Below are 115,611 nucleotides of genomic sequence, written 5' to 3'. Positions count from 1 at the left end.
ATACTTCAAAGACCCTGGAGATGTGGGATGGGATACTTCAAAGACCCGGGAGATGTGAAATGGAATACTTCAAAGACCCTGGAGATGTGGGATGGAATATTTCAAAGACAGAGGAATGAGAGAAACGGCCCACAGGAGTTTTAAGTAAGTGGAAAAAGTCAAATGCAAAGACTTCTCTGATGGATTTCAAACTGCTAGGGCTCACAGGATTGTTATTTTTATTATTAAGTTATTGTAATGCTTTTGATGTTCCTAATGATAAGAGCTAGTATTTCTACAGGGCTTTAAGCTTTGTAAAGCACTATACATCTGCTATCTCATCTGATCCTCACAATAAGGGGGAGGTGGGAGGTTATTATCTTCATTTTACAGAAGAGGGAAACTGAGGCTGAGAGAACTTAAATGACTTGGCCAGGATCACACCAGTGTCTGAGGCTGGATTTGAAGTCAAATCTTCCTGACTCCAAGTCTTATGTTCTTACCCATTTTGCCATCTAACTGCTGGAAGAGATCTTACACATCCAACTCCATCTTTTGGCAAATGAAGAAATACAGGCCCAGAGAGGAGAAAGTATTTGCTCAAGGTCCATGGGTAATACAGTAGCAGAGCCTGAATTCAGACCTGAGTCCCCTGAGTCCAAATCTAGGCATCCTTCTACTGCTACAGTTTGTATTGTCTAAATTGTCTGTAAAGTGCTGTATCAGAGGGAGTTGTCATCACCATCATCATCAGAGTAAGGAAATTGAACCAATTGTGCTTTTAGTCCTGGACAACAAGAACAGCCTGAAAACTCACAGAATTGAGACTTGTCGGGAAACAGTGGCTACTGTCATCTTTTGGCCCTAACTCTAGAGTTTTCTCCATCTGGAAAAACTGGATTGGGAGTATTCAAATACAGCCCTGGGAAGGTTTGACCCTTTCCATGACACTGGTCCTCTCTCCTTCCCTCTTAGGCAGGACACAAAGGGAGGTGGCCATTTTTATGAACCTGATATCTAACTTTTTTTGCATAAGGAAGTAAAAGGCTTTGTGTGCATGGAAATTTCCCTTCTCTTGGAGGGATGGAAACCAGCCAGGGCTCCCAGGGTTCAGAAACCATGCAAATGATGAAGTTGCTGGCCCCTACAGCTGTGACCTTGGACCTGATGGAGGGCAAGGGGGTAGTAGAATTGTTAAGCCAGTGATGCTTGATTCTGACTCTAGTCTCTTTGCTCCATCCATCAGTGAACATTCATTTATTAAGGGCCCGCTCTATTCATTATATTATATATGTAATATATATATATAATATATATTATATATTCATTAGATTACTCGATGCTGAGCCTTGGTTTCCTCATCTGTAAAATGGGCGTATTAATACTTGGACTAGTGACCTCCTAGGGTTATTGGAAAGAAGACTTTGTGTTCATCACAAAGCCTGTAGACATGTTTTGACTCTTAGTGACCCTTACCCACACCCATTCAATACTTAATGAATGAAAAAGCATTATTCCACACTTGTTTTGTGTCAGTCACTGTGATCCAGGCACAGTGCTGGAGATGTAAAGACAGAAATGAAACAGTCCTTTCAAAGAGCTTACATTCTACTGAGGCTCCAACACATAAACGTACAAGAAAAACTCATTTGAGGAGGGAGGAAACACTAAAGAGGCCAAGGGAGATAAGGAAGAGCTGCAGGTTGAGCCCAGATGTCAGCTCAAGCCCCTAGGAGAGAGAGAGGTTTGGAAGAGAAGGCATTCCTAGCGAACTGGACAGGTTGTGCAAAATCCCTCAATAACACAGCAAAGAATATTTTATTTTTACTTTTTGGAGGGGGGAAGGCAGGGCAGTTGGGGTTAAGTGACTTGCCCAAGGTTACAAGACTAGTTTTGTGTTAAGTGTCTGAGGCCGAATTTGAACTCAGGTCCTCCTGACTCCCAGTGCTCTATTCACTGAGCCACCTAGCCCTCCCACACAACAAGGAATCTTCCATTCTCCTCTTGAATACCTTGAATACCAAGAAACTTCCTTCTTTCCTTCCTGGATTTCTCCTTCCCCTAAGTCTATTTCTGGGTATTTCTGAATGGCTCTGAGAGGCTTAGGAAGGTCTTTAAAGACTAGGTGAGACATCAGGAGGTAAGACAGGAAGGGAAGAAGGAAATTTCAGAACTAAAGAAAGGGATGAACAAGGGTAAGAAAGCTGGCGAGCCTTGGGAGGGAATAGGAGCTGGAAGCATAGAGTATAAAGCTTGGAGTTTAGGAGATCTGAGTTCAAATACTACCTCTGATACTCACTAGCCGTGTGACCTTGAGCAAACCCATTCATTTATCTGAGCCTTCATTTCCTCATCTATAAAATGAAGGGTCAGCTTTAAATCTAAGATCCCATGAAGAGTCTGGTTTGGCTGGGGCAGAGAGCATGAAGAAAGGAGAAATTCAATAAGACTGGAAAGGTAGTGGGGAACTCAGCTGCTGAAGGCCTTCCTGCCAACCTAAGAGATTGGATTTGGTTTCACAGAAAGCCGGGAAGCCAGTGAATAGTTCTGAGTAAAGGAGTGAAACAGCCAAATCTAGGGATGAGGGAATTTAGTTTGGAAGCAGCATGGAGGATGTATTGGGGGTAAATGTGGAGTATAGGGTCATGGATTTGATCATGGAAAGGACCTTAGGCCAACTCTTCATTTTACAGACAAGGAAACTGAGTCTCAGAAAGCCTTGCTCAAAGTCATACAGGAAAGTAGTTGGACAGAATTTAAGCCCTTATCCTATAGCTCCAAATTCATTCCTCTTTCCCCAGAAACCTAGCCCTTTCTATTCAATTAGGAGTCTAGTTCAATTTGTCTTGTGAGAAAATTTTATTCAATTGTGGGAATTGGGAAAAATTTTATTGTATTATTGGAATCTACCTCTTTGTGACTGGGAAGCTGGACCACTTCTCCCTGCTGCTTGGAGACATTTAACTAAGGACCTCAGTTATGCTGACCAGAAATGGTCTGAAGATTGATGCAAGTTTTCTCACAATTGTACTTCTCAAGGAACCCATAAGTCTTATTTGAAAACTGGCCCTGTGTTGGCCAATCGGTTATTGTTCCCATCTTTCTTTGATTGTTCACCAGCGCTTGGGGGGAGTGGGACACCTCTTTTTCTGATTTCAGGGAATTGCACCTGATCACTTTCCCCCTCCCAACTTGGAAAGTCCCTAATCTTTCCTCCAGTAGAATGCAGATTACCTCCTGTGGTGTTCTTGTTAATTGTTTCCTTTTAATTAATTGGCCTTATTTGATTAATTGTTTTTAACTGTAAAAGTCTGTCTCCCCCTGTATTTGGGGTCCAGTGCCAAAGATGAAGAAAGAGCCTGGTTACAATTGGGCGATTGGCATGCATCGCTTACTAAATCAAGATGCTCAGAAACTCGAATCTTTCTTTCCTCAGTCATTTCATCTTGCATCCACTGCGTGTGGGGCAGTAAAAAGAACACTAGACTTGGAATTGGGGGGTCCAGAGCAATGCTGGCTCTGCTACTAACTTGCTTCGTGACCCTAGGCAAGCCCCTTCCCCTTTCTTGTCCTCGGTTCCCTCAGTTTTGAAGATATATAGGTTTAAGATATAACAGAGATTGTAGAGCCTGTAGAGATTTAGACCAACTTCTAGGCCCCCAAGGACTCCAGCTGAGGCCTCTTGACTCCCAGATTAGCAACCTTTCCCCTATATCATATGGGGGAATATTTTTTTTTAATACCCCTCTTTACCCACCATTCCTATGCTGGGCTTAGTCTTCAACCTAGGTTTCCTGTGTCCTTGAAATGTTTTCCTTGTGAATAGAACAGGGGGAGTTCCATTATTTGCTTTCCAATTTGATAGGAAAATTGCCTCTGCCTGGGTGGAAAATAGTGTCATACAATGGCTGGGACAGGAGATTTCAGAGAGGGCGATCTCAGGTGGCCATTATCAGACTCTGAATGAGAAAACAGGACAGCCCAGGTGGAGTTACCTGACTCAAGTCAAATCACTTTAATTAGACCATAGGATTTTTGAGTTGGAAAAGGTAATCTAATTCAATTGTCAAGGAAATCGGGGTTAAGTGACTTGCCAGGGTCATACAGCTAGTAAGTAGCCCAGGGCACCTTTGAACATAGGTCCTCCTGACACTAAGCCTGGAGCTCTATTCACTGTGCCACCTAAATGCCCTGTCCTCATTTTCCAGAAGAAGATGATAGGATCATGGATTGAAAGCTGCAAGGATCCTTGTATGCTGTATATTGACTTAGAAAACCATACGTTACCATCTTCTCTGCGCTATTGCATTTTTATTTATTTTGTTAGAAATTTTCAATTACATTTTGATCTGGTTCTGCTGCATTTGGGATTGGCCTGGGGGAGAAGGGTGTTTGGCACCTCTGGTTTAGATGAGCACTAAGCTTTCTTCTAGGTCTGAGGGTCCTTTGACTCTTCCATGTGTTAGCTGGTGCCTTACAGGTTACTTCTGGGAATCTGGTCCCTTCCTCTTTCTCTTCTGGGTCTAAGATCACGCTGAGGACAAAGCTGGGCTGGGCCCAGCCTCTCACTTTAGCCAACAGAGCCAAGGTTTCTGCCCAGTCTCCATTACCAATCTATCACCCTCAGCACAGCTGAACTCACAGCCCCCAGTGACCTTTCAGACCCTGAGCCTGACACAGGACAATGAAGGCCCACCTTGCCTGCTCTTTCTTCTGCTGCTGCATTCTTCCATGAGTCACAATGTCTCAGAGTTAGAACAGGCCTCAGAGGCTGGCTTGTCTAACCCCTACCTCTCCATAGCATCCTGTGCTCTCTTTCCTTTTGAGACACTCTGAGGATGGGGAACTCACTATTTCTCAAGGGAGTCAGTTCCACTTTGGGATAGTTCGAATTGTCAGGGAGTATTTTCTTTACCTCCAGCAGAAGCTTGCTACTCTCTGCCCTACCTAAATTCTATCCTTTGGGGTCAAGCAAGTCCCTTTCTCCTTAATAGACTTTTGGGTACTTGAATCCAGGATCACAAAGTTTCTCTCTTCTAGTTCCTTCAACCCAACCTCATGTGGCCCAGGCCCCTTATCACCTTGTTTACCAAGTGTCCTTCCCAAAGTGTGGCCCCAGAACTATGTATGGGGTTCCAGATGGGATCTGCCCAGGGCAGAGAATAATGGGATTTCTCACAGTCTTTAAGGCTGGAACAGACCTTAGAGACCATTAAGTCTGATCCCTTTTTCTTTTTCAAAAGAGGAAACCAAAGCTCAAAATGACGTACAATTCAGATGATTCAGAATGGGAGCTGAGACTCCAACCCAAGTCCATTGACTCCTAGACTTTTTGTCCCATTATGAAACCTTTGAAGGAAACTTTCTGAGTCTGGCAAAAAAAAGAAAGGAGGTCTTAGTTTGGCCCTTCTGCTCCATTGTGAGAGGCATGGGGTGTTCAGGGAGGACTGGCACCTCTGGCGTGGGGGCTGCTGAGCCCTTTTCAGGGCTGCTAATCTACCTTTGGGGTCTACTTTTCCCCCAACTCTTACCTGTGGCTCCAAGAAGCTGTAGCATGAGCAGTGGCTGCACCCCAGTAAACCATCTTGGCAGGATGGGTTAGGGGAACGTCTACTCCAAGAAGGGGAACCTGGAGAAATGGGTGAATGAGAACAATCTGTTGCCAACTGACATGAAGTGACTGAAGCAGGTGCTGAGAGCTTGGTCAGGCATTGAAGAATCCAAGGTCATCCGATGCATCCTGGGCCATCCCCAATTATCCTGACTTTTATCTTACCACTGGACTTCCATCCCTCTGGAAGAGAGAGTGAGGCTAATGACTGTGGACCTCTGCCTTACTTAAATCCACTTTACAAACGAGTCAAGATATCACTCTATCAACTCACTGGTCCTCTGAAAACGAAGAACAAACAGCAACTGGAAGCATCACTGGGGAACCGATAAGGCACCGGATTTAAAGTCAAGACCTGAGTTAAAATCCTGTGTCAGCACTTTCTGGCTATGTGACCCTGAGAAAGTTACTAAATTTCCCTGAGTTTTAATTTCCCCTGTAAAATGGGGGGTTGGGCTTTTAATGCCCCATCCAGCTTCCTACCCATGATCCTATGATTTCAGAGGGATCATCCAGTGGCCAGGCTCTGCTTCTTAAGGTTAATTTCAGTCATAAGTCTGGGCTCCCTGACTCCCCTCAGGTCCTTATAGGATGGCACTGATTCCCCATCATAGCAATGGCACCTTCTCCTTGAGTTGGAGTAGAGGTGGGAAGAGATAGGAACGCACAAGTTATTTAGTGGCAGAATTTAAAATTAGGTTGAGTATCCAGAGGCTTTCTCTAATTCCATTTGCAATTTTCCCCTTGTTTTGGAAAACCCAGAAGAAAAGCCCCTTTTCCTGGGCTGGCAGAAATCATTAAAAACAGTGTGACAGTGCCACCTGGTGAGCAACGCCATTCATGACAGGGGAGCTGTCCTGCTCTGGGATTGTAGAATTGGAGGGGATCTTAGATGTCTCCTAGAGGCACCTCCTCCAAGTCTAACTGAGGCTATTTAGGCACCTGGTGGGAGAAGTCTCCTGAGCTGTGCTTCCAAGCAAACCAGGGGTTCTGTGAGGCAGAGGAGAGGAGAGGGTGTAAATTCCTGAGCAGGGAGACACATTTTGGAATAATAAAGCTTTCATAAAAGTATAATGAGCTAGATTGTAAACTCCTCGAGGACAAACATGATATCGCTTTTTCTTTCTTTGTGTTCCCAGGAACTACTACTATTCCTGACACATGGTAGGTGTTTGATACTTGCTTGTTTTGACAAGTTTCCTCAGCAGGTAATGAGTTCCCCCTCACTGAATGGATTTACCCTAGAGGCTAGATGGCAATTTGTCAGGAAAGTTGTAGAGAGAATTCCTGTTCAGGTAGATGACTTATGGGATCCATTCCAACAGAGAGAGTTTATGAATCTCAAGTCAGGGTCAATTCTCCTCTAGTACAGAAAACAAACAGGTCCTGACAATTTCCACAACTTCTGTCTTGACCAGTATGCACAGGAATTTGGCAAATGATGTTCGGCTGTTTCCCCTCTGAGGAGAGAGGGCGGAACCATTTCCTGGCTCTTTGGAATTTACTGGCAAGCTCCAGGATGAAGGAGGCATCTGGCAGTAATGACTTGGATCTCCTCCCATCCCTCAGGTCCATTTGTGTGCCTGATGATCCTGCATCACAAGACCAGAGAGGAAAGTTCCTGTTCTTTCAAACCCCGCACCGACAACCACACACACAGATTACTGGAGAAAGAATGGAATTCTATGCTTTGGGAAGACCAGCATGGTGGCTTTCTACCCATTCAGTATTGGGAAGGACCAAGAAGGCACCACCTAGTAGCCAAGAGGGAAGGAGGGATGCTTCTATGTGGTCTTTCTTTGTCCCCACTGGTCTAGGTGTGGCAGTGCTGGGCACACAGGAAGGACACAGTTCTTCTATGTTTTGTCCTCAGGGCTCTTATCTTAATTGCTGTTTGATAAAATGCTTCATGGTATTGTAAAAAAAAAGCCTTGAATCAGGAGTCTAGAGGCTTGAGTTCTGGCTCTGGAGACAGAGGACCCTGGTTAAAACCTGATCATTGATGCTTAATGCCTGTATAACTGAGGAAATCACTTATTCAATTAATCCATCAATAAACATTGATTTAAACACCAACTATGTCCCAGGCACTGTACTAAGTGCTGTAGATACCAAAAGAGACAAAAGACAGTTCCTGCCCTCAAGAAACTTACACTTTAATGGGAAGTAGGCAAACAAATATATACACAGCAAGATAAACAGGAGATAATTTACAGAGGGAAGGAATTGGAACTAAGAGGGGTTGGGGAAGACTTCCTGCAGAATTCCTGGTGGAATTTTAGTTGGCACTTAAAGGAAGCCAAGGAGATCAGTAGTTAGAGCAGAGAAGGGAGAGTGTTCCAGGCATGCAGGACAGTCAGAGTAAAGGACTGGAGAGGAGAGATGGAATGTCCGGTTGGAGGAACAGACAGGAAGCCAGTATGGCTGGGTCAAAGAGTACATGGAGGGGAGTAAGGTGTAAGAAAGGTAGGGGAGGCCCAGGCTATGAAGGGCTTCGAATGCCTAAGAGAGCATTTTGGTTTTGCTCCTAGAGGTGACAAGGAGCCAATGGAGCTCATTGAGTGGGAGTTGGGTGGTGGTGACATGGTCAGCCTTGCCCTTTAGGATAAATGAATGAAGGATGGACTGGAATGAGGAGACTTTAGGCAGGTAAGACCACCAGTAGCTACTGCAATGGTCCAGACATGAGGGGATGAAGGTGAGCACCAGAGCAATGGCAGTGACAGAGGAGAGAAGGGGGCATATTTCAGAGGTGTGTGTGTGTGTGTGTGTGTGTGTGTGTGTGTGTGTGTAAAATCAACAGACCTCCCCAAGAGCTTGGATGGGGTTCAGAGATAGTAAGGAGTGCAAGGTGATTTTTGGGTTGTAAGCCTGAGGGATGGGAGAGGATTGTGGGGCTCTCAACAGTCATAGGGAAGGTAGGAGGGGAGAAGGGTGTTGGGGGAAAGACAATGAGTTCCATTTTGAACATGCTGAATTTAAGATGTGGGGTGGCTAGGTGGTGCAGAGAATAGAACAGTGGCCCTGGAGTCAGGAGGACCCGAGTTCAAATTCGGCCTCAGACACTTAACACTTACTAGCCATGTGACCTTGGGCAAGTTACTTAACCCCAATTGCCCTGCCCTCCCCCCTCCAAAAAAAAATAAAAGTTAAGCAAATAAATAAAATTTAAAACATTTTAAAAAATGAATTTAAGATGTCTACTGGACATCCAGTTTGAGATATCTGAAAGGCAGATGGAGACACAAGATTAGAGGTTAGGAGAGAGATTGGGGCAGGAAAGGTAGATCTGAGAATCACTGGCACAGAGATGACCATTAAATTCCTGAAAGCTGATGAGATCACCAAGTAAAGAGGGAGAAGAGAGCCCAGGGCAGAACCCTGAGGGAAACTTATGGTTACAGGGCATAGTCTGAAGGAGGATCCAGTGAAGGACACAGAGAAGAATTGGATAGATAGGTAGGAAGAGAACCAGGAGAAGGGATGCCCTGAAAACCTAGAGAGAAGAGAACATCAAAGAAGAGAAAATAATCAACTTTGTTGTGTCAAAGGCCACAGGGAGGCCAAAGAGAAGGAGGATGGAGAAAAGGCCACTGCATCTGACAACATAATTAGTGATCATGAGTAACTTTGGAGGGAGCAGTTTTGGGGGGAATGACAAGGTCAGAAGTCACACTCTAAGGAGGTTAAGAAGTGAGAGGAGAGAAGGTGGTGGCACTGACTGAGATGCCTTTTTGAGTTTAGCTACAAAGAGCAGAAGAAAAATAAGATAATGGTGGGAATAGAAGGGTCAAGTAAGGGGTCTTCTCAGAATAGGGGAGACACGGGCATGTTTGTAGACATGGGAAGGACCCAGTAGACAGGGAGAGATAGAGAATAAGTGAAAGACTGGAGATGAAGGAGGGGGCAATCTGAGGAGATGGGATCATTTCAACAAATAGAGGGGTTAGCCTTGGCAAGGAATAAAGGCCACTTCGTGTGAGAGACCTCCCTGTGCCTCAGTTTCCTCATCTGTAAAATGAAGGGGATTAGACTAGATGGACTTTAAGGCTCTAGAATTCTGAGCCTATAATCCTAAACTGTGTTGTGTGACCTGAGTTAGTCATTTCTCTTCTCTAGTTTAACCTGTTTTAGTCTTTTCTCTCACCCCACTTGCCCAGACTATCACAAAACCTACCAAATATTCCACCATTAATGATGGAGTCCTTTCTGTGGGGTCTGAGGTATTTGGGGTCTTCAAGACTCCTTTATGGAAATACCAACAACCTTCAGGAGGGAGAAGCACCAGAAAATGAGATTGGACGAATAATTACTAAAATAATCATCCACCCCATCCTGCTCATTTTACAGATAAAGAAACAGGCCTTGCCAAAGCCTTTTTAAGTCATAAATAGCAAAGCCTAGATTTGGACTGAGGACTGACTCTAACTTTAAATGTAGCATTTAACTGCACCACGTTGCCTCTCTAATATTCTCCCCAAGGGGCGGCTAAGTGGTGCAGTGAATAGAGAGCACCGGCACTGGAGTCAGGAGGACTGGAGTTCAAATCTGGCCTCAGACACTTAATGCAAAAACTAGCTGTGTGACCTTGTACAAGTCACTTAACCCCAATTGCCCTCCAAAAAAAAAAGCAAAAAATTTAATTTCCTCCCTAATTCCTACATTCTGAGATTTTGAAATATTTCCATCACCAGGGACATTGTTTCCTACTGATCAAGAACTATGTCCATAACTGAAGTCAAGAGCTAGGATTTCACACAATCACAGAATGTAGAATTGGGAGGGACCTCAGAGATCTCATTCAATACACACAGAGAAGAGTTCCAGGTACATTGCATTTTAAAAAAATTCTGAGCTTAACAAATACTAAACAAATGAGCCTCTCCATATACATTGTAGTACAGAAAGTGGATTCTATATATGAAACTCTATTATGTTGTCTTTTTCTTTTAAAGGGGAGGGGAGGAGAGGAAGAGGGGAGAAGGGGAAAGAGAGGAAAGGACAGGAGATGAGGGGAGGGAGAAGAAGGGGAGGGGAGGAGAGGAAAATTTTGGGAAAAATCATTATTGTAACATTAGGGCAGTAGCTTAGGGAAACCTTCTGAGATGGCAGCAGGTACCCTGCATTCAGTCATTATCTCCATATTGCAGGGGCATATTTAGGTGGGTGATCAAGGAGGGAGAGTGATGAATGTTTGCCCTAGACAGTTCTATCAGCTGGTATATCACCTCTAGGTAGATACAGTTGTTTTCGGAGAAAGCCTCAAAGCCCAGTCTGAGGTTCCTACAAAGCTTTCTGGGTATGAATGAGTCTCTGTGTGTTTCGCTCCAGTATATGGATGAAAAGGAAGGGAACCAAAGAAGCAGAATGTTGGGTCCTGATCTCCCTTCTCGCTGTTCTTGGTTTCAGCCTCTGAGAGCCAACATGTAGAGAGGATCGGCACTGGCCTTGGAGTCAGGGAGAGCTGGGTTTAAATCCCACCTCTGATGATTTCCCATGTGACTATGGAGCAAGGCATTTAACCCCCTGGCCCTTAGTTTCTTCATTTGTAAAATGGGCTAGATGGCCTCCAAGGTCCCACCTAGATTTAGATTTCTGATCTTAACAGGAAGAAGGAGGTTGAGTGGGTTAGGGCACCAGCTTTCCAGGACTGGTGATTCTGAGATGCTCAAACAATTCAAAGATGTCCCTCCTTCCCAGAATGTCAAATGCTGTTTGCTCTGAAACTATACCTCTGCTGGGTTGTTCCCTCCGAAAGGAAAAATAGCCTTCACAGACCCTCAAGGAGTCCTGAATTCTGTCTTTACTGAGTCATTCTTGGTTTGAGGTCTTTGGGGTGTTAAAGATTCTTCTATGGAAATACTAATGGCCTTGGAAGGGGAAGGGGATACCTCAAGGTGCCATCATTGCCTTTCAAACCAGCTAAGAGCTGAGCCTCTGAAACAGCTGGGTAAATCATTCAATCAGTAAACATTTATTATGCACCTACTACATGCCAGGTCCCTGGAAATCCAAAAAGAAGCAAAAGACAGTCCCAGCCCTCCAGGAACTCACAATATAAGATAATAACTAGAGGGATGGAGCTGGGTACTTATGTGTTGCCTTACCTAGATTATCTCATTTAATCTTCACAATAATAAGGCAAATGCTACTGTTATCTCCATTTTACAGATGAGGAAACCGAGGCACAGGGAGATTAAAGCTAAGTGGTCTACCTAAAGTCATTGGTGATCTTTCCCTCTTTAGAAGGGGTATATGATAGTGATTTCCAAGTATTGGAAGAGCTGTCTTGTGGACCAGTGGTCCAATTTGTTCTGTATAGCCCTGGAAGGCTATGGATGAAAGGTGTCAAGTCAAATTGAGACTTGATATAGGAAAAACTTTCTTTTTCTTTTTTTTACAATTAGTCACCCTAAAGTGAATGGGCTAGAGAGATGGTAGGTTCTCCCTCACAGGGGGTCTTCGAGTAAAGGCTGGAGGACCATTTCTCAGGCATGAATTGGCCTAGAGGCCTTCTGAGACCCTTTCCAACTCAGAAAGAGTGGGATTTTGTGATTCTATAAAGCGTGAGAGGGATATGAGTGGAAAAGAATTAGCCCCCACTGTGCTCACCTGTAAAATGGGAAAATAACTTTTCCTCATGGAATCTTGTAGAGCACTGTATTTGGAGTGATAAATATCAGCCCTCTGTATTTTCTGTAAAATGAGAAGGAAGAGGGGGATTGGGAGGAGGAGGGGGAGAGCTAAAAAAATAGCCTTTAGTCACTGGTGAGCCTTGGCCATGGTTTCAGCTGAGTGGTGAGGTTAGAAGGCCAGAGGTACAGAGAGGGAGGAGATAGGGGAAGTGGAGGCGTTTTCTGGGTGTCAATCACTTTTTTTTTAAGACATTGAGAATTGAGGGGGAGGGAAAGATGGAACAAGAGATGATTCTGCTTCACCAGTTGAGGTCTAAAAAAAGAGCACTGAGGTAAAACTTTTTTTTTTTAATTGGGGAAATGAGGGTGTTTGTAGGCAGGTGGTTAGAAGCCAGAGGAAATGGAGATACAATGATAATAAGAACAATAAGCATCTATTTGTCACTTTAAGGTTTGCAAAATGATTTGCAAGTCAGGGTTTTGCTTCAGGAAGACCTGAGTTCAGATCCCACCTCAGATCCAGACTAGCTCTGTGACGCTGGGTTAGTCACCATGTCTCTGGGATTTACTTTCTTTGTCTATAGCACTTGGGTCCTGTTACTGCTCCCAAATTACAGATGGGGAAGAAGTCGAGTGGCTTGCCCAGAGCCATATAGCTAGTACATGTCAGAGCTGGGATGTGAATCCACATTTTCTGACCTGAAGGCCAACGCTCTCTCCAGTACTCGGCCAAGCTTTACAACTGACAGGGCAGGCTGGTCACAGCAAGGCCCCGACAAGGCAGGAGGGAGGAGGATTCAGGTCATGAGAAGGGGGCTTAGGCTTCACAAGGGCTAAGAATACTAAATAAATAATATAAATACTAAATAAATAAGAATAATAAATCTTTAATGACCTCAGGGATGGAGAGCAGGGTGATGAAACCGAGGAAAGGTAAAGTTGTTAGAATTCTCAATAACAGAGTGAGGTCACCCGGACTGGGGACGGCTCATGGTGCTTAGCGCACTATGTCAGATCCTGGGAATATAAACCAACAAGTCAATCTCTGCCTTCAAGGATCTTGCATTCTGACAAGGGAAGACTGGGGAGCAGGAGGAGGGCCAGGGCAGGGCATGCCCATGACAGCAGGGCAGAGATGGCCAGGAAAGGGCAGTGGAAGTGGGATCTTGGGGAGATGATGCCGAAGCTGGTCTATTAAAACCCAGGTCAGAGTCTGAGCTTCCCGGAAGGAGGAAGGGGAGATGATGGCCTGAGAGAGAAGAAAGGGCTTGGAAGGATAGTTGAGGGGCATGAGGAAAGTTATAAGGACAGAACAGAAGGATTTTTGAGCAGCAGTGACAGCCCAGTTGAAGTGATGTACTATGAATGGAGAGCCCTAGAGGGGGGACAGAGGAATTGGAGGGTTACCCAAAAACGAGGATTTGCATGTTGGAATTAGTGAGTGCCAAATGAGTTGTTAGGTGACTCAGTGGGTAGAGTGCTGGGCCTGGAGACTGGCCTTGGGCACTTACTAGCTGTGTGACCCTGGGCAAGTCATTTAACCCTGTTTGCCTCAGTTCTTCTTCTGTGAAATGGGGCTACACTGGAGAAGGAAATGGCAGGCCATTCTAGTATCTTGCCAAGAAAACCTCATGGATGCTGTCCATGAGGTTATGTAGAGTCAGACATGACCGAACAACCAGGGAGTGGTTATATCCTGGTGTGGTACTAGACAGTCCAGACAAATTGGCCTTCCTTTTGCTCCCACTATCTCCCACCTCCAAGCCTTTGCCCAGGCTGTACCCCATGCCTGAAATGTACTCTCTCCTCACCTCCCCCTCTTAGAAACCTTAACTTCCTTTAAAACCCAGCGCAGCTATTTCTCATCTACCCTGATCTCTCCAGCTACAAGTGCCTTCCTCTCCAAATTATCTTGTACATTTGTATTTATGCTAAATATACCTGTTCACCTATGGGTCATTTACCCGAACTCCCTGAGGGCAGGGACTGCCTTCTTTGTCTTTATTTCTTTGGCACCTAGCATAGTGCCTGGAACACTACAGGCATTTAATAGACACTTTGCTGATTGAGAAGAAAGTTGTTGACTCGAGGAGGAGGAAGATGGAGATTGCATAGTCATGTTTTCAGAGGTATGGCCAGAAACAGTATTGAAACAAGAGGTCAGTGGGCATCAGAGATGAGGATAGACACATGGTGGTCTGAGGTGACTACGGGAAGGGTGTGTTTGTGTGTGTGTGGTGTATGTGTGTGTGTGTGTGTGTGTGTGTGTGTGTGTGATCCATAACTAGCCAGTGGATACCTGACAAGCAGCATGAACCACGATGGATGTGAGTAGCATCCAATCACTCTGTCATTCACAGGGATAAGTGCAAGCCTATACCTGGGTTTGAAGTGTTCCAAGAGGTGGAACTGATTCTCCCTGTGTGAGTCAACAGCTTTCTCTACAGCCCAGAGTCCTGGCCATAGCAGGGAGCTCTTCGAGCTAGGTTCAACTACTGGGCCTGGGTTATGTGGGTAGCATTAGAGGTGGGACTTTTTCATTCATTCATTCATTCATTCGTTCTGTCTGTCACTGCTGGGGTACATTTCTACATGTTTATACCCCTTATATTTTAGTACCTGTGGCAAATTTCCACTCACCCTACCCTAGGTATATATGGGTGTGTGTTAGGCAGGGTGGAGAGGACAGAATGGTATCAGTGTATTGAAGGGTGGTAAGATGTATTAAATGAGTCTGGAAAGATCAGTTAGAACCCAGCTGTGGCAATGAAAGGCGGAGGAACTGGGATTTCATTATGGGTGGTAGGGAGAAAGAACCAGGAATAGGTATTTTTAGTGTCACCCACCTCTCCTTTGTGATAAAAGCTTCCCCCTTCTGAGAAAGCAGTAGGTGCCAGGTCTAGTAACTCGCCTCGTGGGGGTGGGGGCTACTTAGAAGAGGGTGTTAAGCCCAGGAGGAGTGGCTTCCCTTTTCCTCTAACCTCAGCCTGGCTGGCTTCTAGGAAAGCTAGCCTTTCAGCTTTTGATGGGTCATTCTTTGCATCTGTTGGGGGCAAGGCTGAGGGCTGCCCATCACAGGGCTGAATAATGATATATTTGTTTACCCCAGTTTCCTCTTTTAAATAAACTTTGGTTACTTCCTCTATTCTTGTTTCCTTATAATTGCTCTTTCCCCATACAAGGATAGAGTAGGGGAGATTCCTAGCTTCCCTTGGTATTGGTATAGTAAGAGAGAGGGGCTGTCATGGGGCTTGGCAGCAGCAGGGTCTATAGTATGGGGGAGGAGCCCTTTGTCATTGCAGAAAACAGATGAGGCCACCAAAGGCAATGGTAAGAGCATGCCACCAGCACAAAATAAAAATCAAAGCTGGTCAGAGATAGCTGGGATGTTGGAGGTCAGCTAGCCCAGTCCCCTCATTGTACAAAGGAGGAAACTGAGTCTCAGAGAAGGGAAGGGGACTTGCCCATAGTCATCCAGCTAGAAAGTTAGCAGTAAGGGTTTGAAGACACATCTGCCTTCAAATCCAGGACACTTTCTACCACTAACACTACTACTATACAATTCAATGAGTATAAAGGGGAGGACAAGGATGGGAGAGATACTACTGAGGTAAAATCAGTAGGACCCAGCAATGGATTGAATGTGAGAAGTGAGAGGGAAGGAATGCAAAGGTTAATATTTAGCTGTTAAGTCAATATTCTGCTGTCCACATCCAGAAAAAGAAACACAGAATCTGAATGCAGATTGAAGCATATGATTTGCTTCCCCCCCTTTTTTTGTTTGTTTCATCTTTCTCTTAGTTGCTTACATTGGTTCTAATTCTTCTTTACAACATGACTAATGTGAAAATAGGTTCAATATGAATGAATATGTAGAGTCTATACAGTATATATAGAGATGGGGAGAAAATTTGGAACTCAAAATCTTATGGAAGTGAATGTTGAAAATTAAAAATAAATAAATACAATTTAAAAAATAAATTACCATTCTGCTCCATTGTTTAGAATTGCTCAAAGGAAAAGATGGGTTGGTATAGAGGGAGGCTAGCTTGTCCTTGGTCATTGGTATGAAGATTTAAATGTAGAAAGCACATCTAGGTGGTGCAGTGGATAGGGCACTGGGCTTGGAATTAGGAAGTTTCATCTTCCAGAATTCAAATCTGGCCTCAGTCATTTACTAGCTGTGTGATTCTGGGCAAGTCAGTTATTATCCCTACTTGCCTCAGTTTCTTCACCTGTAATATGAGCTGGAGAAGGACATGACAAACCACTCCCATATATATCTGCCAAGAAAACCCCAGATGGAGACACGACTGAGCCACAACAACAATATTATTTATATGGCACCTACCCATCAGGATTGTTGTAAGGATAAAATGAGATATTCTTTGTAAAAAGTTTGGCAAACCTTAAAATGCTTCATATATATTAACTAGTATTATTAATATTAAGCCCTTTAAGGTTTATAATGCAATTTACATATGTTATTTCATTTGATCCTGTTAACACCCCTGGGAGGGAGGGTTTTGTAGAAGAGGGAAACTGAGGCAGATAGCAGTGAAGTGACTTGGCCAGAGTGGCATAGTTAATGAGTCAGGATTTGAATTCAGGTCTTTCTGACTCTACATCCAGCACTGTCTGCTTCAAATCCCTCATTTTGCAGATGAGGACACTCAAGCCCAAAGATGGTCATATAGCTAGTAAGTCTCAGAGGGTAGGATTTGAGCTCCAGTCTTCCTGACAGGGCCTGGGTTTGCCTTTCTTTGGATACCTAGTCTCTTGGCATAGTGCTTGCTATGTTTTGTTGTTGCTGTTATTCAGTCACGTCCAATTCTGTGACCCCATTTGGGGTTTTCTTGGCAGAGATACTATGGTGGTTTGCCCTTTACCTCTCCAGCTCACTTTACAGATGAGAAAACCAAGGCAAACTGGGTTAAGTGACTTGCCCAGGGTTACACAACTATTAAGTGTCTGATGATGGATTTGATCCTGACTCCAGGCCCAGTAAGCCCTTAAATGCTTGTTGATTGGCTGATTGATTGGCCTGTAAAACTCTGGAATGCAGAGTGGAATTGGAAAACATTTTCCCAAACAAGTAAATAAAAATATAATACATTATATATAATGTTAATTTGAGGATTTCTAAGTCAGCGTGCTGCCCTTCAGGACCATGGCACTGAGATGCTTCCCACCCAGGCTCTTAGTGGTGAGAGCTCAGGGGTCACTGAGAGACAATGCTGAATGAGGCTGGGAGGTGCCATGGGGTGACCAGCCTGGGTCTCCTCCCTTTCTGCTGTCCTGGTGGGTGGGTAGGTGGGTGGTTGGCTGGGTTTGTGGCTTGTGCTTCTCCACGGTCCACCTCAAACAGAATACACTGGAATTGGGGAAGGAAGCCATGCTGAGGGTGGGCTGTGGTCAGATTCAACCATGTGCTCACTGTGAGGAGCTCGTTTGCTGGCTGCTTCCTTCCCATTTCTGGTCCCTAGAGAAGGGTACTTGGTGGGCATAGGGCAGATGGGTGTGCCAGTAGCCTGGGGAGCATATCCCATTATATTTACTCACTTATTCATTCAACAAACATTTGTGGAATACTTGCCAGGATCTCTGCTCAGGGAACAGTGGATAAAGGCCTGGGCCTGGAAGACTTGAGTTCAAATTCAGCCTCACACTTACTAGCTGTTTGACCCTGGACAAGTCACTTAATCTCCACCTGCCTCAGTTTCCTCAACTATAAAATGGGGGATAATAACAGCACCTATCTCTCAGGGTTGTTGTGAAGATCAAATGAGAAAATATTTGTCAGGAATTTAGAATAGTGCCTGGAACACAGTAGGTGCTAATTTATATTCTTGTTCCTTCACTCTTTCCCTGCTTTACCTTTGGGGGATGAAAAATAGAGGTAGGTTTGTTTTTTTTTTTAATAAAGAACAAGAGATTTAAATAATTGTTCTGGACAATAGACCTTTATCACTGGCAATTGAATAATGTAGTAAAAGCTGTAGAATAAACATTTAAGTGCCCAGCATGCCACTTACCTAACCACCTGGTTGCCTCTTGTAATATAATGCCAAGGAAAGGCAACTTCCCAAGGTTCAGAATACCAGCATAGGGGCTCTCCATTTTATTCAGTGACCAACCAAGAACAGAGAAGATCAAAACATGACATTATTCCAAATACAGCATTTACTAAATGTGATTAAATAATCTCCAAGGACTACCCCACCCCAGGACCTTCCAATCATTCAATCAATTACAAAGTCCCTGTTCTAAATACTACTCCACCCCTAGGCTATACCTTAATTAAGTCCACCACAAAACCCCTCTTCTCAAATGGAGATTAGTTTCCAAACATAGGTAAAGTACCTTCATTTGTCAATCACAGAGCACAATAAGGTCAAAAGTTCCCCACCCCTGGATCACAATTGAATCTACCCCAGAGTTACATCAAGTTTAAACACAGCACTTAATACCCAAATGGAGGTCTTTTTTTCATCTTGACACGAGGCAAGTTCTCAGCAATCTTAGTTCCTGGGGAGACAAGGCTTAGCAAGGCCATAAGATACATTGTCAGTCCCTTCATGAATTTATCCTCTGTCTGTAGAACAGTCCTAGAACCCCTGAACACATTAGCAAAGCCCTCTCCCAGGATTTCTGTAAACATACAACAAGAAAATCCTTCTTCAGGGCTTCTGAACCAACAGAAAGGCTCCCAGACCCCTGCAACAACAGCACTGTCCTTCACCAGTGGACAGTATTCATTCTGTCTGCAGGACAGTCTCCAGACCCCTGCAACAACAGCACTGTCCTTCACCAGTGGACAGTATTCACTCTCTGTCTGCAGGACAGTCTCAGGGCTTCTTAGCGAACAGCCAGGTTCCAGGACTTCTTCAACAAAAGGACTGTCTTTCACCAGTGGACAAATCTGGCAAAACAACATCAAAACAGACAGACAAAGTACCAGCAAAACAGCCATGTCTCCTCAGTCCTTGGCAGCTCAGGGGGCAGGTCTCAAAAGTCCAGGGCAATTCAAAGCGGCCACCAGCAATTCTCTTAGTCTCTCTCTCTCCACGAGGTGCTGCTTCCAAAAAGATCTTCCGCCTCTCTCTTATCTCTCCAAATCTACGTCACCAGCTCCTTCCAGTTCAGGACTTTCTTTTCACATCAACAAGTCCATCCCACAGGTGGGATTAACAAACTCTGGGTTTTAACACAATCAATTTGAAAACCAAGCCAATACAGGGGAATCTTTAATTGCCATTACTATCACACCTCTATAACAGGAGTTCTTCTGTGGGGGTCCATATGTTTTAAATATATATATATATATATATATATATATTAATAGTTGTATTTTGACATAACTAGCTCCCTTTGCAATCTTATGTGATTTTATTTGATATTTTAAAATATTCTTCTGAGAAGGCATCCATAACTTTCCCCCAGATTGCCTAAGGGATCCATAGCTCAAAAAAAGGCTAAGAACTCTTGGATTATAGAAAGTCAGGGGGGCTGGACAACAGTATCATTCAGTCCTGTTTGAATGACCGAATTCAAAGAGTATTCACTAGGAGTTTGATGTCAGTTTGGGGAGAGGTCACCTGTGGTTACCTGGGAATCTGACAGAGAGGCTGTCTGTCTGTCATTCTATACCTGGATGATGGAGCCTGAGTACCAAAAGATCCTGCTAGGCTAGGCAGAATTGGGCTGAATCCCCAAAAGTGAAATCCATCAGGGGAGAGTATACAGTCTTCCATTTGGGTTAAAAAAAATGTCAGCTTCACAAGGAGAAGTGCTATTCATCTAAAGAAAGACTGGGGGTCTTAAGGGACTACAAGCTTCGGAGTGCTCTGGTCCCTAAGAAAGCGATCTTACACTGTCTAAAGAGAGAGACAGTGTTCAGGAATAAGGAGGTGACTTTCTTGCTGTTTTCTGTAAGAATGCCACATCTAGGCCACATCCAGCATACTGTGTCCAATTCTGGCTGCCATATTTTGGGAAGGACATTGAAAAGTTGGAGAGCGTTCAGGGCAGGTAACCAGGATAGTGACAAACCTTCAGATCATGCCATAGGAGGATGGGCTGAAGGGACTAGCGTTGTCTAGCCTTGAGAAGAAAAGGCTTAGGGAATGTGATAGTTGCCTAAGTATCTGAAGATCTGCTACATGGAAGGGTTAGATGTTCTGCCTGACTATGAGCAATGAGTGGAAAGAGTCAGCTTAGTCTGGATGTCCTAATAATTAAAGGGGTTCTGAAGAGTCCCTGGAGGTGCTGAGTTTCCTGGTACTGGAGGGCTTCAGACGGAGGCTGGTGGCCATTGGTCTGCCATCGGCAGGGGTAGGACTAAAGGGTCTCTGAAATCCTTCCGGCTCTGAGATTTATCAACTCTGAAATGCCGTCGTCTTCAGTGATTGGTGGGTCAGTAAGTCAGGCAATAAGTCAAGTCAAAAAGTATTTACTTTTTGGCACTTTCTAAATGCCAAGCACTGAGCTAAGTTACACTTACAAGTAAGACAGGCCCTGCCCACAAGGAGTTTACACCCTATTGGGAAATGGCAACATATAAAAGGGAGCTCATAAGGTGGGTGAATGATGAGGCCTGGTTTGAAAGCCTGGAAATTCAGGAGCAGAATCAGAAGGTGAATGAAGAAGCCTGACTATTCCAGGACCCCTCCCCAAACAAAAGCCCCAGGAAGAAATTCCCTTGGAAGGAGGCCGACTCCAGGATGAGGGCTGGCTGTAGGACAAGTTGGTTATTCTGGGATGAGGAGGCCCAGGGGCTGAGGGCAGCTCCAGGTGGGGCCCCTTCTGTGTCTGTAACTATGGGAATCACTCATCTTCTCTTTCAATCACCCATTTTCCCAATGACATTTGTTGTTGTAATCCTTCAAAGTCCCTTATTCATCCCCTCTTTCAGCAGTCCACTTCCACCCTCCACCAGCCTTTCTACTGCTTTCTAGATTTTGACTCATTTTGACCTCTTTGGGGAGTGTACAAAGCATGGGTAGAATATTGGTGTTAAACAGGGCTTTGTTTCTGGGAGAAGTGTCCGGTCATGGGAGATAGTCAGTCAATAAGTATGCTATGGTCAGGCGCTGTGCTAAGTGTCCTGGTTACAAAAAGAGGCAAAGGAAAGTCTTGAGAAACAGGTGGGAGCCAGAGCAGCATTATATCCCAGAAACTCCAGTTCATGCTGTAATCCCAGCGGCAGACATTCTTCCTCTCCTTCCCCCCTTCTCTTTTCTAATGGCTGTGGTTGTTCAGTTTCTATTGCACAGTCCTGGAGAGCAGTCTCGGGGCGAGAACCATGTACCAGGTTGTTAAGCGGAGAGTCTCAGGAGGAATACGGAGGAGAAACAGGGAGGGCAGGACCTGGGGGGAAGCAGAGGCAGCAAGTGGGGCGCCAGGTGAGGAGGCCCCCCGGGCAGATCCAGGCAGGGGAGGAAGGATTCCCCCCGGACAGCAGTAGATTCAAACGGGCCGTCTGTAACTAGGAGGCCAGTAGCGGGTTACCCTGGCTGGCAGGCTAATCTGCGGTCTTGGGGGGGGGAGGGTCGCTTCCCTTCCTAGAGGTCACCTTGGCCAACTACAGCATGAATAGGTTGTGCTTGGTGCACCACTACGTGTCTTCTGACGCCGATACTGTGACACCGCTGGTTAGAAGATGGCAGAGGTCCATCCCAAGCTGGAAGAAACACGATAATCAAGTAAGTCACCAGCCTTTATTACGCGCCCACTGTGTGCAGGGCAGTTTGTTTCTGTAGGAAGGAACCTCGGCGATGGAGTGCAGCCAGTCAACATTTATGAGGCGCCTTCCGTGTGCCAGGAGCCCGCTAAGAGCGGGCGCCCCAGAGACGGTCTCCGGAGGGGCTCGCAGCAGGCAGGACTCGAACCTCGAACCTTCCCGTGTTTGGAGGCCAGCTCCTGACCATCAGCCGCACTTTCGCAGTGACTTGATTTCTATTGTCCTTTCGGGTCTGCAAAGAGCTTCAGCTCCTCAGATGAGCACTTTCAAGGGCGCTTTCCTCAGGGCTTCATGCAGCGCACACTAGAAACCGCGTGTGCAGCCAAGTGGCCCTCGGATGGAAAGCCGCGGCGGGTCTGAAGAAGCGGGTGAGAGGAGGAGGGACTACAAGTCCCAGGAGGCCTTGCGCCCGGACGCCAGTCATAGGACTAGGAGAGGCAGGGGGGGAGTGCGGGGGAGGGGAAGGAGCCACCATACATCCCAGTCTGCTTTGTGGCGAGGCACGAATAGCGACTACACTTCCCAGATTTCCCCGCTCCCCGCCCCGGGCGGGGACTACGTGTCCCAGGAGGCCTCGCGCGACTGGCTGCCGGCCTGTCAGTCGGGAGTGGGGCGGGGACGGAGGCGGAGGCGGGGCAGCTCGGCTTCGGGATCGGCCGCGGCGGGCGGGCCGTTGGCGCTGCGGGGCTCCCGGGGATGCCCGGGGCTGGGGCCGGGGCCGGGGCCGCGGCGGCGGAGGAGGGCGGGGGCCCCGAGGCGGCGCGGGAGCCGGCACGGCTCTGCGGCTACCTGCAGAAGCTGTCGGGCAAGGGCCCCCTGCGAGGCTACCGCAGCCGCTGGTTCGTGTTCGACCCGCGCCGCTGCTACCTCTACTACTTCAAGAGCCCGCAGGACGCGCTGCCCCTCGGCCACCTGGATATCGCCGACGCCTGCTTCAGCTACCAGGGGCCCGACGAGCCGCCCGCCGCCGGGGCCGCCGCCGCGGGGCCCGCCTCGGCCGGGGGCACCGACGAGCCCCCCGCCGCGCTCTTCCAGGTGCACAGCGGAGGAGGCGTCACGGTGCTCAAGGTGGGCGCCCCCTCCCCCGCCCCGGGGACCCTCCCTCAATGGGGCACCCCCAGTCCCAGCAGCCCGCCCGGGGGGCCCTCCCCAACGGGGCATCTCCTAGCACCCTGCCCTCCCTCTCTGAGAGATCTCCCCTCCACGGGGTCCCTCCCCCCAATAGGCCTCCCATACCCAACAGAGCCTCCCCCACAACTCCCCCGCGGGACTCTCCCCAACTAGGACACTCCGCTTCATCTGGACACTTCCCTCCCCACATCCTCCACCAAAGCCTCCCCCCATCAAGATTTTCCCTCCCTTCCCCAAACTGAGCCTACCCCACTGAGCGAGCCCCCTTCCCTCCTCCCCTTCCTTCCCGCTGTCCCGTCCCCCCTCCCGTCTCTGTCTCCCTCCAATTCATTTCCCCCTCTCCAGTCCCCTTCCCACACTCCACTTCTCCTTTACCTCCCTCTCTTCCCCTCCCGTCCCTTATTCCACTCTCTTGTCTCCCCACCCCTCGTTCTTTCTCTTTGCTCTTTAAGCCCCTCATTTTCCCTGCCCTTTAAAATGAAGGGGCTGGGCTAGTTCTCCGAAATTCGTCCCGGTTCTGAATCCTTTATGCTTCTTGTAATCTAACGGCTGCCACCCTCCCTCCCCGGGTTATTCTGCCGATTAAATCCCCTGCGTAATGCTGAGGTTTGGTCACTGATTGCTTTGTGCTGCTACTAATTTCCTCTGCTTTGGGCCATTCGAGGAGCTTGTTTGTGGTTCTGCATCCTTTTTACTTGGAAAAAATGCCTGAGCCTCATTATCTTTCTTGCCATCCCTGTTTGTACTCAACCTTATCATTTTCTGTCCATCTTCAGACCACCTGAGGAGAAGTAGTGGGTAGCATGCTGGACTTGCTGATTCTGGGCAGTTTGTAACCTCTCTGCCTTAGTTTACCCAGTTGTAAAATGAGGCGGCTGGAAAGATGGCCTCTACTCTGTGCTTCTGTGGCCTCTATCCCTACTTTATCTTGTCCTTCCCTCTCCTAATTTCCTCCTTATTATTCCTGCCAATTTTGCTTGCTCAACTGTCTTCTACTTACCCCCTTCCCTATTTCTTGATTCTCCAGAGCACGACCTTCTTTCGAGAGCATAGGACTCCCTCTTTCTCCTCCTTGTCTTTTCTGGGGTTTTTTCCATTCTCACTGGTCTTTTCCATTTCATCTTATCTTTTCTGTATCATCATCTGTTCCTTATTCAAAGCGATTTGTCTCCTGCTTGGTATGTTTTTTAAAAAACTCACCAAGTGTTCAGCACCAACCAGTTGTGGCTACTGGAGATGACAGTTGTGAACTGGGAGTTTTCCCAAGGGATCCCTTTACTAAGTCTGGTCACACTCAGCAGCTCTGTTTGCCCGCAACTGAGGTCATTACGAAGCGTTTACTTTTTGTTCTTCCATTACCATTCTCTTCTGGTTTTGATTATGGCTGGCAAGTTCTAGCAAATTATTTCTCTCTGTGCTGCCTAACTAAATACTCAGAACCTGTGGGCACTTTTCTCCATTGAAGTAGAAGAGATTCAAAGTCTGAGTTGTGTTTACCAAACTTTTTATGTCAATTTAGGAAAAGTACAGAGGGACTTTTGCCTAAAAAACAATAACTTGTCAGTAGCTAACAAATTTACCACCCTCAGATAAATTTAATTTCCTGTGGAACTGTTTATTAAAAATGAAAATAGAAACTTCTCATCACATAGTTTCAGGTCTTAGTATCCTGTTTCAAAATTCCTTTGATTACCTTTTGGCGTGCTTTTATTACTTCCTCCCCCCTCCCCAAGTCTGTGTGTATCAGCCAGTGTATCAGCCAGCCCTTAGTTGTGCTGTCTAGGAGAAGAAACTTTTTCTCCCTTATTTTCTCTGCCAGGACAGTACAGCTAGTGACAATAAATTTGCCTCTGGGTGTGTTTCCTCATCTGGAAAGTGAAGGAGTTGGGCTAGTTTCTAAGACTTCTTCCAGCTCTGAAATTCTGTGATTCAGATTTGTATGTGTAGGTCATGTGTACTGGAAATGAACTCTTAAGACTTGAGAAAAGTGACTTTGGGGTTGGAAGACAAGGGAACTAAATTGACCAGTTTTTTCCTCTCTCCCCCCAAATTGTCTGTGTGTGTGTGTGTGTGTGTGTGTACACATGTAGGCATAAGAAATCGTTTGAGACCATATCAGGATAAAGCATTTGAGAGTTACTTTATTTTTAAAATGTCATACAAATGAAGACAAAGGTGAAAGCCCTATAATAAGAAACAATGTAAAAGTCGAAAACAATATTAGACTTGGGATGGGAATATGCTTTAAAAGGTTGAATCATAAAGTAGTTTTTAACCATGCTTTGTTAGTGAAATTTTGTGAAAATTAGTACTCATTCTTATAAACTTTTGGATTGAAGTCCAGGTTCATAGTTAATTCAGCTTGATTAGCCATTACCCTGCTGGTCACAAGGTAGACTCAGTTTCCAAATGGATTATTGTAATTCTGGATTGTCTTGCTTAAATTTAAGTTTCATATGTGTGTGTATATATATACATTACATATATGTATACTCTCCTTTTATAAATTTTTTTATATCCCATTTATTGTTGGGTAGTTTCAGTCATGTCTGACTCTTTGTGACCCCATGTGGGCTTTTCTTGGCAAAGTTATTGGAGTGATTTGCCATTTCCTTCTCTAGGTCATTTTACAGATGAGGAAACTGAGGCAAACAGGATTAAGTGACTTGCCCAGGGTCACACAGTAAGTGTCTGAAGCCAGATTTGAACTCTGGCAGATGAGTCTTACTGATTCCAGGCCTAGGGTTCTATCCACTGGGCCACCTGGCTGCCCTGTATTATATCTCATAAGGGGAGCCATATGGTCATTGAGTCGGTAGACATCTCAGAGATGATCTGGTCCTGTCCTATAATTTTACAGATGAGGAAAAGGGCTTAGAGGTGTTACTTGAGTGACTTGCCCATGGTCACAGCAGTGAAAAGTACAGGCAGAGGATTCAGTTCAGATCCTCTGACTCTAATAACTCATCACCCCATTCGAATTTTGTTCTTCTGAGGTCGTTTTAAGAAGAAATGCCTGTGGTTAGGGGGTTACCGGTCTTCTGCTTGAGGAGCCTCGCAGAATAGCTGATCACGTATTTCTTAGTAAACATCCTGTTGGAGAACTAGCCGTGCCGATGGCGGATTTGGGGTAAGCGCACTTCTCACCCCTCTTGCCAGAAGCCCTAGCTCCCAGGAAATCAATGCTTCTTGTGCTGCAACAGAAATTTGAGATGTACTTGTGTGTGTATCCTTCAGCTCTCTTTCACTCAGGTATTTTCTTTCAATCTTTTTTTAAAGTGAAAGGATAAGAATCATTTTCACCGTGATTTGTTTATTAGTCAGATGTTGTTGAAAGATCCCTGGACTTGGAATGAGGCAACCTGAGTTTGAACCTTAGCTCTGCAAATTCCTGGCTGCCTGACCTTGGGCAGGACAATTCTGGTCTCAGGGTCTCAGTTTCCCTATCTGTAAAATCAAGGGGTTAGGTTAGATAAGCCCTGAGGTCCCTCCCCGACTGCAAGTGGAAAGAAAAAAGACCCATTTTTAGATCAAGGTTGACCCTTGGGAGACACAGCTGAACTTGGCACAGGGAATGCTCAGTCCATGCCTGTTCACTGTCGGACTTGCATGTTGGGCTGCTTTCAAAATGTTCTCTTGTTTCTGTGACTTAAATAAGGTCATAAGACTGGAGACAAATGGATATGGACAGCAGAAGAAGGGTGATGAGGACATGTGATGCATCTGGGGGTAGGGAGGTCTTTCCCCCTGCACTGACTGGTGCCTAGTCAGAGTTTACTGAGTGTCTGTGGAATTTCATTGAACTCATTTAAGCCAGCCTCATTTCCCCCATCTTGATTGCCAAGGCATTTTGATTTGGTTTGGTTTGATCTCCACTATTCAGTGCTGCTGCACATGTTGTGATTTTGTTTTGTTAAATAAAGTGTTGGTGTTTCCTTTGCCTTGGCCTTGCAGGGCGAGGTTGCGACAACTGAGTAGTCACATGTTCGTGTTTATGTGAAGGATACAATTTTTCTGTGAAACATCTTCTGTTTCTTGGCAAGTACTTGTTGCTTTTGAAAGTATATCTCATATACTTTCATATACCTAGAAAGTATATTTGATGCAGAAGAACACAGTAGTTTGGCATTTAATTACTTAATCCTTAATTAGAGATTTCATTGTGACAATTTCTAGCTGCTGTCTTAAAGGATTGCTTAAGTCTGTTGCCCTTTGCTGTCTCACCTGTCTTCCCCCAAATATTGTAGGCACCTGAAACTCTGGTGCGGCTTCTATTTCTTTGCTTGTTCCAGTAGACTCACACATAGTCCTGTGTGTTGAACACAGTATGTGGCCATTTAATATTTGATTTGAGTTTTGCTTGATATTATGCCATTTGTTATTTCAATGAAAGTTATTAAACATTAGAGTACATAATTTTAGTAATTGACTTCATCAGATTCATTTCATAGCATCATAGCATCTCAGAGGCCAGCTAGTTCAAGCTGGACCTGTATCTTTCTCTGTGTCATCCTGCTGGATGCAACACATCCCATTTTGGACAACTCTGACTCTTAGAAAATTGTTCCTTGTTAGGCTGTGACCCTGGGTAGTGCCCTGAGCTCTGAAATTGGAGTCACAGCACCTGAACATTCCTCTGGGCACAATTCCTTACTGTTGGGTGATCATAGACAAACCACTGAGCTTCTCTAGATCTCAGATAATTCCTTTTTTAAATGAAGGCTTTGGCCTAAATGACCAATCACTAAGGGCCCTTACAGCTTTAAATCTTAGGGGGAAAAGCCCTACTTTCCAGTTATTCTTTGCTCCTTATTCTGTACTCTGGACCCAGCAGTACAATACAAATATCTATTCAAAATACATTCCAACTGTCCCAAAAGTCTTAGTGCAGTTTTAGGCTTTAATGGCTGCACTGACACTGTTGGGACATGCTGTGTAGCAACTGCTTCCTGCCCTCAGCAGAGCATTTGTGGGGACAGAGTTTGTAGAAACACCACCTCTGTCTTTGTGGGGCTTATAATCCACATGCCCAAGTAACTTTAATACTATGTGATATGTGCATGTAGAATGCTTTGTGAGATCCCAGAAAAGACAGTTCATTATGGGGGAGAGGGTTGTCCAGAAAGGCTTCCTAGAGGAGGGAATGTTTAGTTGGTCATGAAGGAGGAGAAATAATTTTCTAAGCTTAAGAGGGAGATATGAAGAAAGGTCCTGAGAGAGGGAAGGTATGAGGGATGTCTATTAGTTGAGTTTGGAGAGGTTATGCAGGAGACAGTGGTAGAATGATAGTCTGGAATTAGGGTATATATCTGTTAGGGATGATCTAGCCCAACCTCTCCCCCATCCCAATTTATCATCGAAGAAATTGAGGCAAGAGTGACTTGCCTGCTTAAGGTCAAGTAACTAGTTAGTAGTGGAATTAGGGCAACATGCTTATTTTAAATTAAATTTTATTTTTTAATTATCAAGCATTTCTCTTTCTGTCCTCTCTCCCCTCACCCCCCCCCCCATAAGAAAAACAAATTCTCATGTTAGCCATGTCTCTCATTCTACTTATTAGGCCATAAGCTTTGTCAGGAGGTGGGAAGGGTTCTTTGGTACTCTGGAATTATGACTGATCATTGACTTGATGAGAGTTAGGTTTTTCAAAATGGTTTGTTTTTTACAATGTTGCTGTACTAACATAAATTGTTCCTCTGGATTCTGCTCATTTCATTCTACATCAGTTCATACACATCTTTTCAGGTTTCTTTGAAAAAATCCCCTTCTTAGTTTCTTACAGTACAGTCATATTCTATTACATTCATTTTGGGCCATTCCCTAATTGATGGGCACCCCATCACTTGCCAGTTCTTTGCCATTACAAAAAAGTTGTTATATGGATTTTTTTACTTATGGGCCCTTTTCCTATTTCTCTGATTTCTGGGTATAGACTTTATACTGCTATTTCAGGGTTAAAGGGTGTGCACAATTTAGTCACTTTTTGGACATAGTTTCAAATTGCTTTCCAGAATGGCTAGACCAGTTCACAGTTCCACCAATAGTATCAATGTGTCTGTCACCAGCATCTTTTTGAAACATTTTTTTGCAGCACCTTTCACATCCATCTGCCTGCTGCTTCTCACACATACCACAACTGCTGTGTTCCAGGCCCTTGTTACCTCTCGCCTGCCCTGTTGCTGACATCTTCTAAGTGATCTTTCTGTGTCCATCCTCCACACAGCTGCCAAGGGGATATTACTGTAACAGTCAGGTCTGACCAACATATATCATGACGTGTGCCTCTCTCTGGCCTCTAGAATCAAATGCAAACTTCTCTGCTTGGCATTGAAAGTCCTTTACAGTTGGGCTCTGGTTTGCCTTTCGAGGCTTATGGCCTATTGCTTCCCTCCACGATCTCTGCCCTTCAGCCACTTGGACCTGTTTGCCCTTTGCTGCACACAAGATTCTGTCCTCTGCCTCTGGCCTTTGCCACCCTCGAGTTCCTCTTCCTCCTCCCTTCTGCTCACTTCTGCCCGTACCCTCGAAGGCTCAGCTTCCAGAGGCCTTTCTTGATTCCCCCAGGTGTTAGTGGCTGGCCACTGCCGGGACTTGGTATTTAGTTTGTGGATTTCGTTCTCATCTGCACCCTTGGCTGGGACGGTCTCATTTTATACCCCAGGCCTAGCACAGCCCCTGGTACTTAGTAGGTACTTATTAGATACCTATTGAAGTGTTTCCTTTAGTGCAGTCCGTTGCTCTACTTGGCGCTGTGCAGAGGAGGGCCATGTGTATGTGTGTATACATGTTTATATGTGTCTAGATTTAAAAAATAGTCACGAAGTTATCTCTTAAGTGGAGCCTCTTTCTAACATAGCTCAAAAGGTGATGAGATACGTGGCTTCACAAGTCGTGTTACATCTAGGACTGTTGGAGGGCTCATAGGTTGTTGTCTTGGGCTTTCACTGCTTGGCTCTGGCAGATTTGCTTTTATTTAGCCTTGCTAAACATAAAGCTTTTCTAATGTTGGCCTTTAATGACTCCTCTTGCTTCTTGCAGTAAGTAGTGTAAGATAACATGCTTTCCCAATTTCCTTCCCTTTTAAGAGTAACCACAATTTATGAAGCAGCAGGAGGAGTGAAATGAATAGAGGGCAGAGGTGTTGAGCTGCCCTCCCTGATGGCACTTACTGCACATTTAATTGGATGTGAGCTTGAACTCTATCAGGATACAATCAGCTGTCAGAACTGTTTTTTTTTTTTTAAAGCAATGGGGGTTAAGTAACTTGCTCAAGGTTACACGACCAGTTATTTCTGGGTGTGGTGCTAAGTATCAGAGCACGGGTTTGATCCCCAGGTCATCCCGACACTGGGGCCAGTACTCTTACTCGCTGAGCCACCTGGCCGCCCCTCAGAACTGTTTTGATGAGCATTTCTTTGCTTTTTTCTCTTTAAAGAGAATTTTTTTAAAAATGAGTGCCATGTAGAAATAAAGAACTGTTGAATCTTATTTAAAAACTTTTCAGCATGACTATCCCAGTGAATTCTGCTGAATACCTGGCTAATGTAAGGGTACTGATAATGTAATAAATGCTGTAGAGAATACAAATTAAGAATCTCTTCTTGTCTTCAGGGAGCTTATGATCTGGGTGAAGAGATAACATATATACAAAACAACTGGAGAACGATGAGAATTTATCTGAAGGATTTTCTGTATAGATAAAAAATTCTTTGTTTCAAATGTTCTATGTGGCTTAGGTAACAGATGGCTTTCACTGTCTTCTGTTCTTCTCATTGGCTGCTATAGGCACCTGGAAGCATTTTGGTGGGAAAGGAATATGAAGAAAGTCATATATATTTCATGAGAGATTAGATTTTCCTGCTAGTCACAAGCTATAGATCATTGATAATCTAAGAGTTTTCCCAAATGTAATCACAAGAATTTTAGAGAGAAATTGTGGGTGACCGGCCAAAGCTCATGTTTTGTGAAATCTACATAGGGAATTTTCTGTATATAATTATCATAGTCATATAACCAATGACTAAAAATGTAGGGGTTAGAGACTGGGCTTGGTATTTCATGGGCAGAAGGAACTTGGGTAAAGAAACTTCTACTCATGCAGATGAGCACAATTTCTAGTTCTAGAGAACTGCTCAGAGCACCCCACAGTAAAGTGACTTATCCTTAGTCACATAGCCAGTGTGTGAAAATGTGAGGTTCATCAAAGAAATGTTCTGGGCTCCCAGGAAAGGGATGAATCAGAGCAGGCTAGAATTGGGATACAAGATTCTTGGAAGAGAATAGCTTTGGGCTCTGAAGTAACCAGTGTGCCCTCCTAAAAATGCAGTTTTTTTTTCAAATGCTTTATTAACTTCTGATTTACATCATTCATTTCTGCTAGATTTTGAGTTACAAATTTTCTCCCTGTTTTTCCCCTACCCACCACCCCAAAATAGCAGTCCCACAGGATATCCCCTCCTCCAATCTGCTCTCTCCCATATTTTCTCCCATACCCCTTTCAACTTTTCCAGTAGATCTCTATGCCCCAGTGCCTGTATATCTTATTTCCCAATTACATGTAAAATAAATAGTATATATATATATTTGAATATTTTATTTTAAAATTTTGAATTCCACATTCATTCCCTTCCTCCCTTGTCACCCACTCTTACTGGGAAGATAAGCAGTTCAGTAAAGGTTGTACATGTGTGGCTAATGCAAAACAGTAACATAGTAGATATAGTGTGAAAGACTGACTATATTTCCCCCCCTCCTATCCCACCTCCCACTTGTTCTATTCTCTACTTTGATCCCATCCCTTTTAAAAAGTGGGTGGTTCCAACTTCCCTCCCCTCACTGCCTGCCCTCCCTTCCATCATCTCCCCTCTCATCCCCTTCCCCCCTACTCTCCTGGAGGGTGAGATACCCTATTTAGTGTGCATTTCATTCTTCCTCAAGCCAAATTCAATGGAATAAGGTTGACCCATTCCCTTTTGCCTTCCTATTCTTCCCCTCCATTGTAACCATTTTCCCTTGCCTCTTCTATATGATAGTTTACCCCATTCTGCCTCTCCCCATCTCCTCTCATCATATTCCTCTCTCACCTCTTAATTTCACCTTTTAAGTATCATCCCTTCCTATTAAATTGGTCCTGTGCCTTCTATTTATGTATACCTGTAAACATACATATACACATTCACATATGTATTCATATGCCCATATACCCTCATATATAGACATATATATATATATATATTTCTATTCCCTTCAACTACTGAGAAAAGTTTCATAAGTTACAATTATTGTTTTTCCATGTTAATAGTTCAACTTTGATAAGTTCCTTATGATTTCTTTTCCCTGTTTACCTTCTCATGCTTCTCTTGCTTCTTGTATCTGAATGTCAGATTTTCTATTCAACTGTTTTTTTCAGCAAGAATGCTTGAAAGTCCTCTTTTCCACTGAATGACCATATTTTCCCTGAAATATGATACTCAGTTTTGCTGGGTAGGTGACTCTTGGTTTTAATCCCAGCTCCTTTGACCTCCGGAATATCATATTCCAAGCCCTTGGATCCGTCAGTGTAGAAGCTGCCAGATCCTGGGTTATCCTTATTGTGTTTCTACAATACTCAAATTGTTTCTTCCTGGCTGCTTGTAATATTCTCTCCTTAATCTGGGAATTCCGGAACCTGGTTATAATATTCCTAGGAGTTTTCTTTTTGGGATCTTTTTCAGGAGGTGATCGATGGATTCTTTCAACCTCTATTTTGCCCTCTGGTTCTAAAACATCAGGACAATTTTCTTTGAGAACTTCCTGGAGGATGATTTCTAGGTTCTTACTTTGATCATGGCTTTCAGGTAGTCCAATAATTTTTAAATTATCTCTCCTGGATCTATTTTCCAGGTCAGTGGTTTTTCCCATGAGATATTTCACATTGCCTTCTATTCTTTCATTTGTTTGGATCTGTTTAACAGCATCTTGATTTCTCATAAAGTCATTAGCTTCCATTTGCTCCAATCTAATTCTGAAGCAATGATTCTCCTCATTGAGCTTTTGAGATTCTTTTTCCATCTGGAAAATTTAGCTTTTTAAGGCATTTTTCTCCTCATTGCCTTTTTGAGCCTCTTTTGCCATTTGAGTTAGTCTATTTTTTTAAGGTGAATTTTCCTCAGTCAGGCTGTTGACTCTCATTTCATAATTTTCTTGCGTTCTCATTTCTCTTCCCAATTTTTCCTCTACTTCTCTTATCTGCTTCTTAAGGTCCTCTGTGGCCTGTAACCAGCTTGTATTTTCCTTTGAAGGTTTTGGTTCAGGAGTTCTGACTTCACTGCCTCCCTCCTGTTTCATGCTTTATTCCTTTTTGTCCCCAAAATAGGAATCTAACGTTGGAATCTTCTGTGTGCTTTGTTTCCTTTGCCTGGTCAGGTCGCCCCTCAGTCACTCGACCCTTGGGCTTTTTGCCACAGTAGGACTCTGCCACCAGACGGGGAGCTTTTGTCCCAAACGCTGGGGTTTTCTCAGCTGCTGGAGGTATTAGATGGGTGCCCGCTCTGAGGTCTCCACACACTCTGGCAAGCTGGACACATACCCCAGGACCTCTACCCTAGACTGCAATCCAGATCCAAGAAGGTTAAAACAAGAGCTACCCCTCAGACTGGTGCTTGGTCCCCCTACACTCTGCAGGCCAGGAGCTGAAGCTGCCACGTGGCACTGGCTGACTGTTCTGGCGTCTCAGTGGCTTCTTGCCCTGGGGGGCAAAAGCCACGCACTCCCACTCACGGGGTCCCAAAGTCCAGACTGCACTGACTTCTCACTTTGTCCTTCACATCTATGTGTTGATAAATCTGGAAATGGCCACAGCTGCTGCTGATCTGGAGTCCCTCAGGCCGGCCCTGGGGCTAAAGCCTCGGCATGGGGCTGGGCTCTGCTCCCAGACCACTGTGCTGCCCAATTCCTGCCACCCTGCCACGCTGTACTTGTGGGAGATTAGCTTCTCTGTGTCATTTTGTCGGTTCTGCAGCTCCAGAGTTTGTTTAGAGTCCCCTTTTTACATGGATTGGGGAAGGTGGAAGCCGGAGCCCAGTGGAGGTCCTGCTCCTACTCCGCCATCTTGGCTCCTCCCCCCCAAAATGCAGTTTTTTCTAGTGACTACCTTTGGGTTTGTTGTCCTCAAGAACCTGACTTGTGAGTTCACTGATGAAGGGGGATTCTAATAAGGACATGTCCTCTCACAATGCAGTGGTCCCAGAGAGCTGTCCAGGATGTCAGAAGGTTATGGCTCGTCTAGGATCACACCACATAATATGTGTCAGGGGCAGGATGTGGATGAATGAAGAAGGATTTATTGAGTACTTATGTGGTCCTAAGCACTGGGAATGCAAACACACACACACACACACACACACTTTAAAAGTCCCTGTCCTGAGGATCTTACTTTCTGACAGGATAAGAAAGGCTAGACCTATGGCAGAGTAGTGACTTTTAGAAAGCTGGAGCACAGGGAGGGAAGGGTGACATGTGACAGACAGTGGCCTGGCTGCATGGCTAGAGGGGATATAAAGCTGAAGCATGAGGAGGTACTTGTCCATTGAGGACTGTGCTTTGAGATCTTTATAGCCATGAGTTCCTGCTCTGCTTCTGAGCAGAGAACAGGGGTATGATAGAAGTTAAAGTCCTCAGGATAAGGAATTAGCTAGAGACAGGTTCCAGGTTTTCTACAGCAAGGAAAAAGTAGCAGTTTAGGGGAAATGTGACAAGTCGGGGAGGAATCCTTTTCCCCACTGAAAATAATTACTGGCCAGAATAACAGAAGTTCAAAACTGAGCCTGGGTCTTCTTGACTGTCATCGAACCATGCTACCTACTGCAAATACTGTAATTATTCTATCTAAAATGGAAATGAGGCAGTACTCTGTTTTAATGAGTAATATTCTCAAGGGACCACTTTGCCTATGTCAAAAACCTTCATTGCCTCCTGAATAAAGTGTAAATTCTTGATCCTGGCATTCAATGTCCTTCATAGTCTGGTTCCAGCCAGGCTGGCTTGCTCTGCACCCCTCTCCTCTTCTCATGCTGCTTTCTAGTGTTTTTGTGTTGCAGGTGGAGTAATCTCTCCAGTAACATAGCTTGTTTGTACATAGTTGTTTACCTTTCTCCCTCATTGGATTATGAGCTTCTTAAGAACTTTTATCTTTCTTTGTGTCACTAGCACTTAGCACAGTGCCTGGTACACATGAAACACTTAAATGTTGGCTGACTATTAAATGAGCTTACCACTGCTTCATGGCCAAAGAGTTCACCAGGACAGTGGAGAGGGCCAGGAGAGGCTCTCTTAGCAGCTGATTCATGGCACAGACTATTCCCTGAGGGGAATCTGGGCTATCCAGGCTTGCTGGAATAGAGCTTAGTAGGGGTTTTCCTCCCCATGTGCCTCCCTTTTAGTTTTCTCACTTTCTCCACCATGGACATTGTGTGCATTGATGGGAGAATGTAACCCATGTTGATGGGTGGTCTATTATGTTTCCATGATTCCTGCTTTTGCCTTTTATTAAGAAAATTTTATGATTGTTATAGATTTTGCCTTCTCTGTTAGGATTTGTTTCATGCTTAAGTATTAACAGTGGCATTGTGACTGATTTGTATAAATAGGAAGCATACTAGTTGGGGCTCAGGAGCTGTAATGGTAATCAATAAAACTGTTGTGTCTTCCTTCTCCCCTTCCAACTTTTCTCCCCTTCCCCCCCTCCCCCCAATATCAGGGTTAGTCCTAAGACCCTGAGAGTGGGCTAGCAACATGGCTGCTCATGGTTGCCACCCCCAGTGTAGATTGGGGTTAAGTGAACCATTTCATGAAAAACAGAGTTGTGTACCATGTTATGTGGCTATTCCTATGTTACAAATAAGGGAATTAGAAAGCATCTATTAAATGCTCACTGTGTGAAAATCAGTGTGCCAAGCACTGGAAATACAAATAGAAAAGATAGTCCTTGCTTTCAAGGAACTCATGTTTTAATGGGGAGAGGGAATGACAACCCATATAGGAAAGTTCAGCTATAGGACAGATGGAAAGGCCCAGGGGTTCTTAAGGGACAGTGGCAAAACAGATGGTAATGTGCCTTTTTTTAATGAAGCGTGAACATATTTCTTGTTGAGTGAACACTTTGTGGTTAATATTTGAATGTCTTCTCCACATCCAAATGAGCTTGCTCTAGACCAGTGGTTTTCAGGTTTATCTCTGCACTCTTGTTTCAACACTTCCCCAAATAGATTATGGTTTATTTTGTAGGTGCTGCTGCCACAAAAAAAAGCTATTGGAGCTCACAGGACTATAGCATTTTGAACTAGGAGGGTCCTTTGAGATCTTCATGGGCAGCCCCTTCACTTAACAGTTGAAGAGATGAAGCCCAGAGAGGCACAGTAATTTGCTTTAGGTCACACAGCTAATCAGTGGTCTGAGCCCAGGCATTTTGGCCCCAATTCCAGACTTGTTTCCACTGTGCCTCCCTAGTGTGATTTTCTTCCAGTGTATAGCAATGTACAGAAAGCCTGGCGGAGCAAAGATCAGTGTTTGGAAGAGTGCCTTGTAGCTTAGAGTCTGGCTTAGCATTTCATACAGCGTGGGGCTGCCATTGCTACCACCCCATAGCTAGGAAGACCCTGGCAGCTCTGAACCTCTGGTCCCTGGACTTCTCTATCAGATAACAGACAGCCTTAGGTGACACTCTTTTGAAGCTAGAGTGTGATGAGATGAATGTAAGTTTTCACATTGTGGTCAAGATATTGAAATGTTTTCCTTTAGAAGCAGATATAATTCCACTTTAAATGGATGGCCTCATCATCTTTCTCTTCTACTTTTGTAAAGTTTCCATGTGTTCCCAAAAATACGAGGGTGTTGGAAGAGCCAAGATCATGTAACGAAATCTGTAATGGCACATTGAACCTATTAGCAGCAGAGCCAAGAGCAGAGCTCCCAGTGTGACGTTGGGTGTGGCCATCTGAGTTTTTATTTACCCCGAACAAACAAAATTGGAGTTCGTGCACTTGGGACTGGCCTGGATTGGGTAGTGGTTCTCTGCAGATCCAGTTCAGATTCACCCAAATGACCCAGCTGCTCTCCTAATCCTTCGTAATGTAGACATGGTCACGCAGAGACCACATTTTATTTTACAGCTCATACTTTCAGGCTCCTATGAAACACAAGGTATTTTCAACAGTCTTTCACATTTTCTACTCCATGGAGAAAGAACAAAAGCAGAAAACAGCATTGATCTTCTTTTTCTTGGTCTGATTCAGTTAAATATTTCTTAGCTGCCTAAGTTTCAGGCCTTGTGCTGGGAATTCAAAGATAAGTAATGATACCATCCCTGTCCTCAAGGTATTTACAGCTAGCTTCAGTGATTTTGTGTGTGTGTGTGTGGGGGGGGATGGGATATGACATGGACACAATTAAATGTAACAGAAGTTAGGGTCTGGTGGAGGCAAAAGAGAACTCCAGAGTGCTCTAAGACAATTGAAATGAGGAGAGAGTGCTTTCTGTTTGTGGGGTCAGGGAAGCTTCATGGAGGGGGCACTACCTACTTGGCCTGCTCCTTGAAGAAGGAAGTCTTCTGAAAGATACAGATGAATTTGTTCTAGGCATGAAGATTGATTGGTATGTGCCTGAAGGAGGCTGGAAAGAGGTTCAGATTAGATAAACCTTCCTTAAGAGCCTAGGTTGTTTGGAAGGCCTTAAGTGTCAAACTGAGGAGTTTATATGTTATCTTATAGGCCAGTAGTCTTCATAATTTTTTGATGGTAGGCGCACCTATGTCTGTAAAAAAAAATTTAAGCATACATCCCCAATATAAGTATATCTGCTTATTTTTAAGTTTATAAATATGCAACACCGTATTGCTCATTTTAATCCTAGGGCAAAATAAAGTCATTCTAAGGTCAGTGTGGTTCCTTCTGCTGCATTTTAGGGAGTTTATTTTGAATGAAAAGTTATGAATTCAGTCACAATCATTCCAGACTTCCAAATGATATCTATGTCTATAGATAGGTAGATATGTGAATTTTGGCCGAGTCTAATCCAGGAGTGGGCTGTGGCCTCAAGGCTGCAGGTTCTTCACCTTGGGCAGTTGCTACCTAAATGTTAGGAATTCTCCTATCTTAAGTTAAATCCTGGACTAATTGTAGTTGAGGCAAAATTACTAGAAAATTTGGGTGATAAAACAGCAAATTATCTGTGGAGTTGGGGAAAAGCATCCCTTTTCTCAGAATTTCCCACAGTCCTTAAATAGGTGGATCCATAGGGGGCATTGGCTAGACCAGCATCTCTGAGCAGAAGCCCTGTGTTTATATAGGGCTCCCCAAGCCAATGGCTCTCCTCCAGATTTCCCTTCTCTGCCACAGCTCAGACCTGCTTTTTCTTTCTCCTTTCATTGGTTGCCCCAGGGCTGCCAGTTCTTGGCTAAATCCATATAATCCTGATGCTTTTTCTTAGCTTCTAGACCCTTGAAATCTGTCTGCCTCAGAGATTGCTCCTTCCTTTTATACAGATTCCTTAGAATATAACCAAATCTCTTCCTCGATAGCTTTGATTGATCCTAGATGCTATACAGAACTGGTTCACAATCAAGTATTTTTACTTTACAAAAGTATTACTTTTAAATATGTTGGATAATCAACTGAGTGAGTACTGCATTTAGCAATGTGCTAATGCTTTAGCAATATTGTATGTTATAAAACTTGCTCAAAAACAAATGTTAAAGGATGAGATGAAGATGGAATATTTAACCCTCAGATCACTAGGAAGGCATTGAATTTCATTAGAGGAGTGATATTATTGTAGCTTTGGTTTTGGAAAATCACTCTGGTAGTTATGTAGAGAATGAGTTTAAGAGGGGGAGATATTTGAGGCAAAGACAACAATTAGAAGGTTATTGCAGCAGTCTAGGCTGAAAGACAGCAGGGATCTAGACGAGGGTGATGACTTTAAGAGTTGAGGGAAGGGGACAGAAGAAAATGCAGAAATGTCAAGATTTGGCAAGTGGTTGGCTCTGTGGCCTGGTCTGAGAAGTTGGCGATGATGCTAGAGTGTCCAGCTCAGTGACTGGAAGGACTGTGGTGCCTCTCACAGAAATAGGAAAGTTCTGAAGAAGGGTGGGCTTTGAGGAGAAGAATGTAACAAGATGTGATACTAATTACACCCTCGCTTTCCATGCTGGCTCAGACAGGGCAGCCTTATCTTACAGAAGACAAAAAGGAGGGTGGTGGGGCTGTTACTGGAGTCCCCCTTTGTCCCAGCTACAGAAGTGATCTGGTGGGCCTCAGGGCTGGATGTGGGGGGGAAGGAGAAAGGGATGCTTGGGGTGGAGATCGTCTCCAGAGAGGTTTTGGTTAGGTTACAGCCGGGGGAGTTGGGGGGGGTGGGAGGGTGGGGGAGAGTGGGGGGCTGATCTTCTCCCCATCCAATCCTTTGATAATGCACTCCCAGAGGTCATGTCATTGCTTTCTGGGGATGCTTCTTCCCTCTCCTTAAAGAACTTGGTACATATACCACTGAAAGCTTTTGTGATTCCAAAGATTGTTCATCCTACTCCGTTTTAGCTGCCTCCCTAAGACCCCCACAAGATTAAAATCCAAAAGCTGTTGTGTTGCTAGTTTATTTTTTCACAACTAATAGGTAACTGAAATAGCACTTGGTAGTGTATTCCACAAGCCCAGAAAATGTGAATTGGCGAGGAAATGTTACTGTGTATGGTTGACCCAGACAAGAAGGCTTGCAGAGCTGGGACGGCTTGCTTATGTTTGGTTGATCGGTCTTATTTTTCCTGGCTGCCTATTCTCTTGATTATTCCAAGTGCTTTAGGCAACTTTCTCTGGAAAATAGAAGGAGAATGTGAAGGAGAAGAAAATGAACAAACTCCCATTGGGAGCAGAGAATGGAAGTAGTGGTTGTCTTATCTGTTTTCAGGATGTAAATACCTCGGAAGAAGTTTTCCTGTTTCTCTGGTACCTAGAAATATCTGGCCCTAGGAAGCTAATGTGATTCCTAAAATTGGCCTTGGGTCTGAACTAGAGATTCGCTTTGGAGGAGATACTTAGAAAGTCCATTTGGTACATGAGTAAATCATATGGATGGGATCCAAGACAAACTTGCTTTACAATTCCTGAGGAAATGCCTAGGGTGGTCTCTGTGTGTATGTGCATTGTGTGAATGTGTGCATGCCTTGTGTGAGTATGTGTACTTGTGAGTGCATTGTGTGATCATGTGTGCAGTGCTTGCATGTATGAGTGTATGTACACATGTGCATTGTATACATGTATGTGCATGTGAGTTTGTACATGTTTGTATTTGCATGTGGGGGGGCACTTGATGAACCATACTCCAAGTCTGAGGTTTTCTTGGAACTTTGAGTGACTCTTGAATCCCATATGTACCCAAAGGCCTATAATTCATGGGTGTGGAAGGAGCCAGGACTTAGGGTGAGGGGTGTGAGTCCTAGCCCAGCTATTTGCTTCCCAGGTGACCTTGAATTAATCACTGCCCCTTCTTGGGCCTCAGTTTTCTCTTTTCTAAAATGAACTGAACTTAATGGTACCTAAAGTTCTTTGGAGCTCCCACATTCCTTTGAGCACCCCTCTTTGCCTTGTCTTACTCAATAGATGTCTCGGGAGCAGAGGTACTTTGTGAGTGAGGAAGCTGGGAAGGGTGGCAGAGAGTCAGGAGCACCAGGAAATGAAAGTGGACTTGCTTCTTATGGAGTCACAGGCTCTCAAGCTGGACAAGGCCTCAGGCAGTGCTGTCCACCCTGTGGCATCGAAGCAGCTCAGTGCACTGAGTGCTGGGATTGGATTCAGGAAGAGCCAAATTCAAATCTAGCCTCAGACACTTCCTAGCTGTCTGACTGGGCAAGCCCTCAGTGGATATGTGTAAAGTGGACATGGCAGCCCCACCTTCCAGGGCCATGCAGAAGTCTGAATGAGATAATGATCACCAAGCACTTGGCACCGAGTGAGTACAATCTAAATGCTGACTATATTATCTGCTTTGTGCTCAAAGATCCAGAAAGGAGCAGCACACCTGAGATACAGAGCGTGAGAGAATGAAGATAGTTCTCCATTCAGAGAAGCTGGGCTTGGATGCCTTTGGAGAGGGTTCATTGTCTCTCTGACCTTAGGGAAGTCACTAACCCATCAATAAAATAGGGAATTGGACCCATGGCCTCTAGGACCCTCCCAGCTGTAGTTCTGTGACCCTGTGGCTATGGGCACTCCCCCCCCCACTTCAGGACATTTCTAATTGTTAGTGACCTGAAATCTGCCTGGGCAGTTCCCACTTTGCTTCTAGTGTTGCCTTCTGGGGCCAAACAAAGCAAGTCTGATCTAAAAGAAAAAAAACTGACCTCTTCTATAACATTCTTTCAGATAACTGAAGGCAGCTATATTGTCCTTTTTTTTTTTTTTTTAAAGCAATCGGGGTTAAGTAGCTTGCTCAAGGTTACACAGCCAGTTATTTCTGGGTGTGGGGCTGAGTATCTGAGCCCAGGGTTTGAGCTCCAGGTCATCGGGACACTGGAGCCGGTGCTCTTACTCACTGAGCCACCTGGCTGCCCCTAAGCAATCGGGGTTAAGTAGCTTGCTCAAGGTTACAAGGCCAGGTGTTTCTGGGTGTGGTGCTAAGAGTCTGAGCCCGGGATTCGATCTCCAGGTCGTCCCAACACTGGAACCGGTGCTCTTACTCGCTGTGATACCTGGCCGCCCCTAAGCAATTGGGGTTAAGTAACTTGCTCAAGGTTACCTGGCCAGTTATTTCTGGGAGTGGTGCTGAGTGTCTGAGCCTGGGATTCGATCTCCAGGTCGTCCCAACACTGGAGCCGGTGCCCTTACTCGCTGTGCTACCTGGCCGCCCCTATATTGTCCTTCTAAGCACTTTCTTCCTCAGGTCAGGCATTCCCATGTTTGGCAGGACCTTAAGACTCTTCAGCAGGCATATTGCCTTCGTTTGGATACTCTCTTTCCTAAAATTTGGTACCCACAGCTAAACTCAGGCCTCTTCATTTTTCTCATCTGGGCAGAGTACAGTGGGATAATAACCTTCAGGTGTTACACCTTTCTAACTGCCGCCTGAGATCTCTTTAACTTTGGGGGGAGCTGTCACACTATGGACTTGTGCTGAGGCTTTGCTCCACCAAAACTTGTATTCCCTAAGGCCGGGTTTGTAAAGCTTGTATTCTAAGGAAGGAGAAAACCTTTAGGGGAGAGTTAACTACAAATCAGATGGAAAGGCTCAACGGTCCTTTTAATACAGAGGCAAGGCAGACAGCCATGCGTCTTCTTTCATGTCATTGGGCCAAGGCCAGTACTCTTTCCATTATACCGTATTGTTTTTAATGAAGAAAAAAATGAGGGAATGTATAAGGTTTGTTCAGAGAATAATAAAACATCAAAATCTTTCTTTTTTTTTTATTTTAAATGATTATTTTATTAAAGCACAAAAGAACTGCTAGCATTCTTCTATGCTATGCTTCTCCTATAGGATTTGCTTAAGGTCACTGGAATTCCAAGCAATAGATCAAAATATTGCAATATTCTCTTGATTATTTCTGCCAAAATATCAAAATCTTTCTTAAAACTTTATATGTTTCTAATGTTGCACCATTTGATGGGTGGCAAGGATTTTGGTGATTTTTTTTTTCCCTGGCTCTAATTACTGAGGAGGAAGGAGCTGCATCATCTGCAGAGCCAGCCGACCCATCAAATCCCTCAGAGGGCTGCACCCATGGCACCGGGCTTTGAGGGCAGAGCTGGTGGCACTTAGGTAGTTTGGGAGGGGGGCATAGGCTCCATTCCTAACCCTTGTTGGTCTCCTGAGTACAGTGACTGAGCATGAGAACAGTGGGCAGAGATATCCTTGACTGGCTCGTGACCCTGCAGCTCCTCCTGCCCATCTAGCTTACGTTACATTAAATCATAAGCATGTCCTCCCTTCTTTTTTATTAAGTACCTTCCGTCTTTTAGACCCTCTGGATGAAGGGCAGCATACTTTTATGCAGTTGCAGCTAAGGACTTGTGTATAAATAAAATATAAAAATAAAAATTGTATATAAAGAAAAATGTTCACTAATATCTTTGCTACTATTAAATGGTTCAACATTAGAAATATGTGAGCTGTCATTAAAGGTTCGGATCCTGTTTTATTATTCCCTGAACAAACTTTGTGCATTCACCTCTGTTGCCCATTCAGGTCCCCTAACAACATGGCCGCAACCCTCTGCCTGTCCTCCACCTGCACCCTCCTCCAGCTGGATGTATCAGTCCCTGGAATGTGCCTTAGTTTGCATGCTTCTCTATATTCCCTACAGCTTGCACTAAGCAGATTTTTACTTGGGATAATAAAAAACTTCTTAATCATAGAATGTGCTATCCAGAAGATATCTCTACCTGATAGTGCAGGACTACTTGTTTGTCGGGTAGATTATAGAAGAGATTTTTGTTTAGGTACAAATTGGACTAGATGGACCCACAATCTTTTCTAATGGACATTTTGTGATTCTAAGATTATAATATATTATTATATATAAACTGTTTCAGACAGTGATGTTCTTCAGAACTATTGTAAATCAAGCATTTATTAAGCACCTACTGTGTGCCAGGCACTGTGCTAAGTGCTAAAGAAAGGCAAAAACACAGTCTCTGCCCTCAAGGTGTTCACATTCTGGGGGCAGGGGAACAGGTAAACACTGGCTTGGTATGTGCCAGAAATGTACAGTGTAAAGGGTGGGAGGGGCATTCTCAGAGGGAAGGCCCTGACAGAGAGGCAGACTGGGAAAGGTCTTTTGCACAGAAGATGGGCTTTGAGCTTAGGGCAGGCTTCCTTCCCTGAAGAAAGCCAGGAAAACCAGGGAGGAGAGGTGAGGAGGGAGAACTTTCTAGGGATGGGGATACCTAGTGAAAAGCTGGGAGTGTCGCTGAATCAGAGCCAGTGTCGGAGCAGGGGATTATGTCAGAAGACTGGAAAGGGAGAAGGAGGGACTGGGTTATGAAAGGCTTTAAAAACCACCCAGGACTTTCTGTTTGATTGGAGAGTTGATAAGGAGCCCCTGGAGTTCAGGGAGGAGGCGGGTGACATGGTCAGGCCTAGGCTTTTGGGAAGATCCTTTCAGCAGCAGAGTGGAAGAGTGGGAGAGCACGGGGAGAGATGGGAAGGAGGAGACCAAGTAGAAAGTTTTGCCAGTACTTGGTGACTTGGTATTTTAGTGGTGAGAGGGGAAGATGTGTGAGGAGTACTGTGAAGGGAGACTTTGGCAGCAGACTGGAGATGTGGGCTGAGTGCTAGTGAGGCTTTGAGGAGGACACTGGCTGGAGGCCTGCTTGCCTGGGAGGATGGCAGCGCCTTCAGCGGTCACTGGGGGGGAAAGGCGGGGGATGGGGGGGGGAAATTCGAATTTGATTTTGGTCGTGTTGAGTTTGAGTAAGTCTCATTTAGGAGGTTCCTGCAGTATTCTGGGACTTGTAATAAGCACCGTGTGATCTGTGAAGAAGGAAGTCAGAAACATCTTGTTGGAGGAGGTCACACCCTAGTAAACAGAAGAGGTACCAACATACCAGTCTTCCATTGCCTAGTCTAGTGCACTTTCCATAAAAATCACTTGGAAGGGAAGTTAAGGATGAAGAAAGCACATTCAGCAGGCTACCATAGCGACCCGCTTTCATGGAGGGAAAGTCACTTGCTTATAAAAAATAACAGACGTTCTGCATATACATACATACATCTGTGTGTATTAATATACATATGTATGTGTGCAAACATCCATCCATCTGTCGATCTGTCGGGGACAGGTTCATGACCAGCTTTCTAGCACCACTGTTGCTAAAGGCCTCTTTTATATTTATCACAGTGGGCCTGGACTCACTGATTGTCAGAGGCATGAAAGGAGTTGAAAGAAATCCACTTACCCTAATTCAGAATTAAACAGGAGGGAAGTGAATAAGTTGGATTGCTGTGGAAACTGCAAGATTCTGTTAATGATTTTAGGCTTCTTCCCAAAACAGACTATTCTTTCAATGTTCTATGGCTTTGAGCCATGAAATATTCCATTCTATGAAGCATCAGTGAAGAGATGACACATTCATTTGAGTACTAGAGTTATCTTGGACATGCCAGTCCTCCTTCCAGCCTCACCAGTAAAATGGTGCTATCTGTGCTGCTTGCTTCACAAGGTTGTGGTGAGCGTTGCAGGAGAGTCTGGGCATGTATGTTGAAGGTAATGGTACATAAGCAAGACTGGACACCCAGTTTAGATGCTTGAGTTATTTCTTCCCTGCAATACCTTTATGTTTCATTGCAGGCAACATGTTTCCTTTCTCTGGATGGCATATCTAGGAGAGTGGTGGGTGTGCAAAATGAATCAATACATTGAAAAAGTCTGGCATGTAGGGCTTCCACACCCCTGGTCTCCCACTTCTGCAAACAAGCTCATTGAAGTGTCTTCCCCTGTTGCTATCTTGGGACCAAGTCTGGTTCTTATAATTTTGTAACATTCCATTTTGATAGTTGTCTTTTGATCTCAAGTCCAGTTTCTTGTCACTACATCATGCTGCAAAAAAAGGTGGTTGGTTTTTTTTTTAAACAGCTTTCGCTCTTGTTCTAGGAATTGGCTAAGTAGGCTAATAACATTCTTGAGAGTATTATCCCAAACTAGATGTTTTATAAGAAATGAAAGTAGAAAGAGACGACAGCTTTGTTGGCAAAAAGAATCGAGAACAGGGAGGCACAGCTGGTTGCTGAGAAACTGAACCATGAGAAATGTTCCTTCCATGACAAGCCTTCATCTGTTGTCCAGGGAGTATTTTTCTTCTGACAGCATGGGAGCCTTTCATGAATGAGGGTCGAGAATGATTCTGTTACTTGATTTTCTCTCATTTACATTGCTGTTCAGCCTTTTTAAAATAATCATTTTTATTTATTTCTATGTTCTTTTCTTTTTACATTTTGAGTCTCATGAAGTCATTATCTTCCACTTGCCCAATTCTAATTTTTTTTTTTTTGGCTTTTTGGAAGGCAGTTGGGATTAAGTGACTTGCCCAAGGTCACACGGCTAGTGAGTGTTACATGTCTGAGGCCAGATTTGAACTCGGGTCCTCCTGACTCCAGGGCCAGTGCTCTATTTACTACACTACCTAGTCTCCCCCCCAGTTCTAATTTTTAAGGAATTATTTTCTTCAGTGAGCTTTTGTACCTCCTTTCTTATTTGACCTATTTTGCTTTTAAAGGAGTTTTGTTTTTCTTTCTTCAGGGAATTTTTGTGGCTTTTTTTTTTTTTTTTTACCATTAGACCAATGCTACTTTTTTTTCATGCTGCTGTTTTCAGAGCTCGTTCTGGGACTGCAATTTTTTGGTTCTTCTAAGGTGGTCTTATCCTGGGAAAGGTGTGGTCATTGCTCTCTTGGTCTGTGCTCTGGTCTTTATTTAGGAAGGGCCCTATTCCCCTACTGCTGCAAGCAGTAATTCACCTCTTGACCCTGGAACTGTGACCAGAGCCCCAGCCATCTTGTGACCAATGACAAACATTCCTCTCCGTCTGGACCTGTGATCCAGAACTGTGTATGGGCAATAGGGCTTCCCGTCAGTGCCAGCTGTATCCTGTGCCAGCAAAGGTTCCCCAGGAATCTCTTTCTGACCATTTACCTGACACTGTTTCTGTCTCTGGGCTGAGAGCTCCCAAAGCTGCTGCTGCAGCCAAGGCCCGCACAGGTCCCACAAACCTCCTAAGTTGTGTTAAGTTGGAAAAATGTCTCCCTCTGATCTCTTGTTGGCTCTGCTGCTCCAAAGGTTGATTTGAGCCGTTATTTTAAGGTTGTTTGGAAGAGAACGTTGGGAAGAATGATGGCAGCCTATAGTCTGTCATCTTTACCATTCTCAGTCTTAATTAACCATTTTATTATTTGACTTATGGTTAATGGCTGCTTGTCTTCTGAATCCAAATCCAGTGTTCTTTCTGTTGTACCAGCTCCCAAACCTGACTAGATACCCTCTCTCCCTGCTCTGACATCTGCTTTCTTCTCCTTCCTTTCTTATGAAGATATAATTGGCCAGGACTGAATCAATCCATGTGTTTTTCCTGAATTTCTTAGCACATAGTTATCTTCTCTTTATTTTTTTCTCCCTCTGTAGGCTCCTAACCGCCAGCTCATGACATACTGGTTACAGGAACTCCAGCAGAAGAGATGGGAATATTGCAACAGCCTCGATACTGTGAAACGGGACAGCAGGACCTTCCCCAATCCTGGTGACTTTTCCAAAGGTCTTGTTGCCAAAGATAACACAGGTGAAGTCAGAATCTGAGGGAATTTAGGAGAACTCATAGATCTTTAATGGTATCCAGTTAAAATGTTATTGATAACTTTTGTCTTAACATTGCCCATGTTTCTCAACGGGGTTGTCTTATTTGAAACAATCAGCTAACTTGACAGTGCTTTTCACATACCCAGAAGAACTCAGTGCATGTGCCCAGAGGAAAGCACATATGTAAGGGTGTACTTGGTCTTTCTAGGTTTAGCACAACAGGGCATCCCCCACATAAGGTTGAAGGCTCCCTGGTACTCTGTGTTCAGAACTGTAGCTCCTGGGTCCTTACTGATATGTTAGCTATTACTAGTCAACCAGAAGACACAGTGAGTTCAAAGTAAAGACTCCTAGTGAGATAGCATTGAAAGAAAAATAGCAATAAAATGTTTCTCACGTAAACTTGGGGCATATACTCTGAGACTTCTCTCTTCTGGGTGCCATGTTTCCTTTTGGGTCAGTGGCTCTGCCATGGGCAGACATGGCTCATGTCATGCGGGGAAAGAGGGAGTGATGCCTTCTCTGCCCCTCCCCACCCCTGTTCCCTGAGAGGTTAGCAGTGATATCCTTGTAGGGCCTGGGCTCACACTCCTCAGAGCTGCCTCCTCTCTCATGCTCTCTAGTGAGCATCTTGCTTTTAGAAACCACTAGAAATGCATCCAGAGTTTCAGCCAGTGGCTAGGAGTTCTCTAAGTCCATCAAACCTGCCTTAGATTCTTCCTGCCTTATAAAGGGGGTAACTTTTGCACTTCATGTAACCCCTCATTGTTCCTGTTCCCTGTGCTTTATGTTTTGTCATTCTGTCCACTGGACTGGGAGGAAATTATCTAATCGGGGATAACTTTATTGATCAACCTTCCCTCTTCCCCATATAAGGTATATTGTATAATAATTTCTTGTATAGGTGTATACCAAGCACATATAAGACAGGTGAAAGGTAATTTGGGGATGAAGTTGTCATAGCCAGGGGGAATCAGGAAAGGCTTCATGCAGAAAGGGGTGTTTAAGCTAAGTGCTAATGGAAAGTAGGGGTTCTAATAGATAGATGTGAGGTGGAAGATCATCAGTGCAAAGAGCAGAGATGGAAAATGAAGGGTCACTTATGAGCTGGCTTGGCAGGACTGTGTGCTCTGGGGATCAGAGCAGTGTGGAAGAAGGGCCACTTGGGCAAGGGCTAACCTTGGTATTTGAATAGCAGGGTGACCTGGTCAGATGTGAGCATTAGGAAGATCCCTTTGGCATCTGGGTGAAGGATGGGTGGGCTAGGAGAGAGATAGGAGGCCATCATTGTCTACATCTGTGAACTCCGAGTGCACTGAGGATGATGAATTCATTTGTTCATGTCATTTAGTTGATAGAGATGAATGTTCACTCAGCCAGTAGATACTTAATGAGGGACTATCGTGTTTGAGTTGCTGTGTCAGATCTTAGGAGGGATGGTGAGACCTATAAGCGGGGTCTCTGTCTTGACATAACCTCTATAGGTCTTGGTTTTCTTTAAAATAAGAGTTTTGGTTATTAGCTCACCAAGATTCCTTCCAGGTCCATAATTTCAAGTTTCCTGATCCTCTAAAACTGGGAAAAGGAACCTCAAAGATCTATGGCAAAAATGCTGGGATCTGAGTTTGGTAGATTTGGGATGCAAATCAAGGCTTTGTGACTGTGCCTGCAAATATGGAGCAGTGATACCTGTACTACCCAGCCCGCAGAATCACTTTATAAGCTCTGGAGGGCTATGTGAATGCCTGTTAGGTGATCAGCCCAGCTCCCCTGTACCCATGAGAATCTTCAGGCCTCTGTGTGGTAAGTGGTGTGCCTAGGTTTGCCCAGAACGTTGCAGTTTCTCAGGGCCTTGGCCTTCGTGATCTCCAGGTTCCGACTGCTGCACTGGGCTTGGCCAAGATCACTCCCACCCATTCCTCCTTAAGCCAAGGCCCTGCTTGGCAGGGAGGGAGAAGGTGGTTAGGTTTGCTGAGTATTCAGTGATTTTCATTTGTCTCTGATCCTCTCCTTGGTGAATGTAAAGAGGAGAGGTGCTTTCAGAGACCTTGGACATAAGAACCAGATACAGCTATAGGTGTCTTTGCACGTTTCCAGTCCTGGCCAGGGAATGATTTGTTGGACCATGATTGAAATGTCAAAAGGAAAAACTCCAAAAAAGCAAAGTTATTTTGGGTGTTCTTGATTTGGCAGCAGGAGTAGAAGGAAGCATTAGACTAAAAATTCTGTCGTTGCTGTGCACATGTTATCAGAAACTATGCCTATTGTAGGGTTAAGGGCAGATATGGAAGTGTAGAGGAAAGGACATGGTCAGAGCACCCCAAGCAGGGCCTGAACCTAGGACTCCAGACTCCCCATCTGCCGTTCTTTCCCTATCTCACAATACATCCCAGTTGTCAACCAGACACAGGCTGCGTTGCATGTTTCACTAATTTTAGGAACCCATTTAAATACTAATAACTTATCTGACAGAACAGAATGTATGTTCCAAAGAAGTTTAGAATAGTTTGGGGCGGCTCGGTGGCGCAGGGAGTAAAGTGCCGGCCCCGGAGTCGGGAGGACCCGAGTTCGGTTCCGGCCTCAGACACTTAACACACACACACACACACACACACACACATACACACACACACACATATACACACACACACAACCTAGCCATGTAACCTTGGGCAAGTTACTTAACCCCAATTGCCCTCCAAAAGGCAAAAAAAAAAAGTTTGGAATAGTTGTAGGAACATGATTTAATAAGAGTACTGATCTAGGGGTCAGGAGGCTTGGATTTGAGTCCCAGCTCTGATGCAGACTGGCTACATGGCCCTGGGCATAGCCCTTTCTGGACCTCAGTTTCTTTATCTGTGACTTGGGGACAGTTACACTTTCTCTTCCCTGCCTCTTGGTGCTGTTGTGAGTAACATGCTCCATAAGCTACAAAGTACTATAGAAATGTGAACCCCAGCAGGGGGAGGTTGGTTTGTTATTACTGGGGTGGGCATTACCATGATGCTGATTTAGGAGATGATGACTGCCACCACCACCACCCTTCCAGTGCTAAGCAGCATGCTTTGGAAATCTGAAGATTACTAACATTTTTTAAAAATCCCTAACATTTTGAAGGGCTGGAGGGAACTGCAGAGGTTCTCTTGTCTGACCTCCTCATGTGACAGATAAGGAAGTAGAGGCCCAGAGGGGAAACATATCCAAGTCGTGACAGAACCTGTGATAGAATGCCATACACATTACAGTTATTACCAAAAGCAAAGAGAATGGAAAGCGTTTAAGCAGAAAAGCCTACGAGATCTCAAGTGTTAGTGTTCCTTCAGTGGGGGGCTTCACAATACCCTGCATCAGATGAGAGAGTATTTGTAAAAGGGTCTGGAACACAGTAAGTGCTTAATAAATACTTGTTTCCTTCCTTCATCCCCCTCTCTCTTCCTCCCTCCCTTCCTTCCCCAATTTACAGCTTTGTGGCATCATGTAAAGAACAGTTGGTTGAGGACAAAGAATTAATTCTTTTTAAGACTTTAAAGAAAATTTAGATTTTCAGTTTATATTTTACAGTATGATTTCCCCCCCCGCCCCAAATATGGTTTACCAAATGCCAATGTTTGTCTTTTAAGTGGAATTTTAATTGTGAACTTAACAGTCATCAAGTATTGCATTGTTGGAAAAGCATACAGATCCCTGTACAGTTAAACAATTTTTACATTGTCCTTCTCTTTTGTTAATCTCTTCTACCTAGTTGAAAATTATTCCATTTTCAAATTAAGTAATTTTAAAAGTTACCTTTTAAAAATAACTACTTCCTTCTCTTATTATCTTCCTCTAGTGGTTACAGTTCCTTGTATGACTTGCACATATAGCTCTAATATTATTAATTTTAGTGGAAAGAACTCTGATTTTGGGAAGTGGGGGAAGTGGAGGTGAGTGGAGACTGAATTTCCCAACTTACCCAGGCTGGAAGTACAGTGGCCACTCGTGGGCTGATCCCATTTACTAATTGGCATTTGCTCTGTTTCCAGCCCGGGCTGGTTTGCCCCTCCTCAGGTAGCCTGGTCATCTCCCTCACTCTCAAGTATTTTATACTTTCTGCAGTAATTTTAAATGGAATTTCTCTTTATCTCTCTTCCTGTTGTCTTTTGATTTTGTTTTGTTTTATAATATACAGAAATACTCATGATTTATGTGGGTTTATTTTAGATCCTGCATCTTTGCTGAAGTTGTTAACTATTTTACTTAGTTTTTTAGTTGACTCTCCAGTAAACCATTGACCCTCTAAGTAAACCATTGCATCATCTGCAAAAAGCGATCATCTTGTTTCCTCATTGCCTATGCTCATTCTTTCAGTTTCTTTTTCTTTCTTGTTACTATAGCTGGCATTTCTGGCTCAACATTGAATAGTAATGGTGATAATGGACATCCATACTTTACTCTTAACATTAGTGGGAAGGCATTACATAAGTTTTCTACTTCTATAAAATAAATGTGACACTAGACCCTTTCCCCAGCATCACCTAGCAGACACCTGGGCCTACCAGGAGTCAGCCTGAGTTTCCAGTCCTGGCTGTGCCACTGTCTTGTTAGGTGCCTTTGCTAGTCATCAGCTAGAAAATGAGTTGTTGGATGAGATGGATAATACTGATTCCTGCTTTAAGATTCTAAAATTTTTTGGACTGTCTTCTTTACTAGTAATGTTTAACATGATATTTACTCTAATATAAACTACTTAAGTGAGATAATTTGTCATTTTATCTTATCCTTTGATAATTTTAGGAAGCTAATCAATGAAAAGAATATTAACTCATTTTATTCACATACAATAAAGAATTTATTGCAATTAAAATCATTTATTTTTACAAGCACTTTGTGTCTTTCCTTCTCAAATACCCTCCCCAATTGAAAAGAAAAAAAAAATCGATAAAACCTTTATAACAAAAGTACAAAACAAATTCCCACATTGACATGTTCAAAAAATTTGTCTCATTTTGCATTTTAAATTCATTACTTCTAGTTGGTAGATGCAATGTTTTTTTTTATCTTTAATCCCTTGGGTTTGTGATTTAATTATTGCATTAATTAGAGCTCTAAAGTCTTTCAAAGTTATCTTTCTCGATCATGTCTGTATAAGTTCTGTTTTTGCTCCCTTCACTCTGCATCATTATACAGAGGTCTCAGTTTTTTTCTGAAATTATCCATTTTAATATTTCTTATGGAAAATAATATTTCATTGTATTCATATATAATAATTTGTTTAGTCTTTCCCCAGTAGCAAGCCACCCTTTAGTTTACATTTTTTTACTACTTTACAAAGAGTTATAAAAATTTAGTACATGTAGGTTCTTTTCCTGTGTCTTTGATCTCTTCAGAGTATAAACCTAGTAGTGGGATATCTGGGTTAAAGGGTATGGACAGTTTGTTAATTTGGGGGGAGGCTTCATTCTTTCTAGAATGGCTAAGCCAATTCATAGTTCCACCGAAGGTGCACTAGTGTTCCTGTTTCCCCACAGATCTCCAGTATTTGTCACTTTCCTATTTGGTCTTCTTTGTCAATCTGAGATATAAGTTGCTTTAACTTGGATTTCTCTTGTTATTAGTGATTTGGAGCGGTTTTTTTTTGTATGGTTTTTGATAACTTGGATTTCTTCTGTTACCTCCTCATATCCATTGATCATTTATCTATTGGAGAATAGCTCTTAGTCTTACATTTGAACCAGTTCTTTATTGATCTTTGGAGACCTTTATCAGAGAAACTTACTGCAAAGATAGTTTCCCATTTATCCCTCTCCCTTCTAATTTTAAAAGTAGTGCAAAATCTTTTTAGTTTTATATAAGTAAAATCATTCATTTTATCTCCTGTGATTCTCTCTATTACTCATGAACTCTTCCCCTATCCATAGGTATGCAAATTCATTTCTTTCTTGTTCCTTTAATTTGCTCACAAGGCTATCTTTCATGGCTAAGTCTTGTATCCTTTTGGAGTTTATCTTGGGGTTGATGTGAGATGTTGGTCAGTCCTTAGCTTTTACCAAACTGCTTTTCAGTTTTCCCAGTAGTTTTTGTCAAATAGTGTGTCTTTATTCCAGTAACTGTGGTATTTGGATTTATTGAACACTACATACCAGGCTCGTTTGTTTTTGTACATTAGGTAACTAATCTTTCTACTGATGAAATTCTTTACCAGTACCAAATTTTTTAAAAAATAATTGCTACTTTGAGTATAGTTTGAGATTTGATACTGATAGACCCTTTTCCTTTCCACTTTTTTTCATTATTACCCTTTGCAATTTTTATGACTATTTTTATAGCCAATTTTAAATGTATTATAACACACAGATGTCTATTGATTAAATCCTTTACAAGTTTCATATTTACAACATAAAAATAATAACCGAAATAGTATTAAAAATATGAAAGATTAGGGTTTTGTGGTACAAGTTTCCTCTAAATGGATCATCATTGATATAGCTACTCATAATTCTTTTTCAAATGCTAATTGAGATATTTTATCTTTATAATAATTACAACAGAAAACCCAGTTTCATGCAGAAAGGATATTTAAATGGTAGTAAAATTTGAGCCTCATTTGATAAACCAGAGAACTTTTTTTGACTGTTAGCTAAACCAAAAGATTTTCCAGTTCAAATTCTTATTTCAGTGTACTGTGACAAGATATTCTCTTCTTGTTCAGTTAAAGTAAAATAAAATGTTTCATATTAATCTTTGGCAAATGAGTTTCTATTCATCCTTATGGAGCTTGTCCAGTAGTACATATATTTGGGACAGACAGTACAGACAGATAAGAGGTTGTGTTCAGACTTGAAACTGAGGATGGACTAGAATACCTTTAGGAAATGTAAAGTTCTTTTACTGATCCCAAGCATCCTATGAAAGTAAAGACTCATCTTTTCAATACTAACAATTCATTAGTGTTTCTATGAGATATGGGATACCCTTGCTTCCAAAGAACTAAAGATAAATATCACATAGTGAACAAAAGAAGGGTGCAGGGGAATGTCCTGCCTCAGACACTTAACACTTACTAGCTTTGTGAACTTGGGCAAGTCACTTAACCCCAATTGCTCTGCCTTTCCCCCTCCAAAAAGCAAAAAAAAATTTTTTTTTGAGAAATTAAAAAAAATTTAAAATGTATCATTTATAATTTTTCACACATTTAGTCACTTCATTTTTCTGGATCAGACCATGAATTCAAAGACCTCAGTTGATTATTTAGAGTATACAGTTTTAAAAAAATATTCATCACTTACCAAATTTTAAGGTAAAAATGTTTATTATAAAATGAATTTGTTTTGGGGGCAGCCAGGTAGCACAGTGAGTAAGAACACTGGACCCAGAGTCGGGATGACCTGGGATCGAATCCGGGCTCTGATACTTAGTACCACACCCAGAAATAACTGGCTGTATAACCTTGAGCAAGTTATTTAACCCCAATTGCTTTAAAAACAAACAAACAAAAAAATAAAATAAATTTGTTTTAACTTTACCATAAAGAAAAATAGACTTTTTTTTTTTTTTTTAGCTCAAATACCCTTCAGAGTACTTTGGCACAAGAAATCCAGAATGTTTTATGATAATGTATGTGTCCTATTCTCTGTCACTGTGCTATCATAACTTTACAGAGTTTTCCTTTTCATTTATTTTAAAAAGTTGATGACTCTTATACTAATGTAAAAAGTTGGTCCTCTGTGTAGCTCTTATATTTATAAGAGTATTTATATAAGTGTATTTCTCAATACAATTGCTTGTCTGTAAAGCATGAAATGTGGTTAAATTACAGGAAGTACTACATTTCCCCCCCTAGTCCTTATAGACCTGCTTTTCATCTTGACATTGGTAAAATTATATCAGTGCAGAATCTGATATAGTTCTCCCACATCTTCATGAAAGAAATCCACCAATTTTATTGGACATTTTTCCTAAATATGGCATTGTCATCGATAATTTTGCCAAGTAATGAGTCTTCCCTAACATCAGTTTCACTGACATATCATGCACATGTAATCAAGTGAACATCTCTAACTGCATCTCTTGCTTTATCCATCTGCAATACAAAATCTGAACTAAATGTTTCTCAATTAATTGATTACAAAGGACTTCAGAGATAAGGGCAGTTCTTCCCGTGTATTATTTGCAAGTAGGATCACTCAAAGCCGTTCTCCATAGGATATGCCAAGAGTTGTTTTGATTATCTCAGCAGTTGAAATTAGTACAATTATTTCTAATAAATTAGGCTAAAAACATTTGGTTTGAACATAATGGTTCATTAGAAGCATCTCCTTTTATCTGGAGACATTCTCATCCTGCCATTGACATGATGTTTCAGTTAGGTCCCACGCTATCTGCAGCCATAGCATTCATACAAAAGAAGTCCAGTGGACCTTGTTCTTCCTGATTAATAGTACTTATGAATTTCATTGATATAGTGGATCTTATTTTCTATATTTGGACTTTTTTTCTGCTACTTAAACTATCTCTTGCATTTGCTTTTACTAGTCTTAATTGCTTCAGTGAGTTTTCTCTTCAAATCAGTTATAAATTTGTCATTAGGGGATATTATTTTACTTATTAAAAATTAGACAATATAAAATTGAAGACATTCAAATTTAAGTTCAGTTGTTTAAGACTTCAAATGATTCTCTATAACCATTCTTGAGTTTTTAAATTGCTTGTATATTGGGGGGAAATAATCTTATTATGCTTTCTAAAATGAATGATGTTGAGAAAGGTTGCAAATATTATGGTACTTCTAATAAGCACACAAAGATTGTTTAAAGCAATTTAATAACACAGCTCATCTACGTCCGGAGCCAAGTCAGATGACAGTGATGGCGGCAGATTGTACCAGTGTAGATACTGGACATACCATGATTTAAATTTGATCTAATTTTTATACGCTTTACTACATAATTGCTATATTGTTTTCATTGGCGGTTGAATTGAATTCGCTGGGTTAATGCTTTTTGATTTGAACTTTGTTTTCATTGAACAAAGTGATTCTATTTATGTGAAAGTTAGACTCAAATATCCAGTTGTTTTAGCTCAGCTTTGTAATGCCTGTACAGGTTGTCATGCCCGTGCACTCTTGAGGTGGGGATTCCTCACATTCTGGAAAGTACTTTGATGTGTGCTTCTTGGCTAGGCTTTTTCTTCCTTGAACCAAGGAATAAATAAATTCTCAAGTTGAACACTGCTGATAAAAAGATGGCACGAGGATTAGTTTGACATATTTTATTGCTGAATTTAAATGACGTATTTTCCCGGTGGATATCTCATCTGGAACAATCTTCATAATTTTTTTTTTGGCTTGTAAGTGGAGACATTTTGGCAGATATTTTATTTTAGAGAGAGTACATGCTGAAGTTTGACAGTGTATTCAGTGTTACTGCCTTTCTGCTTGAAGAAAAATATATTCTATTCTGTGTTCTGCAAAATTGGGCAATTGTATTCAGTTAGGGTAGGGCTGTGGTAAGTGATCAGCGCCATATTTTGGCGACAGTGTATCATGAAAGTGAACTTGGAATCTTCATCTGTCATTGGTGGTCTCATATGGTAGTTTAACATCCCTGGGAAACATTTCATAATACTCTGAAAAGCTCAGAAAACAGCATATTTTTGTTAGTGCAGTCTCTCTTCCCCTTTTCAGTAGAGAAAAAAACCTACTTCAGAGCCTATGGAAAGAATGCCAAAAGCTGTCCATGGATAGAAAATTGTGTCTCTGATCCATAATTTCTGAATTTAAGTTCAGAGGGGAAAGTCAAGGCTGATTGACATGAGTTTTCATTTTCTTTCAGATGTAATTCTCCTGCACCCAAATGCCTCTGCAGAGAAAGCCAGAAACGTCCTCTCTGTGGAAGCTGCTCCTGGAGAGCTGGTGGGGGAACAGGCCGCCAGCCAGCCAGCCCCGGCCCAGCCAAGTTCCAGTAATTTCTCCCTAAAGCAGTGGGGCACTGACATCAAGTGAGTCTTCTGTGTTTTCCAGCTTTGTCAGAGCTGAAATTGAATGTGCCAGGGGTAGTGGAAAAGGCAGAGGGCTTGGAGCCAAGAGGTCTGGGTTCAAGTCCAGCCACGTGGGCATGTTGCTATACCTCTCTGGACCTCAGTTTTCTCCTCTGTAATATGAGAATAATGATGTTTGTTGTGAAGAAAAGACTGTGGAAGGTTTGCAGCCTCCCCTGGTTACATGAGTGTGAGCTCACTCTCATTCCCAAGAAGCCACAGGGATTTGGCCAGCACATCTCTCCTCACTTTCCATCCCTGTTCACTGGCCAGAAAGTTTAGTCATTTCAGTGGTGCAGCTTCTTCTCTCTAGAAAAAATCATTTTGTTCATAAAATGGAGCCGCTACCGGGGCATAAATTAGAGAAAGATTCAGCAGAGTTAAACACAGTCTTAGCACTGGAGGGAATTGTAGAGACCATGGGGCGTAACCTTTTTATTTTATAGGTGAGGACACTGAGGGCCAGAAGAGGGTAGATGGAAGATGCACTCCAGGCACAGGGAGACAGCCAGTGAGAGGCGTGGGGATGGGAGGCCACGTGCCGGGTGTGAGGAGCAGAAGGAGCCAACTCACCCTCTCCAAGGTGGGGAGGAAGGGAGGACAATTGGAGCACAGTTAGAGTCCCCTGGCCTTCTGTCTACTCCTGACCCTCGACCGGCTGCTTTTGTTCAGTTTGCAGGCCTTGGCTCTGGCCCCTACCTCGATGCCTAGAGTGCCCTGCCCTCCTCTCGGTTCTGAGCACACTGAGCTCAGTCACCACTTTCTGCATGAAGCCACCCCAGTGCCCCTCCCCGCACTGCCTGTGCCCTCCCTCCCTCCTCTTCATACCACCTTGTCGCTAGACTGCTCCGTACTTGTGTGTGTTTACTCTCTTTAGAGTTGGCACATCCTTATAAGTCGGAGGCAGCTTGGCCCCCGTCTCAGCCAGGGTGACATGGGTTTGGGGCCTGCATCTGTCATACACTGCCTGAGTCTCTCTGGCCAGGCCACCCAGGCAGTTCCCTGTGCCTCCATTCTGCAGAGAGGGTGGCTGCCCACCTTGGCGGAGGAGTTTCTTTCAGGCGCTTCCTGTGGCCATGTGACCAGTCTGGTCCCTCTCCTGAGTCTCTTCTGTCCTGTACTCTGTTAGGTCCTTGTCTTCCCTGTTGGAATGTCAGCTCCTCAGATGCAGGATTGTCTTATTCGTTGGAGTGATTTCCCTGGTGTGGAATTTAATAAATACTTGTCAATTGGTTGAACTGAGAAGGTGGATGGTTTAACCTGTGCCAGTGTAGGGATCACCCCTAGAGCAGCTTTCTCAAGTCGTTGTCCAAACCTTTGCTTGAAGCCCTCTTGTGATGGGGAACTCATTACCACCCAAGACAGCCCAGTCAACTTTTGCACAACTGTCATTATTAGGAAATTTCTCCTTAAACCAAACTAAAATGTGTCTCTCTGTAGCTCTGAGCCATTGCTGGGTTTTCTAACAAGGTTATTGATTTGATCCAAAACTCTACTTGTTATATCACTGTCATCTCTAAAAAATGCAAATGACAGGAGGATTCAAAAGAAATAGCTGTTAGATGTGCCAAGACTGAGAGACCTTTGGTTTGACCCAGGCTGAGAAAAGCAGGTATCCCAGTGCCTCCTCCTGGGCATCAGTCAGGGAGCAGAAGCTGAGTCTTGTGACCAGAGAGGCCCAGGAGGTTGTTTTGTGATCCTAGGGTCAAGGCTAGAGAAACACTGGAATCCCTGCATCTGTTATAGAATGATGCAATCGACTTGTCAGTAGATGATCATCAGGCAGTGAGGGCAGGCAGCCCAAGCCTCCATCCAAATGAGTTTACACATTGGCAGTGCTTTGTAACTGCATTTTTTGGGGAACTGGACCTATGTTTGATTTCATCAGTGGAGGAGGCTTATTTACCAGTGCACTTTAGTATTTACTCTGAAATGTAATCCTCAGTGGCTCACCCAGGTTCATGCAGCCAGTATATGTGAGAGGACTTGAACCCAGGGCTTCCTGGCTCCAGGCCGGATCTCTACCCATTACACCACACTATTTCTTAAGTAACGGCATCAGACCGTCTATGTGGAGGGCATGAGCCGCAGTAATGCCGACTCTTTCCCAAAGCTATATAGTTACTTAGGGATGGTCCTCTAACTTCTCATTTTACTCATATGTTACATAGGGAAGATGCCTGTGTCATATTTCTAGAGTTGGGGACTGGGGACATAATGAAATAAATGTGAAAGTGGTTTAGAAAAGTCAAAAATGCTGTAAGCTGGCATTTGTGGTGGAGGCTCCCATGCCCATGATGGTAATATGGTACAACTGTATTTTTATCATGAGAAATGTCAAACTTAGTTTCCATGTGCCAAACACCGGCACTTTCAAAGTCATGATGGATTTACAACTTTTTTTTTTCTAATAAGACATGGCATGAGATAGCCACCACACAACCTCAGCTTAACATTTGCAGAAAATTGACTTTTGCTTTGAGTCTAGCTCATCTCGAAGCTCACTATCTCTGTTAATTTGCTTTGAAATCCAGATTTGTGCTATACGGCCCCCAGTGACACTGGTCTTCTGCCCATCCCTTCTCCGGTTCTGTCATATGCTCATATCCATTAAGAACTGCCTATAATTTAGGAGTCTTCATTGCTTTTCATGGCAAGTCATGAACACTGTGATCATTTGACACTGTTTTTAAATAATTCATTAAATAAATTAGAAGCCAAAGTTCTACTTACTGATATTTCACATTTGTATATAGCATTTTATTTTCTAAGTGTTTTCCTTAATGTTACTCTGCAAGGTGCAGGGGCCGGAAGGTTACGAGGCTGGCCTACTAATATTTATCTGGTAAGAAGTGAAGCCTGGAATGAAAACTAGGTTTTCTGATGGGAAGTGCTATGGTTTTTTTATTAGATAGTGCTGGTTCTGTTGCTCTATAAAAATGGGTGCAGGCTTCATCTTTTCATTAATGTCCCAGTGGTAGGAACAGCCTTGTGAAGAGGAGAGAAACCTTTCAGGGCAGAAGTGACATCTGGTAGTTCTGTAATAGCATATTTGTACATTCTAGAGTATTGGTTTTTTCAAGTATTCTGGATATGTCCCATTTTAGTCAGGCTTTCGCTGGGTCTGTTTGATGTCAAAAGAGCTTTCTCAAATCTTCTCAGAAGCAGTAAAATATATTGTGACCAATGTAAATGTATCGAGACTTCGGAAGTTGATGTTTATAACTCACTCCCACAAGAGTTAGACCATGGAAAAATGGAGACTTTCAGTCTGGCCACAGGCAAAAAAGTTCCTTGAATGGTGAAATCTCATTGTGGGCTTTGTTTTCAAATGTGCTCATAAGGCCTCTGATTGAGACACTTTGTTGGCAGGCAAGCATAGGGTGTCAGTGGCCTGCTAGGAGCAGTGTTTAGGCAGTGAATTCCTAGTGAGGCAATATTCATTTCTTTGTTATCATCTCTAATCCCACTGAGGGGTTTGGATCAATTGGCCTTCAGTGGAATCTGAAATGTCTCTTGGTGAAATTCACATGACTCCAGGCTCTTGAGAAATCTGATAGTTGTTTTTCTAATTCTTCTATGAACTTCTTGAGATCCAAACATAACAATGCAAAATAGGAGAATTTTTTAAAGTGAAGCATGCAATTTGCTCATGAAAACCTGGATAGAATATTAACATTTGTCAAGTCAGCTATTACCATCTTGGACTGTGTTGTAGATCATAGCAGCTGCATATTTATCGAACAAATGCAGAGAAACAAGCTGGTGTTTGTCCTGCCTAGTAGGAGATTGCAAAGTATTTATTGAATGAATGAACTGATTATAGGATCTCTGGTATCGAGGTACCATACCAGTGTGTGAGCTGTCCTGACCCTCTTAGCAGGGAGATTCTCTATGAAAACCATCATGGACTTAACCTCTATAGCCTTACTCCATGCCGTTCCCCTTCACAGACTCTGTTACGACTGATCAAGACCGCTTGCTGCTGCCACAGCTCTTCCTGACCTCCCCTGAGTCTGTGAGTTGTTCCAGGCCTTCTTCCATGCTTCCCTCATTGCACACCTCCATCTATTGAAGACTCACGTCTCTATTTCTTCATGAGTGAAAGTAATCACTCTCTCCTCAAATTATATTTTTCTGGACTCTATCCTTTGCCCTTATGGCCTTTCAGTCAATTAAATAGCTGTCATGACCCCCCAGAGCCTTATCTTTACAGGCTAAAAGTCTCTGATCAGTCCTCACAGGGTGGATATTTGAGACACTTCACTGTTCTGATTACCTTCCTAGATGCTCTCTGACTTATTGATGTTCTTCCTAAAATGTGGTACCCAGAACTGAACATAATCCTTCAGATGTAGTCCCCAGAGGCCAGAAGACAGTGTGACTATAATCTCTTTACTCTTGGAAGCTAAGCCTCTCTTAATGTAGCCCAGTATCACACTGGTTTTTTCACATAGCACAGTAATGTGTGTGAAGTCCAGTAAGACCCCCAAATCTTTTTCAAACAAACTGAAGTCCAGTCATGCCTCTTCCACCTGGTGAAATCAATTTTTTTAAAAAACCAAAATATAAGTTTTTAATTATCCCAATTAAGTTTTATCTCAGATTTAGGCCACTTTTCTAGCCTGTCAGGATCTTTTTTTGGATCAATAATTTTAGATATCCTTTCTAGCTTGGGGTCATCTGCAGATGTGATAAGGACACTGTCTATTTCTTCATCCAAGTCACTGAATAAAATTGTTAAGCATTGCTGCTCCAAGAACTCTGTTAAAGACCACCTTCCAAGTTGTCATCAAACTATTAATTACTTTGAGTACAGCCATTCAGTGAGTTCTTTAATCTATTCCACATGTGTCCATCTCTTCTATAAGAAGAGCATGAAATAACTTTGTCATGGCTTTGATGCAAATCAGTAAAATGTAGCATTCCCATGTTCCATCAGTTTAACCCTCTCTAAAAAGAGAAGTAAGGTTTATCTGGCATGACTTGGCCTTGACAATGCCGTGCTTGTCTTTTATGATACCCTTTTTCTTTTCTAGCTGTTCACTAGCTATCTGTTTAATAATAAATTCTGGAATTCTGATTGGAATCAAAAGTCAAACTCACTGACCTAGAGTTTGCAGGGGGCTGCTAGATGGTGGTATAGGTAGAGTGCTGAGCCTGGAGTAAGGAAGACTTAATTGCCCTGAGTTGAAACATGGCCTCAGATGCTTACTAGTTGTATTACCGTGGGCAAGTCACTTAACCTTGTTTGCTTTAGTTTCCTCATCTGTAAAATGGAGAAGGAAATGGCAAACCCCTCTAGTATTTTTGTCTTGAAAACCCTAAATGGGGTCATGAAGGCATGATTGAAAATGAGTGAAAGAACATGCAGATTTTATTCTCTGCTTAAGAGGGGGGAAAGGCATGATGCATCAAGACATTTGCCCCTTTTCAGTCTTGCAATTCTATCATTCATCTGATCTTTCAAAGGCTATTGATGATGACTTGGTAATACAGTTAGTTTATACCTATTGATTTGATTTCGTCAAGGACATCTTGATGCTCTCTTAATACTGTTTACTTATGTTAGGTATCATCTCTGTGTTAGCCATTTGTCAAGCCAAGTATGAGCAGCTTTCCAGAGGACTGCTGCTATGAACTTCTTTTCAAGGTTCTGATTACACAGTATAGTGAACTCTCTATTTATTCAATAACAAATCAGAGCAAAACATTCACAGAAAATAAAGGTGCAGCATTCAGAATGTTACAGCTCATCACAGAAAATCAAAATACAGCATTCACCATGTCACAGCTCAACAACTTATCACAAAAATGGCCACATAGTTTTCACCAAAGTGGTCACATAGTTTTCAACAAAGTACAATCATTTAGTAACTCAGTCATTCAATCATCCTTAAGGAGGCTTGCCTTCTTAAGGGTCACAAAGTACAAAAGTCAAAGTTCTCCACCCATGGGTCACAGTAAATCATAATCTTCTCAGTCAGTACACAGTATCCAAGTAAAGTATTCTTTCAGCTTGACTTGAGGCTGGCTCTCAACTTCCATGGTTCCTCTTCCATGGTCCCAGCTCTGTCACCTGGGTTCAAAGGCAGGCAGCTCCCAGTTCCTTGTCCACCTCCTTGTCCAGTTCTTCGTCCAGTTCCTGTTCCATATTGAAGTTCACAGTGTTGAGTCCACCTCAAGTCCTTCACAGTTCCTGTTTTTGGGAAGACAAAGCTTGACAGAGCCACAATAATATTCATACACATGGCCAGCACCATCATCAATTCACTATTTGCCTGTGAAATCAACTCAGACCCACCAACAAGGTCAGAGAACTCAACCCAGATTATCAACACAGAAATCAATACAGACCCATAAACAAGGTCCAAGAGGTCAGCACAAATCATCAATATAGAAATAAACACAGACTCACAAACAAGGTCCAAGAGGTCAGCACAAATCATCAGTAAAGTCCCAGGACCTCCAAAACCCTCCTCCAGGACTTCTGTAAACATACAACCAGAAAATCCTCTTTGAGGGCTTCCAGTAAGGTCCCAGGGCTTCTGTACAAAGTATCACAAACAAACATCAGCACAGACAGAGCAGACAGAGTGCTGGGATACCACAAGTTTTCTCCTTGACTCTGCCACCACAAGAGTCCTCTTCTCAGTTCTGTAGCCTGGGCCTCTCCTTATATATGGTCGTGAGCTCCTCCCCTTCCTGTTGCAGGAGTTCATGAGTTCTAAGGTTCACACATTTTCTCTCTCTCTCTGTTTTTTTTTTTGGAGGGGCAGTTGGGTTAAGTGACTTTCCCAAAGTCACAGGGCTAGTAAATGTTAAATGTCTGAGGTCAGATTTGAGCTTAGGTCCTCCTGACTCCAGGGCTGGTGTTCTATTCACTTGGCCACCTAGCTGCCCCAACACACATTCTGTTTCTTAACAGACTTGATAGAAGGCTCAAAAAAAAAAACAAAAACCAAAAAACTTGAATTGAAACAAGGTGTTAATTCAATAGCTGAAACAAGGTGTGAACTACTTTTGTGCTTGCCATTTCATTTTTGTTCTTATTTAGTTCTGGGCTTAGCAAATTGTCACTCTGTATTTCCTGTTGTGTCTAAAGAGATACTGATGTGCTGACTATCCAAGTTGGCCATCTGAGTCTGTATTCTAGACAATAGGGACATTCTTCATCCTTGATTTTTTAAATGAATCTGTAAGCTGATCTTTTTTTTTTAATGATGATTCTCACTGAAGAGATCCTGATGTATTCTGGATCTTACTGCAGTTCATGTAAAGTCATTTTAAAATCCGGAGGACTTCACCATCTATGAGAATCCCTCCTCCATGTGGACCCTGCAGAGGACATCCTCCATGACTTTGGTCCTGGAGAAATATCCCTGTTTTTATGCCTCCAACTAACAAATGTTTATTAAGTGTCTTCTGTGTTCCAGGCTAGTACTAGGTACTAGGTACTAGGGATACAAAGACAGACAACATGTAATAAATGTATGCTAATAAGCAGGGCGTTATTGAACAGAATTCGCTTTGCACTTGCATTTCCCAAAGAATTCTATACTATCTCAACATGTGAGTGAGAAGGACCTTGGTGGTAAAGCCACATTTTGTAGTACTGGAGTCAACAGACACAACTGGTTATTGTAGTCGTGCTTTCCTATCAGATTATAAAGACGTGATCTGCTACAGAAACTCAGAATGTGGGAGAGCATTCCTGTTGGGTTCTCACATTGTTGCTGGTAAAAGCCTGCCTCTGTATAGATCTTCCTCACAAAGATCAGAAGGCCTCTACCTTGGGAGTTATTTTTGTCTTTTCAGTTACCTTTTTTTGGAGGTGGTAATCTTATTGTCTTTTTTTTTCAGTTTCATTAGTGTCTTTTCCTCTCTGACATTTTACCCAATGACCTCTTAGAGCATGTTTTCCTCCTCTGTTTATTTAGGCCTAGCTGTTCTTCTCCATATGGGCAACTTCAGGGCTACTTCTTCCTTGCATAGATAGTTGGGGACCAAGGGGTTAGAGTCCAAAAGTGGTGGATCCACTGTCATTGGTGATGAAAAAAATAACTTCTCATAAAAATGTTTGTTATTTTCTTCCATTTTTCATTTATTTCATCTGTAGTTTTTCCTCCTGAATGCTCTTGCTTGGGTCTCATGTTGAGCAATGTACACATTTATCTTGGATTACTCTGTTTTTTTGCTGTTGTTTGAGATGAAACTGCTTATCTGCCATCTCTGGTGACATTTTACACTTGAATTTGCTTTTTAGAACAGTAGAGTCCTTGACTTCTGGGCAAAGAGAGAAAAATCTCTGTTGGCTAAGGTAGTTTCTGACTTCTTTGGAACTCTTTCTTACTGCTCTATATAAAACGGTTAAGTGAGATAAGTATCCCCGCTTTTTCCCATTTTCTCACATTTTTTTTAGCAATAGTAGCTTGTTTCATTAGGTCAGGCTGGAGATGTTGGAAAGGTATAGGGTATCATCTTTACTTCTTTATCCTTTCTTCTAATTTTATGTTAATTTTGACCTTAACTCTAATAAATTGATGGTCTGCTTGTCAACTAACATCTGATTGCAGCGTAATTAGTTATTTCGCAGCTGTTAAGATATAGTCCTGTCCTCTCCTCCCTCCTCTCTCGTCCCTTCCCCTTCCACTGCCTTCTCCTTCCCTCTCTTCCCTTTCTCTCTCTTTCTCTTTCTCGCACAGTGACACCAACTTCTTTCAGATCACTTATCAAAATTGGAAATGTGGTGACAAGTGTGATTGTGCTTCTTTTACATAGTAGAAAGTTTTAAATAGCAGTTTCCTCCTATTTTTCACAGAAATTCCATGTCTTCATTTCGACCTGGGAGAGGAAATAATGACAGCCGGAAGAGTGTGTTTTACACCAATGAAGAGTGGGAACTTATAGACCCCAATCCAAAGGATTTAGAGGAATCAGTGGTTCATGAACAAGTGAAGAAGCAAACCTCTGAGGGAAACAAAGGTAAACGTAGAGCTCTGGTAGCTTGGGCACATCTGCAGTATGCAAGGCAGTGTGGGGCCCTGGGAGGAACAAAGAGGGATAGAAGATGTCTTCTCTGCCTTGAGCTCCAGGGGTCCCAGCCACTCAGCTGCCCAACAAGTGCCAGCGGCTCCCTGGTCACTCTCCTTCACAGTGTGCTTCAGCTGCCACTACCAGCTCGTGGACGTTACCCACTTCCCACACCCTGCCCTCCAGCAGACAAGCCTGCCCACACGGCCTCCTGTCTCCTTGGCAAAGGCTGTTCCTCCTTCCTTCTACCTCTTGGGCTCTTTCTAGAGACATCTTCAACCTGAGGCCTGGCCTGCTTGCTCCCAGGCTCTATAGCTGTGCTCTTCAAAAACTTTGTCTATTTTGTGTTCACTTGTATGTATTTATATTATCTCTCCTTTGCCCTCAGAGTGTCAGCTCCTTGAGGGTAGGCCCCATGATTTTTCATCTCTATGTTCCCAGCCCCTAGCGGGTGCTGGTACACTGTAGGTACTTGTAGGTACTGCTTGTTGAGTGAACAAAGATGACATAAGCAGGTGAAATGTTAAAGAACAGAGAAATAGAGCCCAGTTCAGTGTAACAGAAACTGTCTGGGGCTCCAGCACCATTAGGAAGAAAATGAGAAGGCTACAGTTTTGATTGAGAACTTTGTTTTACTCTTTGTGCATTGTTTTTTAAATGGAGCCTGTGTTAGAGAGCTGTGGAAACACAAAGGCCCTTTTAGTGCCATCATTTTGGTCCAGAAGCTTCCCTGGGAGCACCTGTATATGGTGGCTTAAAGAACGATGAGTCTGGCCCCACCTCTGCCCCTCCGCATTGCTTTGACATTCACCTCTCTGCCCCTTGATTTTCTGTAACATCAGAATGCCTGAGGCTGCATGTTAGCCTCTGTAAAGGCCCATAGAAATGGAGCCCTCACTCACCCATCAGCTTGCTAAACTAGGCCTTTTTGTGCTCTAAGTGTGTATGTAGATATGGCGACATTTACCTTTATCACAGAGACCTGCTGTGTTCTTACAGAGTTTTGGGAGTGCATTTGTTGAAGTGGTAAAGATGGAAAATGCCTTTAGGCTTGTCCTAGGTCTTTACTGAAGCAGAATATTCACTGGCTCTGGAACTGGAAGGGATTTTGAGGCCAACAGGAGCTTAACTTAAGGAGCAAACTGGATTAGAACCTGGGTCTTCAGCCTCCTCTAGTGGGCTTTCCATTATACCACACTAAAGAAACAGGAACATTAACACCTGCTACTTCTCACTGAATCAAGTCCCAGTGCTCCAGTGCAGATTGGCATTGATAGTCTCAGACATGGCTAGGGCACTGCTCCTGGGCTCTGGGAGCCCATGCCATCCAAGCACAAGCTTTGCCAGGTCCTGCCAAGTGGGTGTGTAGAATAAGGACTGAGAGCTCAGTTCAGAGAGGCTCCACACCCAGAGAAGAGCCAGAATGTTGATGGAGGACGTACTGTGTACCAGGTGTCGAGGTAAGTGCTGAGGACACAAGAAAAGGCTCAAGACAGGTGTAGGTCACAGTGAAGTCCTACAGCTGGGGTGGGGGGGATCTGAGGAGGTACGGGTTTCTGAGCTGATTTCATCTTGTGGGATGATGAGTTTCTAGAGAGGATAAAGCCCAGGAAGGCAGCTGAATGGGAAATAATGAGAACCCCTGGGACACCATGCTTGTATAGTGGAGGCTCTGGGAGGAGCTTCCCTCATGGCCACCTCTCACCCCCTGCAGCTAGAGGGAGGTGGGGGGCCCAGGAGTTTCCAAGTCGATTTCATCTTGCAGAATGAACTAGTAGGTGCTGGATTATTTTGGTCACAGCAGTGAGTGAAAACTGCCAGCCACGGCATGAGGATGGGAAGCGTTGCCCTCATTAGTGAGTCCAGGGCTCTCTGGAGGCTGAGGCAGGACCCTACGTAGAGAGAGGATGTACTGCTCTTCTAGGGCCGAGCTTTCCTGCTTGTGTGGAGGTGACATCACAGTTGGGGTGGTCAGAGACTGATAGGAGCCCTGCCCCATGCCTCATGTAGGTCGTGAGGGCAGTTCTGAGGCTTCAGAGGTGGGCTTCGTGGTCTGCACTAGACAAATGGTTTTGTTTTTGCATAGGAGTAACTGGCTCAGCATTCCCCTTTGATTTTGGCCGTATTCCCTATAAAGGAAAGCGACCTTTGAGAGAGATGATTGGGTCATACAAGAATCGACATAGCAGTGGTGATGTTCCGGTTGAATGGACTTCAGGCAATGGCAATAAATCAGCTTCTGAAGTGCACCTGAAGCTTCAGAGCCAGCAGGAGGAAGTGGAAAGACTGAAGAAGGAGCTCTCCAGCCAGAAGGTAAGCCCAGAGGGGCCAAGAGCTTTCGGATTGCTCTCAATAGGTTTCAGAAATCTTCCTGACCCAAAGAATTGCTCATTTCCAGTTCTTGCTGGTCATCAGAATTAGTGGTAATTTGGTTATGTCTGGCTGAGACAAGCCAGATAACAAGGTTAATTTCTGAGCCAGTAAGAAAAAAGATATATTTTATAAACCTTACATGTACTTGAATAATTCGGTGCTAAAAATGCCTCCAGTTCTAGGATGAATTTAATGCTTACATAAATATTCCCACAGCACTGTTATTCATTTAGCTTTGTATGCATTAAGATTTCTTGTTTCCTAATTGCTTTCCTTAAATAAATGTTTTTCTTTTATGTCCATCAAGGAGAAAGTCTGGGTTTTAATATTATTAGTAAAATCGCTACATTTTCTCAATATCTAGTAATTGCTTTGTGGAGAGTTGTTCTATTTGTCTTTCTTCATTTGAGGTTTTGATAATTCAGGCATCTCTGTCATTCCCCTCACCCCCTATCCTCTCCCCAGGAACTCGTACGACTTTTGCAGCAGACTGTCAGGTCGTCCCAGTATGATAAGTACTTCACTAGCAGCCATCTTTGTGATGGAGTCCCAAAAGAGAAGCTTGAGCTTCTGCACCAAAAGGATGATCAGATCTTGGGCCTCAGCAACCAACTGGAAAAGTTCAGCCTGGAAAAAGACAGTCTTCAGCAGGAAGTGAAGAACTTGAAGTGCAAAGTGGGCGAGCTGAACGAGCAGCTGGGCATGTTAGTGGAGACCATCCAAGCCAAAGATGAGGTGATCATTAAACTCTCCAGACAGCTCAGTGAATGTGAAGGCAGCTCGTCTTCCCAGGTCCCCAGCACCTTCGCGTCCTCCTCTGGTAACAGAGACCTCCAGGAGCTCGACAGACTGAAAGTAAGGGAGCAGAAAGATGGTCTTTTCTTCTCATTTATTTAGGAAGATCCCCAGTGTGTAGGAGTGATTGGGAAAAGTTGGTTGCTAATGATATTGATGATGATCTTGAGAAATTGCTGACTCCACATGATTATAAAGTAATGAGACCGTCCTTAGCAAACTTTCAAGATGTTCTTCCTATCCAAGTGAAGGTTCTCCTTTGGAGTAATCACTTCATTCAATCAGCAGTCATCCATTAGGTGACTGCTCTGTGCCAGACCCTGTACGATGAGCCTTAGAGAACTTATGTTCAGAGAAGTAGAGAGGGGCCTGATGTTGATGAGAGAGAGCCCTTGAGGAGCTCACATTTAGGCCAGGAAAGTAGCACTTGACTAGAGTCTTCAAGGAAGCGAGGCATTCTGAGAGGCTGAGGTGAGCAGGGAGTGCATTCTAAGCCAAGGGCAGACAGCCGGAGATGAGAGGTGGAGAATGGTGTCTGGGTGAGGAAAAGCAAGAAGGGCAATTTGGCCGAACCGACAAGGTCAGAAAGGGACATAATGCCCCAGCTATGGCAATGTTGTCATAGCCTAAACACCGTCAGAAGCTATTTGTAAGTCACACGGGGTAGCCATATTGTTTTATAGTTATGCCACATTTTGACCAAAAAACACTACACAGTGTGATCCACGACAGTGATGGCTTTTTTAAATTTCTTAAATGTATTCACTTTGCATAGTGGGTCATAATTCCTCATCTGGGCAAGTTAAAAAAATAATCAGAGTGGTTTGTTAGCCCCAAAGAGCTAAGCTATGTTTCTTAGGGAAAGAATGCGCCAGACTTCCTCCATAAATGATGTGGAAAGACGACAGGGCTTGTGCATACAGGTTCCTCTCACTGGTCCAGGTTGACCAAGAGGTAGCAGAACCAAGAGTGTATTCTACAGGAGGGAGGTGATTATCATCCCTTGAGCTACTGACAGCCTTCTCGTAGGAATACAGCCACATGAAACTAGCCTCTCCCTTAACCTCCTGCTAGGCGCCTTCACCTGCCCCCTGGACATTCAGACTGTAGAGCCTATGGACCTCTTCTATGCCACCTGTTTCCTCCAAACCCTTCCCTTTTTCCATCTTCTCTATTACTTTCGAAGTACCACTGGCCTATCTTCTCAGTTACCCAGACTTGCAACCTGATTGTCATCCTTGACTCTCCACTTTCTTTCACCGTTTCACTTTCATAGCATCTCTCACATTCGTCCCGTCCTCTCCTTTGGTGCTGCCGCTCCCCTGGTGCAGGCTCTTCTCCCCTCACACCTGGCCTGTTCCTCTGCTTGGTCTTCCTGTCTCCAGTCTCTCCCCACTGCAGTCTGTCCTCTGCTCAGCTCTCCCCTTGATCTTCCTAAAGCATAGGCTGCCATGTCGCCCTGCCTCCTGTTCGTTTAACTCTAGATCCGTATCAGCTCTAAGAGGAAATAAAACCCTCTGTTTGGCTCTCAATGCCTTTCATAAGCTGGTTCCTTCCCACCTTTCCGGTATTTTTACACCTCCCTCCCTCCCATGTACTCCATGTTTCAGTGACATAGGCCTTCTTGTTGTTCCATTTCCTGACTCTGAGCATTTTACTGACAGTGTCCCATGCCTGAAACTCTCTCCCTCCCTGGTTCTACCTCATGACTTCCCTGGCTTCCTTCATGTTTCAGCTGGAGGCCCATTTTCTACAAGAAGGTGCTGTTAACATGCCTTCCCTCTGTTGTTTATCTTCACTTTATTCTGTATACATCTTCTTTTTGCCTAGTTGTTTTCATACTGTCTCCCCCCATTAGATTGTGAGCTCCTTGAGAGCAGAGACTGTTTTTGCCTTTCTGGTATCCCTCACACTTAACCCCAAGCCTGGTACCTAGTAGGTGCTTAGTAAATGCCTGTTGACTGAAAGAGTGATGATGTCAGAGGCTGCATCCTCCCTAGAGGTGGGACTTAAGCCTGGTAGCTCTTTATTCATGAGGCTGTGCTCCCACATCTCTCACTGTGAGATATTCAGAAGAAGAGTCACCGACACTGAATGCAGGGCTGAGGTCCAGCCCTCAGAGGAGGGTCAGCTGTGCCGAAGGTCAGAGTGAGCTGAGGCTGTCACGGAAAGCCAAGGACCGCTGAAAGGTGGTGGAGGCTTTTGCATAGCTCTAGGGGAAGAAAGGAGGGGCCTTGTGGCTTCAGGGGAGCACACAGACAGAACTGCCCCACTCTGAGTCTGCTGTTTCTCTCTGCCAAAGAGAACAGCCTTTGGACTGGAAAGGAATAATAAAAATGACTCACAAAGAATTTAATACCTTAGGTAAATATAGAATCAGTAAGAGAATAACCCCCAGCCCTTGATCCGTTCAAGTTTTCTGGCTCTGCGAAGTCATGCTCTAGTATGTGTGATTGCTGACGCATTGTCAGTGAGCCTTGGAAGATTTGGAAGATGATAGAGGTGTCTCTATCTGGACTGATTATCAGAAAGGGAAGAGACCGGAGAGGGCACACTGTACCAGTGACCTTGACTTTAGATTTGTAGGTGATATTTGTTAAGGCTTGATTAATGAACATGTAGAAAAGGCAAGTCATGCCAACTAACCTCATTCTCACCCCCTTCTCTCCTTTGGTGCTGCTGCCCCCCTGGTGCAGGCTCTTCTCCCCTCACCCCTGGCCTGTTCCTCTGCTTGGTCTTCCTGTCTCCAGTCTCTCCCCACTGCAGTCTGTCCTCTGCTCAGCTCTCCACTTGATCTTCTTAAAGCATGGGCTGCCATGTCATCCTGCCTCCTGTTCATTAAGCTCCGGGGGATCCATATAAGCTCTAAGATCAAATGAAGTCCTGTATTTGACTGTTTTTTACACTAGCAAAGCAGGGAAAACTGTAGATAAAGTTTAAAGAGATATTAGCAAGCATAAAATCTCCACTGTTGAAGAGATGGAAAAATATGAGCCAAATGATATCATCATCTGATTTAGTACAGATGGAGTGACTGGGTCCAAAGAGTAGTCTTTAATGGTTTAAGGTCTTCTTAGCAATGTAGGTCTCTGGTGTATTTCCCCACGCATCTATACTTATTTACCATTTTTATCAATGACTTGGATAAAATCATAGATGGTGTGCTGGTCAGATTTGCAGATGTCTGTGATGCTGAATGAAAGAGTCAAGGTTCAGAAACATCTTACCAGGCTAGAATAAAGAGCTGAATAGAAAGAGATGAAATTGTTCAATGGTAAATAGAGTCTTCCACTCGGGTTCAGAAATCAACTTTTAGAGCACATAGTTGTCAAGGAGTGTCTAGACAAGCTTGTCTGAAGAAGATCTGTGGGTTTTAGTGGACTGCCAGCTCAAGGAGCTTGACATGGAAGCCAAGAAAGCAGCCTTTAATCCCATTAAAAGAGGCATAGTTTCCAGGAATAAGGGAGTATTAATAGTCCTGATATGTTCTTTTCCTAGTCAGAGCACATTTGGGGTGCCATGTTCAGGACTGCACACCACGTTTTTATACGATAAGCTGAAGGATATCCAGAGGAAAGTAACCAAGATAGTGAAAGGCCTTTAGTACCTGCCTTCTGAACATCATGCAGAGGAACTGGGATAGTTAGCTTGGAGTTGGAAGAGAACTGTGCTCAGGTGTTTGAAGGGTTGTTACGAAGAAGAGGAAATGGCTTTGCCCTGCTTGGTCAATAGATAGAAAGACAACTTTCTGCTTCTTATAAATACAAGCTTCCTGACGATTAGTGCCCTCCAGAAGTAGAATGAATGGGCTGCCTCCATGTGTAGCAGGCCTCCTCACTGGACATTTTGGGCCAGAGACTATCTAATCCAGGGATGGGAAACTTGTGACCTTAGGTCCTTGGCTGCAGCCTTCTGAGTCTGAACTTTACATAACAAATCCTTTTATTAAGGGGATTTGTTCTGTGAAGTTTAAATGAAGTCAAAGGGCCTCACTTGAGGACCTAGAGGGCCACATGTAGCCTTGAGGCCACGGGGTCCCCACCCCTGAGAGGGAGAGGGACCCTTTTTGCAGATACAGGCAGGTTTGAATGGTCTTGGAGATACCTTGGAATTTTGTGAAGTAAATGTAAGGCACTTTGTGGTCCAGGCAAATCATTTATCCATTTGGGAAATTCTCAGTATGAAAACTTCTTTCTACAATGCTTTCATATTTGATGGTTGCCTGAAAGGTGGAGGACCTTGCCTGTTGTCACACAATGCATGTGTCAGAGGTGAGGAATTGAACTGAGGTTTTCCTGACTTCAACATGGGCCCTGAACAACAACACAGTCTTTGCTCTAGGGGGAAGAGCAGATTTTTGCTTGTGTGTGTCTTAAGAAACACAAACAGAAAAGGAACGAGCCCAGTATTTGTAAATGCATTGTCTAGGAGTGAGGAAAGATCCATCTAAATCAATCCCACCTTCCATGCCCTTTTGTAATACAGATAATCTCTACTTTTGGCTCTCACAGCAATCCACATCAGCATAGTCATAAGATAGTCAGGATTTTTCCTAAAATATAGTTCCTTAGGCAGAGTAACATGTTCCAGATGTCTGTTCAGGAATGGGTATGGTGTCCTCCAACTAATTCAGTATAAAATTGTATTAGCTTTCTTGGCTGCCATAACTCACTGCTAAACACATTGAGCTCACAGGCCGTTGAAACCTAGAGTTCTTTTTATCATGAAAAAAACCCTCTCACTAGAATTTACCCACCATGTGTTCTTGCCGTTGATTTTTTCAAACTAGACCACAGGATGTTGCATTCATCCTCACTGAATTTTGTTGTATTGAATTTGCCTGTTGTACTGGCTTTCTAAGATCGTTTTGTCTAATTTTCCAAGATTCTTTGGTCTCCAAAGTACCTTGTATTGTAGGGAACTTGCATAATGGCCGTTTGTCCTGTCCATGGGCCTGGGCAGGGCATCCTAGGTGACCCTGCCAGGAACTGTCCCCCAGATCACTCTAATTAAGACACGATATTTCGTGATAAGTCCATTGGAGAGTTTATGAGATGCTATGTGAAAGCCAAGCAGGAAGGTCATTGGTTGGTAAAAATAACTATGTTCCAGGTAGTGTATAAATGCCGTGGATACAAAACCCCGCAAACCCACGACCAGACAAGTCAGGGAGCATATGTGCCAGTAGAGGAGACTATATACAAAGCAGCTATGTGCAAACAATCTAAAGACTACAGAAATGGGAAGTCACTGGCAGTGGGGCAGAAGGTTAGATGTGGGCTGAGGCTGGAGGGATGCCGGCGAAGGGCCTTCCCAGCAGGTGGGAGGGCTGGCAGAGGTTTCTTGGAGTAGAGGGCATTGGAATTAGGCTTTAGAGAATAGGTAGGGATTCCACAGGCTTAGTGAGGGAGCTTTTCCTTGAAACAGAAGCTCATTTTTGGCACCAGTATTCTCCAAGTGTTGCCGTATGGCTATGAATCATAGAACCCTGTGCCCTCCTGGGAATGACAGTCAAGGGTCACCAAAAGGGCAGTGGAAAAGCAATCATGTGTTGAGTACAAATGGATCCAACAAATAGCCACACCCCAGAAACTGTATAAAATATAATCAAGTCAAACTAACAAGCCTTTATTAAATGCTTACTACCGTATGTACCAGACACTTCTAAGTCTGGGGCACAGAGAGTCCCTGCCCACAAGGAGCCCATAGTCTAATGGGAGAAACAACATGGAAACAACTGTATTCAAACAAAAGATGAAAAATCTCAGTGAAGGCCCTAGAATTGAAGGAAACTGGGAAGGGCTTTGTGTAGAAGGTGGGGTTTTAGCTGGGACTGGAAGCCGGGATGGGGAGCCAGGGAGGGAGAGCATGCCAGGCATGGGGCACAGCCAGGGAGAATGCCCAAAGGTGGCAGATGGAGTTGTTCTAGGAATAGTAAGGAAGCCAGTGTTACTGAGTTATGGAGTGGAGTGAAATAAAAGGAGATTGGAAAGATAGGAAAAGGCCGGCTTATGAGGGGCAGAGAGACTAGGGCTGGATAAATTGATCTGATAATAATCAGCAGAGAGATGATCATTGCATCCTGGGAGCTGATAAGACCACCAGGTGAAATCATATGGAGGGAGAATAGGTCTCAAGGGGTCCCCATGGGACACCCGTGCTTGGCAGGCATGTCCTGAATGTTCATCCTGCAAAGAAGCCCAAGGAAGAGAAGTCAGATAGGGAGGAGGAGGAGAAGGAGAAGCAGTGTCCTGAAAACCTAGAGGGAAGAGAGTCTCATGGAGGAGGAGGGGGGAGAGTTCCAAATGAACTTTCAAAATAAAGGAAAAAAGAGTGAGAATTGAGAAAAGGCCTGGCAGTGAAAGGATCATTGGTAACTTTGGAGAGAGCAATGTTGGTTGATCGATGAGATTGGAAGAAGAGAACAAAGAAAAGAAAGTGGAGGATTGGTGCTAGACAGACGGCCTTCTCAAAGAGTTTAGCCATGAAAGGAAGGAGGGATATGGGACAGTAGCTCTTAGGGATGAGTGGATGAAGGACAGGATTTGGGGGGAATATGCGAGAGATGGGTAGGGTGGTAGGCAGTAGGGACGCAGTCAGCAGACAGAAGGAAGATTAGTGAGAGTGGGGATGATAGAGGGGACAGTCTGCAGGAAAAGGCAGGATGGATGGGGGGTCACTCTTACGTGTCAGAGGGCAAGGAGAAGGGTCACGTCTTCAGGTGAGATGGGGTGAAGGAAGAAGTAGTTGCAGAAGCGTGAGCTGAGGACGAGGCTTAGAGAGGGAGCGCTCAGAGAGTGGCCTTGATCCTTGGCCAGGAGAGTGGTGGACTTGAGGAGGGATGATGCACGAGCCCCTGTGAGGAGGAAGGCAGGTGTAAAGGGTTTCTTTGCCCTGGAGAGGGCCCTGTTGAGATTATTCTACCTAAGTTTGTAGAGAGCCCAGTCAGCTCAGTTTTGTGCCTTTCTCCAGCTTCTTTCTGGAGTGTGTGAGCAGGAGTAAAGGCAGCAGATGATGCCTGAAGCCAAGAGATGTGCTGCTCCCATAAGGAGAGCCTGTGTGCCCTCTGTTCCATCCCTGATTCCAGGGGACGTTGAGAAAAGCTACAGCACTTCAGCTCAGTGTCCTGTGCAGAGCTGATGAGAGGATGTGGGTGAAGCTAGCGGAGGGGAAGGAGGCATGGGGTGGAGGGAAGCAGTCTGTACAAATGCAGGGAGTTCCACATTGATGAAATCAAAGTTCCTTTAAAGCATCAAACTCTTACCAGAGGGAGGAAAGATCTCCTGAGTGTGGGAACAGTAAAGGAACATGCTGTGGGTCCAATATGAGGGGCCTGAGCATAGATGTCCAGCACCGCTGGAGATAGTCACATGGAGGAGAGGGGTACAGATTTGGGGGGCACACAGTTGGTGGTTGTGGTGGTGGCAGTAGAGGAGGGCTGTGGTGTGTGGTGTAGATGGTACCCGGGAGATCATTCCAACACACTGAGCGTCTCAGATCCTTTCTTCTGCCCTTCCACAGACCACACACACATTCCCTGTCTCCTTGTTGACTTTATTCTAGACTTACTTGTGTGCTTGGTCTCTTAGAGGCTGTGAGCTGCATGGGCTCTGAGGCTGTTTCTGATCAAACTTTCATCCCCACTGAGGCTGTTCATTGTGGGCATGTCAGTGGATTTGCTGGATGCATCTAGGAGCAAGACCAAGACTTTGTGTTAGCATGGTTTAGTCACGTTGGTGAGTCCAATCATATCTCCTACAACTTGACTAGACATAGCACAGAATTCTAAGTCCCCTGAATTATTAGAAGTCCCAGAATTATTAAAGTCGCTGAGCTTTTTGTTTGGTGAACTGTGAAATTTTCACTCTGCGTCGTCCTCCACATCTAGAAGGGATCCTTTATGATGTCATTGAGCTGGGATGTAGAGTCACTGCTTCATAAGGCATCTAGAGCTTAGATGTGTGGCCCTTTGACTGAATCCAAACTTCACAGAACAAATCCCCTTAATAAAAGGATTTGTTCTGGAAAACTGTGGCCTTGAGACTGCAAGTTCCCCACCTCTGACCTAGGCCCATGTACTTTCTGAATCATTTTCTTTACAGTGTGGTGATCCCAACAAATTGACAGTAGTTCAGTTATCATTTAGTCTGTGAAATTTGATTAAATCCATCTAGAATGGCCTGTGCTACACGCTGCTAATTTGAAAAAAAAAAAAAAAACCGAGTGGGCCAGAAGTCACAAGGAAATAAATGGCTCCAGTTTACATAGGAAATTCATCTAGCATAGGAAAGGGGCTAGGTTAAACAACACTCATTATAATATGTCATTAGATGATCCTGATTCACTGAGGGCACATGCTTCTAATTCATGGAAACTATATATTTAGAAATTATAGGCCCCAAATCAGAGTGAAATCACCAGGATTTTCTGTCTGCTTTAAGGCCAAAGTGGGAGAGAGCCTTCAGCTTATTGCTTTGAAATAAATCCATATTCTTTCGTTGTTGTCTCACAAATACCTAAGAAAGGCTTGTCGTGTGCTTGAACCTGGGATCATTAAAGATGGCTCGAGGAGAAGAATTTCTGGGCCATAGGATTCTCTTGAATTTTAAGAGAGGTGATATAGTAGGGTTGTTAGAGGTCAGCTATTCAGGAAGGCCTGGTTCAAGCTCAGCCTCTGATCCATTGACTGAATGACTGCAGGCACATCTCTCAATTTCTCAGTGTCCCAAGCAGCTAAGACTCCTTCCTTAGTAAGGAAAGAGTAACTTACAGAACTGTTTCTGACCTGAAGTGGTAGGGGGAGTTTACTTTCTAAGAGTTCCTTAGTCTTATGAAATCACAAATTCAGACCAAAATGATTTTCAGTAGGTCTTTTAGCAGAGGCAGAGATTGACAAAGAAATTCTGGCATTCCTCAAAAAACCCCAAGTTGGCACATTTTTTCTTTTTAAATATTTTACTGATGCTTTTTAAAGACATCTTTGTCACTTTCCAGGGGCCTCCCTCCATCCCATCATAGAGCTTTGCCTTGTAACAAGTAATCATAGTCCCAAACAAATAGAAGCATTGGCTGTGTCTGAAATGCCCACCTCCTTCTTGTTCTGCAGCCCACCTCTCTGCCAAGGATTAGGAGACGCCAGGACTGGGATTGCCACAGTCACCTTCACTACATTTACTTTCCTCCCCAGTCAAGAGGTGTGGATGAGAGTTTCTAGAACAGACATTTGTTTCTAATACCAATGCAGCAAACAACTGCCCACTCTTCTTCTAGCTTCTTCCCTTTCCAAAGCTCCTTCCCCACCCCAGATTGCATAAAAGAGAAGGTCTCAGGGGATGTGCTGATGTCTTCTTAATGCTTGGTATTTTGCCTTCTGAGAAGTTTATGGCTTAGGTTAAATGTGGCAGAAGGAGAGTACTTCCCTTCAAAAGATCTTGGGAAATCCCTGTGGGTTAGTTTAGCTTCAGAGATGTAACTTCTACCCCTTTGACACTTTGGGAGGCCATGTGTGGGGAGGGCTCAGAAATCTGGAAGCACCTGAGACCAGTGCCCAGCTCTGCTGCTCATGACCTGTGTGACCTTGGACAGTCAATGTCTCCGGGCCTCAGTTTCCTCAACTGCAAATAAGGGAAGTGGACTAGACCGTCCCCTGATGTAACTTCTAGCCCAAGACCTACAGTCCTGTGACACTATTCACACTTCTTTGTTCCTTGACAGCTACAACCAACCCCATTTTCTTCCATCGTTGATCTTTGTGCCTTGGTTTACCTTAAGCTGCGCCTTCTCCTTCAGCCCAGAGCCTTCCGGCCTTGTCCGTGTCCTCCTGACAGAGGCCTTTTTCTGCCTGTGCCCTTCTCCTTCAGCACATGCTTCTGGATTTCTCCTCCCCAGATTCAGTCCCTGAGCTTCTCCACAATTCTGAAGCCATGGATGTCACTGATCTCCAGAAACTGGAAGAGAGAGAGATTTGTTCTGTTTGGCCCCCATGGCAGAGCCAGGGAGCAAGGAAGTAGAAAAGCCACAAAGGGCAGATTGCAGCTGGTTATCAGCAAACTCTCCGGATGATTAGAGCTATCCCAAAGCAGAATGGGGCCCCCCTTCATTGGATAGCCCTTGGGTGTATGGCAGAAGATGCATTGGATGAGAATAAGGATAGCAAGCATTTATGTGGCTCCTCCTGTGTGCTGGCTCTGACCCAAGTGCTGTTATTATCCCCATTTCATACATGAGGAAACAGAGGTTAAGTGACTTGCCTAGGGTCACACAGCTAGTAAGTGTCTGGAGTCAGTTTTGAACTCAGATCTTGATTCCAGGCCTCACTCTACTGTGCGCTGCACCACTAGCTGCCCCTAGATGGAGCGTGAGCCTGGAGTCAGGCAGACCTACTGCAGCTCTGACCTCAGACCCTTACCTGACTCTGTGTGTGACTCTGGGCAAGTCACTTCTGTTTGCCTTAGTGTGCTCATCTGTGAAGTGGGGATAATGATAGCACCTGCCTCCAGGGGCCGAGACCAGACCAGATGACATTGTAAGAATTTAGCCCAGTGCCTGGCACATCGTAAGCACTGTAGAAATGCTTGTTCTTCTCTTCCCTCTCCTTTCATCCCCTTTGGTGTATGAGTTGGGCTCGGTGGCTGCTGAAGTCTCCCACCCCTGAAATTCTGTGGTCCTTGGATTCAGAATTCTTTTTCCCTCTTTTCCAGCCCAAGTCCCTCCCTTGCCCCTTTTCTCCTATGACTCTCACTGGAAAACCGAGAGTACTTGAATAGTCAGTAAACATTGTTAGTGACCTACTGTGTGCCAGGCACTATTTTTCATGCCGGGGGATGGGGCACAAATAAAAGTAAGACATTTCCTGCCCTCAGGAAACTCAGAGTCTAATGAGGGAGACAGCATGAAAATAGCTCTGTCCCAATAAGCTCCATGCAGGAGAAATTTAGATCATCAACAGAGGGAAGGCACTACAATAAGAGGGATCCAAAAAGGCTTCCTGTGAAGGTAGGATATTATCAGGGACTTGAAAGAAGCTGGGGAAGCCAGGAGGCGGAGATGAGGAGGGAGAGCATCCCAGGTATGAGCCGTAGCCACGGCAAATGCCTGGAGGTGGGAGATGGCATATCTTGACCAAGGAACAGCAAGAAGGCCAGTGTCACTGGACTGAAGAATAACTGGGAGTGTGTAAGGAGCAAGGAGCCTGGAAGGGAGGGGGGAGTTATCCTTGAGGTGATAGGGAACTGCCAGAGTTGACTGAATGGTCAGATCTGTGCTTAGGAAAATCACCTCGACAGCTGAGTGGAGAATGCCCTGAAGTGGAGAGAGATGGGAAGCAGGGAAAGGTCCTAGTGACCAGTTTGTGTGTCCTCATCCTGTGATGGCAGTAGAGTCACTGCAGATGCCCTTTGCTAGTTAGATGTTCATGGAAGGAGTACCACTCTAACCATGGCTCCATGCCTAGTAGGCTTCATCACGAAATGGGAATGAACATGGATTGGAAGAACGGTTCTGCTATCCTGCTTCACACAGCTTTGGTGGGCCCTCAAGGTCAGCTTGGATCTGTTTTAGGAAGAAACCACATTTCTCCCACAAGGCCTTTTAAAAAAAATTTTTATCAGCAAGGCAGTCTGGGGTTAAGTGATTTGCCCAGGGTCACACAGATAGTAAGTGTCAAGTGTCTGAAGCTAGATTTGAACTCGGGTCCTCTTGACTTCAGGGCCAGAGCTCTATCCACTGTGCAACCCTTCCCATGAGGTCTTGAGGGGAATTGAGGCTCTTGGTGGAGGTGGGGCTGAGCTTGGGTTGGCAAGGCTGGGACCAAAGGAACTTGAATCTAAGATAACTAGGGAGTTTAGGGACCACCTAGTTTGGGGGTCAGATAGATTTTTTTGTATTATAAATATAAATATGTTATTTTATTTGTTTTTATAAAGTCTTTGCCCTTGTTAATAACCCCTAGAAAATGTCGTCTTGCCCAAAATAGGGGAAGAAGGGGAAGACTGAAGTGAGTATGGGTAAAGGACACCCAGAGGTGGGGGAAGGGGAAAGGTGCATCCCACTTCTGAGCTCAGGAACCACAGTCAGCTCAGTGTCCACAGGGTCATCTAGGGTTCTAGGTTCAGAAAAACCTAGTCAGCCCTGCCAGGTCAAAGAGCAGCCATGGCCAAAGGTGTAGTCCCAGAACTTGCTGGGAGAGGAAGGGCCAGGGCCCTGGAAGTTACTAGTGGATCAGGGAGGCGATCTGGATGGAATCCTCCTGTGGCTTCTGTCTGCCTACACAGAGCTGCCTTCTCTGGGCTGGGGACTGGAGAAGTGGTCTTTAGCCAGAGGCATTCCCTGTGGGGCTCCTGGGAGGAGGAAGAGGAGACCAGCAGTGTTCCATGGTGGTGGCTCAGTGTGAGATTTACTGCAGACAAGCCACAATGATAAAATTGAGAGTTCACGTTAGTACTTATGGAGAGGGAACTAAATAAATCTAGAATGACATTCTTTGCTAGCCTGTTTTCCTTATGTTTATCAAGGCACAGATCTGAGGTCTGCCTAGCTGATTGGTTCATCTCTTATATTATTGTAGTTTATTATTGTATCAATGCCCAGAGCCGGATACAACTCTGCTCCCCTCTTTCTGAGGGCCCCTGTCTTGGTGTGGGTGAAGCCACTCCTTCCGACCTCTCCCTTCATTCCAGTAGTGACCACCCTACAAACTGGGCCTTTACTTCTTCCTTGGGAGAGAAACCAATGACTTTTATTGCTGGTGACTCTTGCCTCTGAGGGAAAGCTTCCTGCAGCGTATTGGCCACTTTCCTCCCTATTCTTGTTTCAGCTCAACCTGTCTATGAAAATCCTGAGGTCCGTACAGCTGGGCGCTGGGCCTGGAGTCAGAAAGGTCTGGGTTCAGATCCTCCCTCAAACGATTACAAGTGGTATGACTCCTTGGCCCCGTCTCCATCTCTTCCATACTTACCAGAACATTTCCCCCAGCGGAGGCAGAAGGAGCACTCACTGTCTGTTACCAGTTGAGGCCTGCCTGTTCCCAGGAGCCCACCCAGACCGGCCTTGAGTACTTTATCTGGGCCAGCAAAAGCAGGTCTCCCATGTCCTGTTATATCATGCCACCTCATCATTTCATTTCCTGTGAAATTTTTGACAGACTTGACTTGAGAACATGAATCCGGTGACCTAGATGCAGTGTGGCTGGGGAAGTGGGCTTTTTTCTTTTGACTCAGAGGCCGCAGTCTGGTTCACATTTGTACTCTGCCTCCTGCCAGTTCTGACCTGGGTCTCTGACCCTGTTTCCCAGTCTGTGGACTAGTGAGGGTAGTACTTACACATAATCCTTACACTTATGGGGCACCTAAAGTGTTGTGGTTTTCAAGTTCTTTCGTAAAAATGGCCCTGCAGGGCAGGTAGTGCAGGCTACCTCTCCATCCTATGGGTGAGGAAGCTGAAGCTTGTGACGGTCACATCACCGGATGTGGCAGAGCCAGGACTTGAACCCAGGTTAAATCTTGTGTTCTTTGTACTTTACCCCCCTCCCTCCCAGGACCCTTTCCCAGAGCCTGATGGGCCTCTCTGAGTGGACAGTTAAGAGGCTTTTTCTTTCACAGCTGAGTTGACTGGTCAGTTGATCATAAAAGGTGCTGCAAAGAAAAGCAACCAGCAGGTTATTTGTGGTATGGAGGGGCATGCCATTAAATCTAGCTGGTGCCAAAGAATACTTGCGTTAGGAAACGACAACCGCTGAAACACAGGGTTTGACCAGTGCCAGCAGAGCATTGGCACAGAGCCCTGGCACTCATGGCTGATTGTCTTAGGTTCGTCACAGTGGAGCCCTTTGCTTACTTAGCAGGTTCTTCCAGCCAGGTTCAGTTTTCTGTTTAAACTCATGATTTATTGGTATGTACTCCTGTGTACTGAACCTTGTTTGCATATGGTCTTGCATGAAAACTCTGGTTTCATCCTTCTCTTCCTTACTCCTTTCAATCTTTCCTGCTCAGACTTCCAAGGGACTTGGTTTCCTGACACTGATAGCTGATAGTGTTCCTGACTCTCTCTGCCAAACCCACACTTAAGCCTCAGGTCAGCCGAGCTCGTCACCAGCTTGTTAATGTGCTGTGGAATGTTAAAATTATATATTCAACTAACTGCTTTTGTGTCTGCACCTACCTCTAGCAGTGTGTCTCTGTAGAAAACGTATGGGATAGCTGTAAAAACATGTGGTCCAGGGGGCAACAGAAGACAGGGCTGGGAATCAGACATCACAGTTTGTGTTCCCAGCTCTGCCGCACTTAAACCTCCCTGGACCTCAGTTTCCCAGCTCCCCTCCCAGCAATGGAGAGGATTGTGCAAGAAGGTTTTTAAAAATCCCCCAAATCCAGCATGTTACAATTTTATGTTGTGTTGGACTTTTTAAAAATGCACACACAGTATCAGGTAGTTGGAATGACAAATGATACTGCCTAGAATTGAACCAGAATGTATTTCATTAAGATGAGTAGTGACATACAATGAAAGTAGGATTGGATTCTCAAAAATACAACTTCCAGGCTGTTAGGAATAAATCTATTGAGAGCTGGTATCATGTTTCAGAACCTAGAGGCGGGGGGAGTCAGGAAGCCTGGGTTCTGGTTGTGGTCTAGCCCTGACCAGCTGCAGGCCTTTGAGCAAACGTCTCCCCCTTCTCTGGGCCTCACCATTTTGTTCCAGCTCAGACCTTCCTTGGCAGTCTCTTCCAGAACTGAGCATCTCTTTTCTGAAGGTCCTTCTGACCTGAACGTGCTTTGCTCTGGGGCCTTAAGGTCCCTTGGAGTCTGACTTTAGAGAGTTAGGCTGCAGAGGTCAGTGGGGCTTCTGGATTGAAGGGGTGATCTCAGCAGCTCAGCCTCTCTGGGGTCCCCATTTCTGTACTAAGAAGGATCTCATGGAGGGAGGGGAGAAGAAGCAAAAATGGCCATAACTGGCCGTGTTTCTTCTCTAAGACACCCTCTTGAAGTGGACTTGGGTGTGAGCAACATTTGTGTAACTTTAGAAAGAATTCCCAGACAAGGGAGCTGTTTTTAGGCAGTAGAGAAAACCACCACTTTAAAACCAAATCCATTTTAATGTCTTCTTTGTTTTACTCAGAATATCTGTGCTTAAGTTGAAAGCCTAATGAAAGCTTTAGTTCTGACTCCTTAAGCCAAGCCAATTCTGTAAAGAAGTAACTGATCAAGGGCATTTGCTCTCTTCCTCAGCTTCCCCACATATAAAATGGTGATGATGACAGCACCTATTTGTCAGGTTGTGAGGACCAAATGGGGAATTTTTAAAGCACTCTACAAATGGTAAAGGGATATATGTAAATGCTAGCTATAAGGGAAAGACGTGTCTTAACCCAATGGCTATATTAATTGATATGCTAATAGCAGAATCAAAATGTATGTTTACGTTCATGGACTTTTTTTTTCTCTTCTGCAGGACAGTCTTCAAGGGTATAAGACACAGAATAAATTTCTAAATAAAGAGATTTTGGAACTCTCAACTCTTCGAAGAAATGCAGAAAGACGAGAGAAGGATTTAATGGTTAAGGTCAGATTGAAAGTTTTCCCCTATTCTGGGAAGGTACAGGGAGAGAACTGTTCCAGCTTGGGAGTTGAGGAAAGCCAGTTCAAACAGAAATCTTACAGAGGAAGAAATGGTTATTGGAGAATATACAATTAATCCTTCTTTGACCCTCAGCTTGCCTGATTGAGAAGAGGGAGACTGTCATGACATTTACAAAATACGTTTTAAATGATATTGTTGGGAATAGGTAAAAATATCATTTTGATGTGTCTTGTTTTAAAAGAGAACTGTGGAAGTTGTATATTTTTCTTAGTCTTGTGACTCAGACCCCCAAAGTCAGCACATTGTGTGTGATCAGAGAGGCATCAAGGAAGTAGAGGAGGCCAACCAACGACCCTTCCAGGCCTGCTCAGCTGCTGTTATTTAATCATCTGTCAAATGGAGCTAAGAACACAGACTCTAGCAATTGTATTACGTATTTTGTAGCATTTTAGAGTTGGAAAAATAAATGCCCCACTTTAGCCCGGAGAGGGAGGGGTAGAAGTAAGTACTTCATCCTTGGGCTAGGATGAAATGAGGTCATGTATGCAATGTGCTTCATAAGCCTCAGAGCACTAGGGAAATGTGAACTATCATGTACCCATTTCACAGATGAGGAAATTGAGGGTACTAGGATTATTATTTCCCCATGTGCCTTTCTTCACTGAAGTCCCACTCTGATACCTTGCTGTGGTATAGAGGTGACTGAGCCTTTAAGGCTGTCAGTGAGACAAGTCCTCTGGAGGTAGAAGGCTTTAATATATAGACCCACTGGAAGACTTGTGCTGTCTAAGGACCAGCTAAGTGCAGATGCTTGTCAGCTGAGATGTGGCTGCAAGGTGATGGGTTGTGATCTGCATTAGGGAGAGGGAGCTCTCACAGAGGGGAAATCAGATTCCTGACATATTAAATTAAGTATATACATATGTACGTAGTGCTGTGTTTTCTGTATCTGCATTTGAAACGAAGTGGTCATGAGAACATTTTCTTCAGTATTCTAGCCTGGAGGCCAAGCTATGTCAAATAGAAAGCAAGTATTTGATTCTGCTTCAAGAAATGAAGACTCCTGTGTGCTCTGAGGAGCAGGGGCCTGCCCGGGATGTCATAGCCCGGCTCCTGGAAGATGCTTTGCAGGTGGAAGGCCCAGAGCAGCCTGAACAAGCTTTTGTCAAACCGCATCTTGTCAGGTCAGTGTGCCACTGGGTCATTTTTAGGAGGCCACCCAGGAATCCAGTTTTCCCAACTTTCCCCTCTTTGTAGGACAGGATTGCCCCAGAGCCAGTGCCTTTGGCTGCCCTTGCCCCCATTTTACAGGTGAAGAGGAAAGTATGTGGAGGGCTGCAGCCTCCGGGGACAGGGCTCCAGACTTGTGCTGAATGGGGACGGTAGCAGTGGCTGCCTTCACACACTCTCTGCCATAGCCTGCCTCCCCACCCATAGTTCTCAGCAACCTGTGACCTTGAGTGGGACCTTGAGCACTGACATTTGTATTGTAGTTTGTTTCTTAGAAACATTTGTTAAGCCTCAGTAATCAAAAAAAAAAAAAGAATAGAAGCATAGACTCTTAAAAACTGGCAGGGGGCTTTGGGATCAGACCCCTTATTTGATGGATGTGGAGGTGGGCATCGCCCTGGGTGGAGGGACCGACCCCCGTGGTCATAGAAATGAGTAGTAACAGCAGGAAGCCAAACATGGGCGACATTGGGATGATGATGGCGTTCCTGTACTCATCACTATTGAAGTTTTACATTTTGATTTCACTTTGAAGAGCTTATGCCTTCTCTCTAAACCACCGTGTATTTATTTTATTTTGCACATGTCTTCTCCAGCAGAGTGTCCTTGGGCACATTTGTCCTTCTAACCACAGGACCTGACGCACAGTAGGTGCTCATTAAATGTTTCTGGATCAGTACTCTCCTACTGGGTTACAAGAGGCTGGTGGCACAGTGGACAGAGAGTTGGACCTGGAGGGAGGAGACCTGAGTTCAGATCTGGCCTCATACTTACAAGTGACCTTGGGCAAGTCACTTAATCTCTGTTTGCCTCAGTTTCCTCAACTGTAAAATGGAGATCATAACCACACCTCCTTTGCAGTCTTGTTGTGAGGATTCAGTGAGATAGTAAAGTGCTTGGTGCAGTGCTTGGCATGCAGGAGGTATAGTAGAACTGTTAGCTGTTATTATTACACTGAGCGCATGATAGGTGTTCTGTAAAGGCTTGCTGTCTCCCCTCATTTCCCCTTCGCTGAGGACAGAGACTGTATCTCCCACCACTTTTAGCCACTCTAGCCCTAGGTGCACTGGATAGCAAGACTTGCCCCCATTTTTGAGCCGACTGGGGAAGTGACCGTCTGCTCTGCCATAGTCAGTGTATGTGGCTCCAGGCTGTGCTGTACCACATGCCAGGTACTGGCAGGCACGGGTCTGTGGATGGTGTAGCTCAAAGGCCTCATATACAGGTTTGAATTTCTTCTCCTCAGTGAGTATGACATTTACGGGTTTCGGACGGTCCCTGAGGACGATGAAGAAGAGAAGTTGGTCGCTAAAGTACGGGCGCTGGATCTGAAGACTCTGGCTCTCACAGAAAATCAGGAGATTTCCACTGGGGTCAAATGGGAAAATTATTTTGCCAGCACTATGAACAGAGAGATGATCTGCTCTCCTGAGCTGAAAAGCCTTATTCGCACGGGGATTCCCCACGAGCATCGCTCCAAGATATGGAAGTGGTGCGTCGATCTCCACACGAAGAAGTTCAAGGACCGGGCCGAGCCTGGCTACTTCCAGACCCTGCTCCAAAATGCTCTCGAGAAGCAGAACCCGGCCTCGAAGCAGATCGAGCTGGACCTCTTAAGAACGCTGCCAAATAACAAACATTACTCTTGCCCCACTTCGGAAGGCATTCAGAAATTGAGGAATGTCCTGTTGGCCTTTTCATGGAGAAACCCTGATATAGGATATTGCCAAGGTTTAAACAGGTATGAATCAGGGACAGAGCTAACAAGGGCCTTCGAGTGGGAGCTGGAGGGGCCTCAGGAGTCTTCTGGAACAGTTTGGGGGGTGGGGAGGAGAGGATAGGAAGTAGGATTTGCACCCTGATCCTTGGATCCATAACCAGGGCTTTCCTACTATGCCATATTTCCTTTCCACTTTTTAAGGCAGAAGAAGAAATAGAACATCAATTATACCAAAAGAGATCAAAGAAATAAACCCTCTCTTCATGTAGTATGGAGGAAAGCCATGTTATTTTTGTCTGAAGCCAACTGGTTCTCACTGTAATTGATAGAATGCACCAGGGGAAAGACATCCAAACAAATGTGTCAAACCTGTCCCTGGGCTGGGCCGCTCCTCTCTGCTGTGAGAAGTTTGCATTCTTTTTTTTTTTTTAAAGCAATCGGGGTTAAGTAACTTTCTCAAGGTTACACAGCCAGTTATTTCGGGGTGTGGTGCTAAGTGTCTGAGCCTGGATTCAATCCCCAGGTCATCCCAACACTGGGGCCGGTGCTCCCACTCGCTGTGCTACTCGGCTGCCCCCGAAGTTTGCATTCTTAGTTGCTGCTTTGGGCACTTTCTCCCTAGTAAGAGTGCAAATCCTTGAACTGGCATGTTGAGGGGTGAGCAATTCCTGGTGGTGGAGTTTTTCAGAGAGTGGAAGCCCTTACTAGCAAAGTAAGTCATTTGATTCTGACCATTGTGGGTAGAAGTCTCATGTACTGTGTCCACTCTGAGCGGACAGTAGCTCTCCCTCAGGCCTGCTTCCCGGACTAGTCTCTGCTCTCCTCCTCATGCCAAAGTCTGACTTGTTACCTTCCATGGCTCCCTCCTGCCCAAGATCCCAGCTCCTTAGGAGTGACATTACACACCCCCCTGAAGCTGCTGCTTCCCCCTGGATGCTTCCTTTTCTCCCTAAAACAAGCTAAAACCAACCCAAAGTACAAACACTGTGCCCGAGCTCTTCCTGCCTGGGCAAGACTCCTCTAGTGCTCTTCTTCCAGGACGCTTCCCTTAGCTGCCTTGGCTTCCATCCTTTGGGTGTGTCTTTGGACAGCAGAAGGTGGGCAGGGAGTTTCCTGGGCCTGCTTCTTAACCTCGGGAAACAACTCCCTCCTCCTTTTCCTCTCCAGAACTTGACTCTTTGAGAACTTTCATTCTCAAAATCTTCTTATCCCTCCTAGATTAATTTTCCCAGAACCTTGTCGAATGTGAGGCCAGGAAATCAGATCTCTACCAATTTCTCTGAATCCTTCGAAGTCAGCTCTCCCAAACACAGGGACTTACATAACATTTCCCTCCTCACGACTCCGTGTCATAGATAGGACAAACTTTAGTAGCCCCCTAGGCAGATGAGGATGCAGACTCCCAGAGAGGTCCTTGGTTGTCCATAATCACCCAGAGTCAGGAACATCTTTGGGCTTCACACTGCCACTGCTTTCCACGTTTATATCTGGGTTTCTTATTAAGTGTCATGGATTTACTTGAACTCTTTGAACAGGACAGCAAGCTTAATTAGTGAGATAAAGAGGTATGTTTCTTGTTTTTTTTAATTGTTTTTTAATGCATTGTGTGTGTGTATGTGTGAGAGAGAGACAGAGAGAGAGAGAGAGAGAGAGAGAGAGAGAGAGAGAGAGAGATTGAGATTGCTCCCAAGAAACAGTCCAGTCAAAGGAAAGAACTAACTTGTGGTGTCCTGGCAACAAAGACAACACACATGGGAACAGAAAAGGAAATCTTTTTTCAAACTCTCAGACTTCCAGGAATGCTAGGCTTGAGGAGGAATACTGCTTGCTTTTCTTTATTGGGAAGCTCTCCATCATTTGTCTGTGGGAGAGGAATGAGGAACTTACCCGTGTCCTGTGAATAGTGATGAAACAGACAGTTTCTTCTGAAGGGTCAGCTCTGTGTTTTCTTGGTCTGCTTCTAGGTTGGCTGCAGTTGCTCTCCTCTACTTGGACCAAGAAGATGCTTTCTGGTGTCTTGTTACCATCGTGGAAGTTTTCATGCCCCGAGATTATTACACAAAGACTCTCCTAGGATCACAGGTATTACAGGATCCAGCAAATGCTACATTTTCATAATTTGTTTTTAGAGTTAATTTCTGTAATTTCATTTATGTCTTTTTAAGGTTTTAGTTATTTCACATAAGAGAAGAACATCAAAGAAATTGTCAGCTTGAAAAGTTAAACAAGGAATATTTTATGGGTGATGCTGAGGAAGGAGGCTATGAGATCAGAAGGGCTTGTCACATTCTGTAGGCCTAAGGTTGTAGTGAGTTGTGTGGAGGGAAATAAACAGATTAGTGTGGAAAGAATGTTAGATCTGGGGTCCAGGGTTGGAGGTTAGCTTCTCACCTCTGCCACAACCCTCCTGGAAAGCAATTTGAAATCATGCAACAGCAGTGACCAAAATATCTCTGCTGTTTGATCTAGACACATGTGCCAAGGAGATTAATGACAAAAAGAAAGGCCCTGTATGCCCCACAATGTTATGGCAGCCCTTTTTGTGGTGGCCAAGAACTGGGAACTGGCGGTTTCCATTGAGGCAGGAGTCTCTAAGCAAATGACATCCCAGGAATATCATGGACCCTTTGAGGCTGTAAGAAATGACAGGCATGATGAATACAGAGATGCCTGGAAAGACTTATATGAACTGATGCAAATTGAAGTCAGCAGAACTAGGAAAGCCGTCTGTGCAGTGAGTGTAGCCATGGAAATGGAAAGACCAATGCAACAATCACAGCTGAATGTTCTGAAATTAGAGCAGCCCAGTGTGGCCCCCAAGAAGAAAGTAAAAAGGAGAGTGGGGGTAGTGGGTGTGGAATATTGCACACAACATCAGATGTTTTCAATGTTTTGGTTGGCATTGATGAACTTTTTTCTTCTTTTTTAAAAATTCTTTATTATAAGAGATGATTCTTTGGAAGGGACTAAGGGAAGGCACCAGGGGAAATTATAAATGATGTGCAATGAAAAGATTTCAACACAATCTGTCTTAAAGAAAGAATTCCACCTCTGTTGTTCATTACTATTTATTACCTTGGGCAAGTCATGTGATCTCTGTGGGCTTCAGTTTCCTCAGCCTGAAAATGAAGACTTTGGATTAATTGCCTCCAAAATCTCTATATCCTGTGATACCCAGAGTGTTGCTTATGTCTCAAGAGAAGAGTATTTGTTCATAGACACTTTACTCATGAATCTTCAGATCTATTTTGATATCAGTTCTCGGTTTTTATACCATCATGTGAGAAAGAAAAGGGGAAAGATGAGATTCTACTCAGGGGTTAGCACAAAAGTCAATGCCATGTAAGGACCGACTGTCAAGTGGCAGATGACTCAGTGTTTGGGCAGGGAGCCTTACGCTGTTGTCTTTTCTTTGTTCCACTCAGATATTAGCATGAGGGAAAAACCAGTCTTTTTTGATATATAAATTTAAAAATAAAATTTGCACCAATCTGTGCTAAGAACATTTTAAAAATCTTTTAGAAAGATGTGTTTGTGTGACTAAGGCAGCTAGGTGGTGCGGTGGATAGAGCACGAGGCCTAGAGTTAGGAAGACATGAGTTCAAATTAAAAAAAAAAAATTATTTACTTTTAGTTCACAACATTCAGTTCCACAATCCCTTGAGTTCCAAATTTTCTCCCCCTCCCTCTCCGCCTACCTCTTCCCCCGCCCCCATGATGGCAGGCAATCAAATATAGGATCTACAAATACCTTCACATTAAACATTAGTAAAGTTGTAAAGAAGGATTATAACCGATGGAATGAACAGTGGGAAAGAGGGAATAAAACCAAACAAAAAGAAGAAAGAGAGGAGGCGGTTTGCTCCAGTCTGCATTCAGGCTCTGTAGCTCTTTCTCTGGGTGTGGGCATCTCTTCCTATCATGAGCCTTTTGGACTTGTCTTATAACCTTGCATTGCTGAGAGGAGCCCAGTCTATCAAAGTCAGTCATCACACATATGTCGTGTCTGTAATTGTGTACAAAGTTCTCCTGGTTCTGCTCTTCTCACTCAGCATCAGTTTGTATAAGTCTTTCTAGGTTATTAGGAAGTCCATCTGCTCCTCATTTCTTATAGCACAATAGTATTCCATAACATTCATATACCACAACTTGTTTAGCCATTTCCCAATTGATGGGCATCCCCTTGACTTTCAGTTCTTTGCCATCACAAAAAGAACTGCTATAAATATTTTTGTACATACAGGGCCTCTTCCCACTTCTATGATCTCTTTGAGATATAGCCCTAGAAGTGGTATTGCTGGGTAAAAGGGTATGCACTTATTTATGGCCCTTTGGGCATAGTTCCAGATTGCTCTCCAGAATGGTTGGATCAGTTCATAACTCCCTGAGTTCAAATTTGACCTCAGAGGCTTACTAGCTGTGTGACCCTGGACAAGTCACTTAACCCTGTTTGCCTCAGTTTCCTCATCTGTAAAATGAGCTGGAGAAGGAGATGGCAACCTGCTCCAGTATCTCGGCCAAGAAAACCCCACTAAAAACCCCACTATCACATAGAGTTGGACGCAAATGAAAAATGACTTAACAACAAATTCAGAGTGTTGTGAGAATTCTGAAGGCAGAGAGAATCAAACCAGAGCTCTGAGCTGAGGACTTCATTCCTGCTGGACTTGAGGAGGTCCCGCCGGACATTTCCGAGCAGCACTGCAGCTCTGGTCCTCCCCTTTATCCTTGCTCGCAGCATTTCTGAGGTTCTCCAGTTAGCCTGCTTTGGCCCAACTGCTAGTTCTGAGCTTGGCATTGGGTTTGATGCCAAGAGGGTACGAAGTCAGGTTTTGCCTCTGAGGCTGTTAATCTAGTTGGAATGACGAGAGATCATTTATCATTTTCTTTCTATTTCCTCTGTGCCTTATCTCATGCTCCACTTCCCATCCCCTGCCCTTTTCTTCCTTCTTCTTCCCTTAAGCCAGTGGTCAACCTTGAGGTTGGCCAAGCTGTAGCACTAACATCCAGTGCTCCAAAGGTCACTAGCCCCACCTCAGATGACATCAAGGGACTTTATAGAGTGTGAGGGGCAGCTGGGTGGTGCCATTGTGCATTGAGCCGGGAAGATTCCTTTTAATGACTTCAGATGTGGCTTGACACTAGCTACCCTACTTACTAACTTCCTAGTTACCCTGAGCACGTCACATAACTCTTGTTTGCCTCAGTTCCCTCCTCTGTAAAATGAGCTGGAGATGGAAATGGCAAATCACTTGGATATCTTTGTCAAGAAAACCCCAAATGGGGTCGCCAAGAGTTGAACACACCTGAAAAACATCAACAAACGAGAGTTTTCTGTGTGGTTCTGAGAGCTCTCTCCACCACAGGTTGGCAAGTAGGTTTTGTTTGGTTTAACAAGTTGGCATGTTTATTAGGCCCCTTAAATATTTTTATCAGCATCTTCCAGGAGCTACACTTTAATGTTAAATGCCTTTCCTGGATAGTGACCTGGGAGCCCTGGGTTCTAGTGCTGACTTTGCCCCTGACTGTCTCTGTGACCTTGGATAAAAGGCCCCGGCCCGGGGCATCTCTTTTTCCCTGTAGAGTGATAAGGCTGTACTTGCCAATTTCCTAAGGTAACTTCCAGTTCTGACGTATGTTGTGTCTAGTATTTCTTGCAGTGGTTTATGAATGTATCTACTGTCTAGGACTGCCCCTTAAGCTCCTTTTGAGTATAGGTATTGGGACCAAACTCAGGGATCGTCTGCTCTGTACCACATGGAGAAGACAGTGCTGCCTTTTCCAGCCCTCTCCCCACGTGATCGGTCAGTTATGTGGGCTTCTGACCTCAAGAACAGCATTATTGTTCCTGGTGTCATGTTTCGTGTAAACTTGGGGGAGTTTTGCCTTTGTGCTGAGGATGGCCCTGGGCACCCTGTGGATCCTCAGTAATGATTTAGACAATGCTGCTAAGCCAGTGTGGACAGATACCATTTACCACTCTCATCTTCCTTTCTTGAGGTTGACCAGCGAGTTTTCAAGGATCTCATGAGTGAAAAGCTGCCTCGGCTACATTCCCACTTTGAACAGTACAAAGTAGATTATACACTCATCACGTTCAACTGGTTCCTGGTGATATTTGTGGACAGTGTTGTTAGTGACATCCTCTTTAAAATTTGGGACTCTTTCCTTTATGAAGGACCAAAGGTATGTTGTCTCACCTCTATTATCTGAAGGTACTTCCTGACCATACTGGTAACCTTTGCATCAGAAGTCTTTGAGTAGAGCAGAATAACCAGTGTGATGGTGAAATGAAGCAGAGACCTGTTCTGATTTGAGCTAAATGCAGACTGTCTCATGAGACTGTTTTCTGAAAGTGTGCTTAAGACGAGTCAGTCAGTCCTCTTTGGATGTAATCTGAAAGGTTTGACGAATGTCTTCTTCTTATAATCTGTGAGTTGTGGAAGGAACCTTAGAGGCATCCTAATCATGACTCTTTCCTGTCACGGACCAAACAAATGGTTATCTCCCCACAGTTTAAGACCTATCACCTGTCTCTCTGAGGCAGCCCAGGCAGCCTTTGGACCTGTTGCATTGTGTAAGATGTTAGTGGGGTTTTTTTCCTGGGTTATTAAAGGAAAGTACATATTGCAATAGACCCCTAAAGCTCTTTGGTTTAGAGAATGCCAGAATTTACTAGGGCACTGGAATTTCTTTTCCTTGGGGAGTAGTAGGGCTATGTTCTGAAACTTGATTTTACACCAAAATAAATCAACAAATGTTTTTTTTGTTCCCAGAAGTGAAGAATTTATATTCTGGTTCACCGATAGGATGGTCCCCAACTACACCTCAGAGGTGGCAACCCTGCCTTAGCAGGCCCCACTCCAGGTTTTGCAGTAGTAGAACCCTATGATCTGAAACCCAGGAGCTTAATTTCCAGAGTCAGTTACAGTTAGTTTGAACTACAGTTCTTAACTGGTCCAGTCTTACAAGCAATACAACTGATGTTAGTCAGTCCCCTAGTGATGGTGGCATATAGGTGGGGACACTGTGCTGGCGTCTTGGTAATGAAGGGACCAGTACTTGAAAGGGGATCATCTCAGGCAGGCTTCACCCGGTGCGGGGATGCATTTTAGAATCCTGGCCAGTAATGAGGGTCACAATTCACATTAAGAAGGAGCCTTATCCAACGCTCTGCTTACCAAGTTGCATGAGCCAGGCACCATAGAAATCTGAGGCTTAGTGACGCTAAGGGGCTTGCCCAGGGTTAGTTAACCAGTCAGCATTCAGTTCTTTCTGATATGCCACTTGTTTCCTTCAGTCAACAGCCCATCAGTTTAGAGAGGAAAAGTAGTTTCTGATTCCCTGTAGTATTAGGAACAGCAGAAGTATTAGGTTAGGAAAGAAAAATTTAGAGACATGTTCAGTCATAAAGCTTTTTGAGGTTGGCCAAAGTGAAGCTGATGATTCTGGGGTTTAGGAGGGACCCAGAAAAGCCCCCAGGAAGGTGAGTGGAAACCAATGAGCTCAACCTTCTTCTGCCCTCAGAGAATGGCCCTGACATGGGCTGCGCTCACTCTTCCTCCAGCAGGCAGACATTCCCTTGGCACATGGTACATACAGACCTGCATATAGCCACCTCCCCCACATGGCAGTGGGGATCCTTCCCTGAATCCTCTAGTTCTTGTTGTTGAATCCACAGGTCATCTTCCGCTTTGCTCTGGCGCTTTTTAAGTATAAAGAAGAATCGATCTTAAAATTACATGATCCGATGGCCATATTCAAGTGTCTGCGGTATTTCACTCGCACTGTTCTCGATGCTAGGTATGTATGGGTTTCTACGGACAACCTTGCTGGACCTCAGGAGCAAGTTAGGAAGTGTGTGTGTGTGTGTGTGTGTGTGTGTGTGTGTCTCTGTATTTGTGTGTGCATGCGTGTATATGTGTGTGTCTGTGTCTCTGTATTTGTGTGTGCATGCCTGTGTGTGTATGTGTGTGTGTCTCTGTATTTGTGTGTGCATGCATGTGTGTGTGCATGTGTGTGTGTGTGTTGGGGGGGCTCTCTGGACTTACCTGAACTGCTGGTCAGCGACAGAGAATGGGATGATGGTGCCAGTGATTGGTGCTAAAAAGTCCCTGAAGCCCATCTCATAGCTCCTCCAGGAGCTGGGGCTAACCCCCTGGTGGCAATGCCTCCCATCAGGTTTCTGCCAATGCTCACTTTAATTAGATTTTACCTGTGGCCGAGAATGGAGGCAGTGAGGGTGTCACTGGGTGGCCTAAACCAGCCTCAGAAGGGCCCTGGGAGGAGAATGCTCCAGTTCTTCTAAATCAAATTAGCCAAAAAGCACTGAGAGTTAGAACTCAGAGTAATTAGCAGCTGCTGGCTGTGGCAGGTGAGTACTATTCCCTCTAATTTAGTAGTATTTTCTGCATTGTGGGTTACTGAGCTATCCCACAAATACTTGTTTGATGAATTTAATATTCTCATTTGTTTTTAAAGTCTGTAACAGTTTGCTAAGTACTTTGGGAAGAACTTAGAGGCTCTTTGAATGTCAAAGCACCCTGGAGATCATCTGTTTAGTCTGCCTTCTCTTTTTAAGATTGGGAACATTTAGACCTGGAGAAGGGAGAGGATTTACCTGATGATTCTCGCCCTCTGTGACCTTATAGTCATGTCAGAGAAACAAGACCTAGATGTGCATGTGAAACAAATAGCAGTTAAGTTACTCCTGCAATTCAGTAATACACGGTCAAGGGCACAGATGAACATATGGAGAATGCATGCCCTGGAGTTGTGGGGTAAGAGACGCAGATTAGTGGGCTGGCCGCAGGGGGCCACAGACACCCATCTTCACCAGAACGCTGAGGGAGGGGTGGAGAAAGGGCGTGTAAGGCTTGTACGGAGGTGTCCTAGATGGCATAAAACAGGGAATGGTATTTCAGTGTGTCTGTCACTCACTTGTATTAGTGATTTAATCCTTGTACTTTAGTTCTACAAAAAACCATGACTTTCACCAACACAGGTTTCAGCTTCTCTGTGATATAATATATAATCTCTGAGTTGATGTGGCTGAAGGTATTAGTTAGCCATAGTTAGCCTGGTAGTATCAATCCTATCCTGGCACTTAGGGAGGCCAGATGGAATACATGTTTCTTTACTGGACCACTACTTGAAGCCCTTTGAACTCAGCGGGACCAGGCTGGACTTTTGTGCTGCTGGCACAGCCTCTGAGAGTTGAGGGTGGCCTCTGCACAGCGATGGGCAGTGGTGGGCTGGAGTGAGGATGGAATTCTTCAAAAGTAAAGAAGTAACCTTGATTCATGTAGCTTGTGCCGCAATAATGTGATTATTGGGGATCTTGGAGAACTAGTCTCTGAAATACAGAATCACAGGACTAAGAGGAACCGTGGGAGTTAGTCACTTCTCTGTTTCTAGGAAGATTTGACAGAGTTTCAGGCCCAAAGCAGCTGGTTCTTCTCTGTGAAATGAGTTGTTTTCAGGCTATTTTGGCTCCCAGGTCAGAGTTCATAGTTGGACAGACTCCAGATCTCGCCAGTATCTGTGCATATGCGGGGAGGCCTGCCAAATGCCTGTCATTTCTCATGGGGAGCATTAGTCATGGTGGCGTTGGGCTCAGTGCCTGCCAAACTGAGACCTGACTTGGCTTCGTCCTCGACTGGCTTTTTAAACACGGCAGCAGAGCTCCACCTCGTGCATTTCCCAGGAGTTGCTTCTCCAGTATTTTAGAAATAAAAATATTGAGGTAATTTAGGATGGAATGGTAGCATTTTGGGAGCTTGAAGAGGTTTTGAAGGCCCCACTCTTATAGGTGAGGAAGCAGAGGCCCGGAGAAATTGTGACTTGTCCAAGGTAACAGTGACTTTGCTATTTCACGTTCTTAATTCATCAAAAAAAGGGGGGTGGTGGTGGCTAGGAGGCGCAGTATATAGAACACTGACCCTGGAGTCAGGAGGACCTGGGTTCAAATCCGGCCTCAGACACTTAACACTTACTGGCTATGTGATCTTAGGCAAGTCACTTAACCCCAACTGCCCCTCCAAAAAAACCCAAACAAACAGTGACCCATATGGGGTCACAAAAAATTTGTAATAGTAATGAGTAAATAGTGAATAGTAAGAAAAAAAGCAGTAAAAGGTTTCAGAACATGCAATGACCAAAAATTAATTAAGAATCAAACTTGTAATGAGTCCAAGGTGTTTCTGGGAATGCTTGGCCTGTTGTATGGACAACTCCACTGCAGCCTTGGTTCTGAACACAAGGCATGCTCACTTTGCACTGCATGTGCCCTCAGGCCACACAACCCCAGAGTGCTGCCAGAGTGCAAAAAAGGCCCGAGTGGAAGAAGCCGTGGACTGGCTGCAAAGGCTCCTTCCAGCTCAAGACTTGGTGATTCTTATCTCTCTGCCTTCCTTTGCTCTGTACTTTGTGGAAATCTAAGGCATCCATCCAGTCAGTCAGCAAACACTAACTAATCACCAGGCGTGCCAGGTGCTGGGTTCGAGGACCAGGGAAACAAAAACCGCCCTCATCCTCCAGGAGCGTTTGTTACACGTGTGCATTTGTAAAAAGAAATCTAAGATAGGCACAAAGCAAATGCAGGGCCCTTTGGGAGGTCTGGAAAAGCCTCCTTGAGAAGGCGTGTTTGAGCGGGGCTTTGAAGAGAGGGAGGATTCTGAGAGGGACAGCCTGGGCGAGGACTGGGGCAGACACAGCAGAAGCCATGTGGCTGGAGCACAGGTGGGAAGGGCTTTCACTTCCTCACAGCCGGCTTTGTCTGTCATCTGAGGTCACTGAAGGTTGTGTGATGAGAGTCGGGGAAAGTTGGGAAAAGCCAGGGACAGATGCAAGAGAGGTTGGTGGACTTGGAGCGGGCAGGACGCTGATTAGACACGGGTGCAGGCCTGTAATCCAGCCAGTGACTGGAAAGATGGTGGTGGCACCCACAGAACAGGGAAACAAGGAGGGGAGTCTTCAGGGAAGGGGAAAGATGATTAGTTCCGTTTGGATAAACTGAGTTGCAAGTGCAGGCAGAACCTCGGGGTAAACGTGCCTTGGCTAGACGTGCCGAGACATTTGGGCTCTGTGTGGATTTGGGAGGCACCGACATACACGTGACAGTGGAGTCCGGGGGAGTCGTTGAGATTACCAAGGGATGGGGATGAGAAAAGAGCAGGGTCCAGAGAGCCAGGCAGAGGGAAGGAGGGTCCCAGCAGGCTCCGTCACGCGGATTGCTGTGTCTCATGCCCGTCCTGGAAGAAGCAGCTTCTCGCTCTCCAGATGGTCATTTTTGCCCATGAGAACATGATGGATGAAGTAGAGAGTGTCAGAAATCTGCAGTGACTCCTCAAGCTGTTTGGGGTTTTGTTTCTTTTCTTAAATTGTTGAATGTTTATTCATAGTTGCCCTTAGTTTTTTTTATCCTTAAATGATTCTTTTTAATGAATAATCCTGTAAACGTGTGACTCAGATGTTCCATACAACTGCCCTGGGAACACAGATAATAGAATTTAGAGCTAGAAAGAGGCCTTCACTGTTATCCAGTGCAGCCCCCAAAGAAACGGGTGATCTGAGAAAAGTGACTTGCCCAAGGTCACGCAGAGCCTTCAGTCTCCCCACCCAGGGCACTCTCCACCTCATTCTTCACTAGGAGCACTTCTGAAGGATCAAGTCATTGTCAGACTTTGGGTGTGAGATCCCCTTTATGGTCAGGCTTCCCTCCAGCCCCAGGTTAGCCCATCTGTAACTCATCTGTCCAGAGCTGTTTGCTTATTGCTTCCCCCACTGGGCTGAGAGCTCTTTGAGGATGGGGTCTGTCTTTGTTCTTTGTATCTTGGTGCCTGGCTTAAATGTTAGTGGACTGACTGACAATGCCCTGAAATGAAACCTTGAGTGAAGACAGCCGAGTGATACCATCCTCTTGTCCCTGGTGTGTTTTTCTTCTAGGAAGCTGATCAGTATTGCTTTTAGTGACCTGAATCCTTTCCCTCTGCGGCCGATCCGGAATCGGAGGACCTACCACCTGGAGAAGGTGCGCCTAGAGCTCACGGAGCTGGAGGCCATCCGGGAGGACTTCATGAGGGAGCGAGACACCGATCCTGACAAGCGTGACCTCATCAGCGATGACGACGAGGACAGCTGAGCGGAGCCCCGCCCTCCCAGGGCGTCCTGACCAAAGCCAGGCGAACAGGCTGAGCTCAGGCCGGTCTGTTCTTCAAAACAGAGAATGTAAACGTCAGCATTTGGAAGTCTGCTGGACACATTTCCAAACGCGACTGCCTTTTTTAACGCCTGAGTTAGCGTCCCACTCACTTGTTTACAGCCGTTTTCACACAATAGCGTGTCAGTTGTGTGTGAAGTCAGAAAACTTTTTGTGGGTGGCTCGGCAGGTCCGGCAGCTCTGCACGCCCAACACCAGTGTTCCCTCCTCACACCTGATCTTGCTTGACTCCTCAACCCCCTGCAATGCCTTAGCTTGTAGATGTTATGTAGCTGAAGCAGTCTCCACATGGAGCATTTCTGGGGGACGGACACCCGACCTTCCAGACCAAGGTTGTCTGGCATCTGCTGCATGGGGGCCAAGCAGCAGAAGGTGCTCTCAAAAGAGGGTGTCCCTTCCTTTCTCAAGTGCTGTCATGGAAATGCTTTTCTATCCACTTGTGTAAAACCACAGTGAAAATGCCCCTGTTTTGGCATTTTTCCTTACTCTTCCATGGGCATCTTCCCAAACAGGAATTCAAAAGCAGCGTTAGGACTTTGGAACTCTCCACATACACAGCCCCTCCCTAATTCTCATCAATAATATTTGCCAATCATCTTTAGAGAGTGATAGGACTGTCATCTTCAATGGCATTCAGCTTGTTAAGCTGCTTAAATTGGTGACAAACCTGTATACTGTGGAGCCAACCTCCATGGCTGTCTTGGAATGGTTTGGGGGAGGGGGCTTTATGGTAGATCTCGTGGCAAAACTCTGATTAGTGTAAGATTTACTTCCCAAAGAAGAAACAAAACCATATCACACAAGCGAGCACAGCTTGGATGTTGACCAGGGATGCTGGATGGGCCAAGGGCAGCCACGTTTCCTCAGTGGCTGGGAAGGCTGATCGTCTCCCACCTTCGGTTTTTCTCAGATGTTTCTGTCCCAAGAGAGCAAACTGATTTGGCGCCAGATAGATGAGTGTCCTTGCATCCTCTAATTTAGGCACCACTTCTTGGGGAGTTTTACCATCTGAGGTCTCCAGCACTCTGGAAACCAGATCTCCACGGTGTCAGCGTGAATGGCCCCATTGGTCCTTGGTTAGTCTTAGAACATTTCCTTTGTGAGAAGCTGGAGAAAGATATCAAGTCTCTCCCAGAGAGCCACATTTTCCTTAATGTTAGCGATCATCTTTGGTCACTTGTCAGCCTTTGGCCAGCTGTTTATAAGGGGCTTCCTCTCAGCTGTTAGTGTGTCCTGGGATGTTACTTGTTAATAAAGTGGCCACCATCTGTTCTAATCAAATCAGAATGTGGGAGGGCCTTTGTTCTGGGAGACTCCTTTAGTTTATAGTAGTAAATATATGTCCATTTTGGGTTTAGACGGACTTTAATTGGTGGAAGTTGTTTTGTGCTTAATACTGTGGTTCCACTCAACTTGTAGACATCGTAAGGAACATTTTTAAAAACTGAGATTTGAAATTACATTTCTTCCAAAGTCCCCACTTTGACTGAAGACTTCTAGAAATATTGATATATATTCTGTGGACACTAACTTTCAAATTTGTTCAGTGATTTCTAGAAATTCTGTTTTATAATCAAGTTTATTTTTTAAAAACTTTTCTATTTTCTCCCATGTTTTTAGTTGTCCTATAAATTGAGGCTCAGCTTAATCTTTCTGATATTAGAATTTGGAGTATTCGTCTTTAGAGGAGGCCAGGCTCTACAGTGAATCGCATCTTTAATACAATAGTCTTATTTTCTATTCAGATACCAAATTTCATCCCTGGTTGGGGTGGGGAAGGATGGGCGTGGCTAGAGTTAGCAGAGCAAACACTTCTTCAGAGCTTGGTGGAACATTGAGCCTTGCAGTTACGAGCCAATCTGGGATTTCCCCAGCTCCTGATGCACACTGAGCAGTTGCTGACCTCTGCCCTATGAAGTGATGGTTCTTAACTTGGGAAACTCCAAGGAGGGAATTTCCTCATCTCTGGCAAATCCATTGGGGTTAGCTTCTCAAAAGACTCTGTTTTTAGAAACGGATCTTGCAACTGCTATTTGAAAGTGGTTCAAGAAAGTTTCTGGAGAGAACTGCCACATGTGGGCTGAATTTGTAAACTGGACGGTGTTTGATCGGTGGATTCCCTAATTGATGCTGTGGAGATCTTTTGGAGCAGAGGGGCTATTCCTTGGAAGGACTTCACGGGACCAGTAAATCTCTGCAGGGCTGTCTGTATTGGAATTTCTCTTAGAAACATGGGAGGGGAGGCAAGGCCAGCTCTTACTCTGGCTATTCTGGGGTCCATCTTCCTCATCACCTCCTATTCCCCACTGCTCTGGAACCACATCAGAAAAGAATATGTAGGAACAAGTTCACTGATGTTTCCACAGAGTGTAGGGGGTGAGGAAAGAAAGGGATACACTTATCCCTTACTCCAATGTTCACTTCTACCAAAGAGCTGGCAGGAGGGAGCTTGAACTTCCTCACAATTCATCTTAAGAGTCTCTAGTTTGAACTGTTCACCCTACAGGGGATTGGGATCCACTGTTATCCTCCTATAGTGAGAAACCACAGGGGAGATGGGCTGGCAGATGAGGAGAGCTTCTAGAGACCAAGGCTCGATAATTGGTGAAGGACCCCAAGGTCATGCAGTACAGCCAGAAGAATGGGAGCTGTCCTGGTCTGTTCTAAGCCAGTGCTTTGGAAATGACAATGTTCAAGATGAAAATGATAAACTCCCATGTTTTAATGCAATGAATATCTGTTAGTAAGTACTTTTTGTATATCTTCACTACAGTTTATATTTTTATAGGCAATTTCATCGAGGTTTTTCTAGGTAATGTACGTTTTATTTTACATGGTAAATGCATGGTTCCCCTTATGTGTATTTATGTAAGCACAAACCACTGAGTTACTGTTCTCTGTCCTCCATCAGCATTCACTTTATGCATGAACTTTATAGCCCCAGCTGTCCCTCCGGGTTCCTCATGCTGGAATGTTAGAGTGATACCGGAGGGAGGGAGAGCTGCACCCGCCTGAGGTGGGCTGCTAGTAATTTTGGTTTCAACTATACTGTGTATGGGAATATCAAGTATTATAGACAAGTATTCCTGCTTTGTTTTCTTTGACTAATGGTTTATTGTATTGTATAAACTGTCCCTCCCCACTTCGGGGCTGGGGGCTAGAGAGTATTGCAGTATTTTGCATCCTGTGTACAAGGATAGATCTGGCAGGGCAAGCTTGGCTGGGCCCCTGGACAGCAGGGGAATGGTGAGAAATCCTCAGGGTGGCCGGTTTGACACAGGCATGTGATGTTCCTGTGTTGCTGGAATCTGGGATGTAAGAATTCAGATTGCCCCTCCTCTAGCCCTGGAGCTGGCTACAGATATCTGAAATGACCTGCCTCAGAGGAAGGCCCTCATTTTCTTAAGCAGCCAGCTGGCTTGTGTGTTACTTGGAGCTATGTGCACAATCTTCAGGTAAAGTTTTAGAATTGTAATGTTAAAGGAAAAAATAAAATATGTTAATTTTGTGTAGCTTTCTGAGTTGTTTTTTTCCCCCCTATTTACACAATTAAAGTAATCAAAAATAATTAAAAGCTAGAGTGCAGAGAAAGATTAGGAGTCAAGAAGTCAAGGGGCTTGGTCTAAGGTCCCTTCCTGCTCTAATGATCTCTAACTTTATGTATAATAGAGCACAGAACAGCCAGATGAAGCATTTATTAAGTGTTTGCTACATGTCAAGCACCGTGCAAAGTGCTGGGAATACCGACAGAAGCAAAAAGAAAGGCAGTCCCTGCCCTCATCCCGCTTACATTCTAATGGGGGAAAGCACACAGAAAGGAGTGGAAGGTGGGATGGGGATGGGTGTGTGTGTTTGTGTGTGTGTGTGGGGGAACTGGCCTGGGAGTTTATTCCAAATCATCACTGATTAAGCCAGAATATTCAAGCTCTCTGCCCCTACTCTCAACCTCAGTTTCTTTCACTCAGGTCAGTCAGGCTTGGCGGTATTGGCCTCTAAGACACGGGTTCTAAATCTTTTTTGTCTGGATCAGCAGTCAGCTCCTCCCATCTCTAGTGTGAGGACATTTTATTGGAATATGTCAAAACCCCCTAATATCCCTTTCCACTCCGACCTGTTCTGTTTTAAGAGGTCTCCTGGGTCTGACATGGAGCCATGGGAGGCTTGAGGAAGGAATGAAAATGTCTGGAAGAGCTGCCGTGGAAAGTGGGATAGTGACTCAGGGAGGCATGAAAGAATTGCCTGCCAGCAGCGAGGGCCCAGGTGATGTTACGGAGCATCAGCTTGTACTGGATCCAGCCAGGGCTAGATCAGCAACAGGATAAGTGGGCAGGAGAAGAGGCAAGCTAGAGCTGAACTGGTTTAAAGCTGGGGAAGAAAGGAGGGTGCAGACATAGCTGAATTCACCTTTTTGTAACTTCTACTCATGGCTCCTGCTTCACCCTCTGCTAAGGAGAACAAGTCTCATTCTTCCTTGTCACATCCCTTAAAATACCTGAAATCAAATGTTAGGTTCACCTCTCCATACCCCGCCCCACCCCACCTCTTTTCTAGGTTCAGCATCCTTCAAATGAACCCCGTAGGGTATGAATGTAAGGCCCTCCACCATTGTGGTTGTCTCTCTGCATTATAAAAAATGTGCACTTAGAATTGAACTTAAAATCAACAACTTGTTCAAATGTCTTCCCAAAAAGTCCTCCTCCAGTGCCTCATTGCAGCCTGGGGATAGGAAGGAGCCTGAGGTCTTGAAGGCCATGCCAACAGAGCATAGACAATAGCAGTTTCTCCTGTGCCCCAGAAAGACTGTAAGTATCATCCTAGTAACTACTAAATGTGGAGGGACCCATTGCCTCTCCAAGAGCTGACCATTCAGTGAGGAGTTCTTTGCTCTTGGGGACCCGTGAAACAAAGAAAAATGAACTTCTGTCCTTTGCTGCCTTCTGTTTATGCAGCAGGGGAGAGGTGGAAGAGGACAGAAAAAAATCGCACAGTATTTTGGTTGTTTCTTAGTCATATTACATATTACACAGTGTATGGACCTCCTAAAGACGTTATAACTGTTGGTAATTTCGGTGTGAGATCTCTGCCCAGCAACTAATTAATCCACATGCTCCTGGAGGAACTGAACGCTCTGTCTCTCTCTGTCTCTCCCTCTGTCTCTCTGTCTCTCTGTCTCTCTGTCTGTCTCTGTTTCTGTCTCTCTCTGTCTCTCCCTCTGTCTCTCTGTCTCTCTCTCTGTCTCTGTCTCTCTGTCTGTCTCTCTGCCTCTGTCTCTCTGTCTCTCTATGTATATAAATGCCTGTTGTTTTTTATATCATCTTTGTTTCGGTCTGTATCCCTATGCCATTGTTCCTCTGATAGACATCAACTCAATCTGACAGCGTATGCAATGTTCCACACCTGTAATTCCCCCCACTTCTGCAAAGAAGGCAGGAAGGGTCCCTTTTTTAAGGGACAATATCATTTTAATAACATTGCAATCAGAAATCAAACCATGTGAAATTGATTTTCTCATTATAAGTGTAGCCAGAAACGAAAGAAGTCACAGATATATTGGAGCATGGTTCTCTTTGGAAGTGCAGATAAATGAAGCAGTTTCTATATCCAGTCTGTAAAATGGGCTGAAGCAGGACATGGCAAGCATTCCAGCATCTTTGCCAAGAAAACCCCAATGCATGTCCAACTCGTGACCGAAATGACCGTACAGTAACAACAGCAACAAACAACAATTGTGTATCCAAAGACGACAAAGCATCATTTCATAGGGTGTTTGGTCATCTGGTTTCATGGTGCTTATTGAGCATTAAGTTAAAAGATCCCCATAAAGATAGTTGGAGCTAATGGATCAATATCTGTTGCAGAAGATAAGATCTCCCAAGCTAATATAAGAGACGGATTTATCCGGCCCTCAGCTCTGCCCTGAATTCCAGTCCCTCATCATCACAGAGCCAAAGAGCCGGCCTTTGGCCTCCTGCTTTCCTTCCTGGCAGGAATCAGTCTTTGTTGGAGTAAGGGGAGGGGAGAAGACGCTAGAGATGTCTGTTGTGAAACACACACACATGCACACGCACGCACATGCACACATGCATGCACACACGTGCACATGCACACACGCACGCACATGCACACGCCACCCTTTGCTACATGAGAAGAACAACACTTTTAAGACGTGGACATTTTACAAAGGATGGGAATTAGTGGAAAACGAAGTTGAATGAGTCCTTTAATGATCCAAAGAGCTGTGGTTCCATCCTGGGGGTGGGAGGGGGCACCGTCTGATGCCTTAGCAGGGAGTTCATGAGTTTCTGTGTTCAGAGTGAGGGCTAGAATTGGCAGCCTCTGCACTTAGCCCAGGCTGGTGTTTGAATGATAAATACGGGTCATTACTGGGCCTGTACTTGAAGCCTTTTTCAGCCTTGAGGACACAGTGGGGAAGCAATGATATTTAATAAAACAGACCTGAGGGGCATGTGCGTGTGGGGTTCACCTTAATAGGCTTCACATACAATCCCCCTTTTGTTCTTCTGGGTATAATGACACATTTGTGTTTGCCGACGATTGACTTCCTTAATAAAATACTTTCAAAAATAAATTAGAAATAAACACCATTCTCGGAGAGAAATAAAAGAACACCCATTAAATGTTTGCCCAAGGTGATGGACAATTTACCTCTGTTAGAATTAATTAAGCTTAATTAAGCTTAAGGAATCTTAAGAAGAATTAAAGGTTAATTATTTTTGACAGGCCCTGGAGACAGCCATGTCAAGTAAGCCTACAAACATTTATTAAGCATCTGCTCCATGCCAGGCGCAGTGCAAAGGTGCTGGGAGTATAGAGATGAAAACATGCTGGCACCAGCCCTCAGGGAGCTGACATTCTACTGGGGAACCAGCTGTTAAACTTTCAGTGTGAGCATTTACACTTGAGAAGTCAACACAATGATGTAAGTCAGGGCTTGATTGTTTAGTTGATTGTCTAGAATTGAGAAAGGGATGGAGAGAAGATTAATAAAGGAGATTAAACTAAAAGTGTGTTGAGAGGATGCACACACACACATTTTCTTGGAGAGCTGGTTGTTAAACATTTACAAGCACACCAAGATAAGAAAATACACAATACATTTAAAGGAATTTTTAGGGGGTGGGGAACTTGGGATTAAAAAGATGGGGATAGGCTTTCTGACAGAGGTGTCAGTTAAGCTAGACCTTGAAGGAAGCTAAAGCAGAAGTGAAGGGAATGGGGAACAGTCTGTGCAAAGGCCCAGAGGTGGGAGATGGAGTACTGTCATTCCCCAGCTCTAAAGCCCTTTGGTATGGTGCTCCCCTCCTCATCTGTCATACCTCATCTACGGGCTCTGATTGAAGCACTTACCTTTTCCCAGCCTCAGTTTCCTTCTCTGTAAAATGTTGAGTTAGACAAGATAACCTGCGAGGTTCCTTCCACCTCATAATCCTGACTTTGTTGGGAAGCTTTCAGAGAAGGCTATTGGGAAGAGAGAGCTGCCAACAACATGGGGAATATGGATGGGATTGATGCTTGTAACCATAGCTTGAAGGAGAGAAGAGAGCCTCCATCATCCCTTCCCTCTGGGTAGACCCAGGGGAGTCAAGTTAAGAAGTGGCTTCCCTAAGGCCTACTATTCAATTCATGTGGACTGGCATTAATTAAGCAGAACACTCTGCAGAGGCTGGATGAGCAAAGAAGAAAAATGAAGTCTTTGCCCTCCAAGAGCTTACAAGCTAACAGGAAGAGAGAAGTACATAAATATTTGCAGTTCAAGGTAAATTGAGGTTCGTGCAAAGAGGAAATCCCTATGAAATGGCATGAGAAACGTGAACGTGGTGGGAGGGGTGCAGCACGAAGAGATGATTTTCAGCTTGGAGGGAGGGCTGATCTTGGGGTCAGGAAGACCTGTGTTCAAATCTCCCCCCTGACACTTAGAGAATTTGTTTAACCATGAGTAAGCACTCTGGGTCTCCATTTCTCCATCTGTAAAATGAGGATAATACTATCTATAGGGACTATAAAAAGTCCTTGAATGGTTTCCAATGAGACAATGTATGTAAGGCCCCCTGCAAACACTAAGCATGATATGGGTGCCATTATTCTATGATAGTTGGGCCTGTAACAAGAAGGTCTTGGAGGTAGAAAGCTGCCTCTGCTGTGGGTCTCCTGGGTTAATAACCTTGGAATCATTCAGTCCGTTATCGAGTCCTGGACTTTGTCTCTGCAACATCTCTTGTATCTGGCTTCTCCTTTCCACTGCCTCGACAACCCGCCCTTGATCACACCCATGTTATCCACTGTATCTAGAATGGAGGTCTCCCCACCTCTATCCATTCCTTGGCTAACCTGGTCCTTAGGAAGGCCATGGGCCAACTGTGGAGGGAAGATGGAAGGAGTTGGGCAGAACAGGGCACCATGAATTCCAGACCCTGAGTGCTTTAGGAATTGGTGAGGGGCCAAGCCAAGTAGGCCAAGGCAGTATCAAGGGCCTCCTGGAAGAGGAAGATGGCCTAGGGATGGCCTTGAAGGACAGGTAGGAATTAGTAGGTGAAGAGGAGGGAGGAGGCTGGAAGATCCAGTGTATTGATCACATGTTTCTGGGGAAGGGGTGTGGGGGGGAGGGGTGCAGCTGCCACCCAGACAGAGCATTAGGAAGCCACAGAAATGTTCTCCTCTTGCCTGAGCAAGCTCCCTGAATCACAGCTGTTTGCTGGGGCTATGCTGGCTCCAAATGGAAAATCATCTGAGAAGGACAGTCCTCATTTGTTTTTCTGCCATTTGTCCTAATGTCAAGGGGCAGGGAGAGAGTCCAGGATAATCATTAACCCTTTCCTGGAATCATAGCCAGGAAGGACCTTAGTAATCAGGCCTTGGCGGATCAGGGTGAGAATTCTCAAAGGCTGAGCTTTGTTTCAAAAATCAACCAAAGGCAACCATCTACCCCTGTTATAGGGCCCTCCTGAAGATGGAATGAAATTCTACCTAGAGGACTTTGTAAACTTTAGAGTATTAGATAAACATCACAGTAACTACCCTCCCCCACCAAAGTTTTGGGAGGAAAATGCTTTATAAACTTTAAATAGGCAGCTAAGTGGTTCAGCTGAACTAGGCCTGGAGTCAGAAAGGCCTGGGTTCAGATCCAGCCTCAGACACTTACTAGCTGTATGACCCTGGGCAGGGCACTTAACTACTGCTTGCCTCTGTTTTCTCAACTGTAAAATGGAGACAGTCATAGCACCCACCTCCCAAAGTTGTTTTAAGGATCAAATGAGATCTCTGTAAGTACTTAGGACAGTGCTTGACACGTAGTAGTCAGTACATAAATGTTATTAATTAACGTTATTATTATTAATTAATATTATTAAAGCCTTTAGAAACGGAGTCAAAAGCATCAAACACAACACTGTAGCTGTCGTAAACACTGCATTGTAGATGTAGGGAATGAAGATGAGGCTGAAAAAGGCAAGTGACCTGTCCACGGTCACACTGATCAGCTGCCAAACCTGTCTGAGCTGAGAGCCACAAGAAGTGTGGGGTGGCTGAGACTTTGTCCCAGGGTATCTGCCTGGGAGGTGGCTCTGGGTTTCCTCAGCTCCTCCTGAATGACTGATGTGCCCACACCTCTCACCTTGTCTGTGGGTCCCCTGAGACACAAGGTACAATGGCCCCCCAGTCCCTCTCACAGGCTGCCTCTCCCAAACACACACATCCACCTCCCCGCTGCTCCCCCACCTCTCTCCACCCAATGACTTTGCCCTGTTCAGTGCTGGCTGGCTACAGTTATGTCTGGACTTTCACTGACCCTGCCCTTTCTTCCTCCAGGCTGTCCTCCTTTGTGCTGCCAGAGGTGCCTTGTTCTCTGCAGGGAGGATACAGCGCCAATAGGTGCCAGTCTCCACCCATGCCAAGCTCCCCTCTGAAACTTCAGGCATCATTTTGTTTTCTTCCCTTCTAATGCATTTACCACACTTTTTTGTGTATTGCAGCAACCTCAGTTTGTGTCTTCTTCCTTCAAGAGTCCAACCCTCCCCACAACACACATGCACATACATGAACACGTGTGCTCACACACACCCCGTCTTCCACTGCTGATTGTCGCTGCCTGAGTACCATGAAGGCAGAGGATTGGTCTTCTTTAAAACTCTCTACCCCTTCCCCTAAGCAGATGGCTTTGTGTGCAGTAGGTGCCCAATGCTTATTTATTGACTGAGTGATAGAATAAATCTATCTTTCCAGGGAACCATCCAGTGTGCGTGGTGGGATAAAACAACCAAATTAAAGACGGAGCAGGACACATCTTTGGCCTTTAGACTTTGTCTTTGACAACGATTTAGTATCCTGCTTCCCACAAGTGTAGAGAAAACAGGTCATTTATGGATTATTTAATCAGCCAGCATGGGAGTGTAACACATAATTTGTCCACCAGGTGGCACTAGACTCAAGCCATCAGCCAGGTAGTCTCAGGGCCAGCTAGATGGCCCAGTGGATAGAGTTCTGGGCCTGGAGTCACGAAGACCTGAAGACGCAGCCTCTGTTTGCCTCAGTTTCTCCATCTTCAAAATGGGGATAGCAATAGCCCCTATCTCCTAAATGAGATAATTAACACAGAGCCAGGCATATAAGTTGGTGCTAAATAAATGCTTGCCATTGTTATTATCAAGATTGTCTTTAGCCGTTTCAGGCCTCCTCTGTGTTCCTCATGGACGTGCCTTGCTACAGGCTGCAGAACTTCCACTGCCCACTACAGGATGTTCCATGTGGGGATGCTTAGACTTCCCCCCTCCGACTGGTCCTGGTTCTTTGTGGCTCCGTGCAGCTCAGCCCTGGGACCAATAGTGATCTAGGAGCCTGTTATAAAATGTAGCTCAGAAGGATTAAAATAGGAAGGTCTCCATGGTTCTAGGCTCCAGTCCAACTCTGGGAAATCTGCTGCTTTCTCTCAAGCCTCTATTGTGACCATTCACGGACAATATTTTTCTAAGACCATATTTCTGTGGGATCAAATGAGACAACACGTAAAGCCCTGTGCAAATAGTAAATCACTATATAATTGCTAATCATTATTGTGACTTTGTTTATAAAACATAATAAGATAAAATTACAAAGAGACCAAGTGTTCTATAAGCAAGTCCTTTGCCCAAATGTCTCCAAACCTCCTTGATGGAGGGGAAGATGGTCAGTAGCACAGAACTCGTTGAGGAATACCTCTGCAGAAGATCCTGAGAGTGAAGGAACAGATGTCACCATAATCACTGGCTCTGACATAGTAATGGACCGCCATCTTCAAGAAACAAGCCCACAAAAGAATTCTACAAAAAGTACCCCAGAGACTACATAAAATCAACGCCAGCCTCAGGCAGAAGCCAGACGGTGACACCTCTTATGGTGGGAGCTGCCCGACAAGTTAAACACATCCTTGTTAATTTTATTAAACAATCAGTGCTTTCTAGGCAAAAACATGACTCCAGATGGTGGCCCTGTTGGGCTTTCGTGAGGATGGGGAGAAGCCACTTGTGGTTTTCCTTAAGGATGGTTTAGAAAAGGAGAAATGTTACCAAAGTCAGCTGGTGAGTTGGCATCACCTGTCATTCTGATGGGCTGCTGCTTTTTGTCATTTATGCAACACCAGCACAGACTTGGACCGATTTCATCTTAAGCTTTATTCATTTGTTTTTGACCTGAATTTCTTTGGAATGGAGGCATTGCTTTTAAAAACATGTCATGCAGGTTGTCTAAAATAAAGCAGTTTAAACCCATTTACCAGAATTCTTTTTGATCTCATGTTTTTTTTTAAAGCTCAGATTACGGTAACTTGCTAGAATGTATCTCCAGGATCACTGCTGGGATCATTGCCTGATGTTTGGTTACTTTTCAGCCTAAGACTGTCTTCAGATAGACCATTCTGCAAAGCTGATGCTTGTGAGACTGGAATATGAATTCTGTTTGCTGGTTAAATCAGAGTGGGATAAGGAGGCAGATGCCCACAGATGGGCCAACATGTGGTGGCTTTGGATTTTCATTTCATCATCTACAAGCTGAAGTAGAATTAACTCTGAAAGAGATTACCCACACTGGACAGAGAGACAGAGACAGAGAGAGACACACACAGAGACAGAGAGACACAGAGACAGAGAGAGAGAAAAGGAAGGGGGAGGGAAGGACAGGGAGGAAGAGAGATAGGAGAGAGGGAGGGAGAGGAGACAAACAGATACAGAGAGAGGGAGGGAGATAGACAAAGGCAGAGACACAGGGAGGAAGAGAAAGGGAGAGAGACAGGAGAGGAACAGAAAGAAAGATATGAGAGAGAAAAGAGGGAAGGTGGAGGGGAGGAGGTAGAGCAGAAGAGGGAGGGGGAGAAAGGGAATGGAGAGAGAGATAAAAAAAACAGGAAGAGAGAGGAGAGAAACTGACAGAGACTGAGAAATGGAGGGGAAAGAAAGGGATGGAGGGAAGGAGGGAGGAAGAGAGGGCCATCAAGGGGTACAATTACAACCTGGGTAGGGTGGCTGGAGCATCATCCCAGGGCACAGACATCAGTCTCCAGCCCTCAGAAAGCAGAAGAGACCAGCTCTAGGTACCATATCTGCTCCTCTAGTCCTGGGGCAGTTTTGGTAAGAGAGGCAGCAGTTCTGGTCTTATCTCTGTTCTGGAGAAGGGAAGATCCAGGCCCCCAACTTTTTTCAAACAAAAGGGCTTTGGGGGCAGCTGGGCTCAGCCGGGCCTCATCCTAGCTTCTGCAGCCCAAGGGCTGTTTTCCTGAGGAATTCTCCCCCAGGCCTTGCTTGGCTCTCGGGGCTCCAGTCTCTGTGCCCAGGAGCAGGGCCTAGGCTGGGATGATCTGCCTTCAGGGATCCAAGTGTTAGCTCCTTCCTAGCCCCTGCCCCAGACTGAGCTCTCCAAGGGAAAGCTTGAGGGCCCCCCCAGACTTCGAGCTCCAGAACACAGGGCCAAGTTCTTTCTCATGATAATCTACAAAAATATTTGAAGCCCAACTTAACAGAATAGACACAGAACTCTTAAGCAGCCCCAGGTCAGAAAGGGGAATGGAGGTAGATGCAGAGGAGCTTCCAAAGGGGGAACCATGCCTAGCTCCTAACGCCGTGACAGAGAAATCCAACCAGGGGCTTGATTTAAAAACAGTGAAAACCCCGACCACACAAAGGATGCTCAGGCCTGAGGAAAGGAAACCCTCCCTACCTCCTCCCACCTCCCTCAGACTCTAAGAACCTCTGGGCTCCCTCTCAGCCTGCTCAGGGTAGGGCAAGGTATTATCATTTCCATTTTCAGAGGAGTAAGTGGAGTCTTTCCGAGCTGGAAGGGTCCCCAGAGGCCATCTGTTTTAACCTCTAACCAGGGCTGTGCTGAGAAATTATTTAACAACTGGCTCTCCAAAAAAAAAAAAAAAGTAATGAGTTTAATATACATTTTCTTCACCACTTTTCTTAAGTCTGGATTATCAACAAAACAATAAATTAAGTCCTTATTTGTAGTGTCCGTTGATTTCTGAGTTGTAAATGCTTACACTGGAAATTTAATTATCAGCTCCCACCAGCTTGTTCAAGCTGGTTCTAGCACAGTCCTCACTGAGGATAATCTCCCAACAAGGGGTCATCCAGCCTCCATCTGAAGACCTTCAGTGATGGGAAACCAGGTCATTCTATTTTATTTAAATCAGTCTGATAAGGAGGCAGATGCCCACAGATGGGCCAACAACATTCTGTGGCTTTGGATTTTCATTTTATCATCTACAAACTGAAGTAGAATTAACTCTGGAAGAGATTACTCACACTGGAGAGAGAGAGAAACAGAGACAGAGAGAGACACAGAGATAGAGAGGGAGAAAAAAGAAAGGGGGAGGGAAGGAGAGAAGGAGAGGAAGGAAGAGGGAGAGAAAGAAAAGAGAGAGAGAGAGAGAGAGAGAGAGAGAGAGAGAGAGAGAGAGAGAGAGAGAGAGAGAGAGAGAGAGAAGGAGTTGTTGAGTCGTTTCAGTCATGTCCAATTCTCTGTGACCCCATGTGGTGCTTTCTTGGCTAAGATAATGGAGGGGTTCACCATTTCCTTCTCCAGTTCATTTTACAGATGAGGAGACTGAGGCAAACAGGGTTAGGTGACTTGTCCAGGGTCACACAGCTAGTATGTATCTGAGGCTAGATTTGAACTCAGGTTCTCTTAATTCCAGAACCAGCCAGTGTTCTATACCCTGTACCACCTATCTGCCCCATGGGGAGGCTTAGTGGGAGGAATTATTATACTGTGTGCAAATTACATTTTGAGAGAAGAAATTCTAATTAGAGAAGAAACTCAGGCATTGTTTTATAGGATTTAGAGCCAAAAGGGACCATAGAGATCATCCACTCTGGGGATTCTTTATCTTGGGGGGGGGGGGCGTAACTCATGTCTTTAATGGTGATCGCTGGGTTTTTGCTTCACTGATTTTCTTTGTAGGCCTGCAGCTTTTACAACATGATTCGGGGAAGGGGTCCCCAGGCTTCTCCAGGCTGGGCCACAAAGAAGGCCAAGAGCCAGGGCTCTAATCCAGCCCCTTCACCTGCTTTTTTTGGAAGAAGAGGAGGAGAAGCGAGACCCAAACTCAGGGAGTGTTCACTGTGCTGTGGCTGTCTGCTCCACCTGGCCCTTAGCCATTCTTTGCTTTTACTCTGGGGGGCCCTTATCCGGCTTCGTTTGCCTGGTTTTACTATAGGCTCATATATTCTTACACTTCTCTCTCTGTCTCTCTGTCTCTCTCTCTCTCTGTCTCTCTCTCTCTGTCTCTGTCTCTCTGTCTCTGCCTCTGTGTCTCTCAGTCTCTATTTCTGTCTCCTGTCTCTATCTCTCTGTCTCTTTCTCTCTTTGTTTTTGTCTTTCTGTCTCTCTTTCTATCTCTGCCTCTCACAAACATACATACACACCCCCCCCCCCCCCCCCCCCCCCCCACCTCCCAGAGCTCCTGGGTGCCTGCCACTGGAGCTGGAGCTGGACCAATGCCATGTTTCTCCCTGCCTCTGCTATGGAACATTTCCCAAGCCCAGGGTCTGTTTATCCCATGCCTGGCCCTCAGTTACTCGCTCACATGGTGCCCCAGACACTTCCCAGGCCACATGGGAGGAGGAGGAGAAGGGGGAAGACAGACAAGATTGGAACTCCAATCCGGCCAGCGGCGTGAATCTGGCTTTATGTGAGTCACTGTTTTCCTGATGTTATGGGGCTGAGCTGATCAGCTCCTGACTCAAAACAAGAAGA

General features: G+C 44.5%; 1 protein-coding gene across 2 annotated transcripts; it reads left to right on the top strand.

The window, feature by feature from the left end:
* Positions 1-22,654: 22,654 nt before the first annotated feature.
* TBC1D2B (TBC1 domain family member 2B) lies at positions 22,655-103,880 on the top strand. 2 transcript variants are annotated; one of them, XM_069071389.1, is made up of 13 exons: positions 22,655-23,035; positions 47,237-47,390; positions 57,217-57,382; positions 66,243-66,406; positions 68,592-68,767; positions 69,293-69,682; positions 85,070-85,180; positions 86,189-86,382; positions 87,675-88,169; positions 90,113-90,230; positions 94,149-94,334; positions 95,830-95,951; positions 100,095-103,880. In XM_069071389.1, exons 1-13 carry the CDS (start codon positions 22,664-22,666, stop codon positions 100,288-100,290), a joined length of 2,844 nt encoding a protein of 947 aa, XP_068927490.1. In that variant the 5' UTR covers positions 22,655-22,663; the 3' UTR covers positions 100,291-103,880. The 2 variants fall into 2 exon arrangements, with proteins under 2 accessions (XP_068927490.1, XP_068927489.1); XM_069071388.1 differs by having other exon boundaries at positions 68,541-68,767.
* The last annotated feature ends 11,731 nt before the right edge of the window (positions 103,881-115,611 follow it).

Source organism: Petaurus breviceps, unplaced genomic scaffold (genome assembly GCF_028583685.1).
Source record: "Petaurus breviceps papuanus isolate PSGF00001 unplaced genomic scaffold, PetGlider_PUasm1.0 90825, whole genome shotgun sequence".
In the NCBI taxonomy this organism is placed as follows: Eukaryota; Metazoa; Chordata; class Mammalia; order Diprotodontia; family Petauridae; genus Petaurus; species Petaurus breviceps.
The sequence above is the reverse complement of the archived record's forward strand: the minus strand, read 5'-3'. Positions and strand labels throughout refer to the sequence as shown.

Excerpts from the sequence above, each read along its gene's own strand:
- TBC1D2B (XM_069071388.1), top strand. The coding sequence starts at position 22,664 with ATGCCCGGGGCTGGGGCCGGGGCCGGGGCCGCGGCGGCGGAGGAGGGC. Across the intron at positions 47,391-57,216 it reads TGTTGCCAAAGATAACACAG|ATGTAATTCTCCTGCACCCA; the intron begins GTGAAGTCAGAA and ends ATTTTCTTTCAG. Across the intron at positions 85,181-86,188 it reads AGAAGGATTTAATGGTTAAG|TATTCTAGCCTGGAGGCCAA; the intron begins GTCAGATTGAAA and ends CATTTTCTTCAG.